Here is a 112,692-nt window from a genome sequence, read left to right on the forward strand (position 1 = left end):
TCTCTCTTGTGAGGTGGTGTATACCTTCTTTCTGGATGATTTGGGATAGTAAACTCCGGGCGACGAGGATCGCCAGCCCTTGAGTTTCCAACTCCCTGGTCAAATTCAGGGACTTGGTTATTTCCCTGGACTTGGTTGCTCCCTTCTTTCTCCTTTATGCTCTGCTCTTTGTCGGTTGACTGGTTCGGTTTACCCAATACTGTCTTCAAGCAATCATACACAGCCTTGGATAGTGCTTGTGATATTTCCTCAATTTTCATCGCAGTCAATTCTTCAACCAAACGGTTTGAAATATGAGCATACATCTCTGGAACATTACTTTGATGCAAATCCAACTCCCTGGTCGGCTCTTCAGCGGCCATAGCGGCCGGCTGCTCTGTCAGTGGAGCGTGAATCTCTTCCTGGCTTGGTTGAGACTCCTCATCCCCTTGATTGACGTTTTCTTTTCTTCTTGGCGGCATAGTGATGGTCCCACTGGGCGTGCCAAAAATATGTTTGCACAATATTTGGTGTTGCGGGCGTGTCAGGTGCGAAAGTGCACCGATTTGTGTAAAAATGATAAAAATCTAACTTCTAAAAACAAACGAAAGTGAATTCTAAATTTGACCGTCGGTTCTAATCTCCTAAAACAACTATAATGCCAAAATGAAGAAAACTATTGAAATTTGAGGAATAAATCTCTGACATCGTTTATATTTTCAATAAACTGTAGAAATTTACAAGACATAGAAATATAAAATATAAAGTTTCTGAAATCTAAAGCGATAAGATCTAGAATGCTAGAAATAATTGGAACGCTTGAAAACTAGTGCATGAAAGACTGAAAATTTTGTAGAGAGTATTTGCAGATTTGTCTATAGAGTTGAGTTTGTTGTAGAGTTGTTTCTGTGCTTGCCGATGTCTTTTTCTTCCCACTGTTGTGCCGTCCACTCCCCCATGAGCCCATGATCTTTCTCATTCATGCCACGATTTCTACCTATCTTCCCACGTTCTGCTTCCTCTTCCGCGCTCAGTGACCAGTTTTGAATCGATTAAGAATTAGTCCATCATGGGCTTATTTTTTTAATTGGGCTTCATAATTTAACGCATGCTTTATAATTTAATGAGGACTTCTAATTTAATTATTTTAGCCCAAACAATTACGTTGCAATTTTGATTGAAAACAATTTTGGTGAATTTATTCATAATGGAGGGGTAAAACTGGTTATATATATTTGTATGTTCTTTTTTACGGTTTCTATTATGTCCTCGACTTTTATAACATAGAATAGATAATAATATCGCTCGAATGCAGATGAATCCCTTGATGTGTACAAATCATTCTCTCATCAGCAAGTCTTTAGATCAAACACATAGACAAAATTTACGGCCTTTCGAAACTATGTTGTATTTCTCAACTAAAACCTACCAATGGCCTCCATTTACAGCTGTAAATAAATATAAATGGGTCAGTTTGGAAATTAAAGTGGCCCGCCTCCTTTTGAATGCAGTTTAGCCCGACCCATTACGCTAGAGGCCCAGAGGAAATCACACGTGCTCGGTTGGTGAGATGCTACATGTATAGGTAATAAATACCATAAGGAGCCCGCATGGGCTTAGCTTAGTTGGTCAGCAGTAGTGAAACTTGGAACAATGACCAGGGATCGAGTCTCGCAAAGAGCTCCTTGTGCACGACATAGCATAAGGTCTAGCTGTTGCTGGTTGGCTAAGTCACCATGATTTACCTATTCTCACAATCCTGTCGGACCGGGGGTGAGAGACGCTTAAGGTGAGCGATTTCACCATTGGAGCAATAAATACCATAAGGGATCCCACAAAATCTGGATATATTAGCGACAATTTTGTAATAGCATCGTGATGGCAAGATTAAAATAAGATATCAAGTTTTAGAAATTGTACAGCCTACTGTCACCGATGCAAGACATAATTGGGAGGAGAGGCTGGTTGTTTTAAAAAGTTTCAGAAATATTTCATAAGATTTTTAAGAAATATCGATTAATTTTAGTTATCGACGTCCAATACAATTTTATATTTATCGGTATCGTTTTGTTCGTGGAGTGTGATAAATATTGATAATAGAATGATTTATAAATTTAAATCTTTTTAACAACTTGAGTCACATTGTGTAGTCAAATAATATATCATCATCTATCATACAAAACAATGCCGGACTAGAAAGTCAATAATTGTCACAGTATCAATAAAAAAATTTGTGCGAAATATTTTAGAGGCTAATATATATATTGCAGCAACGAGATTAGCACGGGAGGAATGGGGTCCAACCTGATATTTTTCCTCGCTTCACATATGGCCATAAAAAGGGCTTTGATTAATTAGTGGTCACCAAGTTTGAAATTTGTCCCAGAGTTGTTCACGGTTTGTGGAATCAAAGCTTAAACCATGTGTCCATTGATGGAACCATAACTTCAATTCATTCGACCTTCTATGATATATACTAGTCACCGAGGCACACAGCGTGTTTTATGAATATATGAGATTAATATATTAAATATTTATAATATTACAACACCATGACACCGAAATATTGTATATTTGAATCGTGAAAGACAATTAATCGACTACACAAATATTCTAAGCACACAAATGGAAGGGGATAGTTAATATTAAACTTAAATAAAAGAGTATATTTGGCAAATAACCGCACAAATATATATATATATTGCTTGCTGTTAATTCTATTGTCAATATGCTTATCGTGTCATGAGTTCGACAGTTTGTATAAATCTTGATTAGGAGGTACTTTTGATGGACTTTGACGCCTCACCTGCGGTAGCCTAATAAATACGATTTTCAAGAATTTATTTATGAATTAAATAATTAAAATGGACTTACAGTTAATGATATTTAAGATCACTCAAAACATAGTTTGAAGCTCTAATAATTGAGCTCTAATGATTGAGCAGATTGTGGTCAAATCTTTCTTTTAAAAAAACAGAGGGGTCAAATCTAAAAGCATATTTTACTGTTTTTACTAAAAAAAAAAATGGTTTGGACGAGATAGGTTGAAAGTTACTGTTTTCATTGTTTTAAGGAAAAAAATTGAAACAGAAGCCTTAATTTATTTTGGAATTTCTAAAAGCCAACCAATTAAATATTTTCATCGAATTATATATTACCTCTATTTAGAAAAAAAAAATAGAAAAAGAAAGAAATCAAATTTCCCACTAACAAATTAAGACAAAAACTTGTGTGAAATGGTTCACGGATCATATTTTGTGAGACGGATCACTTATTTGAATTATCAATGAAAAATATTACTCTTTATGCTAAGAGTATTTGATGGGTATTGTTTAATGAGGCTCAAATTAATTATAAAAGCCCAAGCCCACTATATTAATTATAAAAGCCCAAGCCCACACTATACACTCTCCAAAAAAATCTATAAATAAGAGAGTATTCTCATTATTCGAGGAGGGATTTTTGGATACTTAAACCATTTAGCTCTCAATTACGAACGAATTATTTCCTGACTTGAGCGTCGGATTGTCAACCCCGGCACCTATGACGTGTTTTGTTTGTGACGCAGGTGATAGCCCACAAAGATTTCTCTCCACCAGTTACTTGGAAGACCCGATTACGAACCAGTAGAGTAGTTCGGATAATCATAATTTTTGGCTACATCAGTATTACTTTTTATCGTGAATATCGGTACAGTTGACATGTCTCATATATGAAGATTAGTGAGATCATCTCACAATAGACGTCTTCAACAATTAACATCGCTTGGTCTTGTCAATTAACGTCAGACTGTTACAAGCACCCCCATAAATGAATAAAGATATTCGTGTTGAATTATACAAAATTCCCGGAATACTGATAATAAACAAATTTTCAATCCCGAACGCACGTAGGGATTTGAAAGAGATCATGCTGCTAGAAGATCAATTATAGATCGTGAAAAAGTGAGAAAAGATATCAGAAATTGACAGCTTTAATTAATAAACATGAATAACTGATATTAAAAAAAATTAGAGTACTTAGTAAATAATTTATTCTTATATTCAGAGACGGATTGATATAAGGGCTGTACTGGAAATTTAGCGACGGTTTTTCAAACCGTCGCTAATATTTGCGACGGTTTATACAACCGTCGCCGATGGGGATCGGCGACTGTTTTAATTATACCGTCGCTACTAGCGACGGTTTATTCAAATGTGAATAAAAACAGTCGCTATTAGCGACGGTTTTTCAAAAAACAGTCGCTAATGGCGACGGTTGTTCCAAAAACCGTCGTACATCCGTCCAATCAAGTCCGGACCATTTATAAGGATGAGACCAAATACATTTTATTCTTGTTTAAGATTATAACTTGAACTATTTGAAAATGGAACATCAATCTGCTGCAAAGAAAGGAAAAACATTGATATCTTCTTTCTTTAAGAAGAGAGATCGTCAAGCTAGTGAAGATACTTCAATTCCTACGGTCCTTACAATGCAACATCAATCCAGTGAAAGTCTTCTATTTCCCAATATCCAAATTCCTTCATGTTCCTCTCCTAGAGACGATCATCAGTCTTCGTCTACTTTTATTGAACGAGATCCGGGAAAAAGAAAACAGATATGTGAATATCATGTTAATGTACGAGATGAGATAAGACGTTCATATCTAAATATAGGGCCTTATCAACCAGATATGTTGGAGTATCCAGGTACGAAATTTGGAAGCCAGAATCGTCGTTTTCAGAAAAAATGGTTTCAGAAATTTTATTGGTTGGAGTATTCGCCTTCAACAAATAAGGCATATTGTTTCTATTGCTTTCTTTTCCTGAATGATGTTAATTCATCTAATATCTCGGCATTGGTCAATGAAGGATTTGACAATTGGAAAAGGGTAAACCAAGGAAAAACATGTGCTTTTCTTTCCCATATTGGTTCTGCAGCTTCTTCACCTCATACTATGTGTGAGAGAAGGGCTGAAAATTTGATGAGGCCCTCACAACATATTGATAAAGTGATGCATGCACAATCTAAAGAGGAAAAAGAGAAAAATCGTCTGCGTTTGAGCACCTCAATTGTAGCTGTTCGTTGGCTAGCACTTCAAGGTTGTGCTTTTAGAGGTAACGATGAATCTCTATCTTCATCTAATCGTGGAAATTTTCTTGAATTGGTGAAGGCTTTTGCAAAAATGAATATAGAAATTGATGAAGTTGTGCTTGAGAATGCTCCAAAAAATGCCCAATATATCGCTCCAGAAATTCAGAAAGAGATTTTACATATTATGGCCAATAGAGTACGAAAGATGGTTCGTGAAGAAGTTGGAGATAAATACTTTTGTATTCTTGTTGATGAAGCCCGAGATATATCTAAACGAGAGCAAATGGCCATTATATTGAGGTTTGTGAACAATCATGGGATTTTGACAGAAAGATTTTTTGCCATCAAAAGTGTTAGTGACACTACCTCAATGAATTTGAAAAATGAGATATCAAATGTTCTTGTTCATCATGATCTCCATGTTAAGAAAATCAGAGGCCAAGGATATGATGGTGCTAGCAATATGCGTGGAGCCTGGAATGGACTTCAAGCATTATTTCTCAAAGATTGTCCCTATGCATACTATGTCCACTGTTTTACACATCGTTTACAACTGACATTGGTTTCTGCAGCTAAGGATGTTAGTGTTATTTGGGAATTCTTTTCTCATTTGGACAATATTGTTAATATTGTCACTTCTTCTACTAAGCGCATTGCTGAATTACATACTGCACAAAGAAATGAAATTGAGTATATGTTGTCAATTGGAGAACGTGATTCTGGAAGTGGTGCAAACCAGATTGGTAATTTGCAACGAGCAGGAGCTACTCGTTGGAGTTCTCACTATGATTCGGTAAAAAGCTTGATAGGTATGTACACTGCAACTTGCAAAGTTTTTGAAGTTCTCAGTGATCATTCTCCAAATGGAAGAGCTAAGGCTGAAGTTCGGGGGATTTACAGAAACATGGCAAGCTTTGAATTTGTGTTTATTTTGCACTTAATGCATAAAATTATGAGAACAACAGATACTCTTTGTCAAATTCTTCAAAAAAAATCTCAAGACATTTTGACTGCTATCACATTTGTCACTACTACCAAAACTTGCCTTCAAGAATTTAGAGAATGTGGGTGGAATGAATTTCTTCAGGAAGTTAAAGTTTTTTGCGCAAGAAATGAAATTGATGTGCCTGATCTTGATTGTCTATATAAGATTGGACGTTCCTGTCGGCAAACTACAATAGAACATCATTACCACTTTGATGTTTTTAATGCAGCAATAGATTTCATTTTGATGGAGTTAAATACTCGGTTCAATGAGTCATCGGTGGAACTTCTTTCTCTTAGTACAGCTTTAGATCCTAAAAATTCATTTGACTCATTTAACAGTGATGATATTTGCAAGCTTGCGAAGAAGTTTTATCCTGGAGATTTCACAGATCAAGAAATTGTTACTTTGGAGTATGAATTGATACATTATAAACTTGATGTGATGCAGAATTTAAAGGTTTCTACACTTGTTGAGTTGTGCCAGCAATTGACCGAGAGTGGACGGTCAAGTGTTTATGTTATGTTGACTAGATTGATTCATCTTGTTTTGACATTACCTGTGTCTACTGCCACTACTGAGCGAGCTTTTTCAGCAATGAAGCATGTGAAGACGGCACTTCGCAATAAAATGGAGGATGACTTTCTTGCCGATTGTTTGACACTCTATATTGAACGAGATTTAGCTAAACATATTGATGTAAATTCTATTATTGATGAATTTTATGTTTTAAAATCTCGTAGGGCACAACTTTGTTGAACGATATAATGTATTTTTTTTAATAATATATAACTTATCATATTGAGTTCAAGCCCCCCTCAACTTTTATTCCTGGATCCGTCCCTGCTTATATTAGTTTTGCAATAAAAATACCAAAAAAAACTTTTATTTAAGTGTTTACAAAAGATATAATTTGATGATGTATTCTGAACATCAATGTAAAAGATCGTTTTGAATGAGATAAAAATATTTAGATAATGACAAAAACTTGTATGAGACGGTCTCACTAATCGTATTTTATGATACTGGTCTCTTATTTGAGTCCTCCATGAAATTTTTTTTTTTTATGCGAAGTGTATTTCTTTTTTTTGGGTGAGTATCGGTAGGGTTGACTCGTCTCAAAGATAAATATTCGTGAGACTGTTTCACAAGAGACATACTCTTAAATAATAATGTCTAGACAAAATTTTCATATATTTACCAAAATAATATAATCGCTTTTTAAGAACCAGAACCAAGATCAGACCAACTTTTGGTTTTGGATTAAATGAAGTAAAAGTAAAATCATGATTTGGGGATAAGAACCACTAAAACTAATATTTTAAAGTGAAAAATGTAGAATCACGTTTTTGTTTAGAGTCTGTAAATACATGCTATATTCTTATGAATCCTCGTGGATATGATAAATCTATAAATATAAATATTTTTATAGTGTGTATGGTTGAGTGTATTAAACAATGATAGATGAATAGTCAAACACTTATTCAATGTTTGATTAAATTTTAAGATATTTTAATAATCATTTTGACCTGATTTAAGACACAATTTTGTGGATAACTATTTGATTATTAATCTAACAAACCAATTGGGATAGCATATCAAAACTGAACAAATTATATTTTTCTCCCCTTATTTCTTAATTATAAAATAGAAAGAAATTATTGAGTAATAAAAATAATGGTTAGTAAGAGTTAAATTAATAATATATACAATTAAATTAATTATAAAATTGAAAGAAAGTATAGGAATTAAATTATTGATTAAATTAATAATATCATTATAATTAATGTGAATAATAAATAAATAATAAAAAATAAAGTTTACATATTAATAAAAAATGAATTTTTAATATTTTTTTTAAAAATTACTTACTTATTTATTTCTTGTTACCATTATTATATATAGGTTAGTTAATTATAATGTATACAACGGGGATACTTTAGTCATTTCATGTTAAGGTTATAAGTTTATGGTCCTCAAGGCACGTATCAAACAAAGCCTTAGAGCGTGTTTGGTATAAGTGATAAAATAAATAAATGATTGATTATACTATAGATAACAAGGTTGATATATTATTAATATTATGTGATACTAATGAGATTATTTGGTTTAGCATTTTGAATATATATGTGAATAGCTTCTAAATATTAATAAATTTACTATTATATTCTTGTTAAGTTTACTTATTTGTTGTATACCCTAGAAGCAATACAAAATATTTCTTCCATTTTACATAATTAAGAAGATTATTTTATAATTTTATAAACATGGTGTGTGAATTTTAATATTATTATATATTTAGATTGTGTATTTTTTAATAAACGACAAAATAATATTTGACATAGTATAAAACGAGGGCAAAAACTTGTGTGAGACGGTTTTACGGGACATATTTGTGAGACAGATATCTTATTTGGGTTATCCATGAAAAAGTATTACTTTTTATGCTAAGAGTATTATTTTTTATTGTGAATATCGGTAGGATTGACCCATCTCACAGATTAAGATCCGTGAGACGGTCTCACATAAAACTCACTCTAAAGTTGCGAATTTCCGAATTTCAAATTCTTTACATAATCTTAATTGACGCTAATATCATTGGTTAGCAATCGACAGCGCGTTGGGGAAAAATCCATGTAGGCTAATGAGAGGTGCTTGTTTATATGAGTCGTTTAGCGAAGTATTATTTTATGTAGTTAATTATTAAAATTAGTGAGTATTAGTTTTCGAGTAGACATATATTTAAATTTTAATTAATATCATTATAAAAAAAAATATTTGTCATTTGATCGCCTCAAACTAGGATAACAATAAGATGTCATTAAATTGACTTTTTTAATTTTGGTTGACAAAAATTATTACTAATAAAAATGAAAAAAAAATTAAAAATCGTATGAGATAATAATCTATAAATAGATATTATGAAGGAAGGTGCGTGTATGACAACTCGTGAGAGAACAAGCTACAAATGAATAATTTTCGAGAGTTTTTTCCCTGTATTTGGCTTTAACTGATGGCGGTGAAGGAAAGTGTGTGTATGACACAATTCAAGCTCAAACTACAAGTTTGAATAAATTACATGCTATTCATGTTCAGGATTTACAAATATCGTGCTCAGGATCTTCTGATGCTTAAATTATTAATTGTTCAACTAATGCAAATCAAGTTGCACATCAGCTAGCCAATAGGTGTTTGTGCATTATATGCATTTTGGATTTTTTTTGATGTGGTGTCTTTTTTGTTGTCCAAAGTTGTATGTTTTGAAAAACTTCATAGTTAATGGAATCTACTTTTATTTCTAAAAAATATTTAAGGAATCATATATTTATGTATGTATATATGTATATTACTTGTATATTTTGTTAGAATTATTTTGTAAGCTTACATAATTTAATTAATTGTGTGAGGCCCTTAGCTCCTAATCGTTATTACAATGCAATCTGATTAGGGTTAATTAATCACAGCGGAAAACGAGTTTAAATTTTCTTTACGATGAGTCCAAGTCATTTTATTTTAATACTAAAAATAGTATCTCATCTCACGTCATAATCATGCACACACGTAATAACAACCAATCACATACAAACATCTCATTTTCTCGGGACATGCCCCGGTATATAGATACATATACATATATACTGGGAACAAGACATAAACATAAACCTCAGCCCAAGCTGTGGCTCCCACCAGAAGTACCCTCTCCGGTCTCCTGATATCCTGGAGTACATGCCATTGTCCACACACAAAGACAACAACAGCCCCCCTTGGGGGTGAGCAAAGCTCCGTATGGAACAACCAATCATATATATCACAAATATCTAAACAATGATATATGATATGCAATGCATGTATGTCGTGGATGTATCAGGTCAAATGTCCATCCACTGAGCACATGTCAGAATCAATCGAATCGCTATCAAATCAAATCAATGCTCGAGCTGGCACACCGGCCGATATGGGAATACACATATGATAGCGTCGACGAAGCGCCATCAATCCCACATCTCATATCCAATCATATGGGGCCACAATTGTCTATGCTTTACGGGTCATATAATACCGGCATAGCGATTGTGTTCACAAACCCGGAGTCCAATCAAATCATATCAGGGTATCCAAGGATCATAGCTCAACGTGCATGTCATGTATCGATGTATGCATAAAATGATGTGTGTTAACAAAACATTTATTTTATACATCGATACTCAAATCTCAATGTCATGTATGCCACATCAAATCAACAATTAAGGCATATAGACACATAATCTCATTCCAATCAATCAAATCAATTCGACATATATCATATAATACAGATACCGGTCGTATGTTACCCGGTCGCAACATACCTCAATTCTTCGTTCCAGTTGATGTAGCCTGAAGATATTGGTATTACACTTTATCTACATCAATAACATACTCATTCTAATCAATAACATATTCCAAAGTCACTAATATGAGTTTCAAATATCATTTGAAACTTCAATAATTCATATCAAATTCAAATCATATCATAATTCAATTCCGACTTCGAATTTGAGTTTCTTGTCGGTTATTCTACTACATATCAGAAATTCAACTTCAAATACATGATATTCCAGCACTTTGATATTTAGAGCTGCTGGAACTAAAAGAAAATTACCTCAGTCAGAAGCCCTCGACGCGACGATCACAAATATATAATTTGTTTCGCGTTTAGACAGCGTTTCAAAGCCGATTCGGGCGAAAGAAAATCGAAATCTCTCGGTTGGTCTCGAAATTATTACAATCAACTGACGGAGGAAAGAAAAGAAGAATTTAAGCTTATCCCACCGCCTCTCGCGCTCAGGCGGTAGAATTCTCGCGCCCGCTCAGGCGGTAGAATTCTCGCGCTCGGGCGCGAGACATTCTGCCCCCGAGAAAGATTTATGTCGCGCTCGAGCGGTCGAAAGTTACCGCTCGGGCGCGGGGTGTTCTGCCCGAACACTTATATTCTCTACCTTGGCGCTCGGGCGGTCATTTTCTACCGCCCGTGCGCCACATGTTCTGTACAAATTTTAAGTTGGTACTAAATTGGAGTCCGGCCTCTCCAATCGAGCTCTTACAACGTCAATTCATATTCAATATTCATTTTCTCAATTTCATTGTCATAATCTACATCAAATACATAATCACATGACAATTTAATTAATTATCGATAATCACCACAGGATTTACGATAACACGATACACGGTCCTTACAAATTGTATATGGACAAGCTATCTGATAAAATACTCAATAAAATGATCTAATTAATTATGGTTTTCTAAAGTATTAAATAAATTGGTATGATCCACCTTTATGTCTAGAAACTCTGCCCAATTAGGTGTTGAAGACTGCTAATAACTTTATGGTCCTCAAGACACTCACTCTCCCATCAAAAGCAAGAATAAGGTGGTCGATTATCTGTTGTCTTGGAAGATCCGTAATTCTGATGCTATATCAATCAATGAATTTTGGTACGTATTTTCATAGTATATTGTGATATATGGATTTAATCACATGATTTATAGATTTAATAATATTAAATCTCCAACATATTTGTCTGGGTCAGGAAAAACAAAAGAAGAATAAGTCTCTTTCAAATTATAAGATTAGATTAACCGTGAAATTTATTTCTTAACTCAAATAGTTTGCTCCATTATTAAATTGTCCTTACACTACATTAAAAGATGCCGAGTTACAGACAAAGGCAAAAATTTATGTGAGACGGTCTCACAAGTATTATTTGTGAGACGGATCTCTTATTTGGGTCACCCATAAAAGAGTATTACTTTTTATGCTAAGAGTACTATTTTTTATTGTGAATATGGGTATTGTTGACCCGTCTCACGGATTATGACCCGTGAAACGGTCTCACATAAGACTCACTCACTGACAAATGCAAAGTTAAAAATGGCCACGACACATTTTAATGTTTGATTGATGAAAAATGGGAGATTTGGTCTTAATTGGACACAAACTTGGTGAACGAATTTAAAGTTTCGACGGATTCGATGCTCTAGAAATAAACTTTGAAATAAAAAGTTATAGAGTGCAAGTGGTCCGGGAATCGGCCCATCCATGGGATCACTTTCATCGAGCGACGGCCAGAACAGATCTACGACGTGGGACCACTTACTGTGCCCCATTACTTGATTTATTGTGGTTTTGGTTTTTAATGAACAATTTGGGATCACAGTTGCATATTGCAAACATTTTGTGTCATTTTCTTCAGACCCATCTAATTTATTCATTTAACCTCATCAATGCCTCGAGTGTAGTTGGTAACATTTAGAGTGTGAATTCCCTTTGATGCGAGAATCAAATGTGACAATGAGTCGAGTTTTTTTAAAAAATCATTATTAATTTTTGTTGTGATGTAAATGTGACGAATAAATACACTCTTTAAAACATAGTTGACTACTGTTAAAAAAAATACCACATTTACTAAAATTGAAAATATTATGATGCTTGCTAGATTTGCGAGTTTAACTCGGATTAGTTCTCGACAAATTTTGTGATAGGACGGATTTGAGTTAGGATCTCATTTTTCATATTAACAAAGTGAGTTCTAGGATTGCTAAGCTCATTCCAAACACACTTTGTTGTCATCTTTAATGAGAACTGCTCAACAACGAATCTTATGACATATTTCTTTTCTTCTACCTTTTCTTTTCCTTTTGTTCAAATCTGGAAACAGAAACCAGATATCGAAAACTTTTTAATAAAATAATTTATTTCATTTTTATTTTAATTTGGACTTATTTTCATTCACCTCAATCTACCTTTCTGCAAACCGGGTTCATGTTTCCATGATTTGCATTGAGAATTAATTTATTCAACTTCTGTTCCAAAAATTGCTCATGGATTTTTTATATTTTCTAGCTCAAGGAGGGGAAAGGCCGGTACTGCCGTACTGGGATTGCATTTCTGACCCTTTTCTTCTATATAAGCTAAAGATTTTAATGGTCGAAACTCAAGATGCTACATCATTCTTGGAAAAAAATCATTGGTTTGAACAATCAATTACTATAGAGATCTTGATTATTATGTGATGTTTTTCAATGGTCATGCTTTAATAAATTGTAGAATATAAGAAAATCTCGAGAATTTTGGAATGTAAACTTTGATACTGTCAAAATCAAAATCAAAATCAAAATCGTATAATAGTTTCTTTACGCATTTATGCACAAGATTCTATTTAACACGAATGATTAGATTCAACATACTAATAAATATATTAATGTTACCCTTATTTCAATTTTTAACTTGAGTATCAATCTTCCAGTGTTATCTTTACATCTTAATAATGTTTAATTCTTGATATTGTCTGTGTTTTGATAATTGCTTATATATTGATTTTTCAGCCCTAATAATTTAAATAATAATAATAAAAATAATAATAGCGATATTTATTGATATCATAACTAGTTGTTTTTAGTCATTCATCGATTTATCTGTTTATTCGAAAAATTAATAAAAAAGAGTTCATTAATTGAATATTTCATTATCGGCTCACTAGATGAGCATTTCGACCAAAAATTCTGAAGTTTTAAATTATTTATGATTGATTTCATAATAGGAGAACTCGTCGCCGCTACACATAGGTGCACACGAGATAAACTTTTGGACCAGTAGCTTGCCAACTATGTTAACCAAGTAAACTATAATAGGCAAATCTTATCTCACAAACTCGTCAAAAAAAATGTTTATAGATAATAAAATATGATACCAACTGATCATAAGCACATCTACTCCATTTGACACCAGCGTGAGCGTTGGATGTCTCTATTTTGCAATAGAAGGATAGGGTAGTCAAATTTCACTTAATGACTCACAAGCTTCACCATGGGATCCCGACCAAGCCACACGAGGTTCTTTTGTGTATGAAAATTTAATATCAGGGCCTGTAACACGTCAAATTGATTTCAACCAAAAGCGATCACTGTCTACAAATAAAGTCTTCAGAAAAGCCAATTTTATAGCCAGGGTGGTTATATGGGAATTTTCTTGTTTCATGAAGAATGGTTCGACTTGGGAAAGGTTAAATTTAATGAATTTTCGACCCAATTATAACAAATTTTTATTCGATTAAAAAAGAAACACTTGCCGACATTTTTTTTGGAAAAAATGATACCATTTTAATAAATCACAGAATTTTTGGTCAATGTCTCTTCTCGCTCTTTCCCTGTGTGATTTTTTATTTGGGAAACTCTCCCTCTCCTCTCCCTCTCCCCCGATGTCCAACTTCTCACAAGATAAACACGCGCCACCCTCGCCAGTGACAGCAACAACAAAACCATAATAAAACCTCTCACAAGATTCACTGAGCCGCCATTTTTACCGAAAGCAAATCCTCCATGATTCTAACCAACTTCACAATGTGGGAAAATTCACAGTTGCTCCCCTTATATTTCCCTCTATGTTGCCAATTTTATTTATCTTCAAGAATATTAGCATAATTTTTCTTGGTTTTCGCAATGCATGCTGAGCCAAACACAATAAAAGAGTTATCGAGCTCTTGTTTCTCATATTGATATTTTAGTCCGAATCGGCTATTTTTCTTCACTGGTGTTGGATAATTTGTCGATATAATTTTAAAGATTGGACCTTTTTCGATCAGTTGAAGTTCCATCTGCTTAAAAAGGTAGTTTCTTGATTTTTTGATACATGTGGATCTGTCGTTTTTGTTTCATAGTAATGATAATTGTGCTTTCAAATACTGTAGATCTTTTCTACTATTTAAGTTACAGTGGATTTGGGAATTCTTAGATTCCGATGGATGTATATTTATGGGTTAAAAATTAAAATATTTTAGGAGATTTTACACCTGGTGATGGACATCTGCAAAAGATTGAAATTTGGTGTTTTCAGTTATGTAAGATTTTTTTTTTGGTTTATTTTTTTCGAAATAGCATTCTTGCTTCAAACTTGTGGCGGAAAAACAAGAAATGCTACTGCCTTAATTTGATTAAAGTGGAGGGTTACAATATTAATAGTCTCTTCTTGTTAGAAAGTATAAATCTCGGTCCTAAACATTGGTTCTGTTGTGTATTTATCAGTAAATTGTAACTGCTAAATATATGGTCTTTTCACGATGAACTGTTTGAATGTAGTATAGGCACGCAAGTTTGGTGCGTGGGAGTTCTGGTTATTGGGATCAAAACTCTCTTGGTTTTTAGCGGAGTTATTTTAGTTGGTGGCGAAGGTAAAATACTCATAATTTTGGAGGCAAAATACATTTTGCCCCCTGGTACAGGAAAGCCATACATCATCGAAGGGAGCCAGCCACCACACGGCTACACCCTCTCTCCTTGCACTACTGATCATGACTAATTAGATGCATGGAGACTGTCATTTTTCTTAGAATTTTGACTGTCTACATTGTAAAAAATGATGCCCGTTTGGAGCTTGTGAATACAGCACTGACGGTGATAGTGTATGTCTGCAATCTCTTTCTGAATGGGTTTGCCAGTCATTATTTCTTGTAATGAATCAAGTTCCCGAGTATTTGGAGTTGAAACACGAAGGAAATGTGGCGATCAGATGGATTTTTGCTAAGACAATAAGTAGTGTCCTTGTGAAAGGAAATTATTGAATTTGTATTGCAGTTCTTGATGGTGACTTTGGACTTCCTTGAGTTTGCTGGGGAACATGTGTCATCGGATACCCTTGAATTTGAGGGTTAAAAAGAAGGACTATCTCACGCCTTATGGTGGCTCACTTAGATCAATATTGAAGAGTTTGTAGTGTTTAGCGTGGGCAAAGAATAATTATTAAAATCCTATACTTGCGGTTAAAAATTACCTCCACTTTAACGAGGCTGCTATAGTTTGTATTCCTCATCTTTTTGATAATCATTTTATGTTGATGGGAAATGACCAGTTTTTGATACACACTGATATGCATTATTGCTCCTTGTCTTTTTCGACAACCATTTAATATTGATGGGAAATGACCAGCTTTTGATGATACACAAGGATATGTAATGGAGCCTCTAGAATAGATTGATAGATAGATATGATAAAATCAAGGTTTTTTAATTAATTGAACAACATAGCTGGTGGTAGATTAGGAAAATGGGCTAACGGCCACCTTCAGTCAACACTAATTTTTTTTCAACAATGTCCATCCTCAACGTCACAAGTGGTTTGTGTGTGCTGAAAATAACTCAAACATCTTCTAGAGATTGGAAACCAAAATCCTTTGACTCTTTTTGCCATCATGGATTACATATGCTTAACACAGCTTAGCACCTAGATGACCAGTAATATGTGTTTCACAGCTATGCACTACTTGATATCACTATTACAGTAATTGATTGGTCGATCTCCTAGGTGATGATATTTGCCTATTGGATATTGATTTTTGGTTGTGATATGCATTATTTTCCTAGGTGATGATATTTTCCTATTGGATATTTATTTTTGGTTGTGATAAGCATTATTTCTTCGAAATATTTGTAAATGGATATCATTTTGATGCCAAATTTATGCTCAACACCGTTGATTTGTCATATGATTGGTTTTGGCTGATAAAATATGTGTCCTCAATCCTCCGAAACTAAAAACATTAACGTTTCAAATAAATTCCATGATATAATACGAATATTCACTTACCAATCCTTAGATGTGTACTTGTAGTCCCATCTTAATACAGTCTTAGCAACACATTATTTCTTTCAGGTGAAGAAGTGCTTCAGTTTACAGTTGGTAAAATTAAATATCCTTGAGAGATACAAAAGCTTCATGGAGAGCCATTATCAACTGGCATTTAGATAAAATGAAGAGCACACAGGTTACTCTTACATTTGAAACCTCCTTTAAGTTTTCTAATGGATAACATTATTCTTTCCTAAATATAGTTGAAGTCGATTCTTTTTTGGGGGAGATAACCTCAGTGTTGCTAGAATTGATATTTTCTTTTTGATTTCTGGTTTAAAACTGTCAGATATGATACTCATTACCTTTTTGTATATTCTTCCTAAAAATTGCAGCATACATTTACATTGGGAAACTTACCATTTATTCTTGATATCATCATGGAAAGGAGAAAAGGAAAAAAAAAATGAGATGCCAAGGTTAATTGTATATATTTAGTTAAAACTGGTTGATGTCAACAGTTGTTTCTTTGTTTGTTTGTTTTTTTTTTCTTTTTTGTGATGGCACATCCATTTCCCATTTTTTTATTCGTAGCAAATGAATATTGTTTTTACCATGTGATTCAGTTTTCTTCTCGTAGTCTAATAACCAGGAAATATTGAATACAAAATGGTTGTTTAAAGCATAAATTGCATATAAATGTAGATTTTGCATCAAGAAAGGTTAGCTATGGAGTTAACTGTGTATAATATGGAAACACGTTAAGCAATTTTTTAATTCCGATTATGAATGTTTAGTCTGCCTTTTTCTTTTGACTGACTCAAAGAACCTTATACAGGATCCACCAAACACTCCGGACATAAAGCCTGCTAATCTTGTTTTAAATGATAGAGAAAGTGAACGTCCAAACAATGCCACCGAGACTCCTGTAGGAGACTCAGCCTCGGTTTCAGTGTCAAGCAATGACAAGAGAAAAGTGTCCCGTGAGGACATTGAACTTGTAAGCCAATTATAATTTTTTCAACCCATTTTCTTTATGTTTTATGTAACAAATTTGATGCTGTGATGATCTATTTAATTGATTTAATCTATCTACTACAGGTTCAGAATTTGATAGAACGATGTCTCCAGTTATATATGACTAGAGATGAGGTGATAAAGACCTTACTGAATCGCGCCCGGATAGATCCTGGATTCACTTCTTTAGGTATGTGTCTTTTAGTGGTGAAAGAAACCCTTGACGACGCATGATGATTTTGACATGTATCATGAGAGGATGTTGTCAGTATTATTACTCTATTTTTTTATGTATTGTTCCGTTAATTCCACAAATAAATAGTATGGCAGAAACTAGAAGAAGAAAATGCCGATTTTTTCCGGGTCTACTATATAAGGCTGAAATTAAAGAAGCAAATCATCTCTTTTAACCACTTGCTTGAGCATCAGTATCATCTGATGAGGTATCAAGTGCCTCCTAAGGTTCCCTTGGCTCCTGCACAGAATGGAATTCATCCAATGCAGAATGGAATCCATTCAATGCCCGGTTAGATTCACCTTTTAGTGCTTTATTCAAGTGTAAATTTTTCTGTTCTCTAGTTCATGTGTGTCTAGAATCAAGCTTCTCAGTAATCCTTCCAAGTATTGGTGGCAAGAATTTTAAAATATTCTGTAGTTGAATTCTCTCGCTTTGAATTGAAGAAAGAAGCTGAGTGAAAACGGACATGAAAACGCTTGTCCAAATGTTTACATGATCTTATTTGATTTTGTAATATTTATTTTTATATTATCATCAATATTCAATGGCACTTCTTTGCAGTGCAGTCAACAACTTACCTATGGGATACCCGGTCATGCAGCCTCCAGTTCCTGCTACAGGGCAACCTCGTATTGATCACATGGGCTTTCCCACACCCAACTGTCACGTTGTCAATGGAATTCCAGCTCCAGGAAATTATATTCCGATGCGGATGAATTCTGGAAATGAGTGAGGATTATCTTTTACTCGGTTATCCTGAACTCTATTTTTTTGTTAATTTTTTTTATCGTGAAGAAAAATTTGACAGCCACGAGTGAGTCCACCTATTTCCTCGACCCACTTTCGATAATATACATGTTTTTTCTTTTGTTGCCTTATATACGTTTATTTAACTGCTAGTTCTTATTTGGTGTTCATTGGTAGAAATATGTTTTTATCTTCGTGAGTGTCCAAATGGTAAGGCCATGTATGGGGGAGACTTATCTGTGATGATTGTAACTTTTAAACTTGAAGGGAGAGAGAAAATTTAGGAGCAGACAAAATTAACTTTTGATACTGTTGTTATTTTGGATTATACCTTTCACTAATTATCTAACCAAATCTTTGCGCTTATGAATGGATTTTCGTTGCAGTATGGCGATCGACAATACTGCAGCTGATGTATCGCCCGTTATGCCACTAAACAACGGTATCTCATCCATGTCAGATTTGCCTGCTAGCCCCACTTCAGTGGCATCAAGTAGCCATTTTCCCTTTACTGCATCGGAAATATCAGGTATGGCCGTGGATACTTCAGCCCTTGATATGGCTTTCACGACAGATGTGGCTAATTCAGTGGGACTGCATCTTTCCCAAGATAATGGAGCTGGGAATTCCAGAGATTCGCTCAGATCCTTGGCTCAGATTCCTTGGAATTTTAGCCTTTCGGACCTAACTGCAGATTTATCAAACTTGGGAGGTAATTCTAATCTAACCAAACCTTTTACATGTTCTTAATTTTATTCTCGTACTGTTTGGAACAAGTTTTGAGGCTCATATATCGCAATTCACATTAACGAAAAACCACGCAAGCCAGGGCTGGTTTATATATCTGCTATACATGGCAAACTACATATTTTTCGAAACTTCCTAACTGCAGAGCCCGTCTTATTTTCTTGAAACTTCCTACCATATATATATATTTCAGACTTGGGAGCTCTCGGAAATTATCCCGGATCACCATTTTTGCCTTCTGATTCAGATATTCTGCTTGATTCTCCGGAACAAGAGGATATAGGTAATGCTTCTCTTATATCTTCTGCTGACTAATTGCTTGTGTTTTTGAATATTTCCCGAAGCAATGTTTCTTTCCTCACTTGTTCTGGGCTTCTTTCAGTCGAGGAGTTCTTCGTTGATTCTGATTCTATCCCGGGGCAATGCCTACCATCGGATGAAGATAAATCCTAGCCTAATGTGAGAAGAAAACATACATCTATCTCCATGAAGCTTCGTTTTAAATTTAGTCTTAGATTGAGGCGATGTACAATAATAAAAACTGAAATAAGAAATATTGGCTATGCATTATCTATATTAGGCATCCAGCTAATATATTAGTACACTATCCTGTAAAATGAAGACCTTATCGTGTTGTATTTTCCTTTTATTCTAACAATAATTTATTGGAAGTCGCCTCGTATGGGAAATTGATGTTTATGCACTCTACTTTCTAATGTTCTGATCTGGTACATAAGTTGATTGAGCGGTCACCGCTGCCTAACTAATGAAGATTTGATCGGGTTGAATTTTTTAAATCTAACTAAACTACCAATACAAATAACATTTAAACTCAAGATTCATCGGAGGCCAAAGATGTTTTTCACCACTTGATTCTACTATTTTATTTTACTCAACCTTTCAATTGTAAAAATTACCGCAAAAAAAAAAAAGTATTATTACTTCTAGGCACTTTTGTTTTTTTTGTTTTCCTGGTATTTGTTTCTTTGTATCTCTTTCAAGAGTAGCAGAATATATTACTAACTCTGGGATTTACTATTATTCCCTCATCCTTGAGACAATGCAGTTGGATATGAATTTAAATCATCGTCTCCCTTCAGATACATCAATTATCTAGAGAATCCCCTGGAAACAATCAAGGAAGCTGAGAAAGCTGCAGAGAAAGACGTGGGAGCTTGTTCAGTTTACTCAAAATCTGCGCTGCCAATATGGAAAAGAGCCTTGTTCCATGGAAATTCTTTTAAAGAAACTGTATGTCAGGAGAATGTCCGCAGATCTGGGAATCACTAATATATATGCTTCAGGGAGATGGGTCTGCATGAATACAAACACGAGTAAAAAAGTTTTCGAGCTGATAAGAGATTCTACGGTGTCTGAAATACACCTCGCCATTCACGTATATTATCTCCTTCAAAACTGAGATATAGACAAAAATGCACACCCTCGAAAAATAACTAAATAACTTAAATGTTAGTATTGAAATCATTTACATACAAATATTTTTTTTTTCAATCACGTATATCTGTTGATATATAAGTAATCTAAAAATCTATTCTAAATAGAAAAAAGATGTTTTATATAACATTAATATTTATTACTAATTTAATTTTATTCAGTCTCACTCTCTCCATTCTTTCCATTATTACTTAATCTTAATATTAACAATTATTATAATGTATAACATTATAATAATGATTTTCTATGAATTTGATGTTAATGTATAAATTAAAGTAATTAAATTTAAATTTAAAAATAAAATAAAATAAAATTAAAATAATAAATATCTTGATTGAGTTAAGTACTTATTAAAGATTTTATTATTAAAACCATTAATAGTCGGAAGAAAACAAACAAAAAAATATTTATTATTATTGGTTTTCATTTATTTTAAATTTTATTAATTAACTGATGAAAAACAAACAAACAAAGATATTTTAAATTCTTTTATTTAATAATTAATTGATGAAAAAAAAACAAAGATGTATTAATGGTTATCATAAAATGAAAACAAGAACATACATATAAATTCATAATTCAAAATCATATATTTATAACAGTAAGTAAAGTAACAGTAATAATAATAATAACAGTAATAATAATAATAATAGATAGATAGATAGATTAGATAGATATGTTGGTTTCATATTTTTAAAACATAACCATCTGAAATACTGTTGTTTCATCAATCAAGTGTTTGTTTTTACTATGTGTGTCTTATGCATTAATCCCACGCACAGGACTGCAAAATTAATATGTGCACTTCAGACATATTCAAACTCTTAACAGTTTCAAAACATAATTTGCTTTTGTCCCTAAAATATGTTGAGTTGTCCCATTGTCTAAATTCTTAAATCAAGAAACATAAGACAAATGAGTGTTCCACGTTATATTATTAAAAAATTGGTGGTAGGCTATTGACATAAGACAAAAACCCACCTTGACTCGTACAGAAAAAAAAGGGTTCGGAGAAATGATAAAACAGAAGGAAAACTCCAACTGAGGTTTCAAGTAGAATCTATGAGCAACTATATATCATTTCTAGATACAGCTCAAGATGCATTTCCTCTGATATTTCCATTTCCTTTCGCAGTTAAAGTTAACTGAAGCTAACAAAACGCATATATCATGTCATGACCACTAACTGTCAGATAGAAATTAAATTTTTTCTTCTCTCGTGTAAAAATCAATTCAAAATTATTATTCAAATGAGAAAGAAAATAATAAAATAAAAAACTATTTTTTTTTTGTTATCATGATTCAACATCAGGAAGGGCTGTTCTGCAAACAGGACAGGTAATGTTTTTTCTCAACCACAATTCAACGCAGTGAGCATGGAAACAATGCTCACATTTTACTATCCTCCTTACCACATCTTCAGGAAGATAAAACTCGAGGCATATTGGACAGGCATGAGAATCAGGCCCTGGATTTGTTCTGCTTTCACGTAGAACTACCATTTCTGTGCAGATATTAATTTTGGAGTCGTCCATTCCTCCTTGTCGTGGTGCTGAAGTTGTGGCTGAGGCAGAATGCGGTGGCTGCTCCAACGTCAAGAAGTTGGAATTTACCTCGGTTCTGTCTACCCTTTTCGCCAGGCACAGTAAAAAGATTATAAAGATAATGGCAAAAGCTATCAGGGATGGAATGAACAAAGGTGACGCAGCATATCGTGCCTGCCATGATCTACCTGTAGAATCATCTGTTATTTAGTTATGATTCAAGACAAGAAAATCTTTGAATCTTGAAATTTGGAAAAAAAGAGGATGAAAGTCATGTTTTTTGATAAAATAACAACATGATTTTCAAATTTTACCTGAAGCTGGAATACCGTACTGTTTACAAGATTTGCAAGGAGGCACATTCCAGGTCAACTTGATTTCATCAAAAAGTTCAAAATCATCGTAATCAGTGGGGATCAGTGAGCTGACAATTGGTTTGCATCCATACCTTTCTTCAAGATACTCATTTGAGTTTTTGTCTTTCGCTATTGTTGCATTTGTCGAGTTACTTAGGCATCTGATTACATCCTCGCTTAGATATCTGTCAGCAGATTCTCTAGGACATGTATAAAACGTGTAGTTTACATAATTAATGGCCTTTAAAGGATAGTATGAAAAATTGGTCATAAGCCTTCTTGCCAGGCAGTTTTCAGGGTCGGTGAGGGAGATTTTTCGTGTGTAGTAACTGATGTAACTTACGTAAAATTCACCAGAATCAGGAAGATTTATCATGGTACGACCATCGTCAATGCATTTTAGGTTGATGAAATTTGGACAGTTTTTCGGAGGTTGATCAGATTCGAGCTTGAAAGGGTGGGTAATGGGAACAAAGTACTTTCCACAATTTGAAGTTGGGCATAAATCCTTGGAACGTATTGTTGCAGGGAAAGTAAAGAAGAAAAGAGAGAGGAGAATTGGATGGATTTTTCCATCCATTTTGCAGGATAGAGAGAAAGATTTGACATGCCGGCCAGATATGTAGAAAAAAAATGTTATTGGACTAATATTAAAAGTTAAAAGTAAAAGACAAGTTCAATGAGACAAATGCATGTCCTTTAGATTACTCATTTTACTTGGAATTCAAAAAGATTGGATCAATTTTTTGTTTAGTAATCCATTCATTCTGCATGCAAAAAAAATCGTATAACTTGAAAAAGCAAATTCCATTTCCATCCTATTTCCTAGTATAAGTAGTCACTATCAGCTGTATATATTTTCAGTCCATAAAACTATTCAAAAATTAAATAGGAGATTAAGGATGAAGTACGATATGTAGGAGAAATGATTTCAAAATTTTAAATTTCAGATTGTTATCCTTCAACATCAGAAAGAGTTGTTCTGCAAACAGGACATGTGATATTTTATCTTAACCACAATTCAATGCAATCGGCATGGAAACAATGCTCACATTTGTCCATGCTTCTCACAATATCTTGGAAATTGTATCCTTCCAAGCATATTGGACAGATGCAAGAAGAAGAATCTGGCCCTGAATTTTTTTTACTTTCATTAATAACTATCAATGCTGTACAAGTATTGATTTTGGAGTCACCCAACCCTTCTTGATGTGGTGGTGCTGTGGCAGTCTCTGGCTGGAGATCGGCTGCATTAATCACATCTCAGCTGCCTCTACATTTTGTGAAGAACAGTAAACAGATCGCGAATACTATGCCCATAACAACCACAGATGGCATGAAAATTGGTGATGCACCATATGCTGCCCAAAAACTGGTGGAATCGCCTGTAAATTAATCAAGTTTAGGATAAGAAAACTTTTCAATTAGTATCACTATTACCTTGATTCTGATCAGGATGTTGTAGAAAATTGTGATGACCGAGATTTCAAGAAAGAACTAGGATTGGTTTTTACCTGTATCCTGTACACAGGATTTGCAAATGGTGTGATCCCAGGTCAAATACAGATCATCACCCCCTCCATTGAGATCAAAATGCTCCAACCCAAAAACGGGGAGTTGCCAACTGCCAAAGACCTCGCATTTATATACCTTAACTAAATCAGGTATAGCAAAAGAAGTAGCCAGAGTGAAACTAGTGGAGTTGCTACGACATCTGATGGGGACCATATCAAATGGTGTGATATTTTTTGGACTTGAAGGACAAGTATAAAAGGTGTAGTTTTCATAGTTAATGACCTTAAAAGGAGAAGATGATAGGTTCAAGTTGTTCATCAGACGTTTCACGAGGCAACCTTCAGGATCAATTAGCTCTACGTATGGATCCAAATAGTCAATATGCCGTATGTACAAATCTCCACCATGAGGAAGATTTACAATGGGTGTTCCATAATTTAGTGTGGCATTGCAAGAAAGATTGGTATAAGTACAATTATTTTGGGGTTGTGTGTCTGGTAATTTGAAAGGATAGGCTAGAGGGAAACCTCCACAGAATGTAGTTGGACAAACGTTTTTGTAAAGGGAATAAAATTCTTCGCTATTGTCTATTTACATTGGGAAATATATATACAATACAACCTCTAATTTAGATCCTAAATTAACGGATATACACCTTAATACAATATAAATTTCTATATGGAAGAAGCCCGATGGAGGCAAGTTAGTGGAATTCCCAGATTTTGTGCAATCATTGATTTTACCAATCTTAACACTCCCCCTCAAGTTTGGAATGTATGTTGACAATTTGTGAGAACCGAAAAATTGTCCATAGTGTACTTAATTAAGAGTAGAGGATATTTTTTTGGATTATTGTATTAAAATAAGATTTTTATATTGGAGAATATTTTATATGGGAAATATGGAGATACTCTAGAATATACAATATTAAGTCATTAAAATATCATGCATATTTTTGAGTTTTGGAAATATAGTGCAAGATTGGAAGGAAATCATCAAAAATCTCCACCAAAACCGTTGGATCTAGCAACCTAAATTCTGAATTAATCAAGAGCATTGGTTTAGAGAATGAATCTCCCAACTTTAGTAGCAATATTTTCGAAAATAAGCAAGAGAATTGGAGCCAATTTTGAGAGATTTGGCATGATTTTTGGTAGGATTTGTGTACCAAATTTAGATCCATCTCCCTCACCTATAAATACCACACTATGCCTAGCCATTCCTCACACCTAAATCTTGAAATTCTAGAGCTGAAAAACTCGAAATTTCAGCAGCTAGCCAAGGCGAAACCCTGCTGAAAAATCATCCCGAGGTTAGACTAGAAATCGAAGCCAAGGCGCTGTCCGAGCAAGAGCAAAAGGCGATCCAATTTTCGAGTTGAGCATCCACGTTTTTAGTACATCCAAACACGGTAAGTGGGCTGTTTTAAATTTCAGTTTTATGCATATGAATTTTCGGTTTTTGGTTTAAAAATGCGGTCGAGTACCGTCGTTTTGTCTATACGTTTTTATGAAAGTTGGTACGTTTTTGTTTGACACTGTGAGGATTCTCTGAAAATGGGTGGAATTCCAACATATGGCCCCTAACAGTGGGATAGAATTGTTTTACGGCCTCGCCCCCTTAGAGGATCAAAACTTAGGGACTGATATCAGTAAACCATGAAAGGTGAAAAATTGCCGTGTTATTATGTTATGGAATTTACGTTACGATTATGAAAAGCATGATGTACGTTTATGATATGTTTCGAAAATGTTATTAAATTGGTTATGTGTGTTCAAAGTCCCCCATTTACTGAGTATTCCCAAAATACTCACCCCTTACAACCTTCCCAGATAAATCCGAAGAACAGGTGGAGGAAGAGGAATCAGAACAATTCTGGGGATGGTGATTCTTCGAGATCTAGTATTAGTCATGTTATCATTATTTTGAATTCTGTCGTTTTAATTTCATGTAAGACGCTTCCGCACCAGTTATTTCATTTGTAAAGACATGATTTTTTTTGAGAAATTATGAAATAAACTGGTTTCGGTTTATACTGTGCTACGAGGCTGGTTGTTTTTAATTGTGTGATTGATAAACAACGCCGATGTCGACTAACCCCGATCTCGGGGCGTGACACAATTCCTAACTTGTTGAGTAGAGCAGAGAATTGCAGATAGCTCAAAGGCTTTGTAAAAATGTCTGCCGGTTGCTCTGTCGTGGAGACATGAATCATCTTTATTATTCCTTCTTGAACCTTTTCCCTTATAAGATTACAATCGATTTCTATATGCTTTGTTCGTTCATGGTAGACCGGATTTGAGGCAATGTGTAGTGCTGCCTGATTGTCACAATGCAGGTTGACAGGATGAAGATGTTTGATTCCCAAATCATTTAGGATTGTTCTCAACCAGATCACTTCACAACAAGTGGCAGCCATAGATCGATATTCAGCTTCCGTACTAGATCGTGATACGGTTGTTTGTTTCTTGGTTTTCCATGAAACCAGTGAGCTGCCAAGGAATATGCAATATCCAGTAACCGACCTACGAGTATCACGACATCTCGCCCAGTCAGCATCACAAAAGGCATTCAGTTGCAATGTAGATTCAGCAGGGAAAAATATCCCTTGTCCAAGTGTTTGTTTCAAATATCGTAAGACGCGATGAGCTGCTTCCAAATGTGGTGTCCGTGGTTTGTCCATAAATTGACTCAAAACATGCACTGCATATGTCAAATCAGGTCTTGTGATTGTCAAATAAATTAAGCGTCCAACGAGTCTTCGGTATGAAGATGGGTCACTGATGTACTCACCTTCAAAATTGCTTAGAGTTAAGTTTTGTTCCATAGGAAAAAGGGCTGGTTTTGCACCAAGATAACCAGCGTCTTCAAGAATCTCAAGTGGATATTTCCTTTGTGAAAAAGTGATGCCTTTCTTAGATCGTGCAACCTTTATACCGAGAAAGTATTTCAATTGTCCGAGATCCTTTAATTTGAACTGATTTCTTAAGAATACTTTTGTATCTTCAATATCTTGCAAGTCATTCCCCGCAATGACAACATCATCTACATAAATGAGGAGAACCGTGATCTACTATCAATCACATTGAAATTAAAGTGCGAACGCTGAGAAACTATTTTTTTTTTACTCATGAAACAGAAACTTAAAAACCTTTTCTTTTCTCTTGTACTTAGTTTTCCATATCATTTAAAATCACACAATCTATTTTCATTCTCAAACTTTCACATGAACACCAGTTGCAATGATAAAGTTTTGATAATTGTAAGTAATGAATATTAAGTACTACCAGTAACAAAAATAGGAAAAAAGAATAGCAAGTCGATAACCATGTTTTATCCTTTTTCTTCTCATTTTTCTTGTGGAAAAATACCTCAAAGTATGCATCGGACTGACAAAATAAAGGAATCTCATTGTATAAGGCTACTGACAAAAGAAAGCAGAAGATTAAATAAGCCCACTTATTAACAGACAAAAGACTACCTAATGCTTAGAACATAATATTCAAATTCATGGACTTGCAACCGACTTAACTAAAGTATGTCTCAACCACTTATTTAAAGGCGGAACTATTACCAACCAGAGTCAGCGACAAGATGCAGCTCTGAACAGTGAACATTACTATGGTGTGGTGTACATAACTATTCAGAGAGAGTTTATGATAAAATTTTATCGGTGTAACGCGAATCATACATCTGACCATCTTTCTTGGTGCATCTCATTCTCGAAGAAACAACAGTTTGATTTTGTAGTGAGAGTGCTGTTGCCGCCACAGTAAGAAATTGGACACTGTTTCTTGGCGTGGACAGATGAAAAGAACAAGAATTCTTCAGAAGAAGGAAGTTGCAATGGAGAATTTTCGTATGTAAATTCTTTTGGGACTGTATAAATAATTGAAAATTTAGGTAGATAATGATAAGGATTGGAGATTATTCTGTTTCTACACCTATTCAATTTCACATATATTAGCATCACATTATTTGATTCAAAATCTTCATTTCCAAGCTGTTAGGCTGAGTATCTGTCAAATTAAATATTTTAGTTTCTTTTCCCAAATAAAATTTATAAACTGAATTTTTTTAAATATATATTCTATGCTTCCATAGAAATTTCAAAATTCATTTACTTAATTAATAGATCGACAAATTTTATCAAGTCAATTAGGAAAGGTTCAGTTGAGCATATGTAGAAATTCCATTAAGTCAATTACGAAGATGTTCAGCTGTGTATACGCAAAAATTAAATTTACTTGAGCATCGTAGTAATTCATTTACAGAATCCATTTATAAGATGCGACGCTGAGTAGAATTAAATATTTTAATTTTTTTCCTAAATAAAATTTATATAAAAATAAATAAAGACAAATACAATGCTAAATAGGGAAAGATTTAAGATAAATCCTCGTTATGATTACTTATATAACTTGTTGAAATGATTGATCAAGAAATCACGTACAACGACAAACGTAGTAATTACGAAAGTTTTTCAAAATTTGTAAATTAATCTTTTTGTTTTTTAGTTGTAAGATTTACATATAATCAAACTAGTTATTTGTATTTTAATGATTTATTCATGTTCATACTTAATCATTAAATATCATATCATATCATTACAGTAAAATCAAACTTATTTTTTTACATTCTAAAAATCATTCATCAGCTTCGTACAGCTCCACTGTTGACCACACCTGGTTTCCATCAATACCATAAACGGCAGAATTTATGAATCAGAAAATGCAGTAAATGAAAGAATAAAAAAATTCAATAAATATAAGAAAATATCCTGTCGCTACCATAAACAAGGAACTTATCAGTAACCGAATCGACACAAAGTTCAAAAAATTCCAACTTAAACCTATGGTTTATGTATGGTTGTCATAAATCTTGTTGGGGATGGCCGCCACTCATTCGCCTTTCCATTAGCTATATTAAAGTTAGTTTACTAATTCAAAAATTTCCTGCAGTTAGAAGCATTGCACAGGCACGGAACTTTCACCTCATCGTGCTCATCCGGATCAAACAAGTAATCGTACCTGTTTAGACAATAAGTGCAAGATAACGTTCTAATTATCGACAAAAAATCTGAGCACAACTCTTCTGAACTTGGGAAGTATTTGGCATGGTTAAACAACAAAGAAAGTAGTCGTACGTCAACTCGTCGCCAGCTGATACATTGCTCTTTGCTATAAGAACTATCCTGCTTTCGTCCTCACCCATACTCATTATTCTAGCGTAACAGTTGGGCGTGCACTGTACAATATAAGAACTAGTATAAATAACGGTGTATGGCAATAGGTGTAGAATGTGTTGCAAAAGAAATGAGGAAACAAGACAGTGAACAAAATAAAGTATCAGTTTTCATCTGCGTTACTGCAACAAATATAAAAGGTAAGCAGATGATTGATATTTTACTATCCAAGAGAAATTAATAAGCACGATATCTACAATGCCATATAGAGCAAAAAATAAAGAGCACACCGAATGATTAATCAGGCGGGCGATGTTTCCCTTGTTAGTTGCGTCAATCACAACTTCATCACTGATTTTAAAAAGCTGCATAACACATGGTATCAGGTGATCAAGACATTCAAAAAACTGGATCTAAATGAATCGAATTTATTTGTAGTAGAGATATCAGATGATAAACTGGCAAAATCAGCAGAGAGAGGAAAATTTTAACTACTGAAGACAAACTAGTTTAAAAATATAATTTAGTGGTCGTTATACTGAAAAAGAATCCAAGAGCCTCAAGATTTATCATGGGCGAGTACATAAAGGGAAAAAAAGTTTACACATATCAGAATTTGTTCAAAGTTATAAAGTAATCACGCACGTGGACATAAGGCAAAAAAAGAAGTCACACATCAGAATTTGTCTAAAATATTTAAAGTAATCACGCACGTGGACTTCCACCAAACAAGAGCAAGATCATAGCACGTTTTAAGGGCCAAAAAATATATTTACGTAGCAATCTTTGTCCTCCAATCGATAATGTGCCTCTCTTATGTCAGCAATGCTACGCCTCACCTGCTCACCACGGTATTCGATAACCTGGAAAGGAACCGTGGTTGAAGATTGAACCATTTAAAGAATAATAACAAGTGAGCCTTAATAGTACCATTTCTCCTTCTTGAATGTTTTGCCTTGCAAAAAGGCCCCATCCATGTATTCTTGATTTACCAAAACAAACCCGATAATTTTCTGTTTTCTGAAAACATCAACCAAGTAATTTATTACAAATGATGTGAGAGAGTGTGTGTGTGTGTGTGTTGTCGGGGGTGGAACCCGAGAAGGAAGACTTTAAAAGGTGTATCTGGTCAAGGAAGATTTGGAGAAGGATAAAGGCCAAAGATGGAATTTGGAGGTCCACTGGTTTGGTGGGAAATAAGGGGCATATCAAGAGGAAGGAAGCCGACTTTGGAGGATTTGGAGAAGGACAAGGGCCAGATCAATCCAAACTCTCCAATTTTGGAGTTAGAGAAGAGGATGACTTGAACATCTCAATATTTTGTTTATTCATCCAAGGAATAGAATGTAAAGGAAAAAAAGGATAAACCAAGTACCCCTCCACCCCCTGAACCATGCACAAAATGAATTTACCTTCAAGTGCTTTAGCCGTTCCCTAAATGTTGAAAAAACCTTTGCATCCACAGCATCCTGAAGAAAGGGAAATTATCCAAAACAAGACATGGTCATAAAACACAGGGAAATTGTAATTGTTACCAGAACAAAATAATCATTAAGGGGATCAATTACTTTTTGAGAGTTTAGATCTTCTATTTCATCTACAGAATGATGACTTGGCCCCTTCAATCGGTGGAATACTGACTCTTGCCCAGTCCTCTTCTCAGAGAAAAAAAATGGTAAGATAAGGAAAAAAAATAACCATAAGCAAAAAGTTGATACACACAATTTTAATGCTGAATCTAATAAAATAATTATGAGAAAGACATAATTGCATTACCTTTATATTTGATCTTGCATACAAGCGGCACCTTGCAGCGGACATTGCTTCGAATTCATTGGTATCGGTCAGCGATGAATTAGAACACTCAGAAGTCCTCAAAGAGATGAGCCTTGAACCTCTCAAACATTGTTCTTGATACTGGCTTTGAAGCAAGCTTTTGTTAGAGACAACCCCATTTGGAGTCTGAATTACCAGAACATTCTCAGTACTCGGTGCCCTGAGACCACAAGTAAACACTGAACACACCAGGAACATAGAAAGTCCAAAATTTCACATAACCACCAACAGATGCCATCAATTTATGTATTTGAACATGTCAGTGCATTCTCTACTCATCTTTTCTCACTCACGTTCCTTATGTGTATAAACAGGAATATTAACAAAGTTGCACAGTCTATACCTATGGACAGCACAATATGATATCCATTTGGTTATCTGCATCCCATTCTTCTCAAAACAGTGTAACTGAAATTAAGAATCATTTGAGTTAATTAAAATAAGAAAAAAATGGAAGATAATGAAAACCAAAGCATTTGTGCCATGGAAGTGGTCAAACCCAAAGTTATTACTAAGAAACTAAAAGGCGATTTTCCAATCCATAACCTGGTGAGAAGAAATTTTTTGGGGTAAATGAACAGAGAAAAGAAACAGACAGTCGACTCACTTCCACACAATATCCAGCACGAGAAGCACACGAAGCATGAAAATAGGTGGAACACTTGCAACACTGTGTGCAAGAGCCGTGAATTTGCTTGCAAATAATGCATGCCTGCAAATTTCAATTTAGAAAAACACAAAGATCATTTTAGATGAAAACTTTCAGATGAAGACAAAATGAGAATGACACCTTAACTATATACAGAACAAAATTTATGTCAACCTTTAGGAATGAACCAGAAAACTCTATGAATGCATTATGGAAAAAGTTAATTATATGAAATATAAAACCATGATTAGCCACAGGTCTGTTGGTTCTCTAAAAAAATCCAGCACCTTTGTGAATGAAGTTAGTGGGATTCTAAGAATTCCAACTGCAGGTTCCATTTTCTCCGCATTCAAGAATGCAACTTCAGGGCGAAACCATGCACATATAACATGAACCCATAGAGGATCGATATCAGTTGGTTTCAAAGCACCCCCTGTAGATGCAAAATTCAATCATGAAGACTATTTTTTTTGAAAAAAAATTGATTACACATAAGTTTAATGAAGAAAAAATTAAATGCAACCAACAGACATGCCTTTTACAGGACACAGGCAACATTCTCTTCCAATTTCTGCAGTTTCACATGCTCGGCAAACCCATGAAGCAAAATCCTGAGTATTTCTTGCTCCATAGCATTCCTGATGTACCGCTATTTGACATCTAAACCATGAAAAGATTTCTAAGATTAACATAAGGTGACATCTAAACTAAATTTCATTTCAATTGGGTGTCCACACCACAAAATTATAATTCTGTGTATCAAGACCTGTTGCATATAATCATTTTGTTGTAGTCCCAATCTTCAACCCATCTACAAATTGCACATCGCTCTGTGGTCCACTTCGCATGAACGGGATTGTAGATTTCTGTCGAAGGAAAACTAGTAAGAACTCGTATTTTTTACAAGTTTATATTCCAAATGCACGATGAAGGATGAAGTAAAATGTAAAAGCAAATATAGCAGAGAAAATCCTAATTACCTTTCAAAAACGCCAACAGCTGCTGCTTATCTAACTGCATAGGGTTCAAGCCGTGTACGTTGTGCTCTACCATCTGCAGCATGTTAGTAGATAAAGAAAATATATTTAAATAAGAGAAAATAGCCTAGGCAAGGTGACTGAATTAAAAGACTAAAGCAGTACAGAAGGCTAGTTTCATTTTTATTTTTATTTTATTTACGGTTTAGCCAAATATGGTTATCCTTTTAAGCATTCACTGATAACTCATTGGCCTTAGTATTTGAAGACTTCCTGTCGTAGCATCACCCAAGGATAGGTGGTAGCATATTTAAACATTTGAAAGGATGTCACATCAATGATGCAAACATTTATACATATTCAAGGTGTGTTCAAAAAATGCTAACATTCACCATAAAGAAGATAGATGTTACCATCATTTTCTTTCTAGTTCATTGATAACGAAAAAACTTATAAGCATAAATCACTAAGGTTGCACTTGGATCGATAGATTTGATTTGATTTAAAGAAATGGATTTCAAATTACACCGATTCTGGGTATATTTGAAATTCATCGCAATTACTATTAAAATTGATTAACTTAATATAAACCGGATTGAAATTTACTTTAAATTTGTCCAGCCAAAGTGCCAAACAAATCATGAATCAATCATTTCACATTTGTCCATCGCACAACCTAAAAAAGAAAATAATGTCCTCAAGGATATAAAATCAGATGGCTGCATGTTTCTATATCCTATGTAGAATATATTGTCGATTAAGCTCACCCATTTACCACGTAAGTGGAGACAAAATTGTATGATCACATTATAAACATTTGATCGTAGTAGTGCCAAAAATTAGAGATCAGGAACAAACCCATTTTTCCAGTGTAAGATTAGAACCCTTCACTTTAACACTGTGCTTCCATTTTTTTGCTCTACAACCTGTATGTCGTTCCCACTCACTGAGCCCATATTTTTTTGTATCACATGAACCACAAATGCATTGAACCCTGAGGAGAGAACAGATTAAAATAAATAAAAAAATTCCTTTTAAAACCAAATGATAAATAATTGAACCAGCACAAGCAGCAAACCAGTAAACTAGTATCATCCCAACTAAAACAAAAGAAGTGAAAGTGAAACTCTCTCATTCACATCATGTTGTAATCTATTTGTTTTCCTTCAACAACAGTTCAAAAGCAACAAAACAACTGGTACCATCACAATACATATTCCATTAGAATTGAGATATAAGAGATATTTTTGGCAGCATTAATGCATGTTTGATACAAATGGCGTATATGATATGTCATCACAAAAGTAGAATAGAAAAATCATTTTGCACAAATCTCATCTTCAAGAAATGAAGCCTTCCAGCCATAGTAACAAATTATTTTGTACAGATGCTATCTAGGTATAGCAATTTTACTCCTCACACTTATGAGTGACACTTTTTTATTTCCATAGTAATTTAGCCAAAACCTTATACAACAGATAATATCATATGACGAACAAACTTGTGCTCAAGTATTTTCACAAGACAAATAAATCATCAGATGATACCTTGAATTCTTTTCTACACAAATAAGACCAAGTCTAACTGTCAAAATAAGATGCCAAAAAATGTTTATTGGTGTACAACTACAGTTTATATAATAGGATTACTCAAAAAGAAACATTTTGTGAAAGCAAATATTGGTAGCATGAAGGAGTCTATAACAACTTGCGCTCATGATCTGGAATTAGTATTTCTACATTTTCTTTTGTGTGGGTTTTAAGCAACTTAAACCTTGATATAACATGCAACCAACTTACATAACAATTTTATTCAGGTTGGGAAAAAAATTTCTATTAGTTTTGCTGATAATAGCTCCAAATAAATTACCAGGACACGTAGTTTATATATCACAAGGATAAACATACACGAATATTACTGAGATCGCATTAGTCTTTCTTAATTATTGTAATAAAGAATGTGATGGAACATGTTTAACTTTTTCATGTATCATAAATAGCATAAATATAAAGGTCAATTTCAATGTGAAGGCTTTACGCAAACATTTGTGCATTAAGATCGTGAGAAATATAAAGAAGCAGTGGTACTTAATTTAAAATGCAAAATGGGTGGCCAGAAAAGGAGTAACCAAATCCCTTTCACCAAAGTTAAAACTTACAAATGAAGATTTGAATAATAAATCCCTCCAACACCATTGCAGACGACTGCTAGCCTGTTAGGTGGCATATTACGTGCAATCTTTTCAGCAGATCTGGTAGCGATGTATCAGCACGGGTGTGGATAAAACAATTTTTTAAGAAATAGAAACGATAGCCTTTCAAGAAACAGAACATAAAATATGATGGCCCCTGAGATGGTTACCTGACACATGATTGCCACTTATCCAAACCCAACACTTTAGAGGAGGGCTTAGCTATGCATTCTGGGCAATAGTAATCAGAAGTTTCCAAATCCTATAGGCCACAATATGTTAGTCAACTATCATAACTCATAACCTGGTACATGAAAATGCTACAACACAAGCCTAAGTCCATCTTAGTATAATAGATCAGAGCAAAACCTTCAATAGTTTACTAGAGATGTTTGCACACTCGGCATGAACCCAGACATCACAGCTGTCACAACACACCTAATTCGACAATGTGTGGAAAAAGAGATTAAGTCGCACAATTAACTAATTAGCAGGAAGAAACACACAATCCATAAAAAATGCAAAAACTCTCACCCAACTGCCACCATCAGACTGATGCCAAATTTTCTTGCAAATACCACAGAATTGCTTTGATTTTCTTAACTACAATAAGATGATTATCAGAATAAATTAACATGCATAAAGTAACAGAAGATATACAGTTACATCAATTGCAAAAGGAAGAATAGCGGCTCACCTTAATGCAATGTTCACACACAAAATGAGCTTCTGCTGACGTGTTCTTTATTCTCTTCACCATTCTGCATGGAAAGGTCAACCTGCAGCTGTCACAAGTTTGGGTGTCTTTCCTTTTATCATATGTATCCTGCTAATGAAACGTGGTAAATTGACCACCATTTGGAAAGACATTATGAGATTGAGACGTCAAGAGAGCTGCAAGGTAGCAGGGAATATTACAGGACAAGACTGGTACATCAGAATTAAACAAAATACATGTATGTCTGCTCGAGATTAGTAAACACAAATGATGACTAACTTAACCTCTCCCAAGCCCAAAAGAATTTGTAACATAAATTGATGGAGCAACTTAACACGGAGTAACCCTAAAAGGGATATCGGATCTACCATGACTATGATAATGGTATGAAATTGAAAATCTTGAAAACAGATTTCTACTGCAAAGTGTAAGATCTAATGCATCTTCAAGAAATATTATATATGGTACTTTTATATAATAAGAATCTCAAGGCTAAGTATAAACATGCCTGCTGAATAGTACAACATTCGGACTCCTGATTTGAACCAGTCGTCTCTTCAGCTTCATCTGCCACGGGTAAAACTTCCTCCCCAGACCCAACGGCCGATTGTGCATAGCCATTTTCGGCTAGAATTGCCTCCTCTATGGCCAATTGATAATCATGGGGCTTGCTACCATACAACTTAGTCTGTCCCTGAAATCTAAACGACAAGCAGGTTAAAAGGCCAACTTCCCTTGATTAGCATACATGATAATTGATAACACAAGCTAAATAATAAATATTTACCTGTCCATATACTCATGAAACGGAAAGACCATTCCAGATTTTACCCATGCATAATCCTGCAAAAATTAAGATATTAATATACTACCCAAAGAAAGAGAAATATCTTCCTCATGTTAAATAAGTTACAAACTCACAATCTTCATGACACACATATTTTGTCTAGACATGCAATAATACCAATATGGTTGACCCCTTCATTGACCAAGAAGGGCAATATTTCCAGCCAAAATCCAAAGAGGGTAATTGTTCATTACGTTTCTCCTATTAAATGCTTAAATCTAAAACTATGCATGTCTAATCAGATTCCCAAAAATATAAGAAAAATGTATGAACGATATTAAACAGAGAATTACCCTTCGTCCAGTCCTTGAGTATCCGTAGAACATAACACAAAGAGTGCCAGGAACACAAGCCCTCAGCACACCTTCAGGAGCTTGCCAGAGAGGATCAATTACAATTGCCGGCCAAGCAGGAAAGTTCTTACCACATTTAGCCCAAACTATATCTCCCATTACAAAATCCCCAGGTTCATAAAAATCAGCCTTCTTATCAACCTTTTTCTCCACCGATTTACTAGCACTCAAACACTCATTCAGTGCCCCACCACTTTCCACTGCCGGAGAAACACAAAGACTCCCTTCATTTACAGACGTAACTGAACTTCGTGAACTACAATAGGGTTCTAGAATCACGTTCTGCAATTTGTCAATTGAATAATTTTCAATTCGCTGTTTTTTTACTAAATAAACATCATCATAAAACTCTCCACGCTTTAATTTTTTATTGCAAATAATGTCGTCGTTATGCTTGCTGCTGTCAGCTAAACCGTCATCCAGATCATCACAACAATCTGATTTTTCTTTCTTCCTGGAAAGCAAAACCGAGTCACTTAATTTCATTGGAAGCGCCAGCGGACGCCCTCTTGAAGACTTCAACAATGGAAGCTTATTCTTAACAACTTTCTGAGAAACTGATTTTGTTTCTTGATCGTAGAAAGAACCTCTTCTTGTAGACCAATATTTTGAAAAATCAAAGTTGCAACCTTCAATTTGAATTACAGGATCCGTAAATAATCCACCAGAGGCTTTCTTCATCTTCTTAGAACTCACAGCAGCTGTGCACGATTCTCCGGCATGGCTTCCACCGCTCATTGTTTCCTTCTCAGGCGTGAACCGTTTGAGTTTCGGCATCCCGAATTTAGTTGGCAGCCCCAAAATTATTTCCTTTGTAGTCAATCAACTTCGCCCATCGGCGAAAAAAGGTCCGAGCGAAAAAAAAAACCCTAATTCTTCTCCGAAAAAAGGCAGAACAAATATCCAAATACCCTTCAATAAAATCCCGTTGATCAAACAACATTTATCCACAGAAACATCTGAAAGGACCCTAAATTTCCACTCGAACAGAGAACCCCACGAATCCAAATACCAAGATTAAAATAATTATTACTCTAATCTGAAATCAGACACAAGAATTCTCACCGAAAGTATGCAAGAAAATCAAATCTTTTTCAAAATATCGAAAGTAATAAAGATTTAAAGAAGCAAAATACGGAAAAAGCGATTTCGTTTTTTCTCCGAAGAGAAAATCGCTTTTATTTTCCAGTCTGAATTCAAAACAAAGTAATGCTGATGCCGCAATGTGAATTAATGAACGAAACAATGGATGTGAAGATGGCACGAGAATACTAGTATTTTTTTAAATAATAAAAGTTTCAAATTCAAATTAAATAATTAACAATTCAATGGAGAATTCAGTTTTTGGTAAGCTTTGGCTCCAAAATTTTGCAGGGAACCGCGACGGGGCGAAATTCTCGGAGCGGAAGGGGAGTAGGAAAGATGGAGGAATCCGTTACAGGTGGAACATTACGTGTCGTATTTGATTGGTTTAGCACTAGGAATGTTTTAAGGTACGGGATTAGACGTGAAACTGGTCTGATTGGAGGATGTTTGGGCCTTTGGGCTTAAAAAAATCAGGCAAAAGAACGGGTTTAAAAAAATTGATAAGGATATTGTTGATTCATAAATACTAGCAAGAAAATATTTGATTATTTTACCATTTATTGTGTTTGTAATTAATTTTTATTTTTTACAATAAGGGTAATATAGCCATTTTATAAATGTCTCCGGACACCAAGTTTGTTATACTTCGCACTCGTTTATGATTATATCGTAAAAAAAAATTAATTTAAGCGTCATAGCTTTAATTTTATAAATATATCGTAATTACATAAAAAAAATTATTAGACGGTTTCAAAAATTAATTTTATTACATAGATATTTGACTCAGTCTAACTCATAAAAAAATATTATTTTTTATATCAAAAGTATATTTTTATTATAAATACAAATCAAATCGACTCGTCTTATAAATATAAATTTAAGGTATTATTTCACAAAAATATACTCCAATTGACTGAAGTTCATACGTATAAAAAATAAAAATACCATTATATTCGTATATTTCAGATTACATGTCACACTCTAAGCTCTAAATCGACATAAAAAATTGAGAACGATAATCGAAAAGAATGAAATAGTCATACCATTTTTTGTTATTGATATTATAAGAAATCTTTTTATATATTTATTTTGTCGTTATAGTTTTTATTTTCATAACTGCTGGATCCTCATCCAACAGTGTGCCTAATTGTCTCCCCTATAATAAACATTAAAAGCAAAAAAATGCTTCATTTCTAGTACCACCACAATTGGAGGCTCGCAAAAAGTACTGCTGGGGTCGGGATTCCCACCTCTCTTTTGCCTAATTCGGCAAATAAATGATCAAGCAAGCTACGTTTTGACTCGCGAACTTGGCAGTAAACTATAGACTTGGGAATGGAGTTCCTCAGACTTGCACAAAACATATTCACGTAAGACAACACGTTTGATCCTTTATAAAAAGAAGCGAGAGGCTCATTACGGAAAACTCAGAGACCTTTAGAATTCAAAACATGCTGCATGTTTCTGAAACTCACCAACTCGTCGAAGATATGAATCATTGTACCGGTCGAAAATTGAATGTGTTGGATTTCCACCCTTCTCAACATCTTGTGGAAGCTTGCGGAAGAAATCTACAATTAAGTAACTGCATTCCATTTCGACTAGCTGCAGTGTTGCCTTCCTGCTTTCTTCCTTCATCCTGTCCAATGATTCAACAGCAGCATTCCCAACCTCAACCCTCAGAGAGGGATATTGTTTCAGCTCCTGTAGGCAACATAAGCAAGCATCAATCAATATATGAATGCCAAATCATATTCGAAAGTATTTTGTATGAGCTGTCTCAATATTCTTTTTCCGCATTGAAGGAAAAAACCACGCATCGCATTAACGTTGATAAGTCAACAGGATGAGCAAAAAAGAATAGTACAACAGAATGCTCGAGGTTTATTTGACATTACATTTGACAAAGTTCATTGACTTACTACAGTTTCGCTGATTGACTTGTGAACAAGTTCCTTTAATATTCCATGAACCTGAAAAAAGAGCAAAAGGTCAACCTTTCACAAGCCCACAAAGCAAATTATATGCTTGAAGTTGAAGACTTAATCATTAGAGTTTGTCTCCAAACCAATGAAAAAAATAGTCCTTCCGCTAGAAGATGATGAACACTACTACCCTCTTAGCTTTCTATGGAACTTTAATAAAGCATTGTAAAAATTTTCTAGTCTGCATTAGAAAAGGCACCTCAACTGACTGGCAAATTCTCAAGCGAACCCCATAATCTACAAGCAGTTGTTCATGTACACAATCCGTTCATTTATACCCCAGGGAGGAAAATTAACACTGGTTTGACATTTTTCCCCCGTTATCTAGGTCAAACCTAAAATCTATATTAAAATCAAATTGTGGTACAATCAACAACAGACCAAAAAACATTGATTGAAGCTATCACTTCCAAGGCATACCGCATCAACAGCCGCTTCAGAAGGACCTTTGATAGTCATCAAGGCAGTTTCAATGAGACGGCGATAACCCTGTTCTGGAGCTATAAGATGAGGCTGATATCCATCTGCTTCAGTTATTAATTTCCGTACGTTTTCCAAAGCAAGGTGCTTGTCAAACTGCAACCGTTTCATTGCAGCAGGGAGGTGGTTATCAAATACGTTGTATATTTGATCACCTCCTGGTCGACTGCCGAATAAAGCACCAAATTGAATGCTAGAATAGATTGCAATATGAAAAATACAGCATAAGACGTTACAGATACAGATACATACACCCCATCAAGATGCTCTTTGAATATTCCATCAAATACACGGCAAATTTCCATGATCATATACAACTTTCCCTGCAAAATAACAAAGGGTTAGAGGTAGAAGTATGATTAAACTGCATTCTGCAGGCATTTTATTAATTATTATCGACATGTTTAATTCCATTGGAGAAGTTTAATCAAGTTAACCAAATGGATTTTTTGGGCCTAAATCTCTTGACTTGAATATGTGAAATCAAGGAGACGGAATAATTGTGCTCGTCTGCCGAGTGATTTCCGGGTTCGTAAGGAGAATTTTTGATAGTTTAGTGTGTTTTGTTTCATAGATGCCAATGTTACATATATTTGTTCGAAATTCAAACAAGTTGCTTCTGGTTTGTGTTTAATTAAATAGCTATATACAAGTGAATAGCGAAATTAACCCATGGGCCCCGCACTCTCCGAACACACGCAACTCTTTAGAAAATAGTTAATGGACCACTTATAGAGATAACAGGAAGGCCTACTTACTCCGGCATCGGTTGCAATGGGCTTTCCCAATCGGCTGAGCTCAGATTCTAGCTCAAGAATAGTTTTATTGATGAGTGATTGAAGGCTTGGAATTCGAGATTTGATAACTGCTTCCAAATGCTAAAACATGAAACAAGAACAAGCGCAAGCATCAGAAAATCACTAAAACCTGCCAACTTTTCATTTTGAGACCAGGAAAATAAATCACTCAATAAAGAAAGCGGCATTTCACAAGCTTTACATATTATGTCAAACGAAAAGATTTGGTTGATTATTGCAAAATAATAATAAACTAATTTACAGAAGCAAAAACTAGAGTCTTTGCTTACTTTGGATAGAACTTTTCCTAGATGCTTAGAACCCATCCTATGAGCAAGATGTTTATACTGTGGAGTTTGAGCAAAATACTCCCGTTCTCTTCTCCTGGCAGCAATCATATCGACATTTTTGTTAATGTCTGCTTGGGAGCGATTAACTATACCTATCCATGGGAACTGCAATTTGTATGCTTTTCCTTCTAGTATCTATAAACCAAAGTAACTAGTCAGCACGTAACCTTCCGTTCTTCTACAATGATTAGCAGAAGCGTACCCGGTAACAACAGAAATATCTCGAGACATAGAAGTAAGAATATCATAACAAAATTACAATTGGCACTTCATTAAGTCATGGTAGACATTGACATTTCGAAGGAACATAATAAATTTATGAAACTTGTACAGTACGTATCATCTTACAAAAATGTAAACCTAGTGTTTGATCTTAACATTTAAATGTTTCCGGTTTTCTTAACCTTTCCTAATATGATCTTGAGATATCTCTGCATTAATATTCTAAAAATAATAGGACTAGCGCTAGTACTATATTGCAAGTTCAGAATTCATGCTGCTGAATTGAAACATTATGTGCCAGCGAGAAATGAATGGGCGTGCAAGAAATGAATGCGTCTGCGTCTGCGCACAAAACGCAAACTCAATAGAGACTTCCTAGTTCCTACAATAACAAATTTAAAGGTAATGCTATGAAGCATCATTTAACTTCATCCTAACCTAAGGTTCCTTGGATATGTGGACAGAAACCCTACTTGTATAATTGAACATACTCTAAAACACAGACCATCATCAAGTGTCTTACAACAAAATGTTAACAGACGTGAATATACTACAATATACACACAGATTAAGGACTGCGAGTATAAACTTACATCTACAGCATCCGTACCCTGGTCCATCAGGTCAATCTTCGTTAGTACCCCAAATGTTCTCTCTCCTGAAACAAAATGAACGTCAGAAAATGGCTATGAGGAGAGAGATGTATTGATCTGAAAGTGGGTTGTTGATTAACGCAAGCAACATTCATGCAGCTTAAGATTATGCTGTTGGTAGGATTTCTACACATTGACACCCAAGAAATCAATAACACATAAGTGAACCCTGAACAATTACATAAGACATACCTTTGGGATCTACTTCACGAGAAATTTTAATTGCATCTGATGTTGCAAGATCTTGATTAGCAGGAGAAACTAATAAAATAATACAGTTGGGCTGCAATGAATCATTTTGATGCATATTAAAAAAACACGATCACCTTAACTGGAATTCAGTAGTATTAGACTACACACACATAAATACCAGTACCTCGAACATATTAAACCCACCTCTAAACAACTTCGTCATATTCAAATTTTAAATGCAAAACCTAACACCTACAAATACCTTCTCAATATAAGATCGCACCATGTTCTCAATGTCCATCACAATACTCTCTGACTGTCCATCTATAATAAACCCACATATCGCAATCATCACAGTTATTTGCAACAAAAAAAATGGAAATAAGGGAAAATAGCTGCTCTAAACTTCCACATGAAACCAGGGGAACTAGACTCACCAATCGCCACTTTTGTTAGACCAGGGAGATCAATCAATGTCTAATTCACAACTGCATCAAAATATCTGGATATTACTTGCTACTCAATAAAAATCACAAGAAATAAGAATCGCATACTGGTTAAATAATTAACACTCATACAAATCTTGCTATATGTACCTGGTGCTAAACAAATATTAAAACTTAAAGGAACACAGCTACACAAGTTAAAAGGTAAGCTAGCAAGTAGTTCATTCCAGCATACGGCCTACCGATGCTTCGATCATTCTGATAATCAAAATAGTTTCCGAGACCTCCTTGCTAACAGCCAGTAGGCTATGTTTTTTGAAGCACTTTTAACTACCTCGTGAACACCTATTTATTTATCTCGCGAGGAAAGAACATTCCTCCATGCATAAAACAAGAAACAACAGAACTTTCTCCATGGACACAGTATAAATGCACCCATCATCTGAAATTTTAATTCATTTTGGAGTTGGGTACGCTAGAAGTTGCATGCACTCAATGTACTGCATCTTCCTTGATAACTTTTTCAATGCTCATAATCAATTAACTTGATTCTTTCATTTCTCAAATTTCAGTAGCAACATGTTAATATCTATTAAAGTTAGTGCAATTTACAGTTTCAATGAAGAATCTTAAAAAGTAAGAAATGATGAGTCTCTAGACTCTAATCCTGACCTACCTTTAGGAGAATATATGCTAAGATAAATGGGAACGGTTGAAATCTGTTTGCTACGTCCTGTCTCTCGATCAGTCTCATCAGCAATCTCTTTTCTTACAGCAGCTGCACAAGCCAAAAATTTAGAATTAAAACATTAGGAAAATGAGAAAACTAGCTAAAAAATAATTTACGAGACTAGATAGTGTATACTAGATATAAGTCAGGTTCATTGGACACATAAAGAAGTCAAGTACTGATCCAAAATAATGTGTTGATAAATTTAAATAGAAAAATCCATATTCATTGCTACATTAGAAAACAATGCCCTATGAAGTATATGAAAATACAACAACAATCTTTTATGCAAAACTAACCAAAATCAGTGAATTTCTTTCTAGGAAGATGTCCAAACTCTGCATATTCTCTACCCTCGTCAATTCGATGAAGCTGCAGGACAAGCGGTCGTCGAGTGACAATACCTGCATTTTTTAGAATGAGATCAATCCTAATGTTTATGGACATCCTTATGTCAAGAGATATTAAGAGCACGGGATAATACTACAGCTTATGGTAATGCATCTATCAGGGACTAGTTACCAGATCCACGAGGCAAGAAGTCCTTTCCGACAACGCTTTCAAGCACTGAGGACTTTCCTGAACTCTATAAACCATTAAAGTTGTGTTGGTCAACAGAAAAAATCCGATTTGACGTGAAAGAAATTTCAAGTAAAAAAATAGCAGTGATAGAAGTGAAGATTCAAGATCCCATAAATCCATTTGCAAAACTGTAAACCGACAGTTAAACATCTTATTTTTCCTCTAACAATAAATCTACTCCAAGTCCTAATTCAGGTATAGATTTCTCCACTTGGATCAATTATGAGATCCATCTAACCCAATATGGAACAAAAACAAAGTGTTATGTGTATATACAATACATTTAAAATATTTCAAGGAGAGTAAACTAATTATATATTATTATTATTATAGTTAGTTTTTATTTATTGCTTAATGAATTTTATTATTGGATCAGCGGCTTTAATTGCCAGATTAATGTCCAGTTAATATGGTTTAAATATTATAACCGTAGATTCCATCAACGAAATCATTTGCTCCTGTTCTAATCGAGTGACCGTTGGAATCTCACATAATTTGTGTACATATATTCTGCCCGTTCTTATAGGACAGGGAGACAGAAGATACAATCTAATCTGGACATTCTTGTCCAGTACATATATTTGGACTTTGCTTTCAACAAGTATTGATAAAATCTAGAGTACTGGTTCAGGTTGAAAGAAGTTAGATTCGAATATGAATAAAGAGAATGATACCTGACCACCAACGACGGCGATGGAAGGCAAGGCATCCCAAAGAGTGGGCAGCGCGCTCTCCTCTCCGTGATCACCAAGCGCCGTGCATGCTCTCTGTAGTCTGTTCAGCAATGCGATCAGGTTCTCCATCTCTAAATCAATCCCCCAATAGCCAGCTATTATTTATCGGAAAATGAGTCCGCTTTGTTTGTGCGAAGAGTCTCTCATTATTTGCCACTTTGCCTCGGATGACGGATGACGATGACCTTTTTTTAGGATTGCGTATTCCATGCATTTATATTATTTTTAAAGCCGACTTATTTAGCACTTGGAATAGATTATTTATTTATAATAACTAGCTCTGTGTGCACGTTTTTGGTTATCTTTTTTATACAAATATTCTCGTTAAAAAATTAAAATTAAAATTATTTGGTTTTTACTAAGCTTTTTAGATTTGTTTTTACACGAATTGAATTTTTCATGGAAAAATAGGAAATAGAGGGCTAAACAAAATAGAGTGACTCTCGTCTGACTCCGTCTCACGGATCCTAATCTGTGAGATGAGTCAACCATACTCATATTCACAATAAAAAGTAATACTCTTAAGATAAAAAATATTAATTTTTCATTAAGAGATATGTCTCATAAATACGACCCGTGAAACCATCTCACATAAGTTTTTGTCAACAAAATATGGGTATTTTGGGGTTTCTAAAATTTATTTAGACTAAGAAACTATTTTATCTTTATTATAGTTCTGGTATTATATATTAATATATTAAGTTTAGATAGATAATAATATTGATTTTTATAGTGGAATATCCAAGAAATGGATTTAAATACGATATCAATACTCAAGTAAAAAAATACACATCTATATTATTAATATTGTGTGGTATATTTATATCCTTGTCGTTTCAACATGTTATCGATTTAACCCATTTACTTTATCACAATATCATCCCTCCTCTTGATTTACAAAAGTATTCAATTTTTATATAATTTAATAAAAATATCATGAAAAACCCAATTTATTATCTATAGCTACCAAATCCACGAAATAATATACCAATGCGTGCTGGGAAAATATGTCGTGTTAGCGCTTCTTTGCATACATGGAGAAAAAATACTCAACCCACAGTTCGTTCGAATAGAATAAACTTGTAACGAAATCCGGCAGTCCTTCAGTACATTTGATAGTGACCAGCAACAATGCAAAAGGAAGCTTATGGATTTACTGAAAGATACAGCAGCAAAGATAAGGAAAAATTTCCAACAAACCAAAAGGTTAACTACAGGAGATTGGGTATGCAAGCTCCACCATCTGGATTCTGTGGTTCCTTCCATATACGACCCGTTACACGAAGCTTAAGCTCGTCCTTGTCTCCTCCTGAGAAAAAAAGTGCCATGTTGCGTTGTATGATGAGGCCATCGTGACTGTCTCGAACCTTTCTGTGACCATCTCTAATGCTTCGAGGAGTGCCCTCCCATATAAGTTTCCTACCGTTTCCTCCAACCTCCAAACTGTAGCTAAAGTTCCGAGCCTCCATCTCATCTCCCATGAACCGAAGAAAAGCCATATATACAGGAGCCGCTCCAAGTTGGAAAGCTTCGAAATGAAGGCAAAAATACTGACCAAAACAATGGAAGACCTGGATACAGAAGAGGATATGGTAAATGAAGTTTTAGATGCAATTAGGCCAAATTCATTTAGGCAAGTCATTAAAGAGCCCGAAATTATATTCTTTAAAGATCACCAGTCAGTCTCTAGACAAAATTAAGTAAAAGTAAGAATTTGTTACAGATACGTAAATCCTCACAGTTAGCATCCACGTTGCATTCTCTACATCTCGAGGATTTGATTTCACGTAGCGATGATTAAATGTGCAGCCTGAATGCATGTCCACCTTGTGATCATCTCTCAAGTGAGTAACAAGGCATTGAATATCACCAGCAATTGAGCAATCTGATCCCGCGTAAGGGCAGTTATAAGGCCTAAAACTACAAATGGCTTCATGTTTCTGTTTACCGTAATAAGGGAAGATCTCAGAGCATCCGAGGGAGTTATGCTTGCAAGGAAGTTCGAGGGATTCAGCCACTTTTTCAAGTGCTAAGCATCTTATATCACCAAGCTCCAGTCTACAAGTAGGACATCTGTTGTGAACCCTTACTTTACAGGCGGAACAGAGGGTATGCCCATTGGGGCACTGCAGTAATCAACTTGAATAAATAGGTCAATTATTTCGTTTTTGAATACTTGGTCAATTTCATACACGTATTTGTTGTAACAAAAACGAAGAGAACAGCCGACATGATAGATGCTCGGAGACAAGTTTAGCACATGATTTTGATATCATGTATGCCCTTAATGAAACGCAAGTAATATTTACATGAAAAAACAGTTAATGATAGGTAAAGGAAACAATATGATAGCTAAATTTCAAATTCAAGCTGGCAATACATTAATCCATGTACAAGTAAAAAAAACTAAGACAAGGAAATCCTTGAGTACATAATGTAAAAGAAGAAAATTATTTGCAAGTTTTGAGGCAGGAATCATAATCCACGCACAAAAATACTCATGCGTTTGATTGGTTAACAGGAAAAAAAATGACATGATTTCGATGAAACCATGGTACTACCAACAAATGCGAGGAAACTGCAGCTTCTCATACCCGATAACAATTTAGGGAGCAATGACATATTTATCTCACCACAATTCATTCAAATACAAATTCGACAGTCTCTGACATGCCGGCAACAGTGATTGTTTCTTTTAATTCCAAATCCATGCTACATTGAGCACCACTTTTTTCCCCAAAATAATGATTTGATTTCTTTTATGTTGATGCATGTGGCTCTCTCGTTAATGCATTTGAAGGGATCCATCCTTCCCAACTAAATCATTGTTCATTCAAATATAAACAAACCTTCAAAGATCCAAATAAACCCGGGTTTCCAAAACATTCTCCTCAACTGAACTCTTTCATACTTACACCAAATTAAAAACCATAGATGAAAAAGGTTTCATTCACAAAGCAACTGATAATCAATCAAGCAGCTGCATGATACATGAAAGATCGTTTCCTGACAATTTCAAGAATTCAACTACTAACAACTGGTCAATCCTACAAGTCAGCGCATAATCCTAGAAGTGAATAATTCTTGCTATTGCATCCCATTGTCCGAGACAAGCGAACGAAACACAGATCCAAAGTACACTGAAATTCGCAGCAAAATGAAACCGTTTGCTCAATTTACAACCTTGAGCAGCAACCGGTACTTCTCACAAAAACAAGGGTGCACAGAAGGGAACATTTTGATAATAAACCATCTACAGGAAATGTACCATTAGTCCAAAATACCAAGAAAGTAGCAAATATCGAAAACAATCACCAATGAATCAATCAACCCAATAAAGGAGTAGTAATAACAATAACAATGATTAATAGTAAAATAACGACACAAGATAACAAACCTGATGGATGGGAGGGTACATAGAATTGGTACAGACAGGGCATTCAAGAAGCTCGTGAACACGTGTGGGCGGAGTACTCATCCCACCATTGAGATTACTATTGTGGCATGGCTTTGAAGATGACCACTGAGAAAAGGGATTGGCGTTTAGGATCTCATCTTCGTGCATCCCGTCATGGATTGATATGCATTCGATGCTAGATTCCATTCTTGAAAATCCTCTCTCGAAGTCTTTCTTGGAGTTTCAAATCATCGATTGTATATACCCGAAAGTGGGAGGATTATTTGCTAGATTGCTCCCTTTTAATGAACTGGGATATTTCTTTCAGGAAAGATTTGAGATTTGCAGGGTATGGGAGATGAATAGTGAAAAAGGAGGATAAAAGGTTCTTAATGGAAGATGCTTTTCTTGATCAGGCTTCGTCCTTTTAAATACTTTTACCCCCCTCTTTAAATGAAGAAGCTTTCCTCCAAAAGAAATACGGTGTTATCTCCAATGTGATTCTGGGAATGGATTTACATGCAAAAGAAAATCGCAGCCCATTTGTCCTTCTTCTTAAAATTCACTTATATTTGATGTAGAGAGGGAAGGTTTTTTTTTGTTTTACCTAAAATGCTCTCGTTGTTTTAAAAATCCTCTCTTGTTTATTTATAAGATATAAAAGACTGAAAGTTCATAACTATTTTAAAAATAACACATACAATTTATTATTAAGAAATAGGGAACTATCCCTTTAGAAATATGTACTATTTATTCATATATGTATATATAAAACAGTACAATCATTTGTTACGTTGATTATGAGTTGGTCATGTTTCACATACCTTATTCGGAGGAGAATCACATAAATTGTACGTAATTAGTGTATTTGATAAGTGAACCAAAACATATACTGATACTGATGTGCATATGGGAAGAAAATAAATATATTTGATGGGTCATAGCCCAAATTTCATTCTTAAGCTCGAATAAAATGTTTGGGCCGCGTGGTTATATGAATTATTAAGTTCCATTGTATGAAATAATGAACATGAGAAGGTCTATGTGCACTTAACTTAGCCAAGCCCATTAATCCTTGAAAACCTATAAATAGAAGTTAACAATCCTGATGAAATATAAGCGCTTCTTCTCTCGTTGAAGTGCTCTTTTGTTTTGGGTAACGCTGGTTTGAATGTCGGATAATTTTTGTCGAGTACTTCCCAACACCTGACGTTTATGTTCGTGATATAGATGACGATCCATCGCTTTTTTTCTTAGGATTCTCAGAAGCGACATTTACGCTCTAGAACCGAAATCCCTGTATCACCTGAATTTTCTTAGTTCATATAGAACGATTTGATTTGATTACATCATTGTTTTTGATATATTGTTAGTGTGTATCACTATGGATTTTAAATAAATTTTTTGTAGTTTTTGAGAAGAATGGTCATAAATTTCAAATTCACTCATTATATGTTTATATATTGTTTCAAATTAATTATAATGAATTCAAAGGTGACCCAATAATAAAGACATTTGAAATTCAATATAATTAATTTAATAAGATATGAATTAAGATTTCATCTATTGTTATATTGTTAACAATAAAAATATAATCGAAATCCATATATTTTAAATTCATCCAATCAAACACAACCTTGAATATTTTGTTTGTTTTTGCTTAAAATTTTCAAACATACATATATTTTTGTTACTTTTTATATATTTTAGGAAAAAAATCCATTATTAATCAATAAATAAAAGACAAACATAGGGATCTCATCTCGTAAAAATGTTAATTTCAATGTGTTAATAGTAAAATCCTATAATATATAATTATTAGATTAGTCCGAAAAAAGTCAGAACATTTGTTATTGATAAAGTGTACCTCAAGAATTAGGAGTAGTTTAACTAATTTATTATCACTGCAGTGTTAGATGCGAAGGTGGGCGACATCTTAAGCATGTATGAGTGATATATATAATATATGTATGAATTTCTTATAAAGCAAATAATAAAGAGCAATGAAAATAAAAAGAATTAGATTGAGTCTCATGTGAGACCGTCTCACGGATCTTATTCTGTGAGACAGGTCAACCCTACCCATATTCACAATAAAAAATAATACTCTTAGCATAAAAAGTAATATTTTTTCATGGATGACCCAAATAAGAGATCTGTCTCACAAATACGACCCGCGAGACTGTCTCACACAAGTTTTTATCAAAGTGTGTGGGGTCCTAAAGTGGAAAGCAAAAGTGCGCGTTAGACTCATGTAATTGATACTAATTTCAAAGGTGGGTGTGGGTGTGGGTGTGCGTGTTAGTGCTGCACCCATGTGGGGTTTGCTTGCGCTGATTCACCGCATTCTACGCCCTTAATCTTGCTACTTCCTTGTATGCCTCGTGTGACTTGATTTTTGTTCCCACTCCCTCGGTCCTTACTACACACCCTCCACGTCTCATCCTTCCAAATTAATTTAATTTAATTTCCAACACCTTTGCCACGAATAATTCTCAGAAAGAAAATGCTCGCACTCGTATTTATTGAACACACTCTCGCCCGTGGCGAATCCAACGAATCAAAATCACGGGCAACCATCGAATGTCATATACTTCAAAATTGGCGGACGGTAGGGGGAACTTGCAAGTTGCAACACGCAAATAAATGTCGTTTTCAAGAAACCAAAACCCACATGTTCCATCCTATCTGATCATATCTCATTTTCACACGAAGGGAGATTGAGTTGTGTATAAAAACTGAAACCCCACATGTTGTTTATCGAGTCTCTTCTCGACCTAAATAACATTCACCATGCTCTTAAGTCTCTAACATGATAGACTAAAACTTAAATGTGTAAGTCGATATCACAATTCCCGAAAGATAAATAAAGTAGTTTAAAGTTTTAACAGATATGGATTCGTCACTTCCGATATGTGAGTGTAACTCAACATAAGATCACTTATCCTAAGATTATTTTCCTATACGAGACATTCTTATTTCCACACTTAATCATCTAATGAACAAGCTCATAATATATTTATCCAATTTTCATTCAAAATGAAAAAAGCTCAATAATTCAAAAAGTCGAACAAAATATACGGAGAATTGCTTGTCATGCTCCATGAATAAATAATAAAACGACTGTTATAAAACTAATATAAATTATTTATTTATATATATATATATATATATGTGTGTGTGTGTGTGTGTGTGTGTTTTTTTTTTTTATTCTAAATCACAAACTTCTTTAGTTCAAACAAAGGGCTTTAGCGCCACAGACGTTTCACTGAGACATTAATTTTTCAACAACTGCGAGAGCTCTATATATGACTCTGTCTACCTACTGATAGGCAACAGCTGGATGAAATCTAGGGTTAGTAGTTCCGGCCCATAAAAATTAACTGTCAGCAACCTCCGTCCGCTGTGAAAATAATTGCATCCCTTCTCCAAAGGTACTATGGGTACATAGGGCAAATATATTGACAAATATTCGGCTGGTGAATATATTTGTTGATAAGATCTTGATTTAATTTTTATATAAAAAATAATAGTTTTAATTTTGATTTATAAATTTTATATTTTACTTACATAAAACATATAAAAATATATTAAATTTATTTATGAAAATTAAATTGAATTTTTTAATAAAAATTTTATATTTTTCTCTAAATATAAATTTCAGTTTTGAAAGAATTTAATAAATATTTAAAATTATAAATTTATTCTTATTAAGTTTGTTTAGATTCGATGAAAGATCGAATAACCTCTTGAGTCATAATTATATTTGTTAAATAAAACTCGAACTCGACTCAATTACAAACAAATCAAACTCAAATATTAAAGAATTAGGCTCGATTCGATTGCATATGTGCAAATATATAAACATTTTGTATATTCAAAACCAATGACATACTAAATTTCTTAGCTGATACACACCAGACCAATTAATTCTGTCAATGTTCACTAAATTTCTTAGGTGGAACATTGATTCTTCTTCTTTTTAGATTGTAATAATTAATAGAAGATCTCTACTTTTGCTTTTGTATTACAGCATAAAAACAGGGGCATATATATCAATCATGCCACCTTTTCTTTTTGGTCCCTTTTGACGCAACAAGATAAATTAAAATTAAAAGATAATTTAACAAACACCATTCAACTATTATTATCAGCTTCAGTCACATCCCCGAGGAGTAAACCCGACCCGGTTGTTCGCCAAATCGAACACGACCCGGAAACTCTGCTGCTGTATGTTTCCAATGATAGACAACCCGCTCGTCGTACCCGCGAAAGCAAAGCAAAACCTTCCGTCACTATTAACCGGAATCAAGTAGTTAGAAGCAGGAAGCGAGACTGCAGCGCCGGAGAAGTGCAGCACCACAGTCGGCACCTTAACCACGGCTTTCCCTGAGAGATCGAAACATGTGTCGAACAAAGAGAATTCTGGTGCACGCTTCAAATTTGAAGCCCCGACCCGGAATGCGTCTCTCAAAGCCTCGTAGGCGGGTTGGGTTAACCTGGTGACGGATGTGCCGGAATCCACTATCACTCCACCGTCGCCACTCGAGTCGAGATTGAAGGCCGCCGCTGTAATGCCAGGGACGCGTGCCCCACCAACGGAAATACCGTTTAACCCCACGTAATAGAACGTGTCCAGCTTTGGATTGGCCAACAAAGGGGTGAAAACGGCGTTTCGGGACACCGCCGATTGGCCGAATATGATCGAAGACGGTTTGGAAGAAGCTGAACGGTCCACCAAACAGTAGGAAAACATGCTACCAAACTGGCGACCGCTTTGTGAAGGAAAGGACAATTTCCCACGGCCTAGGCCTAACAAACCGGCGGCGCCAACGAACAGGCCTTCGTCGTCATGACCACATCCAAGAGCAACTTTATCGACCCTCGTCCCCCGAAACGTCAGCGTTTCGGTTGACAATTCTCCCACGGTAAAGGAACCGTCTCCGTATGAAACTTCGTAAAGGCATTTCTTCCGGTCGCTAGTGCAACCAGGAGAATCGAGCAGTCGGCAGAGGGGAGACCCACAAGAGACGCCTGAAAATGAGCTCGACTTTTTGGGGTCGAAAACCGGGTCGGACTGTGTGTAGCATTTCCTACAAGGGGAGCACTGCATCCAGACAATGTCACTTCCGGTATCGAGCACCATAAAGGCATACTTGGGCGGAGTGCCTACCCCAATCCGTGTGAAGTACTCGCCACTTCCTTGTTCCAGCCCGGAAATCACCGTGCTGCTGAAATCTGACGCAACCTGCGGTTTGCCAGCTTCGGAGGCGAGAGTGGAGAGTGCTTTGACCCTAAAAGCATCACGTTTCAAACGAAGTTTGAAAAGGGATTCCGGAGTAGAATTGAAAGCAGGAGATACGTTGTCTACATGGTGTAAATCAATTGCAAAACCAGTATCAGAATCCAGTAGGGTCTGAGCATGGCGCACGAATTCGGTTTCTCGCAGGGTGTCCCATGAAAGTGTTTTGGGTTTGGGAAGGGAGGTGATAACGAGGTTCTGATACTGAAGAGCGGAGGAGGACACGAAAAGAAGGAGAAGAACAGAGAAGAAAATTGAGATGGGTTTTGGGTCCATTTTCAGAGTGCGAAATGGGAGAAATAGCATTGGGAGTATTAACCATAAATAACCGAAGACGATTCAACTGTTGGCTGGCTTTGAAGTATGTGGTCGTAATTTTTTTAAACCATGGGTCCATTCATTATTATTTTTATATAATATAAAAAATTACTGTATATAACAATAATGATTGTCTAGGTTAATCCATGAATTCTTTCTTCAAATTCTATTTAAATAGATAATAAGTGAATTAGATATAAAAATAATTTGCCTATATTATATAAAGAGTAGGTCTAATGTGAGACCGTCTCATGGATCTTAATCTGTAAGACGAGTCAACCCTATAGATATTCACAATAAAAAGTAATATTTTTAGCATAAAAAGTAATACTTTTTCATGGATGATCCAAATAAGATGTCCGTCTCACAAATACGATCTGTGAAACCGTCTCACACAAATTTTTGCCTTATATAAAAGCATATAGATAAATTCGACTTTAAAGTTTATATATTCGTTCTCCGATTGAACATTATATATACATAATGTCAATTATATGCTTTGAATTCCCAAAAAATCTTCTTTTTTACCAAAATAAAATTTTCATCTCAGGATTTGATATTTAACTTTTCAAAAGTCGAAAATTGCCAAATATTTCATTATTTTGTGTGCTGTCCAGCTTCTTATGATGGAACAATACCCGAAATTGAGAAAGTCGCTGGACCAAAATGCTCATCAGGAATTTCTAAAATTACCTCCATTATTTTTCATCTAAAATTCTCATGATTCCCCAGTCTATTATTTTCTTTCTTGTTCGGAATTCTTATATATTGTCCTTCGTTCTATTATTTTAGCTTGTACAATATATTTTAAAACATTGTTTACTAACAATTTGAAATTTATAGCATTGAATTACGAGTTCGTTCTTTATTTTGAAAAAACATATGCATTCTATGTGATGATAGCAGATAAGGCGTCAACTGAGTTAATTTGTGAAGGAAAAATCCATAACTGCAGAAGAGCATCGAGAAGTAATTATTCATTCGCTTTAACGACAAACCTACATGTCACATAGTATATGAACACAACTAATCCTGTTTTAAGTTTGTAACTAGCATGGCAAGCCATTGATTTTCACCTATCCATTAAAATCGAGATGCTTTGATTCAATTACAAAAATATGATTCCAAACACAATATTCAGTTACTTCTAACATGATAGTGCATGATAAACAAGATGACGGAAAAGTCGACAGAGTGCATTTCCAACGTAGAATCAAATTTCCCTAGTCCATTCCCCACTTTTACCACCACTCTTGTGTTCGAGGCGTACATCCGTGAGGAGAATATCCTTTGAAGCAGCTTTGCACATATCATACACGGTCAGACCGGCAACAGTTACTGCTGTCAATGCTTCCATCTCCACACCAGTTCTTCCTGTTGAGGCGGCTTCACCTCGTATTTCAATGCTGAGATCACGAGGATTTAATATCAAATCCACACAAACACTTGTCAAGCTAATGTTGTGGCACAACGGAATAAGATTGCTAGTTTGCTTTGCTCCACAGACACCCGCAATTTTGGCGACAGTAAGGACATCTCCTTTTGCCATCTGGTTGGAAGAAACCAAATCAAACACCTTCTGGCCTAAAATGACTTTGCAACTCGCAACGGCCATTCTCTTTGTAATCTCTTTGGATGAGATATCCACCATTTGGGCTGCACCTTTACTATCGACATGAGACAAACCAGATACCGGTTCTTTTTGTGTCAGGTTGTTGCTCGGAAACTGTGATTCTTGTGACACAGCTTGGTTGTATGAAGAACTAGATGCAGGAGGTTCACCAAACACACATTCCATTTCCTATAGACGAAAAATTGACATTACGATTAATCAAAATGAGTGAGACAGAGTCTTCAAACTTTAATGCTAAAGACTTGGAAACGTGGGTACAAATACTGTAACGCAAAAATTTATTTTTTAGGCTTTGACGTGAAGCAAACACATTAACAGAATAAATGCCACCTGATTGAGCTCCGCGATGGCTCTAGAAAGATCATGGCTCGTGTCGCTGGTAAAGAACCTAGTACATCTCGGCGGCGGCTTAAGTTTTGATGCAACGCGACAAAGAAACATCACTGACCGAGCTTGGTTTCGCTGCGTACAAGTGAAATGTGGATGCACACATCAAACATTCAGCACACTTTTCTCATTGGGGCATTTTCACAAACACTTGAAGAACTGGATTGCTCTTAATTGAGCCGGTAAGTTGCAGTTTTCGACGAAATAACAATCAAACCCGATTTTAGATCATAGTTACAACTGAGAGTAATCGAGCTTTGCAATTGTGAAACCGACGCAACTTCTGGCGGCCGGGAAACAAAAACGAAAGGGGAAACTAACGACAGCACACAACACAGGAATCTGGAATTGGAACTAATTTTATAATAAAATTTTTGTTTGAAAATATTTCATCTATCGTATAGAAAGCCCATCAAAATTGGGAGAATTTCATGATATCAGATTATAAAAAATATATAATTATTTTGAAAACATTAACTTTTATAGCTTATTGGAATTTTTTGTTTAATCTTTTAAGTTTCATTTTCTATATTGATGATATAGATATGAAGTCAGTTAACGCATACTTTTATTACACATTGAAATTTTAAAATAAGACAATAATATTTACATTTAGAAACTCTAGAGTAGGTTATTTATGAGACGGTTTCACGTATCTTTATCTGTAAGACGGGTCAATCCTACCGATATTAACAATAAAAAGTAACAGTCTTAGTATAAAAAATAATACTTTTTCATGAATGATCCAATTAAGAGATCCGTCTCACAAAATACGAACCGTGAGACCGTCTCACACAACTTTTTGCCGAAACTCTATATATTTTTCTCCTAGAAGAGATTCTACTATTTTTAAAGTTGTAGCATGTATACATGATTTATATTTATAAAAAAAAAATCTACACTTCCTAATGATTTTTTTATAATAAGGAAGTTAATTATAAAATATAATTTTCTTATTTTTTATATTTTTTATTTTTACTTATACAAATAACTTTTTATATGTTTTGATGAAATATATATAGTTTTGATATATTATTCATTCGACACTCACCGTGCATATTAATTAGATGACACTCACCTATTAGATATACAATTTAAATATGATTATCATATCCAATAAATAAATGATAATTTATATAGTGGATGGATAACATATCAAAATCATATATATACATATATAATTAAATATTACATGAGATTTAGTAATATGATTTTTTTTTTACAATTATAAAACATTAAAATTTAAGTATACTCTACAAAATTAAACACACATTAGAGTTAAATGTGTGAAAAGATAGCGTTAGATTAAAAAAAGACTTCACCAAAGATTATTACTATTCAACCTCATCATTTTATTAATAACTAACGATTAGATACACATGTTTTGTGTGTAATATAATACGTGAATGTTATATATTTTGTTTTTAATAAAATTTTAATTTAGTCATGATATTTACAAATTAAAATACGACATAAAATGTAGAAATAAGAATTTTCTATAATTATGAAATATGAAAATTTCAACATACTCTGCTGTAGTAAATAAAAACAATTTACTACAGAAAATTAAATCAATTTTATATTTTTGAAAGATTAATATTAAATAACAAAATGATATACATTCGAGCCAAATGTGATGGGTAATTTTGGGGGGAAAAAAATTCACCAAAAGTTAGTTGTGCATTGAGAGCTCTCTTAATCGATAATACACACACAAACACACACACACACACACACACACACACACACACACATATATATATATATATATATATATATATATTAATCATTCTTTCGTAAAAGTATATGAAATTGAATATATCGATATATATCAATATTTTGATGTCACAAAAAAATATGAAAATGGCAAAAAAAAAAAAAAAAACCAAACAAATATAAAAAGTGAATATTGCAAATTTTAATGCCAGGCCTAGCATTAGTGGTCAATTCATGTAGAAATGGTCTAGGTCTGGGCCATTTTAACAATATCTGCCTAGCCCAGCCCACTAGGCCTGCTTACCCTAAAGCCTAACATGTATTTTTAATTGAAACTAGTTAGTCAGCACAACGTGCGTACAATATTTTTTATTATTATCGTTGGACTAAAATGAAATTTGAATGGTAAAAAAAAAGTATGTGTTGAAATTTTTTTAAAAATATAATATTAGTATCATATAAAGGTAAAACTGAAAAGAAAAAGTTGGTGTCCTCTCTAGGTTGTTATTATCATGTCCTCACATAGTATGGATGTTGAAGATTTGGGGTCTTTTTAAATTCATTTATTAAATTTAAAATAAATACATTTATTTTTTTTAAAAAATGTATTACTACTTGATTTGTCTTTAATTTTTATGGAAATATATATTTTTCGCATCTATACACTTCATTCATTTTTTATTTTAATTCCTGTTTTCATTACTTCGCAATATTATTGCAATACAATACATTTTAGAACTTTTAAATATCCCACACACAAATAAATCATAATTATCAAATGAAAACCTAACTATATTATTATCACAAAAATAAAACTATACATACCCTTTATTACTCTCCTATTATATATAACAGTAAACACCAACGTGATTACCATGAATCATTAAGCACAGACATATATATATATATATATATATATATATATATATATATATATATATATATATATATATATATATATATGTCTGTGCTTAATGATTCATGGTAATCACGTTGGTGTTTACTGTTATCCTCGTGCGACACTTTGCCAACCAAAATCACGCATATTTTAATGCTGGGTGGCTTATGCTCGTCCTTTTTTTTAAAATACACCAATCACCCACGGTTGGGCTTAACCATTCAGAGTTGTCGACTTGTTTTATTTTAAACAACATGATTCATTGATTGTGTATTTTGATCTATTGGTGGGTCCGTTCACCCCAGTAAAATATGGGTCAAAGAGGGGAAATTTGAATTTACATATAAAAAAATTTATACATATTAAGAATATGAGAACAAAGAACATATTTTATTAGATACAGCAGGTCGGGGATAAGGACTAGTTAGTATGGGCAAAAAGAAGCTAAAGCCAAAATAGCAACAAATCATTTATAACTATTTTGGAGAAATTAGAAAGAAATGAATGAAACCAAGATTGAATCAAATCATAGAACGTGACATTTAAACGAATACCCTTATGAAATGACAACTAGTAAATAAAAAACCGTAATGGCCCACCGCTTAAATAGTTGCCACACGTTTTTCCAAAAAGTCCATCCACAGTCAAGACATTTCCATGCTCGTTTCACATGTAATGGGATTAGTCATTTTCTTCCTTGAGACAAAAGTCCCCGCCAACATTCACTCAAGATTCTGAAATCTAATTCTACAAACATTTTCTAAGAACTAATTACCTCAACTGGGAAATATATATACATAAAAAGCAAGGAAATCGACAATTTCAGAACTAAACGCAAGTCATTAAACTCGACGGATTCCACTAAATTTGTGACATGATAAGTCTTACTATAAACAAACAGAAATTAGCCGAAGGTACTAACATATTCTGCAAAAGTTTCCATTTTCATTCACAGCACATTATGCCTGGTAAGTTCTCAAACCACCATACTATACTACTCAACAAACAGACCACAGACCTCTGTGAGGAGCTGGACTCATGGATTATATAATGCTTGAATCAACTTCTCCTTGGTTAGCGGCTCCGAGCCCTGTGATTTTACAACGAATGTTTGAAACACTTTTTCGCTCCCTGTAGCCATTTTGGCCTCTAAGATGGTTGCCCGAGCATTCTTGATGGCTTGGACGATCTGTGATATAGGGTGAGTGCTCAACGGACTACTCACCTTCACGGTGACTTCTTCGCAATTACCTTCGATTTCGATGCTTGGAATCGATACTTCCATGTTTGGCTTAACATTTAACACTTCTGCATCTCTTGACACGTTTCCAAGTTCTTCCCTCTGTGATTCCATGTTCTTTAGCCTCGTTTGAAGTTCGGTTATGTAAGATATTGCATCTCCTAGGAGGGAAGCTTTGTCCATCTTGGAGATATTTGGCACAACTGCTCGTAGCGCATAGAAACGTTGATTCAGCTTTTCTCGTCGCTGCCTCTCTGCCTCTACATGATTGAGGGCCTCGACTCTACCATTGGCAGGTTTCCGACCACGTTTTCTGGGCCTCTTCTCTGTCTGTAGCCCTGTATGCTCTTCTTGAAATGATGCTTCGACATCTGAATGTTCAGACTCAACACTGCGTGACAGTGGAGTTACAGACTTTGAGGTGGCACCAGTAAATTCAATCTGCATTTTCGTAAGCTTTTGATTCATAAAATTGTTCAGCTGGAACTCTTGCTTAGCCCCATTGATCGGCTTGGGAAGATATTTTGCAGTCTTATGAGGACTGTAAATCTCTACAGGGTTCCCTGGCTTCACATTGTTGTACTGCGCCAATGGCAGCCGAGTGTTTGTTAATGGCAGCCTGTTCCCATTCAGATCCCCGTCAAAATTCCTATCTCCCACTTTCTTAAAGGTAAGTTTTTCCCTGAACAGCACACCAGCAGAATTCAAGTCCTGTCCGAAAATCTTGGGAATGCCTTCTGTTTGGTTGCGAACTCCCGAATTAGAAATTGCGCCGCCCACATTTCTTTTGTCGGTTACTGCCGCAACGGTTTCAACTTGCTTGACCCTCGATAACAACGAAAAGGATGACCTAATCACCTTCAAGAGCTCCAAACTTTCTGGGATATATCTGACTGAGCCTAATTCAACCACCCCAACATCAGTTGGGACTAAAACAATCGTTTGCATGCCAGCCAACGTTGCGAGAAATGACCTAACACAATAATCAGCAGATGACTTCGATACATCCGATACCCAGACGTGCTTTCCAGATTCATAACACCTACCAGGAGCTCCTTCTCCCCTAGGGAAGGAAAAGTACATGGATGCAAGAAAAAACATCTCGATATCGGTTACCTTATCCAATCCAAATGCATAACTATCCTCATCGGTTCCCCCAAACAAAGTGTGCAGCTTCTGGAGAACCCTTTTCCTCATTCTTTGTTTAGACTCATATTCAATTCCCGTAATGAATATTGGACTGACTCTAGCTTCCTCATCATCTCGAGGGTCACGACAACACCCATCCCCCCATCCCAAGACCAAGTTGCCGGATTTCGATCTCGACAGTTGCCAAAAAATTGCATAATTCCAACAAAAACTTTCAGAACTTGTGCCCTCCACAAGATCTGAGAGCTTGTTCTGCAGATTCTCATCATTCCCCACAGCCATCAATGAGCATTCGTCTGAAACAGAGCCTGAGGTCAGGTAATCAAAAGCCTTACTCCCCAAAACCGCCACGGCCATGGCCTTATCCTCATCGTTCCACGGAACCGGACCCATAAAAAAATCTGATTTCATCCCAACAACCTACCCACTGGCCAAAAGATTCGAACTTGAATTTAGCAGCCAAAACAACGGATAACAAATAAAAACCAAATCTTACTTTGTCGACGAATTTCAATCTCGATATTTCTTTGTAACCAAATACGGCAGAATCCCATCTCAGCTTTTCGAAAAAAAAAAATCAATCTTTTCGGAACTCTTACTTTCAGATCTCAAAGTTTTCACATCTAAGCGGACATGCATGCCCCAAAAAAAAAAACCAAGAAAAAACACCTATTTAATCATGACCAAAAAATGAAAGCGAAAAAAGACACAAAAAATCGAAAGCGATTACTCACCAGTAATCAAAGTATTTCTACTTTAAAAAACGTTCACTTCTCTGAATTCAAAAGCTAATCTAACGAACAAAGATCTGAAATTCAGGTATCTTCTGCTCCTTTCGTTTTGCTGGGTAGAAGGAAGGAACTGGTGTGGGCTGCTTTGCTCGTATATCCTTGTTGCCCCCCCTTATTGCTGCATGTGTATGAAGTATGAACTGAAGCTTTTGTGTGGAGGTGAAATGAACAGGGAAGGACCAACCATGGTATGGTTAAGTGGGGATTGATACATTTCTGCGGCGTTCGGCAACCATCTTAATTTTAAGAGAAATTTCTAAAATATTGATCTTCTCAAATATTTTAAATGCATCTGAAGCCATATAATTTTTTTTAAAAAAAACTATTTAATATTACCCTTCCATTGATTTTCCCTCGGTGGATGACAAATAAATTAATTGTTTCAAACAAAGTAATTTAATTAAAAAAATTTGACAACACAACAATAGAGTTAAACCATCTGAATAATTTTTTAAAAATGACTTAGAAATGATTTACGTCAAAATCTCGAGTTCAAAATAGATATTAAGCTCGAGATCTAATTATAAAAAACTATTCGAAATTAAAAAAAAAACTAATAGAAGAATTTTAGCATAAATACATTCAGTTTATATGTTTGTGTATCTATGTTGTTGTCGACCAAAAATAGTAAATACGATACGAATTTAGTCCTTTCCTAATAAGTTTCACGTGGGGAGATTGTATGGGTCAATGCTTTCAACTTCAGTACTTCACAGTGCTATGTATTTTTTAAATTGCCTTTATCTTATCTGTTTGACAGCTACAAATCATTGGTTATTTGATCGAGGATTTAAAAAAAAATTTTTGCTTTATCATCACTGTCTCACCACCGTTTAAACATTTTTGAAAGAGCATACTATTTTATTGTTGTTGCTGGAAATTCAATCCAATGTGAAACTCATGGAGAATCAGTTGTCAAACTGAGCAAAAACTTGTGTGAGACGAGCTCACAGGTTGTATTTTGTGAGACAGATATCTTATTTGGACCATCCACGAGAAAATATTACTTTTTATGCTAAGAATATTATTTTTTATTGAGAATATCGATAGGGTTGATCCATCTCTCAGATAAAGATTTTTGATACCGTCTAAAAAAAAACCTACTCGTCAAACTGATATACATAATAAAATTCATTTTTTTTATTAATTGGGGCTTTGTAATAATTGAATTCGGAAAAATATAAAATTGCTAATTAACAAGCTCTCGAATTCATAAATTCAAGCAAGCCCCCCATCAGTCTAAAAAATTTAATATATTATATATATTAAAATGACAGTAGATAAACATACAGAGTCGTGAAAAAGAAAAACTATATTGAAATATCTGGCCAAATCGAGGTGCCAGCACGTGAGATGACGCGCGGCTCCTGCAAGACACGTGTAGATAAGGAGTTGATTAATGTCACACGTTTGATATAGAAGGCGAAACGCACGTGAGTGAAGTTTAAGGCGTCACGTGAAATGCACCCATGACTTTGTTATTGGGTGTGTGCCTCCAGGAGGAATACACCCCCCCTCTCCTTTGTTTAACACGTGTCCCATTGTATTAATTTTAAAAAATTTTTTCTCTTGTTTTTTATTGCTTTGATCATAGTTCTTCTTTCATGTTTTCAATGCCCAACAATAATTAAGTAAGACAAGAGAAAATAGGCGTGATTCTTGTTCTTTCTTATTTTCTAATTTTTTATTTTGAAATTATTTCTTATTTTACTATTTATTTATTATTTGATTTTTTTCCAACCGTGTAAAATTAAAAAAACTCAATTTTGAGTGATTCAATTAAAAGTTTAAGACTTTATATGATAAAATTTAAATATTATAAAAAATTTATATTTACTAAAATTAAATTTGAACTCCTTATAATGCACAAAAAACTACATCATGATATTAAAAAAAACGATGTAAATGATACTAAAATTCAAACATGATACAATCATCATAAAAACAATATATATTTTCCAACCAATAGATGAGTAGCTTTATGTTTTCATTGCAATATTTGAGCAAAAACATATTTAAGCAATGTCATTCAAAATCTTCAAAAGATGTCCAGAACTTTGAGGTCTTCAATTATCCTGTAAAAAAATACACCCAATTTATAATAGTTAAAGACTTTATGTTTTATATAATAGTAGTATCCATATACATTTAAAACAAGGTACAAACCTGTAGAATGTTATGACATAAATATTGCATCAGATTTGGAGTCAATCCACTTAAGTTGTTATGTAATCCATGTTCATGCTCCTTTGTAAGTATTATGTGAGTAATATCAATGTATTTAATTATATAATCAAACAACATATATATTTTTCACTTACCATATGGATTACCGAATTTAATGTTGGACAAGATAATTGAAATGGCAAATGAAGAGGAGGCATTTCTTGAGCTCCATTTTGAGAAGAATACGATATATGAGTGTTTGTTCCTCCAAGTGAAGGTCCATCTCTTGCATGATGAATCTTTTCAACTCTACCCATCATATTTTTAGTTGTTCTTTCTATATATAAAGAAAAAGTATCATTTAAAATATTTACACAATAACAAAATCAAGTAAACAACAATATAACTAAAATGTTAAATTTGGATATAAATATTACCTTTCCTTTTCTTCCCTTTGGAAACCCAATGGCTTCGCATACTAGAGTTATTTATTCCCTTTGATCTAACAAAAGCAGGATCACGGACGATTGTTTGATTTCTTCGACGATCATCTTCACCAACATTTTCATCATTTACTTTGAAGTTCTCAAGCATGGCATTCAACTCTGTCGAAAGACTTTGAAGTCCTCTTCTAATCAATTTTTTCGCATCAACATGAACCGTACTTTTTGTGATAAGATCGTAACAAAGTCTCATCATTTGATTTCTGTACACAACATCCGACTCATGCTCGCTTTCCATACCAAAATTTTCACCACATTGTACTCTATTTCGAATTGTTTTCATCCATCGCATCTTTATGTATTTCTCCGGTATCTCATGCACATTCATAAATTTTAGAACAATCAAAATATGTCTACACAACACTCCAACAGTCTCAAAATAATGACAAGTGCATTTGATTTCATTAGTTTCAACATCTAGAGTGACGTTTCGAACCCTAGTTGATTGTCCAAGTGATCTTATAGCAAACTCAAGTGGATTGCCCATGAAAGAAGGCAAACTATCAAACTCAATGTCTAAAGAATTCACCAATTCTTTTTCAAATATCTTGTAGACTTCAAGTGTGTAAACAGATGCGGCATGTCGTAGCAATGGCTGATTTTTCACCAAAATTGCAGGAAATTTATGTCGACACTTGTAGTCTTCTTCACTCTCTTTTATCCGCCACCGTTTTTGAATTTCTTGGAATCTCTTTACAAATTCAAAAAGAGTAAAAGTTTTCTTTCCACCATCTTTCAAAATCGAGTTTGTGCATTCACTTCTAGAGGTAGCCTTAAGTCCAGCACAAAATCTATCATTACTGAATGATGTTGACCATTTACGTCGTATTTTGTACATTCCCCTTAGCCACGAATGGTTTTCAAGAGCAAAATCATGAATCATTTTTGTCCACACTCCCTCAAATTCTTCTTCAGAATCACAAGATTGCATACACTTCATAAACATACCCTTAAATGCTTGATTGGTATTCAAATGACCTAGATGCGAAGGAGCATTTTTTGAAATGTGCCATTGGCAAAGACGATGTTGTGACAGAGGAAACACCAATTCAATAGCATTCATCATAGCTTGACACTGATCCGTAAAAATTGTTTCTGGTTGTTTTCCTCCCATAGATTCAAGAAATGATTTAAACAACCACTGAAATGAAGTCTCTGTTTCATCAGACATGAAAGCTAACCCAAACATCACATTATCCATATGATGGTTTATGCCAACAAAAGGAGCGCATATTAAATTATACTTGTTAGTCCGATAAGTTGTATCAAAAGAAAGCACATCGCCAAAGTATTCATAATCAATCCTAGCTCGACTATCTCTGAAGAAAAAATTAGACAGACGACCATTTTCATCCATTTGGACATCCCAATAAAATAAATCTTCATCATTTGATTTAGTTTTAAAATATTGTATCAATTCGAAAGCATCACCATTTTCAACCCTTGAGTGTCCCTTTGTCACATAATTCAGATAATTGTAGGCATCTTTTCGAATGAAACCTAAATTCTCCACCCCGTGTGACTCTTTTTCCATATACGACAAAGCACTAGAAGGTTTTATCCCGGCCTCTGACATTACTCTTAAAGTTACACCTTGAGCATATGAAACCTTACGAGCCGATCGCAGCAAATATCTTTGACTTTCATCAACCATTTCATGATTATGTTCAATCTCAAAAGTGGTGACTCTCCAATTTTCATTTTTTTTCCTCCGGATTCTAAGTCTTGCCTTACAATTGGTTCTTGTTTCTAAATTTTGATACACAGGTCTATTATTATTTGCACTCCGCTTTTCATCCTTTATTCCTTGGGATGAGCATTCAAATTCTTTCATGTAAAGATCTTTAGAACCACTGAAATAAGCTTCTTTTCCCCTCCGAACACTAAAACCTTTCGTGTGTGCATACTCACAATATAATAAATATGCATCGTCAATACTTTTAATAGTTTGACCAAAATCTAACCTTTTCTCAAATTCTTCAATTGTAGAATCAAGTTTTTTCTCAACATTCAGTGTCTCAAATCTTTCAGCTTTGTCACCTCCATCAGTGCAATTAACATCATTTTTATCATTTGACATCCAATCTATACAAATAATAGAGATAAAAAGTATCAATATAAAACATCCACCTACACAATATAGTATCGAACCTGCACAAATAAAAATGCTAAAACTTAAGATGTTATATATCATGCCTCCACAATATTAGAGCCAAAAGAACCAAATCATTTAAAAAATAATAATTATTCAGATTTTATATATATATTTTTAGGAATATATAATGAGTTTTTTAAAAAGTCAAAAGCCAAATCTTCTTTTTTGCATATTCCTAGATAAAAAAGCTAGATATTTCCAATATAATGAACGCAATCTTTTCAAATTGTGTTATTTTGGAATCTCGATTTTTTTTATTTTTCATTATGTTAATGTTTCGTTCATATGCAAGAATGAAGATAATAATATATAAAGAAAAGTAAATTCTGTGTTAGAAATAAGGAAATAAATGATAGTTAATGCATTAAAAGAACACTACAAAAAATATACCTTCCATTACAAAATTACAGATGAAGCTGCGGTCGAGAAGGCGGGAAGAGGATGCTCGGTGGAGAAGCGGGAGAAAATGTTCATTAATTAATATAATTTAGTGTTATGAAGAATCACGCTTATTTTTATTGCCTTTACTTAACTATGGTTGGACATAGAACTATGATTAAAGCAATAAAAATACAAGAGAGAGAAATTTTAAAAAATAATACAATAGGACACGTGTCAAACAAAGGAGAGGAGGGTGTATTCCTCCTGGAGGAGCATAGACTCACCCGTTATTGGGTGTGTGCCTCGTTACGAACGCCACACAACACAAGAAAAGAGCTACCGAATAACTTCAATATTTTCCAATTCAATCTCATCTGAATTTCTGTTTTTTTTTAATAATTGAACTTTGAGAGGATCTCATGTGAGATCGTCTCACGAATCCTAATCTGTGAGACGGATCAACCCTACTCATATTTACAATAAAAATTAATACTCTTAGCATAAAAAAAATACTTTTTCATAGATGACCCAAATAAGAGATCTGTCTCACAAATACGACCCGTGAGACCGTCTCATAAAAGTTTTTGCCTTGAACTTTTCATTTTTAGTACAAAAAAGTCGATATATTTCAAAATTTTGTGCTAAATTAATTGAAGATAGGCAGGGACCCTTTAACTAACCCTACCCCACTTGTGCTACTAAAACAAAACAAAAATTGTTTAAATTTTTTCAAAAAAAATTACACAACTAGTTTTTAGCATATAAATATTTTCTATGGAGTTTGAGAGTATACCAACTTGTTCAGTATGAACATGATTTTATACAGTGTAATTTCATGTTTTTGATCTCGATTAGAAAACTTCGAATAAATATCATAAAATTCTATATGTTAATTAAATATCAACGACAATCCCCTGCTTTATAAAATCGAACACATATGACTTATTCGCAAAGTGTTTTTCGAGATCATTAATTCTGTATAATAAGTTATATGATTTTTTCGGATTTCACGTACGTTGTTGCTAAATGTTTCTTGTCTCTTGGTTTGAATAATAGATTTAGTAACATTCGACTTCAAATGATCTTATGCATTGATTAATGAATTTGAGATATTCATTGATTTGATATTTATATATAAAATACTAAAAACATTTTTAAAGTTTGACATTTATTCTCATTTATTTAGCACGATAAGATAGACACCTTCAGGTTGTATCAAATCCAAGTACTCCCTACGATTCCGATGCGTAATTAATACGATAATAGAGCCATTTAATTAGTTAGCTAGTACTCCTAATTGGTTCAAATACAGTATGCTTTCTATTTAATGTTAGTTTTACTTCGTAACAGATATATTTCACCTTTCATATTAATTATTATTCAATGTAACCAAACTCGTTTACAAATTTTAGTTTAAGTACGTCTCTTGTGACACAGCTTCACAAATCTTTATTTGTGATACCAGTCAATCCTTCTGATATTAAAAAAAAAAACTTTTAGCATAAAAAATAATATTTTTTCATTGATAACTCAAATAAGATATCTCTCTCACAAAATATGATCCGTGAAACCGTCTCACACAAGTTTTTGTCTTTTAATTTTGGTTCCGAATGTGATTTAATTGTGTTACTTTGTATGGTTTAAAATGGTAATGTTTTGATATATGATGTCATCAGATCACTCAACTCCAAATAAAATACCTGGTCCAAAATGTTCTTCATTTCTGTAAAATTACAAATGGGTTATTAATAGATGAGGATTTTGTGATATTATTTCTCGACCTGCCAAAAAAAGTGACCCACCCAAGGAGAAAACAATATAGTTAGTCATGATGCATACATCAAAGTATTTGTCGTAGCCCACTTTGCAATCAGAAATGATGAGAACCCAATAACTCTAAATATAAGGGCCCAAATGACAAAAGCTCAATTTTAGCAATATGGGCCTACCTCTGGTGCGACCTTTGTTATGTTGATGCCAAGGAAATGGAAGTGGTGGATTCTGGACTTGGCAATGTTATTCACCAAATTAAAGAAGAAAGAAACAAAAATTTAGAAAACACCTTTTGAAATAATAATGATCAAAAGGTGTATATATATAGATATAGATATAAATAAGGTAGATAGGCTAACAATTATGGAGAGAAAACCCACTTAATTGCAATGAAAGCAAGCATTGATTACATTAGCTAATGGCAGAGGATACATGATTACACATCAAATCAAGTTTTTTTTTTTAAAAAAAAAAATCAAGATCACTAACCATTCGATAAATCATAATGTACAAATTTACAGATAAACAAAAGAATCAATCAGATACAAAAACACCAAATTGCATCTGAGTTGTAATCTTCAATTCGTTTAGTTGTGATAGCATCTGAGTTGTAATCTTCAATTCGTTTAGTTGTGATCATCGGAGTGAAATTACAGTAACTTTTAAAATTACAAAGAGGGACCAACAAGATACTGACGGACTCGATTCCACATTCTTCTAATATAAATACCAACCTTATATATATATATATATATATATATATATATATAATTGAAATTCTAAATAAAGCCAAAAAAGAGAGTGCACGTACGGTGCCTTGTTTTTAATTTGAAACCGCAAATTGATTATTGCAAAAGTACGCTGTTCACTGCTTTATATTGATTTGGCATATTTTATTTTTTTGATAAAGGAAATAAATCTAAGGAAATGAATGTCAGGACAATTTCAAAGGGTACAAGCCCCAATTTATTCCTATCTCTGCAATATTTTTAGTATTTTTGTCTGGCTGTGAAGAATCCAATGCATGCATGGCAGTGCAAAACGCCACCACAGCATGTACACGAATATGATGTCTGTTACCATCTCTCTTTGTCTTTTTTTTAATAAATTAATAATTTCTTTAAAGACAACGATTCTTATCATTTTAGTGATGTTTTAAAATTGTGTGAACCAATTTTGTGATCTTAAAACTAAAACAATATTAATTTTCAAATATATGTATATATATTTGAACATATCAGTTCGATTCACTAATTACAAACAAATCTATTGAACTGAAGTTCCATTAGTGACTACTTTCAAATCAAATTTGGTAGCTGGAGTTAATTTTTTTTTTTTTAAAAAAAACAAGAACTTTCATAAAATCAAGTAGATAAATCACGAATTACAGTACTTCAAATCCAAAATGGAAATATTCTTTATTTGGTCATTTTAAACAAACCGAGATCGATAGTGCTTTGCGAGCTAACACGTGAGCCACAGTGTTAGCTAATCGATTAATATGACTAAGAGATATGAAAGTGTTTGTCCCAAACAGATGTTAAGTGAATCTTGGGTTTTTTTTTTTAAGAAAAAATTATTTATTACTGTACACAAGTGATATTGAACTCAAAATTATATAGGTCTAGAAACATCATATTTGTCACTAGGCTAATTAAGTGAACTGATAAGTGAATCATGGTTCTGCGGTCTAAGTTTATTAGTTGTGTTGGACAATCTCCCGAAGCTTCTGATTAACAAATTAATAAATAGTTGATTTAGTAATACCATATTATTAAAAAAATTCCAAATGATTTGAAATATGAAGACGACGTAGAAAACTCAAAGATATATAATTTTTGTGTTTTGAGTTTTGATAAATTTATTGGTTTGAGTGGTTCATATGTATTAATTATCGTTTTTGTTATCTTTTATAAACTCAATGATTTCATACGTTTCCAATACCTTAGATATAAGTTAATGATGATATTACGGTGAGAGGATCCGCATCATAATTATAAAACAGTTATTACCAAAATTTTACCCAAAAATTATAAGTGTGAATTTCTATACACTTCTAATTTCTTGTAAAATATCGGCGTTGACTTTTTCTCTGAGTATGTATTAACATAAGTTAAGTTAGTTTTAAATTTATAAATATTTGTCATAATTTGAATTAAATCATGAGATTGAATAGTATAATATGTCGTAATTGTTAACTTTAGTGTTCGTAAGTTAATTTTTTAATTATACTTGCATAAGTTATTAATATTGTTATTAGTTTGAAAATACGAAACGTTTCAAGTCCCATTCTTTACTATTTTGGTTTTGCTATATCAAATTTGTCATTATTGTTATTATCATCATCAAATATGTTAATTATTATTTTAATATAAGTAATATATCCAAATATTAGTCTTATTATTTAAGAAAGTATAAAGAAGATTTTTTTATATCTAATACAACAAATCACATCTTGATGGACGTGATTTTCTTAAATCCCATAAAATCACGTCAATTGAAGTGGTGTGACTCTACTTTTTATCAAGTCCACCCAATCATTGTGTTACTGTATAAACATATGTTTTTCAACTTATGATCTTAAACACTGAAAATTATTTGTTGTGTTTTGCGGTAAACGGTTAAAAAGCCCGACGAGAGTCTCTTTTCCTACGTTAATTAGGTTGCCCTAATCAATCAAAGCCCGACGAGAGTCTCTTTTCCTACGTTAATTAGGTTGCCCTAATCAATCAGCTATGCAAGGTGACAAGTGAACTATAAATGCTTCCGACTCAGCGCAATGCCATTGAATAGAAAGAGCACGTAGCATGACACATATGTCTGCAGTCTCTATGCCAAGTAAACATCGTATTTAATGGCAAAGGCCTCGTAAGTTCTTAGTTACTGTACAATTATGCCCACACAATCTTGCGGGAATCTTTGTTCCTACGTCTTCTTCCGGATTTCTATTTCTTAAATAGCAACAAATTAATAAATTAGCCAGAAAATAAAATCATGTTGTGGTGTACTTTGAGACAGACATGCATCTTTTCCCACCCATATCAATCCAAGAAGGAGCGAGACTATTAGGTCTCCGATCGAGTTACAAAAGCGACATTACATACAAAAGTTCAGTACTGAACTTTACGGATTTAGATTTGCTTGCGTTCGAGCTAGGACTCGAGTTTGGATAGAAGAATTTGAAGTTATGAATTTCAAAGATATGGATGATTATACAATTTGATTGATTGTATTAATTTATGTTGGTGAACTTTATATTCATCCGTTGATCGATATTGATTATGATATATTTGAAATACAACAATTATGATGTTATTTCAAATTCATATTCAATTCAAATCATTCATTCCAAAATCAAATTCTACCATCCAAGTGCGACATGAAATAATTGTATCAAACAGATAATTGTTTATTCATCCTGCCTGGATCCTTTCTGGCCAATATTTAGTTCGAATGAAATCCCAAATATACATACGAAACATATCAAAAGTCTCGTTATAGTAAAATATGATAATAATCTTTAAAAATAAAAAATAAAAAATACCATCGGATTTGGATCGGCGTATCTCATGATCCCTCCTCCCAACCCGGTCGAAGTGTTTAATATCATTTAATATAATATTCCTCTTAATTAATGGAAGAAGAATTTATAATATTTTTATCAAGTAATAATTAAAGTCGTTATCTTTTGTATTAATTATTTAACCATTACATCACATGGAAATTGATTACACGGAGCTAATGTAGCAATGTGTAGTATTTTAATTTTGTGAGACGATCTCTTATTTAAATCATCAATGAAAACATATTTTTTTATGCTAAGATTGTTATTTTTTATCGTGAATATGAGAATATCGGTAGGATTGACTCATCTCACATATAAAAATTCGTGAGATCGTCTCACAAGAGACTTATTCAATAAAATATTAAACAAAAATATGCGTTCTGTTTGACGATTTTATGGATACTTTTTATGAGACGAGTTTACTTCTCGTATTAAAACTGCAAAATAATAATTATAACATAAAATTAATATTTTTTTATGATTAAATTATGATTCAAATTGTATTATTAAATTGACATGTATAACGACGTAATTTTTTGTGTGTAAATGTATATTTTCACACCCCCCGTCTACCAAAAATACTGGTCCCCACTCTAATGCGTCCCTCGTTAAATACTTAAATCCCCATGTTAGCAAAGCCACACTCCCACACAACACAGACAGACATGGAAACAGAGGGTGTTGGAGACTACTATTCCAGTTTGTTTCTCACACCTAAGCTTCCATTGTTGAATATAATGCCTCCCACCCCCAACTCGCCTCAGCGCTCAGGTAAAATACACAATCTTCTCGTCTCTGTTAAGCTTAATCTAATCGCGATTACTGGTTCTAACCATTATTCCATGCTTCATGACATCAGGAACGGCTACTCCGCCGCTGCAGACGTTAGTGTCGGTGCCGTTCAAATGGGAAGAGGAACCCGGAAAGCCACGACCCTGCACGGCTCTCATCGCTCTACCCGAACCCGCTGCCAAATTCTTGGAGCTTCCACCCTGTAGGATGCCGTTGATCATGGAGCCCACCAACAAAATCACCAAAACGCCCTCCCCAACCACGGTTCTCGACGGCCCTTACAATCTCGCTCGCCCAAAGTTCTCTTCGTTCAGATTCTTTATGGAGAACCACGATTCCTTCGACAGTTACAGCAGCGCCAGTCCCGAGAGTGCGGTGGACGACATCTGGATTGGGAAGAAGAGCAACGGAAGGCGAAGAGGAACCGGGTTTTTGAAATGGAGGGGTGGTACAAAGGAAGCAATTGGCGGGGACTTTATAGGGTTCTCCTCGTCCTCCATTGCTAGCTGTGACAGTGATACTGAGAGCTGCAAGAAGGTGAAGATGGAAGGGAAGCTGAGAAGAATTGGGAGCATCTCCACCGTCTCTGATGCTAGGCCAACCACTCACCTCTGGGTAAGTTTCACTTTTTTTTTACATAATTATTCTCTATTCTAAAATTAAAATCTTGGAGTGGAGTATGATCTCATGAATATATTGTACTGAAATAAAGTTCAAGAACCTATTCTACATTACAAAAGCAAGTCGGAAAACTAAGTTGCGGCGGCGATCAGGCGGCCCTGATCAATCGGTAAAGCGTAGACTTTTCCCTCCCCCAAAAAATTTAACTATAAATTATTGTTACACAGTAGGTTAAAAATTGATTAGGGCGGGTCAATATGCAAGAAAATAAATGTTGAGTGGGTACAGGTTTCTGCTTTAGTGGCCCCGCGACAACTCTGAAATTAAAGGAATTTAACTGGGTGGAAAATTACTACTAATTATTGTTTGCTCTTTTCATGATTGAACTTTAAAATATTTTATTACATAGTATCTAAAGCTGGATTTCTAACTCGCATTGCATTTCGATCTTAACTTCAGGCTGCTATATATGAAGGTATAAAGCAAGTTATACCATGGAAGAGTGCCAAGAAATCGCACAAGTAGTATCCAGTTTGAAGCAGTAGTATTGCTATAGTATTTGAAAATGGCATCTGTTGTAAAGCTTTACGTTTAGCATATTATATCCGCATTTTGTAATTGACGTACTCTATATATAATATATTCATATAATAAAGTTTACTTTGTGCTCAAAAAGTCTTCGAGACTCTGCAATAGATATAGGTCTAGGTCACGAGGGGGTCCATGCGAACCATTTTTCCTGGTCAAATTGGGAGATGATTGGAATTTGAAATGGGAAATAAAGGCACCCAATGATAGTCAGAAATTATGGAAATGCATAAATCAAGGTTATAAAATTCCAAGACGTAACGCTACGTCAGATCATCGCTTCACGTCTAGATCCCATAGGCAGAGACATACAACTAAGACAGATCTCATAATATCAAAACATCATAAGATGAAATTTATATATTAAATTAAACCAACAAATCACTTTTTTAAAAAAAAAATACACAAAAAATGATAATTTTTCGAGCGCCTAGTGCTGCCTAGGCTTTTTTATCGCCTATGCTAGTCGACTAATACATTTTCGGGTACGGTTGGCCGAGGCTTATGCCGAATTTAAGAACACCCGCACAAACGAATAACAAGTGAAAGATTGATAAAAATGCTAGGAATAGCGATCAACCAAACATTTATTCTGGCCTCCGATCAAAACAGAAAAAAATTTAAAAAGAGAGAGAAACGTTGCCGATTATGTCCTTGCATTGTTTCAATTCTCAACCCTGTTTCTTGCTGGTCATACCGGCAACTACCTGCGAAGGAAAAAACCAAAGTCAGCTGGGTCATAAAAAAGATTTATTAATATGGAAATAAATGCTGAACTCTTTAGGCGAAATTAAAGAAGCAGAGACGGACAAAAATGACAAATTATTATCATGAAACATGTCCACATGCATCATCAAATAATATCGGCCCAGAACTCCAATGCAGGTAAATTGAAGAGAATCAATACTTCATTATTCGTGCCAGCAATTAATGTCAACGGTTATTTCATTTTCCTGCAAAGGCTTGCCATGCATATATGTGTCTTAAATGATATGTCATGAATAATTGAATATAATTGAGGATGCCTCCGATAATAGAACATGCATACATGTTGACATCTAACTACACCTCCCACCCCCCCTAGCCAGCATGTCCATAACCTGTGCATGCTGTGCCTCCATTAATTACAGTAATTACAGTTGTATCTGAAAAACAAAGCAAAGTAGTTCTCCCTATAATTAGCAACATGGCCTCGGTACCCACCACCACTCCATATCATTTTCACGTTTCAGAAATAGATCATAAAACTTTTTAAGGTTCTAAGACAGACTCAATACGACATATCATCAGAAGCTCATGCCCAATACAAGAAGAGAAAAAGACATCGATTGGATATATCATGTCGTGGATTATTTTTACTTCAGTATGTGTCACTGACCACCATCAACCAACTCGGAAATTTCAATTTTCTGTCTAAAATACACTTGAGCAGATGGATCGCTAATAAGTATTCTACACCCATTCATAATTAATTGGAGAATTCGGGATTATTGGATATGAAGTGACACCTAGTCTGAGTGAATGCTAAAGTGGTTAGTGACAACGAGTCAAGGAGAACATATAAAGATAGATCATACTGCAGGTCGATTTTACGAATTCCTAAATTTTTTCAGGGAAGCATCTATGTAGGAAAAGTTCCATATGGTATAAAAAAATGGTAGCACTATCGTAATGACAAGTATCGATGTGTCTGCAACAGCATGCATTGTGGGGAGCATTGGTAGGAAAACAAGAAGATTTCACAAAAATAAGAAAACAATATTGTGTTTGGGTGCGGGTGTTACAGTAACTATAAGGTCAACCACGGTTGAAATGTTAATTGTGATTGTCAAATAACAAAGTGATAGAAGAATTCAAGCGAGCCATGAAAAACATACTGGCACCACAAACCAGAACATATATGGGCTGACTCCACTGCAAAGTACAGGAAAAAATATTTCATGAAAATGTGATAAAATATTTCAATTCATCAGGAGGTTATGGCATCCTTCTCCTTCCAGGATGGAAACGTAAGCTATTTAGAAGGTACATGAAAGACTGAAAGTAGTAAAATATAACCGCATATAATCGATATTTTATGAACATCACTGGCGAATATGATCATCCTAAATACACATGATCTACATCTAGCAAGATAATTAGAAGGCTATGCAAGTGAGAATGTCCCTGAACAGCAACAGGCGAGAAGCAATTCACTTACATCCCTTAAAGCAGGTTGAGGTACTTGCTTTGACGTTTCCAGAGAGTCCAAGATAGGTCTTACTACAGCCGGAAGGAAGAGTCCTGCAGCCATCCAAATTAGAGTACTGAGATGATAAATCATAGATCTTCACATAGTAAAAGTATATCGATGGTTTGCATCAAATACAGGTTCAGCATAATGTTTCAATGCATTGTGGTTTAAACCTCAAGAGTGATAAATCCCTATCATTTATAGCACTTCTGTTGAAAGGCTGTAAATACTAAGAATACAACAACATTAGGAGGTAGGAGTGATATGATTACATACACTCAACATATATCGAAACTTTGCCACATTATATAAACAGAGAAGGATAACAACATTATTTTCGCTCATCCTCACACAGATTTGTAGAGTAGCACACCCCACAGGTTTTTCCCAAATTGTAGTTCAGGAAAAACACCATAAATTCATCCCAGCTGCATTGTCATCAATAACTAAAAATACACCTCATCTAGTTGAGTCACCTAGAGCTGCCACAAATGGCAATTCGCTCCAGTTTCCCGTCAAGATATTAGGGTTCCTCAAAAGTTAATTAAAACTTCTAATGTTTTTTTCCCGGAGAGTTCCAATCTTTAATCCCAACTTCAATTATCCGTAAATCTGATCCCAAAATCACCGATAAGTTCCACAAAATGAAGCAACAAGAAAGCGTATGCATATAAACATGGCTTTACAATACAACAAATCAAATCGAAAAAAACACGTACAAATAGATAAATCTACAAGTAGTTGTACGTAAATTTATACACAAGAATTTAAGTGCTCACCAACGCCGGCGATGAGGCAAGAAGCGGCAACAACAGGCTCTTCGGCTACGAAAATTCTCAGCTTTTCCATCACCGGCATTTTTGATCGATTTTATACGCCTTATTTTTAGTCCTAGTTTTGTTGTTCTTCCCCGCTGCTTCGACCTCACTTTTCAATAAGGCAGGCTTCAGATTTTCGGTATAATCCGGTCGGATTCCCGAATCTGGTTGACAAGAGGACACGATTTCACAATATGGGCTACTTAAACGGGCTAAGAGTATGGGCTGATGGGCCCTAATTATCCACTGGATTGGATAGTTGATTACCTAATAGGCTAATATTATTCTTTTTCGTTCCATTAATAAAAAAACACCAATGAAACCTTACGACGGAATAGAATTCAATTTTATAGATTTCAAAGAAAATTACTTGTTATGTATAATACTTACTTCCAGACAAAATATATTGCAAAATTTCATTTTATTCTTTGACTGACTGCCTATAACTTAACATCCGCTAATTTTAGTTTAATTTTTTCCGTAATCTCCCATAACTTTACTTCCATTAATTCTCTCCAACTTAATAAATTTTATTATAATTTTAACGAATAAAAATATTCCACATCGATCAGAAGCCAAATGTTTCAGAATGACAACTGAAAATATATATACTAATGAATAACACACATGAAAGAGGATTTGGGAGGTGGCAAGAAAACATATACATGTACACGGAAATGGGGGAAGTACATACATCTTATAAAGGCTAAGTAAACCTAAAGCCTCAAAACTCTGGAAGACGCAAGCATCCGGATTAATTCACCAAGCCGGTAACAGCCACCCGATGGTCCATCCCAGTATAAATCCGGCACCAACTAAACCCATTCCTAATGCCAAAATGACTGCATATTTGTTGACATCGAACGGATGGCGACATGATCGTTTCTGTTTTCTGGTGGCATACTTTTGCTCGCTTTTCATCACTTTCCCAGTTGTTCGAGAAATCCAAGGCATTGTTATTGGGAAAACTGTGGAATCTGGGTCACTTTTGTTGTTCTTGAATTGGAAGTACATGTTCTCCAGTTGCAGAAGTTGGAGCCACTGTCTATACATGAACAGCTGTGATGCCTGCCTAAGAACAAGCTTGAGAACGTCCTGTTTCTCCACACTCGCTTGTTTTGCTACTTTCTCGGCTTCCCTGGCTCGTGTCTGAGAATGACGAAGTGCTTGTAGAAGTTGAGAGTTTTTCATACCATTCTCCAATGTTTGCATCTCTGACATCCTTTCTTGCATTGGGCTATCCCTGATTTAGGGCCACAAAAGTCGACGTGTGACATTACGAATATGTATATGAACTCAAAAGAAAGCTGATATGCAAGAACTTGCAAGAATCTCCCTATTTAGACTACATGAGGAAATTCTAAAAGTTTGATAAGTTATCCAACTCCCAAGACATGAATGTGTCCAAAAGGAATGGTATTACTAATTTAAAACATAAGCAAATAGATTACCTTATTTTCTTAACTTCAGCAGACATCCTAAGCTTTTTGCAGACACCCCGGCAGCTGGGCTGCCTGATGTGTATTTATGAGCAGTTAAATGGTAGTGACCCCCAGCATTCAACGACTTACGATCTGGAGATGAGGTGGAAATTCCATCATGACTAAATCCGTATATATAAACATCCACATCCTTCTTGACACAAGTGTTCTGTGGTGCGGGAAGGTCACAATTTTGTACCAAATCATGCGACCTTTGTGAAACTAACAAAGCCAACTCTTCTGTATCTGTTGTTCGCCACCATGGAATATTTTTCTCTGTTCCAATCCAAGGAAATTCGGAACTCAAATAATGCTCACTGCAGTCTTTATTACCTAGAGCTTTTAACTCTTCATCCTTAACTATAAGATCTTTCTTTTCACAAGTGGCAAAAACTCTACATTGATTATCAAAGGAATCTTTGGTGTGTTCATTCTGATCAATGGTACCAAAATAATCTTCTTTCTTCACAAGGATATCAGGAGCTATCACGCATTTGACAGGTTTCCTTGTCAGGTTCGAGGGTATTAAGATTGTCACCCACCAATCCCTTCTGATACCCATTACTCGGCTTCATCTGAAGCCACCATCTTGAACAGGGGGATGAGTTAGAATATGAAGGATTCTGATTACAAGGTATAGAGCATGTGGTCGGGATCTCTTGACCACCACCAGCACTTGCGAGCTCTGTGTCAGTCTGTTTGACAGAGGGTGGTGCCGATGAACAACAAGCCAATTTTGGTGCTCTTTTTGCATCTTCTTGCATTAAGCATCGGTTGGCAGTTCTCTGCCAAGCAGCTCTTACTTCAGCTAGCGCCATTATTCACTCATTCTTAAAAATCAAAGTAAAAGAAAATCGTTTGTAAATATGCATTGGCAGTTTCACTTGAAAATAAATGAACAAATGAACGCAAAGTAGATCAGTCTCACAAAAGCACTTCAAGATAAGGCTACACTGAGACACAAATTAATAAATTCCGACATAAGCCGTTGTAAACATAGTTTGAAACACTACACAAATTCCAGACTCTAGGCTCCCAAGTAGAGACTTCGCCACCTTAACAAATTATTCAAAATCCCTCTTTTCAATTGGGTAAGAATAGTTCATCAAAAATCTAGGTGACTTGAATGCTGACTGTATTGCTAGGTCTACACAAATAGATTAAAAAAAGACCCAAAATTTCTGCAAATTGTCATCAATTCAAGCAAAATAACATGCTTTAACTCCGGTTTATCCGTGAAAAAGAAATCAAAAAACAAAAGCCTTTACTCAAAATCAAAGCAATCCATAAACTGGTAGTAATTCCACAGCATTAAGTATCACATAACAGAAAGGTAATAATCAAAATCCCGAGGTTCGAAGTTACATACAGTTGCTCTAAAAACAAAGCAAAAAGGGAGAGAAGCAGAGACAGAAACTGTAAACATTATTCCATGCATGTAAATACTCATCATCAAAACTATATATGCAAATATAAGTCATCGACTGAAAACTCATAGCAATCAATTGAAGAACTAACAGAACACATAAATCACAAACCCAGATCTTGAATGGCAGAATTAACAACAAAAATCAGCTATAAAAAACAAACATGACACACGCACACAGATACGTATATAAAAGCGATGGCAGAGGCCACAGAGAAACCTGTAAACAAAAATCAAAGTAAACAGGATGAGACAGTAGAAGAACAGGAAAAGTGGTTCGGATCCGAACAATAAATTGTAAAAGATAGCGATGTTTCTACAGAAATCGGGCAAGAGAGTAGTTTTGCTTATTTCTGTTTTTTCGCCTCGTCCGATTAACAGTTATCAGGACAGTGGAGGTTTGCTAACTGCGAACTTACGTGCAACATTGTCGCCCGAATGAGATGTCGGGTTATTATCGCTCTTACGCAGCTAAATATTAAATTTCATCTTTAATTTTCTTTGTAGCCATTAATTTTGATGCTAATTTACTTTGATGTTAAACTAAGCAAACATTATGCCTATATATATATATATAATTAATTAATATGTGTATAATAAGTTTCGTCGTAATATTTTTTAAATAAATAATATCATTAGTCATAAGTGTACCTATAAAATAACGAAGATGAAGCATTTTTAAAAAATATATATAAAATTGTCTATTTTTTTAAATTGAAATTTTGAAAGAGAAAGTAGGATTAAAAAAAATATAGAATATAAAGTTGAGTTGTCAAATGATAATTTTACAATTATTAAAAAGTTTCACCAGTTACTCTATGAAGTTTAAATTTATTAATAGTATATATAATATATATTTTAAATATAATAATATTTATATTTTAATAATAATAATTACCATCCTAATTATTTAAATTGATTTTTAATATACAAAAATGAAAATGTTTCCAATATTTAAATTTTTTTGGCATCGTTTTGTAATGAAAAGAACATAGTTGTCAAAGTAGCATTAATCGATCAACTTAAGATATTTATATTGCGATAGGATCTAATATTATTATCATGACTCAGCCTCTATGTATATTCAACCAATCAATTACTTACTTGAGGGAATTAATTATGTCACCAAATTCGGATCGCTTTTCCCGACAATTTATAAGCAATATATATATTTATTTGATAATTACAAAGTAGACAAAAACTAGAATTTTTTTTGTGTACATCCGCGCGAAATTACCCAGTGATGTTTTCGAAGATGGAATGATTCGGTAGATTGAATCCATCTACGTGGAAATAATAAAGAAGAAAAAAAGACCGATTTCATTGGAATTGATACTTGTGCAAATACATTGTATCGTAGTACAAATATATCATCGTGGAATGTCAAAGGAACTGGAATTAAATATTCGATACTGATTTAGAACAATAAATTTAAGATGATTTAATTTTTTTTATAAGATATATGAAAATTTCATATTTCTCATGTCATTTTTTATGATATATTTGAAACTCACTAGGTAGGATATTATTTTAGGTATTATACATATCTGAAAAATTGGCAGTTTTTGCAATTATCTGTTAGAATAGAAGAGGAAATGATTGATTGGAAGGATTAGGAAAAGAGAAGAGTGAAACAAAGATGAGCACATAGTTTGAAGAATAAACTGAAAAGTGGAAACTAAACTAAGGGCTGATTAAACAAATGCATTTGGACATGTGGACCTCCCTAATCCAGTGGCCAAAATTTCTTCATTTTTAATGGTTTTTCTTTTTGTTTTCCCCTTAACTACTCTAGAGGCAACACAAAACCATGTAGCTTGTTGCGTGCTTAGTGGGATTTTAAATTTTTAATTTTATAACAATTTCGTCAGATTTAATGATAAACCCACCGTACTCATCTCTTGTTGAAAATAAAAAAAATTTGAAACTTGCCAGCTCACACATATTTTATATTACTAGGTTTCTTGTAAGACGGTCTTATATATATATATATATATATATTTGTTTAATAAATATTATTGATATTATTATAACAACAGTGACTAAAATAAAAGATTTCTAAAAAAAGCGTGGAAATTTGTGTGGTTTCACACTGAATCATCTTGGTTTACTAGTAGGCGGAAACACTGTTATTTCTCCAATCAACAATTTGGCATTTACAAAGCATAGACATTTTGTTATCAGCGAAAAGCCATCGCCGCTGGCGACTTCTGCTTCTTGTACGCCTCACCAAAACTACATATTTAATTTTTGGTTGTTTTGGGAATTGATTGTCTATTTTGTTTCCGATTGAAGTTAGGGCAAAAAGGAGAGGAAAAAGATGTCCCATAGCCAAGCTGCGGATAGCAGATGCGGACTCAAGAAGTGCGAGAAGCTGGACCGGGCGGCCAGCTGGGTGGGGGCGGGTGTTGCGACGGCGTTCTTCACTTCGCTGGAGCGTTTCTCCTGCATCAACCTCTCCACCGATGAAGAGTCCAAGGATCGCCCCCTTATGCTCGCCAAGCAACCTTCTTTCCTTGCCGATTCATACCGCCCAACCACCGATAACCTCCCCACTACTACACCTACTCCTCTGTAAACGCGTAGATGATTTGTGTGAGGTATCAATGTATGATAAACGTCGCGCAAATATTGTTCCTATGCAATTACTTTTTCGCTTGTCTGCCATATTTAGTGGACGATTACATACTGGAGGTGGAATATCTGTTAATTTGTGATATCGTGGGAGTTGAAGATTTTCTTATTTTAGCTTATGCGATAATGTTGTTCCACGCTGTTGGATTTTCATAGTTATAGGCCTCCAAATCACATCCCCTTCGTAATTATTGTCAAAAAATTTCTGTTCTGTATCCAGAAGTCCTAACTTACTTAGGGGTAATACGCAGTTGTCCAAGAGAAATGGCAAGACTTTTGGAAATCTTGGACATAGTTGGTGCCCCATAAGTTACTCGAAAATACTTTCGATTCATCGCTCTTCGTCTACAACCAGCTCATCCTAGCCTACTTTTTCCACGACCCCCTTGCTGATACCGACCACCAACTTCCATATTTTCACAACAATTCTATTTTTACTTCTGTGACCATCTCTTCAAGCTTTTGGTTCTGTTCTATCTTGTGCCTCCTCAACTAGCTGGAATAAAACGATCACATTTTCAGTGCGTTCCGAAGAAGTTCACCGCTGCCTCTGCCCTGAGATCCACTCTTCGCATCCTGTTTAAGGCAAGTGCAGCATGCCCATTTCTTCAAGTTGTATCTAGAGTACTAGAATTATTCTTCAATTACTAAGAAAAATATTAGTATTGTGCGTGGTACATTTTTACATACGCTCGACATGGAAGAAAAGATCTAATTCACATGTGAAGAAAAACTTTGTGAGAAATAACAAGTACATGATCATAATGTGGCTGAATGAAAAGTGTAACAATGTCAGAAGTAGTATAAAATAGAAGATCTGGTGTGGGAGTCTCGGAGAGGAAGGGGGAAGTCTTTGTCGCATGAAGATGAAAAGAATGCCAACTTAATTAATCATAATTCACCATTAACCGACACTGAATAATCATCGTTAAAAGAGAGAAGAGGAAAAAAGGAGCATTAAAGCCATGCATATCTTCATTGATTATGGGAGGAGGACGCCATCATTTTAGCGGGGAAGATATTTTGTTTTGTTTTTTTTTTTTTTTTTTGCATTTTGGTCTGGTAAATATTTAAATTTGTGTTTTAGTCTTACAAGTTATGTTATGTTTTGGCTTTTGGTCATTTTTACACAGCCTAACTAATTACAAGATCAAACCCAAATTTGAATGCTTACGTGAACAAAGCTCAAAACATACAAATTTAGAGGACCATTTTGGCTAGCTATTATTCCCATTTCAGTGAGCAAATCGAGGTAATCAACCACGATGATAACATATGATTAAACTCAGAACAAATGATTGATTTATTGCATAATATTTGCTTTATCAAACATGATTCAAGCTTATAATGATCTAATTACTCTCTAGTAATCGCAAATATTCTTCATAAACCATCTCTAGAGTCCTGGGCTCATTAGTGATTAAATTTTCTGAATTCCCTTGATATGGAAGTGGCCGACATCGATCATCAATCCCCAAATAATCGGTACACACCTCATAGCAGTGATTTTTCTCATCAACATTTTCATTGTTAAAAAAATTATGATCTTCCTCGATTATTTTGCAGTTTTCACCACGCCCAATACAAGGATTATTATTGGCATTCCTTGTTGCAGAAGTAATATTATTAGTATGCATGTCTGTCATGAAACGATTCGATGAAAAAGCTGAACCTGTGAGGCTGTAACCCAATCGTCTTTGGGGCAACTCCTGAAATAGAAGAAGTAGTACATATTCGAATTGGTTTATGAATAAAAATTTTAACCCTTTTTGGATACTTTCCACATTAGTCTTATCATGATATTTCTTATATTTGGACTCATTATTATAAACATCATATGCATCAACAACAACAACGTTCTTAATGTTGATATCCCCCTTGTTAGGGCCATTGAGGTCAGGGACGTCATTTTTATCGTGTCTGAAGGTATCTGGGGGGAGCGCCGAGAGGGAAAATGCCTGGGAACTTCAATCTTTTGCTGAGATGGGAGTTCCAATAATCCTAGATCTCATTATCCGTTCGACCTGGAAGACGACCGGCAATCAGGGACCACCGGTTTCCACGGAGCATGTGCATTCTGATGACAATAAAGTAGACAATTTGCAAATGGGATTTCCTTACATGATCAACCGCGCGTGTTTTTAGCTCACGCAGTGATAAAGTACTGAATGCAGCACGCAGTGTCGACTATCAGACAATTTGGGAATCGTAGTTATGATGCATTTTCAGGAGGAAAAATAAACAAGAAATCCCATCGAATTAAGATTCAGTTTTAAGAATACTATACGTTTGCAGGAAAGAAATAACGAATTTCAGTATTTAAGGTTGTGCATGCAACGTGTGCTAACTGAAATGTTGTAATAAATGACACAAATATTAATTTCAGCGTTTCAAAGTATTAACAGGAGTGTCTTCAGAATTATTACTCATATACATATACAGATGATAAATATTATCGTCACGGTGAAAGAAAATCTGCATGATCCGGTTCATCTGAACCTACGTACGTCAGGATAGGATAGGATAGGATATGAAGGAAAAGAAAGAAGAAATTGAAAGGCTTATAACGAGATATGCAATAATCAAGTTAATTTTTTTTTTTATAACAACAATCAAGCTAAACTTGGGTGGTAGCTAGTGTGGAGGGAATCTCCAAAACTTGATTATTATATATTTAATAGTCATATATATGCACTCGACGTCACTAATTCTGAATTAATTCAAAATTATTAATTTCATTATTATTGATATATTAAGAATAATTAAAATAACAAAACAGTCTTGCATGAACCAATAAGATGTTTTAATTGAATTATTGTCTATTCTATTAATCTAAAAGTGCCTGCTCAGAAAAGTTGCTCAGCCCTTCCAAAAAGTTGTTTCATTAATTATAAATATTTCCATCTTCATTGCCGAAATTATTATTCAATTTTCGTTCCCCCCTTCTTTCTTCTGAAGCAATCAAAATTCGTCGTCCAACCTGTTTTGGGAGAATTTATAGATTAGCTTATCATAAATTATGTTTGTTTAGAATATCCTGGAGGGAATTTATTGACAAAAAATCCAGCAACAACATAGGGATGATAAAATTTCGTATTTCACGTTCAAACAAATTCATACGTAGATTGATTAACATAAACCCCAGAGATTAAAAAAAAATTCCAAATTGTCATACAAATATTAAGTACGATTGGGATCATTTAATTAGTTTCAAGCATGCACATCTGATAAATCATGAGACGAATGCGCATGAAATCTGCGTGCAAGGATGGAGAATCGTTAGCATCGTACGTAACATGTACAAATACATCAAACGTCTGAATGGTAGAAAATACTAACAGGTTATTTTTTTGTTTAGCCTCATAATCCAAATTCTTGGAATATGAAGATCGTTTTTTTCCTGATCACGTCATAGTTTGAATTGAAAATAGATTATAAAAATTAATCACATCCTTACCATCATCAATCCATCCCCTACATGTAGTCGAATTCCCCCCTCTACGAATTTAAAATTGCACTTTCGAAAATTCCCTTTTTTGCACCTCTAATTACAATTTCTTTTAACTTACGACACGTTGCTATTTCTCCATTGAGTAGATCTCTTGTAGACGATCTCGCGAATCTTTATCTGTGAGACGGGTCAACCCTACCGGTATTCACAATAAAATAAATACTCTTAGCATAAAAAGTAATATTTTTTCATGGATGACCCAATTAAGAGACCCATCTCACAACTAAACTTCAAAATTTTTGGGGCTCCAACTAGGCTGCAGGGAAAATTCAAAATAGGTTGCAGACTTATTTTGCCAATTCTAATGCGCACTAATTGGAGCCCACCAAAGCTTGTTTTGTCGGCCTTTGTTTATCAAATGCTTAACAAACCCCACTATTTCAATTTTGTCAATTTACTTCTGTGCATTTAGATCACTTTGTTTCTGAGTTCATTGGTTGGCTACGTACCACTTGGCATTTGCATTCAATAAGTACGTGGTTCCAATATATATTTGGTAGACATATTTGAATTCGAACCATTAATAAAGCATGTGTATGCATCAATTCTGAAAGCAGCAAGAATTCATGCATATGGATCAATGGCAAAAAGAATGAAATTGCTCCTGTTGGTTGAGCTACATATCCAGAGGCTCTTAAATTCTTGGACTGGTCCTGAAAGTAGTTGAAGAATGTTTCAGTTAGAAAAATGTATTAAGGGACTAAAATGTATTTATACTAATTAAATAATTTGAAATATATAATTGCTCCTTCTTTCATGATGATCGTTCTGAACATGCAAACACGTTGGTCTTTTCGATTAATAAAGGAAAACACATGGGTAAAGCGTAAAGGGATCTTTTTCTTTTCATGTCTTCACAACATGCAACAATATATAATTGTTCCTTCGTTTAAAAATTTAAACCTTTGGATTAATAGTTTCATAACCATAGAGAAAGTAAGAAATTTATTTCAATTTGATGCCGTACGTTAAAGAATTACGTTAAAGAAATCAAAGATATCACTAGTAGAAAAATCGCTTTTTACTTCGAGTATTCAATGAAGTAATAAGGTAGTTAAGTGCTGAAGTATATGGACGTGAAGTAATAGATGTATCTTTTACTTCGCATAATAACCGAAGTTGTATGATTGAAAATACTGAAGTCTTTGGCCGGTTTTCGAAGGAAAACCGGTCCAAAATTGGACCGGTGCCGAAGTAAGAAATGTGTTTTACTTCATCGATTATTGTAAGTAACGAAGTAATATATTATATATAACTTCGTCTTAATTATTATTTAGCGAAGTAGTTTATAATATTTTACTTCACAATTTACATTGGGTAACGAAGTAATTCATCTGAAAGACTTCGTAGTTATGTATTTTGGTGAGGTAATAGTCACAAACAACTTCATAATTTATCCTATTTGTTGAAGTAAATATAATCTATAACTTCAGCATTTATCCTATTTGTTGAAGTATTTTATATTATGTTACTTCACAATTTACATTTAGTGACAAAGTAAGTGGTTCGAAAGACTTCAATAATTTGTATTTTGATGAAGTAATTGCGCAAAACAACTTCGCTTTTACAGAACAATGTTGAAGTAAATTAATTCTATCACTTCGTCTGATTTCTTATTGAAGAAGTATTTAATATTATGTTACTTCACAATTTGCAAATAACAACGAAGTAATTTACCTGTTACACTTCATTATTTTTTATTTTGATGAAGTAATTGTTAATACACTAATATAATTAAATTCATAAATTATCCATCTAAAAATGATGAATATCCACAAATCCACAATTACATATTCATCAATCCACAGATAACCCAAAAATGTATCAACAAAACCAAAAGTATATCCAAAAATCCACAATGACAAACAAAATATTTATCCCCAACATACATCATCCATTTAAGCACCTACATAGGAGTAAACAAATTCACTCCATTCACTTCTGACCTCGTCATATTGAGATTGGGTGTAATATTGGTTCTTGATGCATCCTACAAACTGAAATTTGAAAAAGAAAATACATTAGATTCTTCTATTTCAAATAAAAATTGACAGAATCCCATCCAATCTGTATTCACTCACCATAAGAAGAAGTGGATTATAATACAAAAAAGCCTCATACAAAAATAAATCCCTCAGATCTGCACTCATTCTCATGATAGAATCCCATCCAATCTGCAATGTCATTCATAAAAAAACTCAATAGGAGCCAACTAGAAATGAAGTATATATCATGCAAAACTTTTGAGGTTTAGTCATCCAATCAAAATACATGCAACCAAGACATATCAAAGACATACTAGAGACATCGAATGCATGCATCAGCATGTGTACATTCATTTTAAGGTATAACACTGACCTTGCAACAAATGAATACCCATATGAAAAACAGCAATACATGAACATAAAGTAAGATTAAAAATGACGCGATGGACAAAAAGATATATTATTCAAACAAAAGCTGTAATTCTATGTCATTGATGCAGTGATTTGAGCAACACAATAGTCAAGGTGAGTATGATTCCAAAGAGTTTAGAACAACAAAAGCCTGAACAAAAAAGTGATATATTGATAAAACTTCAAATGGCCATAGGATTCATAACTTTTGACAATTTTGGAATTGTGAGATGTACAAGATGATAACAAGGAGTGTCGCAAAGTTGTTGACCACGCTAAAGTTCTCTGCAAATCCAGTCATTTTGCCCATGTAAAGAGAGAGACTTTCTGTTTCATAATTTTAGAACAGATTACTAAATTTTTTTATTTATTTTGAACTTCTCATCGTCCCAAATTCTAAATATACTTTATTTTTACATCTAGCTCATTCAGGTTGGTTTTCATAATTTTCTAATGTAATGATGTATGATGAAAATTCTACTCATGTAGCCGAATTACAATTTCCTACTTTATCAAACTAAAAAGTGAGAAAAATAAAAATCGTTAATCTCCCTCATTTTTCCTGTTAATGGTTCCCCTTTCTTCAAGCAACCCAAAAAAATATATGAAAAAAGTAAATGGACCTCAGAATATCCAAATGTACTCATCATAATACTCTTTCCCTCAATTATGAAAGATTGTTGATATACCCGGGAAATTAAAAATTCAAAGAAGGTTATAAATCGAAAGATCACTTGAGACCAGATTATATTTATAACTAACCCGATAAACCTGGTTATAGTGATACCTTGAATCTCCATAGCAGAACAGGAGAAGGCATAATAGCTACACTTGGCAACGGTGAACTCATACCCTTCATTACATTTGACACTATGGAATGTAAGAAATCTTCTTCAGCACTATTTCCCAGTTCATTTGTACCTGGCAGATAACATCATAACATAGTTAATATATGGAATAAATCAGTGAAAAAGGAGAAAAACCACGTCTAAAAGAAAGTGTAGGATAAATCTTCTCTCGCCAACATCAAACACAACAGATCGGCTTCCAGACTTGCGTAAATGCGGACTGTTGTTAGGTACAAGATCTACAAATATAGATGGAGGTGAGATTAAAAAGGCAGTTTTATACAATCAAATCCTTCCCAAAAACTACAACTGCGAGCAGAATAAACAGGAAAACATACATGACGTCAGTCAAATCTCTCATGCTAGTACTGCTGCTATTGAACAACAAGCCATGCAACTACAACCAAGCTCATTACCACCAGAAAACCCAACGTTAGAAAAAAAAAGGTTGCCACCATCACTACACACGTTTCAAAAGGCAACCAATTTATAATCCTAGTTGATAGCTTTAAGCAGCATTTGCTTGTACTCATTCAGCAGACATACATTGAAATCAACAAGCAAACAATGAAAGATGATACGGCAACAGAGGTAAACTCATCATGTAATAAATAAAAGTTTAACGAAACATGTCCATTTGCGAATTCATGAAGGATCAGATAACAATACCTTATTTGACACATGGTCTAACAATGCACGGATGAGCCATGGTAATGATCTAGATCCTAGAAGTCTCGCTATAGAATACATACGAGGCATTCCAAAAAAGGAACTATGTAATCTGCCAAAGCTTTGATATGCAATTTAGATCCTACCATCAACATGAGGGAAAGTGAAAGGTCATGAATAAAGAAACAAATGATAATATAAATCGGTATTAAATGCATTCATTTTGAAAGCATAGATCACGTTGATAATATAAACCCTTCTTCATACATGTCCTATGCATACTACTTGGGAAAATGGTCATTTTTCTACGAGTAAATAATATAACTCCTTTTTTGTTTCATGCACACCATATACAAGTCGGAAAAATACAAAAGGAGGGACCTCATTCTCGGATACTAGCTGGACATATAACAACCCAACAATGCGTCAATATTATGCTACTAACGCAAAGAAAACCATTAAATCGGATTGGAAAAAAACTCGAATCCAGACAGCTTGTATACCTGAACTATAGACTAGAATTCAAGCTAAAATGCACCAAGAATCTAAGTTGAACGGGCAGTGGTGGTCTCAAGATGGTGCAAAGGTTGTATCTAGCAGGAAAACTCGCTGGAATCGCGACTGGACGGAGCTAAATGTGGCTGGAAATCGCAGGGATAACAGGGAAAACATTAGGGCTTTGACTTCTCAACAACAAACCACTAAAAAACAAAGAAATCGACACCGAAAATAGAGGACAAACTCGCGCACGGAAAAAGACTGAAACAGGGCTCTCACTCGCGCAAGTTCTTCCAATCTGAGGCAGGGAAGGAGGCGCAAGGTTAGGGGAACTAGGTTTCTGGCTACTGCACTTCGATCTCCGGTGGTCGGACAGCACACAGTGGTGATTGGAGTCGGGACGCAACACTGACGGGAGTAGGGGAAGGGTTAAGAGATTGGGGATTTGGGTTTCACTTTCTCTCTCTTGTAGTGTGTGTGTAATATTTTTAATTAAACTATCGGTTCATCTTTTTACTTCGGTATAATTTATTTTCTTTATTTTTTACTTCATCAACATTGATATGCCGAAGTAAATATAATAAAAAATATAGTGAAGCCCGTTGTTTTTAACATCCGAAGTTAAATATATTATTTTACTTCGCTTGTGTTATTACTGAAGTTATTGGTAATGTATTACTTCGTAATTTATTATTATCGAAGTAACGTTTGCCGAAGTAAAATTCGATTTTTCTACTAGTGTATGATCTATATATATATCGTGTGTGTGAAGTTTACAATCTTCATTTATATATATGTGTGTGTGCGTGTGTGTATACTCTACAATTGTTTATTAGGAAGAACGAGCTAGTGATATATAGTGGGATTTTGGGAATGGCATGGAGACGTCATGATTGAAGGATTCCTTATTCATTCCGGAGTCAAAAAAGAGAAATCCACTAAAGAATGTACATTCACAAATGCACTCGCGGGAGAATTAAATAGTGAAAAAGATGGATGATGGTGAATAAAAGCGGACAAAAGTTCACACCATAGATTAAAGCTCAGGAATATATTATATGTAGGATAATAAGTGCAGTCAAAACAAACAATCCCTTTCCTCCTTCCTTCCATCACCCATAAGAAGTAAAAGCCAACTCAAAAAAATCCACCCCAGCTTGAACAACTCAAATAACACCCACTTTCTTGAATTAAAGACGTACAGCTGTAGACAATTAAAGGAGGAGAATTTTCTCCATCTCTTTTCCTTTTTTTTGCTCCTCTGGATTCATGGATAGTGCTCAATGGACTCAGGTGAGAAGGGTTTTTCTTGTTTATCACAATTATTGTTTTTTTTCCATTTCTTTTTTGGTGTCCGGTTTCCTTTGAAGAATTTGAACTGATTATTTATGCGGTTGGAGAAAATATACCTGGTTTTGTTGTCTTTATGGACCACAACCTGCCTTTGATTTGTGTACATATTTTACTTCTTTCATCTTATGAATTATCTTGTCCTTTTCCACCCCTTTGTCTCTTCACTTAAGCTTTAGGTTTGAGCCAGATAGTTTTTAAATACAGAAAAAGTGTGTGTTTGTGTGTGAGACATGACACCATATATTACAAGTTTCTTCGATCCCCTCCCTTTTTTGCATGTGTTCTGCACTGATGAAGACTAGCTAGGATATATGGAAAAGGTATTCTTAATTCGTTGTTAATAATGTCTGTTCTCCTTTCTTTTAAAAGTTACCTAGCTAGCTAGTTTTGTCTGTTTAGCTAGTTTGCTATCTCTTTCTAATTTTATTAATTTCGTCATCAATCCCAAATACATGAACGTACGTACAACCTTTCAAATTATATACCAGCCAACGTATATTACTTATATAATATATTTTCTATTTCTAATCTCAGGAAATTGGTGCTAGAAAATCTATGGCAACAGCTCCAAATGAATGCACGAGGGAAGGAATGGAGAGAAAGGTGAGGCCTCAGAAAGACCAAGCCCTAAATTGTCCAAGGTGCCATTCAACTAACACAAAGTTCTGTTATTACAACAACTATAGCCTCACTCAACCAAGATACTTCTGCAAGAGTTGTAGAAGGTACTGGACAGAAGGTGGAACCCTAAGAAATGTTCCGGTTGGAGGTGGTTCGAGAAAGAACAAGAAATCCAACTCTGTTATTAATTCACCTTCATTATCAATGGCAACTGCATCATCAGTTTCATCCCAAAAGCAGCTTCCTGATCTGAACCCTCCAAACTTCGGTTCGCAGAACCCTAAAAACCATGACCAAGGGCAGGATCTTAATCTTGGTTTCCCAGCTTCACAAGATTACTATCATGTGATCCCTCAGTTTCTAGAGTTTCCCAAGATTGAAAACCAAACTGTCATCAATTCTATTTCTTCTTCACCATCCTTTAATCCTGCTCAACTTTCAGCTCTAAATTTTTTAAGGAATGGCATTGCTGTAAGGGGGTTAAATCCCTCTATCCCTATGGCTAACACGGAGAATAATGCCACTCCTTTTGCTTCTGGATTCCAATTTCAAGAAATTAAACCATCCCTTCCTTTCTCCTTTGACGGATTTCATGGGAATTCTGGTAGATTGTCCCAAGAAAATAATATTAATGAAAGCTTAGTGTTTCCTTTTGGAGCAATGAAACCGCATTCGAGCACAAATACTGAAGCGGATCAAAGAAAGGAACAAGAGAATTCAAATTCAAATGGATACTGGAATGGAATTTTAAGTTGATCGAGTGAAAAGGAGAGGAGGACAATTACAAGTATTAGACTCCATGCAGTGTTTCTTTTCTGATATTTTCTTCTTTAATTTGCATGTTCCTATACATATGTTTCTCTGGTTTCGTGGAAATGGTTTACTGTTTGAAGTTATTTCGGATCACTAACATACATACTACATCATGTGATTGTTATGTATCAATTGTTTTTAGTCTGTCGTTTCATTAGTCTTTTACGTGTTGTGATTTATGACTAATTGGAGCTATATACATAGTTTCCCAAAAGTGATATGCTGATATTTGTCATGCATTATCCCGAAAGTTATCACTTTTAAGCATAATCCCAGCTTTGTGCATAATGCCAAATAAATCATTTTCATCTTTTACTTGCCTTTTATATCTCTTCAGTTCAATTCCATGGCTGATAAACAGTGGCAGAGTCGAAACGCATATATGGTGGGAGAATCCACCATCAATCGGTTTGAAATTTCCTATATATTAATTACATATTTCACATAAAATATAAAGAATTTGTCACGTTCTAGCTATTTATCTATTATCGGTTTACCGACTCTGCCGGAGGCGTTACTGGTAGAGATACTCTTTTTGAATATGTTTACACAATTAGAACACGTTTGGTGTGAGTTTCCTTATTACCATTTTTCCCCTGATATTTAATATCTTTCAAACTATTAAGACTAACTGAAGGTACATATGTAGCATTCTCAAAAATTGAGTCTCAATCTCTACAGCGGTCTCATTTATAATTTAAGTCGTGCATTTATCTAATTTCTCTAGTTTTGAGCGGGATATTTGGAGGAATAATCTTGGTCAAACTTCATTTTTTAAAAATGACATTCTCCAAGTCTGTTCGAGTGTTTTTAAATACAAATGCAAAAAGTCATTTTTTTAAAAAAATATACGACAAACTACCCCGTTTTGAGCTCAGCTTCTTCAAAGCTGGCTGATTTTCATTTTGCTTTTTCAGAAATCAGACGCAAGTTATATATGAAGTGTTAGATGCATGAAAGTTATTAAGATCCAATCAGTCAATAAAGTTGACCCACACACACACACACATATTAATTAATTTGAATTTCAAACGCCCCTCCTAAACCAAAGCTTAAAAGAGAAGGGACTGCCAAGTTTGAATAATATTATTATGATGGTGAATGTGATTCTTCCAGCCAAGAAAAGCACTTCATTTAAGAAAAGAATTTAAAGAATAGGGATATCATGTTGAATTAATTAATTGAATCCTTGTTAATTATATATATTCAAATGCATTCCACAATCAGTGATCACAAATTTCCAAATGTCGACCCCAATATTAAGTGATCGATGTCTAATTTGGAGACCGTACGTACGTACATATTATAAAGATTAGTGATATAGTGCTGTAGATCACACCTGCCTCAACCAAAAGCTAGCTTCACCTTCACCTAATGTTTATTTATTACGTGGCCATCACATTAACAAGTTTCTATTCAACCCTACGGGAAAGCAAAATTAGTTGGGGATGTCCACTGTATATATATATTCGAAAAACAAAATTCAAACGAGTGTGAAATGAGATCAATATTATATTGTTGCAGCAACTTTCTCTCGGTTTAAACTATTAATAAAATTAAAGCACAATTTAACTGATGGGACTTATCTTCATCCTCACAACCATGATGTTCTTACCATCAAGTTTTTTTTAAAAAAAAAACCATCGCATCGATTCTTATACTAAAAAACGCAGGATGTGTGCCAGATGATGGGAGATGTAACGATGAACTGAAACAATCGCATTTCTGGCCTTTGTTTGTTAATTAAATATACAACAAAAAACTCAATTATTTATGTTACTAAAGTTTTTATGTAATAAGAAAATCCAGTCTTATGTAGATGAGAAACAAGCAACAGCATAGCTGCAAGAAAAAGCGACTAGCCAACTTCTGATGTCCACTTTGCATCATGTAGTTGGTTTGAAATTACGATGACTTGCCCTACACCTCATTGGGTTGTGTGTGTTAACGAGCTTTCCACACATGTGAGACATTCCACCTATCTGACCATATGGTTGTTTGACTGTTGGTGCTGCGTAATCAGCTGATAAAGTTTAGGTACTAATCCAGCTCGCCAACGCAGTGATTTATGCTACCGTCTTTACAGGTCTGCCCGTTATATCATGAAAACCATTTGTTTATTTTGATCTTCAAAACACACACAAAAAGGAACGAATCTGTTTTAAGAAAAGTATACTCGTTACATACCTCAGTTTAGTTTATTTTTTCTTGGTGTTTTATATACATGATATTATACTTTCAATATCATACTTCTTTTGTTTCGTGATTCGTCTGTACATACAAGAGACTGTTATCGTTCACTTTTCTTTATACGTGGTTTTCATATTTTCGCTTTTAACAAAAACAAATTGGCTAACACGATCCATTCAATAAAAAAATTAGAATCTACATATTTGTTTTAGAAAAATAATATCCAGAATAATCTAAAGCGAGAAACTACAATTTGAGTAAAAACGGATTCCTCCTGTGCATAAAACAGCAAACTTTTGTTTAAGGGAGTGTTTGCGGCTTTAAAAAAATGATTATGGACTTTTTTTTACATAATATACTCGACGGATGGTCAAACGAGTATTCGGAGAGAGCACTCCCTCTTGTGATCAAATCCTGCGATGTGGATTTCAAGTGAAGCCACGACACAGGGAATCAATCTCTAGCCCACGTCATTGATCTCCTTCAAAAAAACTTCCAGTGCTTTACATTTTGATGGCTGTTCCAAATTCCAATAAGCTAATTAAATTTGCTCAAAACTGTCATGCGTGCCTTTTCGTGCACATCACTTGACCTACATAAATCTTAGAGTGAAACAAATGTAAGCCAAAAGGGAAGGAAAATAACCATCAACGGAAAGGAAAATACATGAAATAACAAAAATCGAAGTATTAATAAGGTGTGTCACTTCGTGTGGGGTGTGCTTGGATTCTGTCCAACCAAAATAGCTTTTAACAAGTTCGTATCGGTCGAAATAACCAAAAGACAAATAAAATTCCAAAGAAGAACACTTCACAGCACAACTAGCAGTTTTTATTACCAATAGCACAAACCAGACGAGCTATGCATTATACCCTCAACTTTTTTAAGGGTGAAAGTACAATATATCCAGCACTCATGTCCGAACTAATGAGGTTGGTGTCATTTCATAAGTTGCACAGTACTAGCAGTCACATTTGTTGCACCTCCTTCATTATCTGCCCAGCCAAGGTTCACTGCCAGATCTTCAACGGGTACCTTGATAACATCACTCCGCACACCAATATCAGTAGCATACCTGCCCATGCAGTACATTCCTGCTGTGACTGTCGCCACACCAACTGGACTAGGCAATAGAAACTTCAGAGGAGAAGAAAGAATAGCTGCCACAGGTGCACCAATAACAGAAGAAGCTTGCCCACTTCTTCCGACCCCTTGACGATCGACAATCAGTAGTCCTGTTTTGCAGTACAAGGCAAAATCCTCACAGTTATTTTGAAACACATCATAGTTCCCAAATCCATTTTGAAGTAAATACATTGCACGATGAATGACTGTTTCCACTGGGTCAGATGTTGCAGTTGTACAAGTGCCTCCACGTACTTTAGCTATGAAAACGGATGGGATCACTCCGTATTCGAAACAGTAAAGTGAACCATTTCGAAGGAAGCAATCAAGACAAGAAATGACAACTCCACTATTTGGCTGCCTAAACCCACAGTCAGGAAAGGTCGGACATTCTGCAGTAAGGCTGTATTGTTCATCACTGGAGGTGGAAGACGTTTCAACACGGGTAAAATGAACTACTTTGCTACCCCCAACATAGATACCTGCCCAATCAGATATTTGAAGGGTCAAAAGGAGGTACTAATCATCTGTTACACAGACTAAACAATAGTTCAAGCCGTAAGACTCAACGGATGATTTTCACATAGGCTAATCTGACAGAGTAACATGATCGTTATATAGCTTTCAAATATAACAGTACCAATTTTTAATTTGAAAGATTGCATCAAAGCCTAAAGAATATTGGAAAAATCTATAAACAACTTGTAAGAACAACGTCTTAGCTTTTACTTCAATGCAGCTGAATTCAAACCGTGAGCAGCACATTGAAAGCTCATAGCACAGAAAAACACTCAACAAATAGGATATAGTAGTTGAGTTTCTTCATTTAAAATGGACAAAGAGGAGTCCAAGAAGCAAAAACTTTCTGGACGAAATATTATCTTAAATTGGCATTGGAGAAGTAGATCAAATGGCGGATATTAGAAACTATGTATTTCTAAATTCTTGTCTCTGTAAATTTCACGAATCCCTGAATTAAGGCTGACAATTTTTAAGGTCTAAATGACCCCTTGGTGACCAATACGTTATATCAACTCCAAATTCGGCACTCTGCCCAGCCCACGATAAACTGAAATAAAAAACAGACATCTTATTATTATTATTATTATTATTATTATTATTATTGCAAAGACAGCAACTTATATATACCTATTAAGGACGAGCCCACATCCAGCATAAATATGCTGGTACTTTTACACAATATAGAATTTTATTGAACCAGGATCAGATTTTAATACAGAATACAACTGCAGAAATTCACGCCAAAGACTTGCATCCCATCCAATTTGCAGACAGGATATCAAAATAAGGAAGGCACAACCAAAAGGCATTCAATTGGATCCAAACAAATAAAACCCACATTGCAACTTTCTTCGATGTTCAACAACTATAATTACTGGAACAAACATAAAAAAGTTGAAACAAAGACAAAAGGCGATATTGTAAGCAACCATGATGAGAATACGCAAACACTGCTCTGTAAGTGTAAATATGATCCCCTGGCTTGATCTCGCTTCTCTGCACTCTGTTTGTGAGCAAACCCATCTCGCTTTCCGCCAAATTAGATCAATTTTACACCTATAACCCCACAAGACTTTTTTTTTATATATATCAAACAGACACAGATTCCACCAATTCAACAGATTCACTATTTAACACTCGGGGAAGGGTCATTGTTTGTAAACAAAGATCGACTTAGTCTGAATAACAAAATATCCTAATATTTGCTCAATAATCCTCACAAAAACAAAAATGTGAAATGAATTCCGTAGCACTGGTGTAGGCACTTTCGGCTTCTTCTTCTACCAAATCAGATTTATTACGGTTAACTTTGCAGTATTGGACATTGGAGGGGACCCATTCCATATGGGCTGGCAAAATTGAGATTCCTGATATTGGTATCCAAGGCAAGTTTGCTCTCTCCGTTGCCATTGGTATTCCTCCATGTTATGTTAACGTACCGATTTCAGCGTAAGATAGAATATAAGTTTGCCTTCGTGACATGATTTGAAAAGAATATTATATAAATAAATTTAATTTGAGGAAATTATCTTCAAACTAATTAACAAATTTGAAAATAGTTGACCTCTTTGATTGAGTTTTTTTCAAGTATAAGAATAATGTTCTAGAGTACGAAGATATAATATATCTGTTTGTAGTACTGACGGGACTTGAACGTAAATAGGACTTGATCGTAGACTTGAGACGTGCTTATCTCATACAAAAAAAATAAAAAAAAACAATTAAATCTAACTTAATAAACTTAGAAAACTACTTCTTACAATCAACAAGAGAATTCAAATATAAGACAAGAAGTATGATGATCTCAATTTTAACTATTGAGTCAACACATCATCGACCAAATAATTGAGTTTTTAGTGGCTGATGGCCAAAATTAACGAGCACCCAAATGGCGCTCAAGCTGTCTGTTCTTTCTTTTCCTCCGCCTTCGATTCATGCATGTGAGGAGATACATTTAAAACACATTGATTTCAATTATTGTCGACTCTAAATAATAAACAAAATTTTAAATTCATATATTAGTCTATAAATTAGCTACATAAAATATTTATTATGATGTGAACTTAAATTTCAATCTTATTATAAAAGAATGATTCCTCTCATTATCTCATACCCTTCAAATTCCATTCCAACTACCAAAATTTATTGATTTCTCAGGACTCCTCGATCCCTTTTCTCCTCTTTTCTTGTTTCTTTCCTCTCTTTTTTTATCTGCCTAAAAAAAGTTTTCATTTTTGGAACTGGGTTTGGATCGAAAAGATCGTACTATATCAGATGTTAGGATATATTTTTCCATGAATGAGGGAGCTAATGAATCGTGATCAGATATTATTTTTCTCATTAGAATTATAGCATTACGTCGTAGAAATATAATGGACATTGATTTCACGTCGATGACACGAAGCGCATGTTATAATCCGTGTCTCCATGGATCTTTATGCAAATTATCCTCACAAAATTTTTTCTGGAGGAATCTTGGCGATGTGTCGGCTCTAGATGTTAACGCAAATGAGAATTGGAAATGGCAAATCCGATTCGATCCCGTGCAATCGCTCTTCGGTTGTTACTGCATTTCGTCAGAGGCATTTTTCGACGGAAAAGCAAGAACCTCTTTTTATCAAACTGCATCCTCTGATTCTTAGGCTGCCGTTGTTTTTCCTCTTTGGTTTTTGGATTGTTTTTGTTTCTGCTAATTTACTTTTTTTGTGATTGCTGCCGCTGTTGCTGTTTTGACCGTGATGAGCACCAGTGGGGGTTTTGGATTCCCTCCTTCAATAGGATATTGTAACGAGAATTTGTCAGGTTATTCTGTGAATTGTGGTGGTTATGATCAGGCAGATGTTGATTATTTGGAGGCATGCCCTCGGGCTCGATACGTTCGGGTAATTTTGTTTTGCACCTATTCACCTTTCTGCATTTGCAATTGTGGTGCTAGATTTGTGTTTCTTGATGTCGAGTTTATGTTGTTTTAAAATTGCTGGTTTTTTGAAGTCATATAATGCGTGTGCTCCTAATGTCGGGGCATGATATCATAGTGTTAGATTCATATCTTTTTACGCTAAGCTTAGGGTCTTTTTAATAATCTTTCCTTACAGTTTCCAGACGGTAAAGTCCCTGTGGATACCTCATTGTTGTATATATCATCTAAAAAATGATCAGACTGAGTTTCCAGTGCCATGGATTTTGCTTCCTCCTGTGGTCAATTTAGTTATTTCAATTATATGTTTCTTGAAATGTTGTTCATTTTTTGTATTCAACTTCAAGATTGTGGTTTTTAAATAAAGTGTCCAAAGTGTTGGTAGATAAGAGTTGCACAAAACACGCTTTTGTACGAAACACAACTTTCCTTTTTAGTTCAAGAATAAATAGGGGTCTTCTTCTTTCCTTCCAATGTAATTCTGAAACAATTTTTCTTCAGTAATAAAGTTTTCTCATTCCTCGATGAGGTCTTTACACATTTTAACATGGTATCAGAGCCAGAAACTTTGATCCATCTCGATTTTTTTTCCGAATCGTTGCTTCGCATCGTTTAGATTTGAGGATCTCGGCACCAGGATTGTTGATTCTCTTGATTGGAACTTCAATTGTTCTTGTTTGATCTGCATGTACCTTCCATGGCGGTTAATACTAGCTTCAACGATCCTCTCTACATTCACCCGTCGGATACTCCTGGTATGTGCCTCGTTAATGATCACTTGACAGGAACCGACAATTATGGAGTATGGAGTCGAGCAATGCTCATCGCATTGCGTGCCAAGAACAAAACTGGATTTATTGACGGTACGTGCACAAAACCTACTCTTGAACAATCAACTTTGCACCAATGGGAAAGGTGCAACGCACTGGTGTTATCGTGGATCATGAATTCCGTTTCGAGAGAGATTTTTGGGGGAATTGTTTACGCAGTTGATGCTTCTACTGTTTGGACTGATCTTAAGGATCAATATGATAAAATCAATGGTTCACGAATTTTTGCTCTGCACCGAGAGATTGGACGGTTGACGCAAGCTAGCAACACTGTATCAAGCTATTATTGTCGTTTGAGGCAGCTCTGGGATGAATATTCGTCTTTGGTTGTGCTTCCATCATGTGAATGTGATACTGCGAGGCAATACATTGCACATGATCAACAACAAAAGCTTCTGCAATTTTTGATGGGACTCAATGAGAGTTATGCCCAAATTCGGAGCCAAATCTTGATCATGATCCCTCTGCCTTCTGTTGGTCAAGCATTCTCAATTATATCTCAAGAAGAATCACATAGGTCCTTATCTACGGTTGAATCGCCTTCAACAGCTCTTTTCTCTGTACAAGGCAAACTAAATAATCAAAAGAGAGACACATTTACTTGTGATTATTGCCACCGGATTGGTCACACGAAGGAATTTTGTTATAAACTTGTTGGATTTCCTCCTGGTCACAAGCTGTACACAGTTAACAATGGTAGAAAGGGACAAAGTGGCAGAGTATACAAGGGTGTTGCTAGAGATCAGAAGCCATATGCGAACTTAACAGATAGTGTACTCACAGAAACTTCACCAAGCACTCACACAGAAGCCACTAGTCCGGCCTCGGCTTCAATATTCACGTCAGCTCAGTATGCTGAAATTATAAAGATGCTAGGATCATACTGTAACGTACCGTACTTTTACTACTTGAAATTTACGGAAAAATTTAAAATTTTATTAAATAAAAACATCCATACGGTCGTCACCCAACATTCAAAAAAATATTTTTAAAATAATCCATCACCAATTAAAAAGTTGCTAAAAGAACGCTGTCTCAAAACATCTCACATTCAAATCATAAAAATTCAGAGTATTTAAAACTGTGCTTAAAAACATAAACTTGCGGTCCTCGGGTTTAGCCTGCCGCTCAGCCCAAGCCTGCCCCTTGGTCGCCACCTCCTGTCTCCTGTTCATCGTACTCACCTGCATCGATCAAGTCTAGTGAGTCTAAAGACTCAACACGTATAAACTGGAAATAACGAATACTACATAATAAAATCGCATGCATCTTTAATATAGGACATACATAACTTTAAATTGAACTTGCATAAACTTCAACTTGAAATAAACTTGAACTTGAACATACATACTACTACGTGCCATGATCATAAACTTTTCTTAAACATGCTATCATACTTCACATACTTGGCTGCATAATTTTACGTAGAGGATGTTTCAAAGCAAGTGACCCTTAAATGATAAACGCCTGATCAGACACACCACAGTACTGGGCTGACAGAGACGTATCCACTGCCGCATACATAATATCCCTGTTCATAATTTAACAGGCCAGTTGATCCACGTTCATAATTTAACGCTTCACAACCACGATCTAACCCGTTCATAATTTAACGGGCGGATTGGTCCCCGTTCATGATTTAACGCTTTCCAATCCTAACTTTCTTTGGTCACAAGACAATTAGCATACCTCGAAACTTAAAACATTTCCTTTGCACGTCATTCATACTTACTTGGCGTTGAGGGATTCGTAGGACTTCGACTGGGGCCGTCGCTGCGACATACTAACATGAATTTCATACTTAACTTGCATAGCTTAGACGTAGAAAAATTATACTTACTCTCAAGCTCGATCATATCTTAGGACCTTCTATAACTTCCCATGACATGACCTTACTAATCCTTGCTCTAAACCATGGCATCAAACCTTGAAACCAAAAATAATATTTTTCCCAAACAGTGTGTACACGGACCCCTAACCCGGGTCCGTGTACAGGTCCGTCTACCTACGGTGAAGGATGTACTCGGAAAGAAAAAGGGGCACGGACCCCGTGCCTGCCTCCGTGTAAGGGTCCGTGTCCACTCGCAACTTTGACACTTGTGAGAAAGTGAAGGCACGGACCCCGTGCCAGGGTCCGGGTAAAGGTCCGTGTATCTGCGCAAATTTGACACTCACGAGAAAACAAATGCACGGACCCCGTGTCAGGGTCCGTGGCAAGGTCCGTGTGGCTACCGTCGGTCGAAACTTACGAGATTCTGAACATGTTTTTGCTTAGTCTTCTAGACTCGATTCCTCGGACTATGAACGTCACCACGAGACACTTCTTAGAACACTAAGGTATTATATCAAACCCAAGTGCATAAACATCACCCCGAGGGTAACAATTCACAACCAACGACACAACAACGAATTGGACATCAATGATTGTTCCTACGACTCTAGAACCATCTTAGTGCCTATCGACACGAAACAAATCATCGATGACCATTCCAACATCATAACCGAAGTACCTATGTGCAGCGGCGATCACCCGTCGAGCCCCAACGAAGCCTGCAACGTAAAACTTCAAGAAACACATCAATAACACATTTTCTGAAAATTACAGTTTGAGCAGTCTCACGAAAAACATCATAACTCACTCATTTTTCGTCCAAAAATCTCGAATTTTATGTCAAATCGAAGGCATCGAAAAGTTCTACATTTTTCTAGTTGAAAGTTTTCTCAAAATATGAACAGAAAAATCGCAGTATTTGAAAAGACAGCAAAAAACGAGTTTTAGATCTAAAACTTTTCCTTCGAAATTGATCCGATCTATGATCCGCTCAAACTACTAACATCATACATAACTTTTACGCATAAAAACAACGCAATACAATATATGACTTGATCGACACAGCAAGAACAGAATATACGTGCTTTTTTGATATTAAACGTTACCGAACCGGCGATATCGAAGCGGGGATGAAAACGAGGTTGATCCGGGACGATCGTGGCGCTAAAACTTGCGATAAAAACTCACGAAACTTGCTGGGATCGTGAAGGGGATGGGGCGGCTGCTGTAGGGAAGGAGAATCCCTAGGTTTTCTTCTCTCAAAATAATAAAAACTGAATGATAGAGTGTGTGTGTGTTTAGGCGTTACAGGTGTGTGTAAAAGCATGTAATGTGTGTGTGAGGCGTGTGTTTTAGTGTAATTAGGAGACTGAATTTTAGTTTACTAAAATAATTGTCTACTAATTAAAACACTAACTCACAATTAACTTTTAAATAAAATTTTTTAATTAAAATATAACACACACCATGCTAGATTTTAAAAGTTTTAAACTCTTAAAATTGATAAATACATGATTTAGACTTGAAATGCTAAAATTAAATAAATTAATTGAAAATACCCTCAAACTCAACTAAAATAAGATACCATCTTTAAATTGCCAAAATCGTCCCCGGGTCTTTTCCTCAATCCCGCCTCGAATGATCGCCTGAAACATGAAACTCGAAAGACATTTTAACGTGCATCACATAAACGTAGATACTTTAAAATAATGTATTTAAATGAATTATGCATGACTAAACTCCTTTAAAATAAATTAAATGCTTTACTAATTTAAATAAATGCATGGGTTTTACGTGTACGAAATTGGGCTCTACACATACAAAGTCCAATCTCCAACCGAGCCAGTTGTGAACATGGCAGGTACAATTTCTAATTCAAGTCTGGCATCCCAGTGGATAATTGATAGTGGTGCCAATGCGCACATGCTCGGTTGTTCTAATATATTGCGCAATTCTGAACTTACAATGACCTCTTCTAGGTCTGTAAGATTGCCTAATGGTAGCAAGGCTCCTGTCAGTAGGATATGTTCTATTCCTCTCAATGATTCCATCACCCTTGACCACGTATTGCATATGCCAGATTTTAACTTCAACTTACTCTCCATTTCCAAGTTTACCAAGGACCACAATTGTTTTGTTACTTTTTACCCCCACTTTTGTTTGTTTCAGGACCTCAAGACTGGGAGATTAATGGGGATTGGTAAAAAATTCAATGGCCTTTATCACCTTGACACCAGATTCTTTTCCAGCTCAAATCTCAGTCTAGTATTTTCTAACCAATCTATTAATTCTGCCTGTATTGATTCTGTTTGTAATAAAGGTTCAGTGATTAGTGTTTCTGATGAGAATTTTGTTTGGCATAAACGTTTAGGACACATGTCTATATCTCGAATGAAGTTGTTACCATTCATGCATAAATCTGTAGTCCTTCCTCATTGTTCAATTTGTCCCATGTCTAAACAGACAAGACTTCAATTCCCTTTGATGAGTTCATCTAAAACTACTTACTGTTTTGAGTTACTTCATGTGGACATTTGGGGTCCCTTTCATACACCAACACATAACGGCGAGAAATACTTTCTTACAATAGTGGATGATTTTTCAAAAGCCACTTGGGTTTACCTTATGCATTTTAAAGTTGAGGTCTTACAAATCTTTAAAGTTTTCTTCAAGATGGTTCATACTCAATTTTCTGCCCTTATAAGAACTATCCGAACAGACAATGCGAGTGATTTCTTCAAAAGTGAATGCACCGCATTGTTCAAATCCTTAGGAATGATCCATCAAAGTTCATGTCCATATACTCCACAACAAAACGGAGTTGTTGAACGCAAGCATAGGCACATACTTGATATAGCCCGGGCCCTTCGTTTTCAGTCTTCCTTGCCATTAAAATTCTGGGGAGAGTGTGTCTTGACTTCATGCTATCATGCCACTTCTTTAACTCCTAGGGATAAGTTTGCTGCTCGAGCACATGCTCGTGTGTTTTTGGGTTATTCAAACACTCAAAAAAGGTACAGAGTCATGAGTCTTGATGCTGAAAAGTTTTTTGTTTCAAGAGATCTCATTTTCCATGAAGATATCTTTCCTTTTGCCACGCCAGATCCGCCTTCACCTATTTTTCCTTCAAATACAACTTCTGATGTTGAGCCAATTGCAACAGATTTGGTTGAGGATACCTCTCCTACTGATTCTGATCTTATTGTTCCTCCAGCACCACCTCTTGTTCCTTTAGTTTCCCAGCCACAAAGAAGATCCGTGCGTGTATCAACACGTCCTGTATGGACCAAGGATTATTCTTGTCCTACACTATCTCACAGTAATCTAGCTACTTCCAAATATCCCCTCAATCACTATCTAGCCTATTCTAAGTTCTCACAACCTCACCAAAAATTTCTGGCATGTCTTTCCTCTGACAGGGAGCCTAGTTCCTATCATGAGGCAGTCTTAGATACTAGATGGAAGGCAGCGATGGATTTGGAACTCGAGGCCTTAGAGTCGAACCACACTTGGAAGTTGGTTCAGTTGTCGGTTGACAATAGGGCCATTGGTTGTAGGTGGGTATATAAGATCAAACGACATCCGGATGGGACTATTGATCGCTTTAAGGCTCGCCTTGTAGCCAAGGGATACACACAACGAGAAGGGATAGATTATCATGATACCTTCTCCCCTACGGCTAAGATTGTCACCATACGTTGTTTAATAAGTGTTGCTGCTGCAAAGAGGTGGCCTCTTTACCAAATGGATGTGACAAATGCTTTCCTTCAAGGGGATTTAGACGAAGAGGTGTATATGCAAGTACCACCTAGACATCACCTTCGAGGGGAGCAATGTGTGTTTCGATTGCTTAAGTCACTATATGGTCTTAAACAGGCTTCGCGGCAATGGAACACCAAATTTTCTAATGTCATGAAGCTAGCAGGTTTTGTTCAATCGGTTAATGACCATTCTCTTTTTACTAAGCATGATTCTGCTCATATCACGTTATTGCTAGTCTACGTCGATGACATTATAGTTACTGGGAGCAGCGAGAAGGCTATTTCTGATCTCAAGAATTTCTTACATTCTCACATTCACATTAAAGATCTTGGTTCATTGCGGTATTTTCTAGGTATTGAAGTTGCCCGGTCCAAAGCAGGGATTTATCTCAACCAACGAAAATATTTGTTAGAATTGCTGAGTGACTCGGGTATGACAGGTGCTAAGACATGTGATACTCCTGTTGCTCAACATCAGAAATTGACAAGTCATGAGCTTGATGAGTTGAATCAGCAAGTTTCTTCTTCCAATGTCAATGATGACTTATTGTCCAATTCTGATGCTTATAGAAGGCTAGTTGGTAGACTCATTTATCTTACGATTACGAGACCGGACATCTGTTATGCGGTGCAAGTACTTAGTCAGTTTATGCATGCACCCAAGAAATCTCATATGGATTCTGCAGTTCGTGTCTTACGCTACTTGAAATCTGCACCAGGGTTGGGTATTTTATTGTCTGCAACTAATGATTTTTCCCTACATGCTTATTGTGATTCTGATTGGGTAGCATGTCCAATTACACGCCGTTCAATCACCGGTTATTGTGTCAAGTTTGGAGATTCTTTGATCTCCTGGAAATCTAAGAAACAAAACACAGTGTCACGTTCCTCTGCCGAAGCGGAATATCGAGCAATGGCAAGCACCGCATGTGAGGTTACATGGATAATTGGGTTGCTTACAGATATGGGAGTGACGCTACTTGCAATCCCCACGTTGTACTGTGACAACCAAGCAGCGCTACACATCGCCGCAAATCCCTTGTATCATGAACGTACAAAACACATTGAAATTGATTGCCACTTGATTAGGGAGAAGATCAAGAATGGAGTCATCAAAACCGCGCATGTTTCTACCACAGAACAACTAGCTGATATATTTACTAAGGGACTGAGTCGGGAGCAACATTCCTATCTACTGTCCAAGATTGGTGTGCTCAACCTACACCAATCTTGAAGGGGAGTGTTGGTAGATAAGAGTTGCACAAAACACGCTTTTGTACAAAACACAACTTTCCTTTTTAGTTCAAGTATAAATAGGGGTCTTCTTCTTTCCTTCCAATGTAATTCTGAAACAATTTTTCTTCAGTAATAAAGTTTTCTCATTCCTCGATGAGGTCTTTACACATTTTAACACAAAGCAGTATCATAGTTTGACTTCAATATCTGACATTATATGATCTAATAACTGGAGCTGCGACTCTCACGTATGTGATTGACATTTCATTTTGATTTTGAGTTAGAGATGCTTAATGTGCATACTCACTCGGCCTTCCTGGCCTCTCTTTGCAGTATAATGAAGTCCTGGGCAAGGGTGCGTTCAAGACTGTGTATGTATTTATACTCGAACTTTACTTTTCATTGTGCAATTTAATTGACAGCAGTAGAGACAATGGCCAGAAAATCCATTTAGTAAATGAAATTTTTCTGTAGCTATAAGGCATTTGACCAGTTGGATGGGAGAGAATGTGCGTGGAACCGAGTGAAGATAGATGATGTGTTGCGCTCACCTGAAGATTTGGAAAAATTGTACTCTGAGGTGCATCTTCTTAGACAACTGAAGCATGAAAACATTATCACGTTTTATGATGCATGGATTGATGACAAGAAAAAGACTATTAATATGATCACCGAGCTTTTCACTTCTGGGAGCCTAAGACAGTACGATTTGTTGTTGTTGTTGTTTTTTAATGCCAATGGCATCATTAACTTATTTGTTTGAACCAATATTTTGTATTTTGGCTGTTAGATACCGTAAAAAGCATAGAAGTGTGGATATGAAGGCTGTAAAGAATTGGGCAAGGCAGATTCTTCGAGGCTTAGACTATCTGCACAGTCAAAACCCGCCTGTAATTCACAGGGATTTGAAATGTGACAACATTCTTGTTAATGGTAATTGTGGGGAAGTTAAAATTGGGGACCTTGGATTGGCAACCATCATGCAGCAGCCTACTGCTAAGAGTGTCATTGGTATACTGCTATATTCCTGTTTTTATAAATTAAATGAACAGAGTATCAGAATTGCTTACTTCCTGAGTTGTTTTGTCAGGGACACCGGAATTCATGGCTCCAGAGCTTTACGAAGAGGATTATAATGAACTAGTTGACATATATTCTTTTGGAATGTGCATACTGGAAATGGTTGCTTTGGAATATCCTTACGCTGAATGCAAAAATCCAGCTCAAATATATAGGAAAGTTACATCAGTAAGTTCACTTATCTACTTCTTTGGATCTTGCTTTGTGACAGATTATGCCAAAGTATCCTAAGGTAGTATACTATTTTCATAGGGTATCAAACCTGCTTCTCTTGGCAATGTGGCTTCTCCTGAAGTCAAAGAATTCATAGAGAAATGTTTGGTTCCAGCTTCTCAAAGGTTGTCTGCAAAGGAACTTCTTAAAGACCCGTTTCTTCAAATTAATCATGCAAAAGAAAGCCTTCATGATTCATTATACATGCCTAGAGAAGTTCCCCATTCTGTGAGATTAATGAACTGCGGTCCTCGTTCTATGGATATAGATTCTGAACATACTCTGCCTGTGAGTTCGGACTCTAATTGCATGACTCCTACTCCTTCTGTGCTGGAGTTTCAACGTTTACACGAGAACAATGAATTTAGGTTGAAGGGGAAGAAAAATGATGACAACTCCATTTCATTAACCCTCCGCATCAGTGATCAGGGTGGTAAGCATGAAATTGCCTAGTTTTTCTACACTATTTGGTCTATTCTATGCTACATTGGCAAATACTCCCCATATGGCTTATACTGTTGGGATTTATTGTCTCTCGTGTATTTTATGTCGACCAACAATTTCTTTGAACCATCAAAAGGTGCATGTTAAGAGAAAAGTGATGTGTACTTGGACCAAACTACTTTTGCAAATTTGGACTGAGCCTTTTGTTTTCTAATGCAGGCCGTGTGAGGAATATACATTTTCTTTTCTACCTCGATTCAGACACAGCGCTTGCAGTTGCAGCAGAGATGGTTGAGCAGTTAGAGTTAGCCGACCATGATGTGGCTTTCATTGCTGACATTATTGATTTCCTAATAATAAGAATCTTACCCAACTGGAAGCCTTCATTTGATTGTCACTCCAGTGGAGAGATAAGTGCAACTGCAAGTGGCCTAACATTGATCAGAGATCAGTGGGAGGGGTCACCTCCTGATTGTCCAGCTGAGTTGATGGTCAAACAAGGTGATGGATTTGAATTTCAAATGGATTCTCGAATTTGTCGACAACGACAACATGATCAGGCTGATTTGTCAAGTAATTCCAGTTTTGTGTCATCTTATGGAGCATTTATTATGTCTCCATGTTTTATGCCTACAAGAACTGTTAAATTTTCGGATGGATCGCTGACTTGTGAGGCTGCGGGTGAAGTTTCTTCAATAAAGAATGATAATGTTTCTAAAGATTATAATGTAGAAATCTCTGAGATGGAGTTTAGGGATTTATATTACGACTGTGTAATGCATGAATTTGGGAATAGCAGTTTAGAATGTCCATCGCTGGACCAGCAACGTAGAGTTTCCAAAGCAGGGAGCCTGACAAGCAGTTGTTCGAGTTTGACTCTGCTTGATGCAGATCCTGAAATTCATTTGAAATTGGAGCTTGATGCAATTGAAACACAATACCAACAATGGTTTCAAGAACTTTCCAGGATGAGGTACGAGGCCATGGAAACGACCAAGAAGAGATGGATGACTAGAAAGAAGGTGGATTTTCATTGAACGGGAATGGTGGTTAGTTTATTCGGTTCTTTTCCATTCTCGTATCTGAGTTCTAAAATTTTATGTTTGAAGATTTCCGATGAGAGTCTGTTTTTTTCTCTTTCTGCTCTTTTGTTGGCAAGTGAGGAGCCTTTTGGAACCTCCTTGTTTGGATGCGGCTTCCTTTGTAGACTGCTATTAAATTATGTTTTATGAGATTGTACATTCTTGTTAATCTGCAGTTTTCCACGCATGATCTACAAGAAAACAGAACACCAACATGGAGCTTATTGACAAACTTGGGTTCGAGCTCACAAACTAATATTGTGACTTGAGCTATAGCAAATATGTTTCTGAAGCTAAAATGAGCATATCTTGAGTCTGTGAGGTAATCTACGAGTCCACTTTGCGAGTTTGATCTTGACTCATTTGCACTCGTGTCCATCTACTTTTTCAAGTTGAAAATGATGATATTGGTAGACAACACCACACCTTCCTAACTTTTTCATATTAAAATCAGATAACAATTGAGGTTTAATTTATATGGCCAATGGGTTTTGCACTCTATAAAGGCGACCCTCTTGCATTCCAGATTTAGGGATGTGCGGACAATAAATGATCCATATCGCCTTCCATGAAAATAAGTATTTGCAAGACCTCTGTCTGTGTGTACCTCCACATTGAAAGCCATTTCTTAATTATTAAAATAGTGGAACCCTTTAAAGAATCCCGTATCCCTTTGGTGGCCAAATTTTTACTTGATTATAATAACACCGTTAAGTTGCTCGCAATTATCACTCTATCTTTATTTTATCTCCGTTTTGCTTTGTTCATCAAGTATTTTTCCTTTTTTGTTTTCTTGCTCATTATCGTTAATTTGTCCGAGCGTACCACGATAAACAAAGATTATAATTTAATCTCTCGAATACATTTTGGAAGATGGGAGATAATTCGATCGGTCCAAGACTTTACAGCTGATACAGATGCAAAAACCCTGTTGCTCTTCATGATGATATCGTTTCAAAAGGTTCCAGGTGAAGCAATCCATGCTTATATATTACGTGTCTTAATTCTCTCCATTAATCTCTTCAAATATTGCGATTGCTTTGAAATGAAAACCATTCATCTTCAGTATCATCATCTGGCTCAAAATTATGATTGGAAGAAAAGCTGAGGGTTGTTGAGTTACCACAACTGACTATATATGGTCAACAAAATAATAAAGAAGAAGTGTCTCTAATTAGCTTCAATTTTTTTATTTTGACCCGAATGAACTTGTTACTTGTTTACATTTTCTGACTCAGTCGCGAAACGGGTGAGCTAGCTTTTCTTTTCTGGCACGGAGTTTCATCAGCAATAATGATAGATTTCATTTACCAAGCTATCAGAAGAAGTAAATGCTCGCTTGGATAAATAATCTTCGTGAGAAACCAATTTTCTATATGGTGCGAACATCACTTCTATGTTAGCTGGTTTGGCATAAGCTTCTCCCCAACCCACGTCGTACAAAATAGAAATATCACCTCACTCCCATCCCAATTTGTGCTCGAAAAAAACCTCTCTTTTATATGTAATATAAA

General features: G+C 35.0%; 14 protein-coding genes, 1 long non-coding RNA gene and 1 pseudogene across 26 annotated transcripts; 5 read left to right on the top strand and 11 right to left on the bottom strand.

Annotated features, from left to right (window-relative positions):
- The first annotated feature begins 4,345 nt into the window (after window positions 1-4,345).
- On the top strand, window positions 4,346-15,636 carry LOC140810496 (uncharacterized). The gene is made up of 2 exons (XM_073168342.1): window positions 4,346-6,222; window positions 15,462-15,636. Exons 1-2 carry the CDS (start codon window positions 4,346-4,348, stop codon window positions 15,634-15,636), a joined length of 2,052 nt encoding a protein of 683 aa, XP_073024443.1.
- Window positions 14,207-20,085, top strand: LOC140809126 (uncharacterized). Of its 6 annotated transcripts, none has more exons than XM_073166612.1 (10): window positions 14,208-14,685; window positions 15,160-15,246; window positions 16,724-16,835; window positions 17,478-17,639; window positions 17,741-17,846; window positions 17,979-18,182; window positions 18,461-18,623; window positions 19,028-19,353; window positions 19,582-19,671; window positions 19,771-20,085. In XM_073166612.1, exons 3-10 carry the CDS (start codon window positions 16,821-16,823, stop codon window positions 19,839-19,841), a joined length of 1,137 nt encoding a protein of 378 aa, XP_073022713.1. In that variant the 5' UTR covers window positions 14,208-14,685; window positions 15,160-15,246; window positions 16,724-16,820; the 3' UTR covers window positions 19,842-20,085. The 6 variants fall into 6 exon arrangements, with proteins under 6 accessions (XP_073022717.1, XP_073022713.1, XP_073022716.1 ...); XM_073166615.1 differs by lacking the exon at window positions 15,160-15,246 and having other exon boundaries at window positions 19,028-19,170; window positions 19,252-19,353; XM_073166611.1 differs by lacking the exon at window positions 15,160-15,246.
- An 8,914-nt stretch (window positions 20,086-28,999) lies between these two features.
- Window positions 29,000-38,160, bottom strand: LOC140808840 (histone-lysine N-methyltransferase ATX3-like). Of its 2 annotated transcripts, none has more exons than XM_073166137.1 (23): window positions 36,955-38,160; window positions 36,602-36,657; window positions 36,323-36,515; window positions 35,794-35,922; window positions 35,631-35,699; window positions 35,466-35,534; window positions 35,267-35,358; window positions 35,064-35,156; window positions 33,764-33,899; window positions 32,909-32,981; window positions 32,695-32,794; window positions 32,464-32,588; window positions 32,216-32,361; window positions 31,887-31,991; window positions 31,623-31,687; window positions 31,220-31,439; window positions 31,012-31,098; window positions 30,856-30,912; window positions 30,374-30,463; window positions 30,220-30,306; window positions 29,734-29,808; window positions 29,405-29,505; window positions 29,000-29,288 (listed from the first exon to the last, which is right to left on the bottom strand). In XM_073166137.1, exons 1-23 carry the CDS (start codon window positions 37,789-37,791, stop codon window positions 29,198-29,200), a joined length of 3,096 nt encoding a protein of 1,031 aa, XP_073022238.1. In that variant the 5' UTR covers window positions 37,792-38,160; the 3' UTR covers window positions 29,000-29,197. The 2 variants fall into 2 exon arrangements, with proteins under 2 accessions (XP_073022238.1, XP_073022237.1); XM_073166136.1 differs by having other exon boundaries at window positions 30,979-31,098.
- Window positions 38,161-39,184: 1,024 nt separating this feature from the next.
- LOC140810498 (phragmoplastin DRP1A-like) lies at window positions 39,185-45,437 on the bottom strand (annotated as a pseudogene).
- An 883-nt stretch (window positions 45,438-46,320) lies between these two features.
- On the bottom strand, window positions 46,321-49,228 carry LOC140809691 (E3 ubiquitin-protein ligase SINAT5-like). Its single transcript, XM_073167398.1, has 3 exons — window positions 48,669-49,228; window positions 47,011-47,397; window positions 46,321-46,842 (listed from the first exon to the last, which is right to left on the bottom strand). Exons 1-3 carry the CDS (start codon window positions 48,873-48,875, stop codon window positions 46,483-46,485), a joined length of 954 nt encoding a protein of 317 aa, XP_073023499.1. The 5' UTR covers window positions 48,876-49,228; the 3' UTR covers window positions 46,321-46,482.
- Window positions 49,229-52,583: 3,355 nt separating this feature from the next.
- LOC140809915 (aspartyl protease family protein 2-like) lies at window positions 52,584-54,305 on the bottom strand. The gene has a single exon (XM_073167697.1). The coding sequence runs from the start codon at window positions 54,274-54,276 to the stop codon at window positions 52,825-52,827; it is 1,452 nt and encodes a 483-aa protein (XP_073023798.1). The 5' UTR covers window positions 54,277-54,305; the 3' UTR covers window positions 52,584-52,824.
- Window positions 54,306-55,353: 1,048 nt separating this feature from the next.
- On the bottom strand, window positions 55,354-56,811 carry LOC140809351 (cyclic pyranopterin monophosphate synthase, mitochondrial). The gene is made up of 2 exons (XM_073166945.1): window positions 56,252-56,811; window positions 55,354-56,089 (listed from the first exon to the last, which is right to left on the bottom strand). The coding sequence occupies exons 1-2, from the start codon at window positions 56,360-56,362 to the stop codon at window positions 55,502-55,504; spliced, it is 699 nt and encodes a 232-aa protein (XP_073023046.1). The 5' UTR covers window positions 56,363-56,811; the 3' UTR covers window positions 55,354-55,501.
- A 2,482-nt stretch (window positions 56,812-59,293) lies between these two features.
- On the bottom strand, window positions 59,294-62,362 carry LOC140809734 (transcription factor MTB1-like). 2 transcript variants are annotated; one of them, XM_073167448.1, is made up of 3 exons: window positions 62,046-62,362; window positions 61,808-61,934; window positions 59,294-61,738 (listed from the first exon to the last, which is right to left on the bottom strand). In XM_073167448.1, exon 3 carries the CDS (start codon window positions 61,720-61,722, stop codon window positions 59,959-59,961), a length of 1,764 nt encoding a protein of 587 aa, XP_073023549.1. In that variant the 5' UTR covers window positions 61,723-61,738; window positions 61,808-61,934; window positions 62,046-62,362; the 3' UTR covers window positions 59,294-59,958. The 2 variants fall into 2 exon arrangements, with proteins under 2 accessions (XP_073023549.1, XP_073023550.1); XM_073167449.1 differs by lacking the exon at window positions 61,808-61,934.
- Window positions 62,363-63,961: 1,599 nt separating this feature from the next.
- LOC140810499 (protein FAR1-RELATED SEQUENCE 5-like) lies at window positions 63,962-67,323 on the bottom strand. The gene is made up of 5 exons (XM_073168343.1): window positions 67,317-67,323; window positions 64,706-66,856; window positions 64,424-64,605; window positions 64,269-64,349; window positions 63,962-64,177 (listed from the first exon to the last, which is right to left on the bottom strand). The coding sequence occupies exons 1-5, from the start codon at window positions 67,321-67,323 to the stop codon at window positions 64,169-64,171; spliced, it is 2,430 nt and encodes an 809-aa protein (XP_073024444.1). The 3' UTR covers window positions 63,962-64,168.
- Window positions 67,324-73,268: 5,945 nt separating this feature from the next.
- LOC140809366 (uncharacterized protein At4g00950-like) lies at window positions 73,269-74,733 on the top strand. Its single transcript, XM_073166962.1, has 3 exons — window positions 73,269-73,416; window positions 73,505-74,052; window positions 74,518-74,733. The coding sequence occupies exons 1-3, from the start codon at window positions 73,272-73,274 to the stop codon at window positions 74,581-74,583; spliced, it is 759 nt and encodes a 252-aa protein (XP_073023063.1). The 5' UTR covers window positions 73,269-73,271; the 3' UTR covers window positions 74,584-74,733.
- Window positions 74,734-74,975: 242 nt separating this feature from the next.
- On the bottom strand, window positions 74,976-77,860 carry LOC140808940 (uncharacterized). Its single transcript, XM_073166333.1, has 3 exons — window positions 77,659-77,860; window positions 76,847-76,929; window positions 74,976-75,353 (listed from the first exon to the last, which is right to left on the bottom strand). The coding sequence occupies exons 1-3, from the start codon at window positions 77,735-77,737 to the stop codon at window positions 75,318-75,320; spliced, it is 198 nt and encodes a 65-aa protein (XP_073022434.1). The 5' UTR covers window positions 77,738-77,860; the 3' UTR covers window positions 74,976-75,317.
- Window positions 74,976-81,103, bottom strand: LOC140810500 (uncharacterized). The gene is given in 6 exon segments (XM_073168344.1): window positions 74,976-75,353; window positions 76,847-76,929; window positions 78,392-78,940; window positions 79,047-79,057; window positions 79,153-79,729; window positions 79,731-81,103. Coding segments are annotated over 4 exon segments (1,338 nt in total). The 5' UTR covers window positions 79,997-81,103; the 3' UTR covers window positions 74,976-75,353; window positions 76,847-76,929; window positions 78,392-78,456.
- Window positions 81,104-89,148: 8,045 nt separating this feature from the next.
- On the bottom strand, window positions 89,149-91,630 carry LOC140810903 (uncharacterized). Of its 3 annotated transcripts, none has more exons than XR_012113340.1 (5): window positions 91,387-91,630; window positions 91,166-91,303; window positions 90,332-90,390; window positions 90,167-90,232; window positions 89,149-90,066 (listed from the first exon to the last, which is right to left on the bottom strand). It is a non-coding gene; the product is annotated as an uncharacterized lncRNA (long non-coding RNA). The 3 variants fall into 3 exon arrangements; XR_012113338.1 differs by having other exon boundaries at window positions 90,332-90,804; XR_012113339.1 differs by lacking the exon at window positions 90,332-90,390.
- A 582-nt stretch (window positions 91,631-92,212) lies between these two features.
- On the top strand, window positions 92,213-94,262 carry LOC140810766 (dof zinc finger protein DOF3.7-like). Of its 2 annotated transcripts, none has more exons than XM_073168651.1 (2): window positions 92,213-92,453; window positions 93,048-94,262. In XM_073168651.1, the coding sequence occupies exons 1-2, from the start codon at window positions 92,430-92,432 to the stop codon at window positions 93,888-93,890; spliced, it is 867 nt and encodes a 288-aa protein (XP_073024752.1). In that variant the 5' UTR covers window positions 92,213-92,429; the 3' UTR covers window positions 93,891-94,262. The 2 variants fall into 2 exon arrangements, with proteins under 2 accessions (XP_073024752.1, XP_073024754.1); XM_073168653.1 differs by lacking the exon at window positions 92,213-92,453 and adding an exon at window positions 92,461-92,833.
- A 2,530-nt stretch (window positions 94,263-96,792) lies between these two features.
- LOC140810640 (protein LEAD-SENSITIVE 1) lies at window positions 96,793-99,221 on the bottom strand. The gene is made up of 2 exons (XM_073168495.1): window positions 98,714-99,221; window positions 96,793-97,744 (listed from the first exon to the last, which is right to left on the bottom strand). The coding sequence occupies exons 1-2, from the start codon at window positions 98,805-98,807 to the stop codon at window positions 97,077-97,079; spliced, it is 762 nt and encodes a 253-aa protein (XP_073024596.1). The 5' UTR covers window positions 98,808-99,221; the 3' UTR covers window positions 96,793-97,076.
- A 664-nt stretch (window positions 99,222-99,885) lies between these two features.
- LOC140809832 (serine/threonine-protein kinase WNK8-like) lies at window positions 99,886-112,213 on the top strand. 2 transcript variants are annotated; one of them, XM_073167577.1, is made up of 8 exons: window positions 99,886-100,666; window positions 108,693-108,730; window positions 108,834-108,939; window positions 109,150-109,370; window positions 109,450-109,607; window positions 109,692-110,085; window positions 110,316-111,145; window positions 111,355-112,213. In XM_073167577.1, exons 3-7 carry the CDS (start codon window positions 108,893-108,895, stop codon window positions 111,131-111,133), a joined length of 1,638 nt encoding a protein of 545 aa, XP_073023678.1. In that variant the 5' UTR covers window positions 99,886-100,666; window positions 108,693-108,730; window positions 108,834-108,892; the 3' UTR covers window positions 111,134-111,145; window positions 111,355-112,213. The 2 variants fall into 2 exon arrangements, with proteins under 2 accessions (XP_073023678.1, XP_073023677.1); XM_073167576.1 differs by having other exon boundaries at window positions 99,887-100,666; window positions 108,834-109,061; window positions 111,355-112,206.
- The last annotated feature ends 479 nt before the right edge of the window (window positions 112,214-112,692 follow it).

The sequence above is a fragment of the Primulina eburnea genome, chromosome 13 (assembly GCF_022965805.1).
Source record: "Primulina eburnea isolate SZY01 chromosome 13, ASM2296580v1, whole genome shotgun sequence".
Taxonomy (NCBI): domain Eukaryota; kingdom Viridiplantae; phylum Streptophyta; class Magnoliopsida; order Lamiales; family Gesneriaceae; genus Primulina; species Primulina eburnea.

Bases quoted from the DNA above. Each gene is read 5' to 3' on its own strand.
- LOC140810496 (XM_073168342.1), top strand. From the start codon at position 4,346: ATGGAACATCAATCTGCTGCAAAGAAAGGAAAAACATTGATATCTTCT. The intron at 6,223-15,461 runs GCAAACTACAAT...TTGTGAATACAG, and splicing joins AAGATTGGACGTTCCTGTCG to CACTGACGGTGATAGTGTAT.
- LOC140809126 (XM_073166612.1), top strand. The intron at 17,847-17,978 runs GTATGTGTCTTT...ACAAATAAATAG, and splicing joins TCCTGGATTCACTTCTTTAG to TATGGCAGAAACTAGAAGAA. The intron at 18,624-19,027 runs GTGAGGATTATC...TTTTCGTTGCAG, and splicing joins CGGATGAATTCTGGAAATGA to TATGGCGATCGACAATACTG.
- LOC140808840 (XM_073166136.1), bottom strand. From the start codon at position 37,791: ATGCCGAAACTCAAACGGTTCACGCCTGAGAAGGAAACAATGAGCGGT. The intron at 32,982-33,763 runs GTTTGTTCCTGA...AACATGCTGCAG, and splicing joins ATCTTACACTGGAAAAATGG to ATGGTAGAGCACAACGTACA. The intron at 31,688-31,886 runs GTGAGTCGACTG...TCTTAATTTCAG, and splicing joins GTGCTGGATATTGTGTGGAA to TTACACTGTTTTGAGAAGAA.
- LOC140809691 (XM_073167398.1), bottom strand. From the start codon at position 48,875: ATGGAATCTAGCATCGAATGCATATCAATCCATGACGGGATGCACGAA. The intron at 47,398-48,668 runs GTTTGTTATCTT...TGATTACTGCAG, and splicing joins TGTACCCTCCCATCCATCAG to TGCCCCAATGGGCATACCCT. The intron at 46,843-47,010 runs GTGAGGATTTAC...TTCTGTATCCAG, and splicing joins ATGCAACGTGGATGCTAACT to GTCTTCCATTGTTTTGGTCA.
- LOC140809915 (XM_073167697.1), bottom strand. From the start codon at position 54,276: ATGCTATTTCTCCCATTTCGCACTCTGAAAATGGACCCAAAACCCATC.
- LOC140809351 (XM_073166945.1), bottom strand. From the start codon at position 56,362: ATGTTTCTTTGTCGCGTTGCATCAAAACTTAAGCCGCCGCCGAGATGT. The intron at 56,090-56,251 runs GTGGCATTTATT...TTTCGTCTATAG, and splicing joins CCATCGCGGAGCTCAATCAG to GAAATGGAATGTGTGTTTGG.
- LOC140809734 (XM_073167449.1), bottom strand. From the start codon at position 61,722: ATGAAATCAGATTTTTTTATGGGTCCGGTTCCGTGGAACGATGAGGAT.
- LOC140810499 (XM_073168343.1), bottom strand. The intron at 64,606-64,705 runs GTAATATTTATA...CTTTATATATAG, and splicing joins CAAAGGGAAGAAAAGGAAAG to AAAGAACAACTAAAAATATG. The intron at 64,350-64,423 runs GTAAGTGAAAAA...ATACTTACAAAG, and splicing joins TAAATTCGGTAATCCATATG to GAGCATGAACATGGATTACA.
- LOC140809366 (XM_073166962.1), top strand. From the start codon at position 73,272: ATGTTAGCAAAGCCACACTCCCACACAACACAGACAGACATGGAAACA. The intron at 73,417-73,504 runs GTAAAATACACA...TCATGACATCAG, and splicing joins CAACTCGCCTCAGCGCTCAG to GAACGGCTACTCCGCCGCTG. The intron at 74,053-74,517 runs GTAAGTTTCACT...TCTTAACTTCAG, and splicing joins GGCCAACCACTCACCTCTGG to GCTGCTATATATGAAGGTAT.
- LOC140808940 (XM_073166333.1), bottom strand. From the start codon at position 77,737: ATGCCGGTGATGGAAAAGCTGAGAATTTTCGTAGCCGAAGAGCCTGTT. The intron at 76,930-77,658 runs GTGAGCACTTAA...GGATGGCTGCAG, and splicing joins TTGCCTCATCGCCGGCGTTG to GACTCTTCCTTCCGGCTGTA. The intron at 75,354-76,846 runs GTAAGTGAATTG...TTTCCTTCGCAG, and splicing joins CTCAACCTGCTTTAAGGGAT to GTAGTTGCCGGTATGACCAG.
- LOC140810766 (XM_073168651.1), top strand. From the start codon at position 92,430: ATGGATAGTGCTCAATGGACTCAG. The intron at 92,454-93,047 runs GTGAGAAGGGTT...TTCTAATCTCAG, and splicing joins ATAGTGCTCAATGGACTCAG to GAAATTGGTGCTAGAAAATC.
- LOC140810640 (XM_073168495.1), bottom strand. From the start codon at position 98,807: ATGGGTTTGCTCACAAACAGAGTGCAGAGAAGCGAGATCAAGCCAGGG. The intron at 97,745-98,713 runs GTTGCTTACAAT...CTGATTGGGCAG, and splicing joins GTTTGCGTATTCTCATCATG to GTATCTATGTTGGGGGTAGC.
- LOC140809832 (XM_073167576.1), top strand. From the start codon at position 100,523: ATGAGCACCAGTGGGGGTTTTGGATTCCCTCCTTCAATAGGATATTGT. The intron at 100,667-108,692 runs GTAATTTTGTTT...CTCTCTTTGCAG, and splicing joins CTCGGGCTCGATACGTTCGG to TATAATGAAGTCCTGGGCAA. The intron at 109,371-109,449 runs GTATACTGCTAT...TTGTTTTGTCAG, and splicing joins TACTGCTAAGAGTGTCATTG to GGACACCGGAATTCATGGCT.